This window comes from Myotis myotis, unplaced genomic scaffold, assembly GCF_014108235.1.
Source record: "Myotis myotis isolate mMyoMyo1 unplaced genomic scaffold, mMyoMyo1.p scaffold_m19_p_11, whole genome shotgun sequence".
NCBI lineage: Eukaryota > Metazoa > Chordata > Mammalia > Chiroptera > Vespertilionidae > Myotis > Myotis myotis.
Genome location: NW_023416315.1, coordinates 72,438,338 through 72,550,466, shown reverse-complemented (window position 1 = coordinate 72,550,466; position 112,129 = coordinate 72,438,338). Strand labels below are relative to the sequence as shown.

General features: G+C 39.4%; 1 protein-coding gene and 1 pseudogene across 1 annotated transcript; both read right to left on the bottom strand.

Annotated features, from left to right (window-relative positions):
* Positions 1-14,275: 14,275 nt before the first annotated feature.
* On the bottom strand, positions 14,276-19,839 carry LOC118665806 (annotated as a pseudogene).
* Positions 19,840-33,486: 13,647 nt separating this feature from the next.
* Positions 33,487-110,793, bottom strand: ASZ1 (ankyrin repeat, SAM and basic leucine zipper domain containing 1). The gene is made up of 11 exons (XM_036327076.1): positions 110,783-110,793; positions 110,298-110,468; positions 65,556-65,667; positions 64,900-65,034; positions 63,485-63,609; positions 62,637-62,712; positions 60,980-61,036; positions 59,667-59,776; positions 46,957-47,062; positions 37,235-37,348; positions 33,487-33,639 (listed from the first exon to the last, which is right to left on the bottom strand). The coding sequence occupies exons 1-11, from the start codon at positions 110,791-110,793 to the stop codon at positions 33,487-33,489; spliced, it is 1,170 nt and encodes a 389-aa protein (XP_036182969.1).
* Between the last annotated feature and the right edge of the window lie 1,336 nt (positions 110,794-112,129).

The following is a 112,129-nucleotide window of genomic DNA, read 5'->3' as shown; positions in this document are numbered from 1 at the left end:
ACGTGGGGAGTCGAGGGAGGGGACGCGGAGATAACTGTGTGCAGAGCGCAGGAACCGGAGACGGTTTTCAGCTCCTTGCTTTCCCTCCACTTGGAAATGTGGGGTCTTTGCAGGGCAGGGGTGGGGAGGGAGGGGCCGGGCCTCGGGGAGATGGAGGCGTGTGGCCTTGATTGCTGGCGCTGGGCTTATATGCGGAGTTCGCAGGGAGGGGAGCCGCGAAGGTCCGTGACCCTCCTGACCTCACCGAAGCGTGGTCGGCCAACGTGTCCGGGGAAGATGCGGTTTTGACGCACACCCAGCTCTCCCAGGCGCCGCGGGAGCGCAAAGACCCCGGGGGAGGGACCCGGCAGCGAAGACCCCCCGGGTCGGGCCGCCCTCCGCCCTGGCACTCAGCCCTGGAGTTTGCAGCGGGGAGGGGACCTGCTCTGTCCTGGATGTGCGCCCCCGCCGAGCCCAGAGAGAGGCACGGCCTGCGGGTGGAGCATCTTGAGCAGCAATTGGCTCGCAGCCCCGCCGTTTATCACCGGAAAGGAAGACCAGGAACTCGGGCGTCGGTGAACTGTTCCAACGCTCTTTTCCTGGGGCGGGAACCCGCAGCCCGCGGGGCGTGTGCCTTGGGGAACCCGGAGTTTGGGGAGGGGGAAGCCTGGGGGGAGCGCCACATGGTTCGCCAGGCGTGGAGGGTGACCCTCCGGCTGGAAAGAGCCGGCTCTCCCCCCCGCCCAGCCCTCGGCCAGAGCGGCAGTCCCTCCGGGAGGGAAAGCGGTGAGCGGCTGGAAGGAGCGCAGCTCGGAAACGCCAAAAACCTGAAAGATGCTGTCATCGCCACCCCGTTCCCCCCCTGCCGGGCCCTGGCAGGTCCGGCCCCTCCCAGGCTGACCCAGATACATCCCGGTTTGGGTCCGGAAAGGGAGGGGAGGGAAACCAGCCCCGCGCCACCCACGACTGGGGAAGAGCAGGGCTCGGAGCCAGGCCTCGCTGCGGTATCGCAGGCCATGACCCTGGGAAGTTCGGGTCGATCTGCGCAGGTCGCGAGGAAGGGGCCCGTGCGCTTCTTCTCCCAGCGCGTGGGAGGGGACGGAGGGGACGTGGTGTGCTAGGCACCCAACAGCAACCAATATGGGCATTTACCTCCATGCCCATGTTCACAAGCATCTTTCCTGGGCGCAGCAGAAGAATAAGCTACAATTTCATTCCACCCACCTTTGCCCACAGTCTCTCACAGGGAAATCCAGGCACTTGGGACACACGTAGAAGAGGTGGGTGGCCCCAGAGGAACCATAAGACGCCAACATACCGCTTCTCAGTGAATAATGCAAGGGTGCGGGTGTGGATGTTGGAAAATGTAGGCAGTTGTGTTTCGCTCCTGGACAAGGAGACCTGAAGCCACCTACAAAGCTCCTCAACCCACCTCAGCATATGGTGTCCTCGCAGCCAAGGGGAGTTGGACACGTGGAGTGTGACCATCAGCTGGGAGGCCCTGTCTCTCCGCCCAGGGAAGTTGTCCATTGGCCAGGAGATCTGCCCTTCAGTTGCTAGTGAGGCCAATGGAATGACCTAAACCTGAACCAGACAGACCTCCTGGAAGAAGAATGGCCCATTCCCCCAAACCCATGAAATCCAGCCCAAAGGCCTTCATCCTGGGGCAGGAGGAGAAGTAACACAGGACTTGAAGAGAGGAGTAAGGCTTGGTGAAAGGCAAAAGGCTGAACATTTCAGTTAATGAGAAGCTAAATTCAGATGTGAGAAAAGGCCCACACAAACACCCCTTCCTGACCTGTCCAGAGGCAGTCCCGGCCAGACCTGTGATTCCATTTCCCTCCCATTATCCGCCCCTTTTCACTTACGACCCATTATTAGCTCCATACAACTTCCTTGCCTGCCCAACAGGCCCGACTTTCCCCTCTCATCTGTACCTATTCTCTTGATGGACCGTTCAGTTGGAAGATAGGGTGTTTACTATTAGAAGTTTGGAAATGCTCACGAAAATTAGGAGGAAAGAGGGTGATTGCAAACTTCAGTTCTCTTGCAATAAGAACTGCCATCCTAAAGAAGAGCTAATAAATAATGAAGTAAATTGCACAAGACTTCAGCCTTGCTATAGCAGATGATGAGGTAAGGAAAGACAGGGTTAAGAGTGCCTTTAGATCTATGAATTTAATGTCTGATTTTTTTTTTTTGTTTCTTCAATGAGAAATATCAGAATTGACTGTGAAACTCAATTACAGTATACAGAACCCAATTCTTTTCTGACGATTAATGTTAGTTTGCTTGTAACTTCAGTATAGCATTGTAGCCAAATGAGTCAGTCTATTTTCTTAGTTAGATCCATTGTTTGTCTAATCTCCCAGGGTGGAGAGAGAGAACTAATTTACTACCAAACCATCTCCACCCTTTAAAAATGGAGAGTCACTTCTAAAACCAAATAGCCTTTCAGTCTGAACTTAAGGCAGTGTCTCCTAATTTAGCTACTCCCCAACCAATGATTCAAAGTTCAAGTGTCTCCAACTTAGCTTCAGTGAACTTTGTGTATTAGCAAGACAGATCAAAGATGGGAAAGAAAGAAATATGTACCTTTTGTACTTTCATCTAAGAAATAACAATATAGGTTAAGTTTGAAATTTGAAGTTTGTCTGCAATGCTCTTAAAGCATTATTCCCACTGGTTTGGCTCAGTGAATAGAGCATCAGTCTGTGGACTGAAGGGTCCTGGGTATGGTTCTAATCAAGGGCAAGTACCTCATACCTCGGTGGCAGGCTCAATCCCAGGCTCTGGTCAGGCATGTGCAGGAGGCAACCAATCAATGTGTGTGTCTCACATCGATGTTTCTCTCTCTGTCTCTCCCCCTCCCTCCCACCCTGTCTCTCAAAATCAGTGGGAAAATATCCATGGGTGAGGATTAACAACAAAACAAAAACATTGCTCCCTTTCCCCTTCAGTCACTCCTGAAATTTAATTAAGCACTCTTACCTATTCTTTGTCAGAAATTACTTTTAGGAAAAGTTCTATTATCAGTGATTTAAATCTCAATGTGCATTTAAATTAATGTGCACCAAAAAGTTACTTCCAGCACGATTTATTCCCCTAGTAAAATAACCTCTAAGACTGGACAAAACTAGAGGAGGCAGATTTTTTCAGGGATCGATAGGAAACACAGCTGTGATCCTCGAGAGAAGGGAACCACATGAAGTGTGTTCCACAACTTTCTCATAATTGTCCTGGTTTTTCTGCGGAACGGTACTTTTCCTGGGCTGCAAGAAGTGGAATCTAAGCAGAGCAACAGACTCAGTTAAGGAGGACGAGATTAGAGTTTTGCACTGTTGAAGTGGCTGAAGTTAGCAGGGTAGCATATCTGAAAATAGGTAGCTGTGAAAAGGGAAGTTCCACAAGGCTACATGGAGATTTGCCACGGACAAAAGCTGGACTGAATCCTATATAATAAAGAGCTAATATGCTAATTAGACCGAACAGCAGAACGATCATCCAGACGACCTTCCAGATGACCTTCCGGATGAAGCTGGGGCTGCGAGGGGCTGTGAGGGCCAGCCGGGGCTGCGAGGGAGCTTATACAACACCTCCCTTGTTGTATAAGACCATTGCAAAGGCTATAAAACTGAGGTCCCATGCATCTGGCCTCTAGTATAGATATAACAAGACTCTACAAGGTCTAGCACAGATTGCCTGCTGCATGGCATGCGGTGTTGAGAGATGTTGGAGTTCCAGCTTAGCAGGGTCGAGAGGCCCCATTGTGCACTTCAGACATTCAACTGAGATGCTAGAAAGGCCATCCCTCTAAAGTAAGGGTCATGACTTTGTGTAAAAACAGACAGGCCAAGAATAAAACCAACGTCCATTAAGTTAAGATGACCTTGTATCATTTATAATCTCAAGCATACAATAAAAAATTAATAGGCAGATGAAAAACCTGAAAATGTGACCCATACTCAAGAGCAAGCAGTCAAAAGAAACTGACTCTGAGATGACCCAGATGTAGGAACTGTCAGGAAAGCAATTTTAAAGTAGCTCTTATATAGTGAACATATAACTATGTTCAGGTACTTTAAGGAAAATATAGTCACAGTGAACAAATACATGGAGAGTCTCAATAGGAAAATAGAAGCCATAAGAAACAAAGACGAGTAGAAAATATTAAAGCTGCACAAAAAGACACAAGCAGAAACTACTGAAATCAGATGACAGTAGAATAACATCTTTCAAAGGGGATGCTGCTGAACTGAAATTCTATAATCATTGTAAAGCTCCTTCAAAAATGAAGAAAAAATAAAGATGCCTTCAAACAAAAGCTAAGAAAATAAATATTAAGTCAGTTCTTTAGGCTGAAAGAAAGTTATACCAAATGGTCTTATGGAATCACTGGAAGGAGTGAGCATCGGGGAGGGTAAATTTGAAGGAAAATGTAAGGAAGACCAAGAAATTAAGTACTACTAAATGATGATGAGTTTCTTATTTGTGTATGTCCTCTGATATTCTGATACCTAGGCCCAAGGCAGCCAAATCCTCGAAGTGGGAACCTTAATATAACGGCAGACCAGCAGGAGAAGTCTCCAGACAAGCCAACGAGGAGTTTTTATTCAAGGAGCACAAAAGGCACCCCTCACATCCTCAGGGTGGAAGAAATCCCCTTGCTTCTGCCCCCTCCATTTATCTCAGACCTCAGTCCCCTGGGAGTTCCTGTGTAGATGTTGGCAGTAGTAACCGTGGCAGCAGTGAGAGCCCACCTGTGCCTAAAACTTCAAAAGATGGGAAAATTCCTCTCTAAACAGAGGAACTGAGGTCCCAAGAAGGTGGAACAAAATTACTTACTTTCTCTCTTTTTCTCTGCTTCTATGTGCTCCAGATATGGGTGCAGTCACAGAAAGCTTATGGCAGAGTGAGATAAATAAAGGCACAGGGTCCGGCCAGAGGACCAAAAAGGGGAGTCCTTGAGAACCAGAAAGTCGTTGGAAAGTAGTGAAAAATCCAGAGCTGGGGAAAGTAATTTTATAAAGTTACATGTGAACTGCTGTTCATACCCCTGTGTACATGTCGATCATACTATGGACTTTGAGGACAGAACTATAGGATAAACCACCTCCCAGGTCCCAGACACGTGTGAGGCAGGCATGAAGACCATTGCAAAGGCTATGAAAATGGAAAAAAGCATCAGAACAAGGACCCACAGAAAGCTGGTCAGAATTTTTGGCCTGACAGGGTTGATTATATGCTAAAATAAGAATAGCATCATTCTCCCTAGGATTGAAACAAAACCCAGAGTCTCTTAACACTCTATTCAAAATGTCCAGGATGGAACAAAATTACCTGGCATGCAGAGAAGCAAGAAATTCCAACTCAAAGAGAAATACAATATACAGACACTAATTCTTAGATGACACAGATGTTGAAATGATCAAAGACTTTTAAAGCAGCTGTTGTTCAAATGCTCCAAGAAATAAGGGTAAATATTTTGAAATAAATGGACAGTAGAAAATATCAGCAAGTAAACATAAAGTAGATAAGGAACCACATAGAAGTCTTAGAACTGAAAATAGTACTCACCTTTCACTGTGAGATGGTGAATATCTATCTCACTGGATGAGACCAACATTAAAGTGGAGATTACAGAGGAAAGTATGAGTGAACTTGAAGATAGATCAATAGAAATTATTCTGTCCTAACAAGAGAAGGGGGAAAAAAGATTAAAAGGAAATGAGCAAAGCTTTAGAAATTTCTGGAACAATTATATAAGGCATAACATTGTCTTGTGAAATCCTAGAAAGATAAACAGTCCATTGCAACAAAAAATACTTGCAGAAATAATGGCTAAAATATGGTGATAGCTTTCTACATTCCACTTGAAGTTATAAAATGTTGATTCTAATCTTTGTAATCTTTAGGTTAATGACTAAAGAAATAATATAACAAATAAGTTTTCCAATGATCTATTGCTGTATAATAAACCACCCCAAAAATAACAGATTCTATAAATTGAGAAATAACCAACATGTGACACCGTGTTTGTTTTAGGTGTACAAATACAGGTGTACCTTAGAGATATTGCGAGTTTTGTTCCAGACGACTGCACTGCAATAAAGCAAATATGACAATAAAGCAAATCCAGTGAGTTTTTTTAGTGTCCCAGTGCATATAAAAGTTATGTTACATTCTACTGCAGTCAATTAAGTGTGCCATAGCATTATATCTAAAACAAATGGGCATACCTTAATTAAAAACACTTTATTGCTAAAAATGCGAACCATCATCTGAGCCTTCAGTGATATAATCTTTTTGCTGGTGGAGGGTTTCTCCTCTGTGTTGATGGCTGCTGACTGGTCAGAGTGGTGATTGCTGGAAGTTAGGATGACTGTGGCAATTTCTTAAAATGAGACAACAGTGAAGTTTGCCTCGTTGACTGATTCTTCCTTTTATGAACGATTTCCCTGTATCACAGAATGCTGTTTGATAGCAGTTTACCCACAGAACTTCTTTCAAGATTGAAGTCAATGCTCTCAAACTCTGCCACTGCTTTATTGATTAAGTTAGTGTAATATTCTATTTTGTTATTTCTACAATCTTCACAGCATCTGTAACAGTAGATTCTATCTCAACACACCACTTTCTTTGCTCATCTGTGAGAGCAACTAACCTGTTCAAGTTTTATTCTGAAACTGTGGCTATTGAGTCACATCTGCAGGTTCCCCTTATAATTCTTATTCTCCTGATATTTTCACCAAACCTGCAGTTCCTTCCTCCACAGAAATCTTAAATTTCTTGAAGTTATCCATTAAGGCTGGGATTAACTTCTTCGGAACTCCTGCTAATGTTGATATTTGACCTCTTCCCACGAATCACAAATGTTCTTAATGGCATCTAGAATCGTGACTCCTTTCCAGAAGGTTTTCAGTTTTCTCAGTGCAAGATTACCAAAAAGGTTAACTTTGTAAAAATGCAATACCTGTGGTCCAGCCAGCACGGCTCAGTGGTTGAGTGTCAACCTATGGACCAGAAGGTCAATGGTTCGATTCCTGGTCAGGGCACATGCAATGCGGGCTCATCCCCAGTACAAGGCATATGAGAGGCAGCCAGTCCCTGATTCTCTTTCATCATTGATGCTTCTCTCTCTCCCTCTCTCTTCCTCTCTTAAATCAATTAAAAAAAATATTTAGCCGTCACCGGTTTGGCTCAGTGGATAGAGCATCGGCCTGCGGACTGAAGGGTCCCAGGTTCGATTCTGGTCAAGGGCATGTACCTTGGTTGTGGGCACATCCCCAGTAGGAGGTGTGCAGGAGGCAGCTGATCGATGTTTCTTTCTCATCGATGTTTCTAACTCTGTCTCTCTCCCTTCCTCTCTGTTAAAAAAATAATAAAAAAAATCAAAATATATTTTTTTAAAAAATAAATAAAAATATAAAAAAAAACACAAAAAGAATATCTGTGAAGTGCAATAAAATTAATCATAATAAAGCAAAGTATGCTGTAATGATCTGATATATGTATATATTGCGAAATTGATTACCACAATATAATTAACATCCATCACCACACAGTTACAATTTTTAAAAAACTTTTAAGATTTACTGTATTAGCAACTTTAAAATATACAATGTTGTATGCTTAACTATAGTCATCAAGTTATACATTCTATCCCCAGGACTTATTTGTTTTATAACTGGAAGTTTGTTCCTTTTGACCACCTTCCATCCATTTCCTCCACTCCACAGCCCCACCACTGGCAACCACCAATCTGTTCTATCTATGAATTGTTGTTGCTTTTTTTAAGATTCCACATATAATGATCATACAGTATTTGTCTTTCTCTGCATGACTTAGTTTACTTAGCACAATACCCTCAAGTTCCATCCGTGTTGTCGCAAAGACAGGATTTCCTTTTTTCTGGCTGAATAATATTCCTGTCTATGATATTTTCTTTCTCCATTCATCCTATTCCTGATCTTAGAGGAAAAGCTTTCAGCTTTTCAATGCTAAGTATGATGTTAGCTGTGAGCTTGTCATGCATGGCCTTTATTATGTTGAGGTACATTCCCTCTATACCCATTTTGCTGAGAGTTGTTATCAGGAGTAGATATTGAATTTTATTAAATGCTTTTTCTATATCTGTCTAAATGATTGTTTAATTTTTATCCTTCATTTTATTATGTGGTGTATCACATTGTGTGATTTGAGCATGTTGAATCATCCTTTCATCCTTGGAATAAATCCCACTAGATCATGGTGTAAGGTTCTTTTAATGTACTGTTGAATTCTATTAATCTTTTGTTGAGGGTGTTTGCATCTGTGTTCATCAGAGATATTGCCCTATAATTTATTTTCTTGTATTGTCCTTGTCTAGTGTTGGTATCAGAGTAATGCTGGCCTTATAAAATGAGTTTAGAAATGTTTCCTACTCTTCTGTTTTTTTGGAAGAGTTTTTGAAACTCTCCTTTAAATTCACCAGTGGAGCCAGCTGGTCCTGACTTTTGTTTTGATTACTGATTTAATCTCCTTCCTACTAGTAGGTTGGTTAAGACTTTCTATTTCTTTATGATTCGGTCTTAAGTAGGCAGTATGCTTCTACAAAGTATCCCATCCTTATAGATTGCCCAATTTGTTGGCATATAATTGTTATTGTCGTCTCTTATAATCCTTTGTATTTCTGTGATATCGGTTATAACTTCTCTTTCATTTCTGATTTTGAGTCCTCTTGTTTTTCTTGGTGAGTCCAAGTAAAGGTTTGTCAATTTTGTTTATCATTTCAAAGAACCAGTTCTTAGTTTCATTGATCTTCTCTAGTGCTTCATTTATCACTTATTTCCACTTTGATCTTTGCTATTTTTCTAATTCCTTGAGGTGTAAGGTCAGATTGGGGACATACTTTGTATTTCATTTCTCTTAATCTATTGAGGTTTATTTAATTGCCCGGCATATTATCTGTCTTAGTGAATGTTTCATGTTCACTTGAAAAAAAATGGGCCATAAACAGGTGCTTAATTTCACTAGTTATCAGAGGAGTACAAAATAAAATAAAACAATTCTATTGAGCCCATCAGATAAGAGAATGTATGTCAGTTCCTATTAAGCATTGGTATGGCTGCGGGGTAATGAACATTCGTGCATTGCTGGTAGGTCTGTAAATCCATTGAAGAGCAGGATAGCAGTGAGGCAGTCAGGCTGTCACCCAGAAAAAGATGGCAGGATAATTCGAGGTTTGCTTTACAAGGAGACTGTTTTTGCAGGTGTGGGGAAAAGAGCTATTACCCAACCCCCAACCAACTGGAAGGGACATGGGGAGAGAGTAAAGGCTGGGACCAACGTTAACAAACCTTGTAGGGGTTGTCTTAAGAGGATATGTGTCCTTCAGTTGAGGCACAGATACTAATCTTTCAGAGAGTGGAGCCAGGTGAACACCTGGACCTCACTCTCCCTTGGATACCCTGCTGGGGTTCCCTATTGGATATATCCTAACAAGAGCTGAAGGATCCATTGATGTAGATCGTAGTTTCACCTTCCCAGGGAGTGGTTGGGTGGAGAGAGGATCTTGGGGGAGACAAACAGAAATATCTCACAACATCAACAGTTAATGAAATAGAAAATGCTTGTGCTCTATAACTAGCTATTCCACTGCTAAATATACTCAAGAGACTTTGTCACATGTACGTCAGGACAAATTTACAAGTATGTATAGTGCAATATTGGAAGAAAAAGTCAAAAATAACTCAAAATTTTATCAGTGTGAGAACAGGTAGGTAAAATTGTGGGATGGACCTATGGTGAACTATTACAGATTAGTTAAATGAATTACATCTTTACTTTTTAACATGAATGCATCTGAAAATAGTGTTGATGAAAGAGCAAATTGCAAAATGAAGCAATATAAGTATAACTCTGTATTAGCTGGGAATGCCTTTGTCATCATAAACAGAAAACCCACCCATAGTGGTTTAAGTGAAATGGGGTTTATTTTTCTCACATGGTCAAGTTAGCTGCCCCACATGTGTACATTCAGGGCCCTTTCACTTCTTCGTGCGTGGCTGCTCCATCTTATGGCTTCCAGGTTTTGATAGCAGCCCCCTTTCTGTGCTTACAATTGAACTACTTCAGGGTATTTAGCAATTCCGTTAACCCTGAATTTCCATCCACGTCTGTAGTATTGTTCTAGCATACATGAAGTAGATAAATTTTTTGTGTGTGTTTTAAAAGTCTTTATTGTTGAAAGTATTACATATGTCTCCTTCCTCATCCCCCCATTGACCCCTTTTAAACTGCCCCCTCCCCCTCCCTTCACTATCCTATTGTCTGTGTCCATGGATTATGCATACAAGTCATTTGGTTAATCTCTTCCCACTTACCTACCCACCCACCCACCCCTGCCTTCCCTCTGAGATTCCACAGTCTGTTCCATGCTTCTATGTCTCTGCATCTATTTTGCTCATCAGTTTATTTTGTTCATTAGATTCCACATATGAGTAAGATAGTGTGATACTTGTCTTTCTCTGACTGGGTTATTTCACTTAGCATAATACTCTCTAGGTCCCTCCATGATGTCTCAAAGGGTGAGAGATCCTACTTTCTTACAGGTTTGTAGTATTCCATTGTGTAAATGCACCACAGCTTTTTCATTCTCTCGTCTATTGGTGGGCACTTGAGATGTTTCCAGATCTTAGCTATTGTAAATTGTACTGCTATAAACATAGGGGTGCATACATTCTTTCTGATTGGTGTTTCAGGTTTCTTAGGATATATTCCTAGAAGTGGGATCATTGGGTAAAATTAGAGTTCCATATTTAATTATTTGAGGAAACTCCATACTGTTTTCTGTAGTGGCTGCACCAGTCTGCATTACCACCAGCAGTGTACTAGGGTACCCTTTTCTCCACATCCTCGCCAGCTCTTGTCAGTTGTTGATTTGTTGATGGTAGCCATTCTGACAGGTGTGAGGTGATACCTCATTGTCATTTTAATTTGCATCTCTCTGATGATTAATGACTTCAAGCATATTTTCATATGTCTCTTGGCCATCTTTATGTCCACTTTGAAGAAGTGTCCATTTAGGTCCTTTACTCATTTTTTAATTGGATTGTTTGTCTTCATTTTGTTAATAGTTCCTTATACTAGTATATTTTGGACTAGAGGCCTGGTGCATGAATTTGTGCACATGGGTGGGGGGTCCCTCTGGGTGGCCTACAGAGATTGGGCCCCCAGCTCACTCCCCCAGCCTCGCAGCCCCGGCTCGCACCCCAGGCCTCACAGACCTGCAGCCCCATCTGGCACCCGCCTTGGCCTGGGGCCTCATCCTCACCTGCTCCACCATCCCACCTACAGGGCGATCAATCAGGGCCAGGCCCCCTGCCTGACTCCCTCAGCACCTGGGAGCCGGGTGGGAGCTCCCACCCCCCACTGCTGCTGCTGGTCGCTGTCTGCAGGGCAATCGATTGGGGCGATTGGGCCCCTGCTTGCACCCACTTTGGCCTGGCGCCACCCGCTCACTTACTCCACCATTCCGCCACAGTCCTGCTCTAGTCAGGGCCCATTGGGGCCCACAGTGCCTCCACTGCCACCCACTGCCAGCACCGCATCCCCGACACCCGCCATGGTCCTTTACGCCCCCTGGTGGTCAGCGCACATCATAGTGAGCAGTTGAACTCCCAGTCAAATGACTGCCCAAGGGGACAATTTGCATATTATGCTTTTATTATATAAGATAGTAACCCTTTATCAGATGTATCATTGCCAAATATGTTCCCCCATACAGTGGGCTTCCTTCCATTTTGTTAATGATTTCATTTGCTGTTCAGAAGTTTTTTATTTTGCTGTATTCCCATTTGTTTATTTTCTCCTTAGTTTTCTTTGCCCTAGGAGATGATTCCACAAATATTTTGCTATGAGAGATGTCTTAGATTTTGCTGCCTATGGTTTCTTCTGGGATTTTTATGGTATCATGACTTACATTTAAGTCTTTTATCCATTTTGAGTTTATTCATGTGTATGGTGTAAGTTAGTGGTCTAGTGTCTGTCCAATTTTCCCAATTTTATGCTTTTGCCTTCTTTGTCAAATATTAATTTGCTTCTTTCTGCAGGCTGATTGTTATTCTCAGTCTCTTAATGGACCTCAGAAACTCCACAGGGTGGGGCAATTGCTATCCTTCTTTCCCCCTCCCCCACCTTTCCGCCCCCCCCCCCCCCAAAAAAAAAAAAATCCCACCTCCCGGGCAAAAGCTGCCTGGATGGTAAAGGTCTGCCAGAGAAAGATGTCCTCTGCAATGTAAGGGAATGACTCAGTGCAGGAAACCAGGGTGGGGTTTCTGCCTTCTGAGCTCTAACCCAGAGCCCCAACCCTGGCTTCTGCTCACACAGCTCCAATCCACTCTGCCCTCCCTCTGTCAGAGCCCAAGGTGAGTGGTTGCACACGAAATTTTGTACATCGGCCCTTTAAGAAGGTGCCTGCATTTCCAGCTTTCTCTCCTTGGTAGACAGCAGCCCTGCTGCTTTTCACAACCAGATGTCATGTGGGCACCTTTCTCAGTTCTGTTGCTCTGGGCTGGGAGCCCAGCTTGGGGTTTAGACCTCAGCATTCTCAGTGGGAACCCACAGCTGAGATATCCCTCTGGAACTTCAGTTGCTGTCTGGAGCCTGGCCAGCCCTTTCACACCTCTGCCCTTCCTGCCAGTCTCTATGCAATCTCTTCTTTCCATCCGTGGTTATCGGGGTCTCTCTAGCTAGTCCTAGTTGATTATTCAGGGTGGATTTTCTGTATTTCAGTTGTAATTCCATTTTGGACCTGGGAACGTGTCAGTATTGCTGATACTCACTCTGCCACCATTTTGGAATCTAGATAAATATTTTTAAAAGCAGGTTAATTTAATGAATAAAAAGCTTAGAAAATGTGTACCTACCAGATAGATAAATTCTGGGACCCCACATGTTGTGTAAAATGTTTCAGTGAGATGAGGTCCTCTTTGTGACATGAGGAGGTGAGAGTGTATTAGGGTACGTATCGTCAGCCATTCTGAACAAGATTGAGTCACACACCTCCTCACACCACCACCAATCCTCTCCTATGGGACAATAAGAATGCAAAATCTGGCTTTCTCCACTATCATATGCAGGATAAGTCTGACTTTAGAGAAGTGGTTTCTGCTTCTAACTTATAGCTGATTGCACATCTCTGCATTGAGTGTGCTACATACAATCTGTTAAAAAGGGAGAGAGAAAATAGAGGGAGTCTTATCAAATATTTGTCTGCTTGACCTAGTAACTCTTCTGACCTTGTGAATTGTGAATACATCTGTTTTGGTTTAGAGAATTTAAGTGTTTTTGTGTCATTACATGATAGAAAACATTTCCCTTCAAATATGGTCCTGGCAATTAGAAACATCTGACTTTTTTTTTCTCTTGTAGAGTATCATTTTTGGTGCAAGGCATTGCAATGCATGCTTTATGATGAATAACAAGGATAGAAATTTTATACTGGCCACCATTTGCTCAGTGTATGCCACATACAAGACATTGTAGAAAACTGTATATTCCCTAGTTCACTTAACCATTATAACAACCTTATAGGTTTAGACATAGGTTTTGTTGAACTAGCTAAAAGACTGGCATATAGTAAATGCCCAATTAAAGATAATTATTTGTAGTGTGATTGTTATTCTCATATTATAGATGAAGCGGTAGACAGTGCTTAAGTATAAAAGCTGCACAGCTAGTAAGTGGCAGAGCTAAAATTGGAACTCAGATCTGTCTGGCCACAAGTCTGCATTAATTATACAACTCTATAAACCATTTCTATGTCATTTCTTTTAACATTCTAACCATAACCCAATCTCAGGATGATTTTTATCTTTCAGATTAGAATACTAAGTTCAGAGAAAGTAATTATAAATTATAATCATATATTTCATGACTCTTCTTTTGTGTATGTGTTGTTTTTTTTTTACTTTAAACAAATTTTTATTATACAAAGGTTATGTAATTGGACATTTCTCTGTTTTTTACACAATTATTCTTACTCTCTACAGAAAGGCTGCTTTTAACTTCTCATCAGGTGATGGCAAGCACTAAAATCCTCAGTGATTTAAGTTGAAAACAGTACATGGGTGCATAGCTCTTGCACTTATCAGGGATGTAAAAGTGAATTTTTATTCAAAACTACAAAATAAAATATCTGTAGGCATGGACAATAACAGCAGTAAACCACTGTATGTTGTCAATTGAAACCAGTAACTGATGGTTATAGCAATTTTCTTAAACGTTGGCCAGCCTTTTTCTTAAGTCATTTCCTTTAATTGACTTCTCTGAAGTCATGGGTGAGGAGCACTGCCTTGAGGTTCCTCTCACAGTTCTCAGTAATGATGGTGAGGCACTTGATGTGTGATTTTTGTACTGGAACACACGGTGTTCTCCGGATTCTTTGTCTGTTGGAGTTAAAGAATGAATCCATGGACTGAAGATGGTATAGCAAAGGTGGAGATTTATTGAAGAACAAGTACAGACTCTCATGTGGGGAGAGAGAAAGAGTCCCACTGACTTCCTGTTTCCAGGGTTTATAAAGCCTGCAAGTCTCTGTGTCCTGAAATCCCTTCTGATTGGTCAATATTCCCTTTTGAATTGGTTACTATAGTAACTCCTGAGGCTCTCCTCCCTCATTGTTCTCCTATTCCTTCTGGGCTTTCTTCCTCCTCCTTTATTTTATAAATATAGACCTTTTGGCTACTCCCAGTTCCCTTGTCTTATGTAGATGTAATTGTTGCTGCTCCCTTGTCTTATGGAAATGTAACTTCTCCCAGTCTCTAGCCCTGTGTTTTTTCCATGAACCCCCAATTCTAAAAATTCACCAAACCTGCCTATATTCCCCTAAAATTCCTATTTCACATTATTCTAGGATTAGAACATGCCACCTCCCATACCACCTCCATTCCACCCATCCTGCCCATCCTCAGAGATTTCTCTTCTCTAGAAATTTCTGTGACTACAGCTTCTGCTGTTGCCCACTCCAGCAACATCCAATAAAGCAGTTCTCACAACCTTAGTCAGATCAATGATTCCTTTACCCACCATATTCACAAAATCTCCAAACATTGCATCATAACGAACTTCTGAGGAAGTTTGCATAATTTTCTCAATTATCACCGATCCTTTAATGCCTGTATTCTTAGCAATGGTCATTGCAGGAATTTTGTGTGCTTTTAAAATAATTTTTATACCAATATTTTTTATCTTCATTAACTGGAATTAATGAGCCCAAGGCTGGAATGCACCACTGAAGCAGGGCACAACCCCCTCCCAGAACAATGCCTTCCTTAACAGCAGCTCATGTAGCACTGAGGGCATCTGTTACTCTTTCTTTTCATTCACTTCATCACTTTTCTCACCAACCTTCAGCATAGCTACTCCATCTGAGAGCTTTGCAGACATTCATTCAGTTTTTCCTTTTCATATTCACTAGTTGTGACATCTAACTGCTCAATGATTTCTTGAATACATTTTTCAATTAGACCCTTGTCACCGTCCCCTTTCAAGAGCATAGCATCATCTTTGGTCACAATGACCTCTCCAACCTTTCCTAAGTCATGAGGTTGAACATCTTCAAGAGTTAGTTAGAGTCAATCCAATCACTGTACCACCAGTAGTAATAACCATGTCTTAAGCTGGCTCTTTCTATTGTCACCAAAACCTGGAGCTTTGACTGCTGCAACCTGAGAACCAACTTTTAGCCTATTCAAAACAAGTGCACTCAAAGCTTCTTCAGCGATTATGACCAAGGGCTTACAGTGGGCACTGGCAACTTCAAAAGCAGATTCAATGGACTGAACACTAGAAATTTTCTTCCCACTCAATAGAACATAGGCACCTTAGAACTCACATTTCTGACCTTTTGCTGTATTAATAAAGTATAGTAAATATAACCTCAATCAAACTTCATGCCTTCAATAATTTCTAATTCATTATTCAGTGTTTTCCACCCTTTTCTGTGATGACGCCTTTTCTTCCAATCTTTTTCATTGCATTGTAAATCATGCTGCCAATTCCTTTGTCTGAATTTGCAGAAACTATAGCAACCTGAGCTGTGCATTCAGGGGGTGTCACCGTTTTAGGCAGTCTCCTATATTCAGAAATTATAGCGCCAACAGCTAACACCACACCTCTCCGATTTCCACAGGATGAGCACCTTTACTAACCTTCTCAATAGAGCATGCCAGTACAGTGGCCGTGGTGGTGACATCCCAGTCTCTTCATTTGTATTGTTGGCACTGTCTTGAACAAGTTTAGCACCAATATTTTTATATTTATCTTTTCAGTCGATGGACTTCGCAACGGTCACACCATCTTTTGTTACGTTGGGACTTCCCCAGCTCTGTTCAATAATCACTGTTCTTCCCATTGGCCCCATAGTAACAGCTAAAAGGTCATAGAAACATTAAGGCTTAGGCATCTGCACCAAATTTTACATCTTTGGCATAAGCCTGAGTGCGATGAGGAGTCAGCGCCCTGGACACTGGCCTAAGCTGGTGAAGGACTCTGTGTAATCGAAGCGTTTTTGTGGGGCAGCTCAGGGCCTGCAAGCACTGAGGCAGGCCATCTGCGGTCAGAGAGGCCTATTTCATGACTCCTGCAAAGTACTGCTGGTAAGTGACAGAAGCAAATACAGAGTCTAAGATTAGCCTGCTGGACATTTACTAGGGAGTGCTCTGTAGAGCAACACCTGTGCAAGGGCAGGGAAGGACGCAGGATGGGCAGAGGGAGAAGATGGGCGGTGATACACTCGATGAAGGCCTCAGCCCACCCACCAGGAGTCCTGAAGCAGGATCCCTTCAGGGTTATCTGGAGTTGCGAGGAGGACCCCTGAAATCGGAACCTTTAAGTTCCTATATTAATTAGCCGTTACAGGGAGTAGGACATCCTTTTTGGAAGGCAGTTTTCCTTAGTAGGGAAATGCACAAAGAGCACTGTCCGCTAGTCTCATTTCCAGCAGCTGGGGGAATAAGTCCTTTATTCCATCACAGCATCCACTTCCAGATGCAAAACCTCACTAAGAAGAAAATTCACAATTTTTCTTTCAATCTGTGGTGCAATTCCTATTTTATATTTTATCTAGAAACTGATTTAAGGACTTTGCATAATAACTAATCATTCATTTCCACATTTTAAACCCAATCTTGGTAAGCCACAGCTAACCATGAGTGCTATTGTGATATTACCATTAACCTGAGGGTTAATTGTAATATTACCACTAAGTGGATAGTTATAGTAATACTACTAGAGATTCTAGGTGTCTTATTTTAATACCTTACATTGGGGGCAGGAGAAATTGTACATATGCAAGTCCAAAAATTGGTTTAACACTAATAAACCTTGAATCCATGATGAGTAGTTTACTTTAAATCTGGTCTAAATCTCTTCTAAAAGATTTTATACATTAGGAACTTTGTTGATTTTCCCTTTTGTAGCTGTCTTTTTGTAGGAGGCACTGGTTGAAGTTGAGCCCTATGCCCACAAGGAAAGATAAGTGAATATATCTCCACACTCTCAACTGTAGAAAAAAGTCTAAAATGTTGAACCACACCTTAGACTATGCAAGTCTTACAAAGTGTTGTCTTCTTTATTTAAAGCTTACATTCTTAAAACAACAGGAATCCCAATTTCTCTCTTAATAGTAGCCAAAATATTTAGGTTTTCTAATCTCAGATAAAATATATAATGTCTGGGGATAGCCTCTTAAATACAAGGTTAGGCAAAAGTAAGTTTACAGTTGTAAGCAACTGTGTCTTACAGTTGCAAGATGCAGAGTTTATTCTTGTATTATTTATTAAGTATTGCATTACTTATTTATATTACAAATGTAAACTTACTTTTGTCCACCCCTGTGTACTAAGCAAGCACTTAGTAATTAATGACTTGAAATGTCATTACTAGTAAGTTTCCCAAAATATCATAAAATATTGGCAATAACTGAACATTAGGAGCAATTCTCTTATCAGATCTCTGAATGTGAGATCCAAAGCAAAACCATTCTGGCCTGTGTGGCTCAGTGGTTGAGCACTGACCTATGAACCAGGAGGTCACAGTTCAATTCCTGATCAGGGCACATACCTGGATTGTGGGCTTCATCCCCAGTGTGGAGTGTGTAGGGTGCAGCCAATCAATGATTCTCTCTTAGCATTGATGTTTCTATCTCCCTCTTCCTCTCCCTTCCTCTCTAAAATCAATAATATATATATATTTTAAAGCAAAACTACCTAATGAGGGGTTAAACTTGTCTAGTAAGCATTGATGCTTTCACATAAAGACTCAAGGTTTTGCTCTAATTTCAGAGTTCTGAATCGGATCCATTTCTAAAGATGGTATTATTCTGATCCATTTAGTCTTAGAGATCATCTGTTTTGCAGATGAGGAGACCAAGACCCAGAGAATGTACAAGTTATTGACAACAAGGCTGGAACCTAGTACATTCTGCTCTGTCTGCCAGCAGAGAGGTGAAGGGCAGGTTAGGGTTGGGAGGGAAGAGGCAGCATGTAACAGTAGACACAAACTTCAAAATGAAAATAATGAAGATAATTAAAGTGTTAAGCAGATTCCAGGAAGGAAGAGAGTTCATGGAAACAATTATGAAAGATCATTTGAGAAGAAATGGTGAATAATACTGTCATATTGAGATAAGTCCAGAGATGGTGTCACTCCCGAAAATGGCCTTATTTTATTTACTCTATCCAAAAATGCTATGCAGTATTAAAAACTTGTTCATTTTGTTTAGAATTTTCATATGATAATATAACTTAACAAGTAGAGAAATATAATAGAGCATTGTTCAATTATTTAGAATTAGTGTTTCTAATAACTAACAAATGTGCCATATAAGTCCAGTATAACATTTTTATTGGCACTTGAAATAAATGTATTACTCATTAGTGGATGTGCCAAAAGGAAAATCCCCACCCTATTTCCACCCCCATAGAGCTACAAATGATTATTTATTAAGTAGTGACAGAGCAACTTGTAGTGCAAAACAGAAGTCATCATGGTTATCTGTGTTCTCAAATAATTAACTTTTGCAGTGTTAAGATTTAAAAAGAAAGGTTGGCACTCTAAAATCATACCATAAAAAAGCCTCAATTTTGATCTGGTGCTTAAAATTCTAGCTGGATTCATTTTTAAATGATATATTTTTATACTTTTAAATATCCCATTTCCAATATTTAATAAATATAATCAATTAGAATTAGGTGTCAGCTGAATCACCTTTCATAGGAAAGCTTTCAAAATTGAGAGTATAGCCTTGCTTTACCCATCATTTATTTAGTCCTAGTATATCCTGGCCAAATCTAGGTGGTCTTTGCTTTTGTTTCAAATATGTTTTAGGTAATTTTAGAATTTCAGCACCCTATGATATTAAGCTAGAGCTAGGTAATGCTTACATGAAAATTATTCACCTAATGTCCTGGCTTAAAAATATATATTGCACACTGTTCTGGATGAAGCACTATATTAAGCACATAGCAGATACCCTAGACATATTAGTTAAGGAGTTTCATTGCCAGGATGAAAGTGTGAGGCACTCTATGGATGTACTACCTAGAGAAACAAGCAAAGCTAGAGACAGCTATACAAATACAACCTTTATTTAAAGTCCCTGGAAAGAGTCCTAATGGCTCAGGAAAAAAAAAAATGAAGCAGCAGTTATTCAAGAAAACTTACTAATACTGAGCCATGATCCATTTCCTCCCTTACCATCAACCCTCCACCCCCAATCCCAAATCGGTTCAGCTTGGCAGAAACTCCATTCTGGGCATAATATGGCCAAGAATATGGAGCTCCCTCTCCCCCCAGGTCCCGTACAAGGGTTATCATAACTTATCTGAAGGGCAAGCGGAGAGCATTTCATATCCCCTCCAGCTCAAAGCTTACATGGCTGAATTTTGTTGACTGTGTCTGAGAGGTAGAGAGCTCCTTCCACTGAATAGGATGAGGACTACCCAGGAATGGCAGGCCAGAATACTGGACCCCGACCTCCCTCATCCCAGTTACTCATAGGGCACAGCAGTGAGAAGCAAATCTAGAAAGTCAGAGGCTATTGCCCCTCCCATAACCCAGAGTAGTAGTTCACAGATTTTGCCCATAGGGAGAAAGAGTTCATAAGAAAGGAGACCATAAGAGTTCTCTCCAAAGGAACTGACTTCATTTGAGAAAAAAAAAAAATGGGGAAAATTAAGCCTAAGGGCACACTTGGAGACAAACCTCTTAATTGGGAGCAACAGCTAAACGGTAGGTCAGCTATTTTACCAGATAAAATCAGGAAAAAAGACAGCTAAGAAGGGCCCTCCCCTGGTCAGAATAAACCCCAAAACGTAGCCTCACCTGACCAGTGTGGCTCAGTGGTTGAGCATTGACCCTTACACCAAGAGGCCACCAATTCAATTCCAAGTCAGGGCACATAACCCTTGTGCAGGCTCAATCCCCAGCAAGGGGTGTGCAAAGGGTAGCCAAAAGATGTTTCTCTATCATTGATGTTTCTCTCTCTCTCTCCCTCTCCCTTCCTCTTTCTCTAAAACTAATAAAAACATTTTTTTTTAAAAAAAAGGTAGCCTCAAAAGCAACCCTTACCCAAATTTAATTCTATCAGCTTGCTGAGCAATTCATGCCAAAACAATATCAAAAACAATAAATCAATTAATCAGTAATTAGTGGAACCAGGAGAAACCAAGATGGCGGCATAGGTTAACGCCGGAGATTGCTGCCTCGAACAACCACTTGAAAAAACAACTAAAAGACGGAACGGACATCATCCAGAACCACAGGAAGTGTGGCTGAGTGGAAATTCTACAACTAGGAGGAAAGAGAATATCATACCCAGACTCAGAGGAGGCGCAGTGCTGAAGTGAAATGCTAAGGTGCGGAGTGCATGGGGAGCGGGCTGGAGGCGGAGGGCACGGTTGTTGTTTTCGATCGGGAGGGAGTTTCGGACTCTGAGCTCCAGATCCGGACGAGTCTCTGGGGACCCAGACTCAAACGGGAGAAGCGGGACTGTCTGGCTTCGGTTGGAACTCGAAGGCAGCTTTCTCTCCGAGGTTTGCAGCGGTTGCTGGGACTCTGTGAGGCAGAGCCCCTAGGGACGGAACTGAGAGCAGCCATAACTGCTTGCTCCTGCCCGCCCTGTAGATCCCCGGGGACCCGCCCCACCCAAGCCCTGCGCAGAGCCATTTGCCGGATAGCCTCAGGCAAAGGCTAGATTAGCACCGCCCTAGAGATCCAGCACAGAAGCTCTCCCACTGCAGACACAGCGGACTCTCATAGCCAGTTAGCCTGGAGGTCAAATCACCCCCGGTATTGGCGACAACAATCAAGGCTTAACTACAACAAGACTGCACACAAAGACCACTAAGGGGTGCACCAAGAAAGCATAAAAAATGCGGAGACAAAGAAACAGGACAAAACTGTCAATGGAGGATATTGAGTTCAGAACCACACTTTTAAGGTCTCTTAAGAACTGTCTAGAAGCCGTCGATAAATGTAGTGAGATCCTCAAGAAATCTAATGAGACCCTCGATGTTATGATAAAGAACCAACTAGAAATTAAGCATACACGGACTGAAATAACGAATACTATACAGACTCCCAACAGCAGACCAGAGGAGCACAAGAATCAAGGCAAAGATTTGAAATGCGAAGAAGCAAAAAACACCCAACCAGAAAAGCAAAATGAAAAAAGAATCCGAAAATACGAAGATAGTGTAAGGAGCCTCTGGGACAGCTTCAAGCGTACCAACATCAGAATTATAGGGGTACCAGAAGATGAGAGAGAGCAAGATATTGAAAACGTATTTGAAGAAATAATGACAGAAAACTTCCCCCACCTGGTGAAAGAAATAGACTTACAGGTCCAGGAAGCGCAGAGAACCCCAAACAAAAGGAACCCAAAGAGGACCACACCAAGACACATCATAATTAAAATGCCAAGAGAAAAAGACAAAGAGAGAATCTTAAAAGCAGCAAGAGAAAGAAACTCAGTTACCTACAAGGGAATACCCATACGACTGTCAGCTGATTTCTCAACAGAAACTTTTCAGGCCAGAAGGGAATGGCAAGAAATATTCAAAGTGATGAATACCAAGAACCTACAACCAAGATTACTTTATCCAGCAAAGCTATCATTCAGAACTGATGGTCAGATAAAGAGCTTCACAGATAAGGAAAAGCTAAAGGAGTTCATCACCACCAAACCAGTATTATATGAAATGCTGAAAGGTATCCTTCAAGAAGAGGACGAAGAAGAAAAAGGTAAAGATAAAAATTATGAACAACAAACATGCATCTATCAACAAGTGAATCTAAGAATCAAGTGAATAAATAATCTGGTGATCATAATAGAATCAGGGACATAGAAAGGGAATGGACTGACTATTCTTGGGGGGGGAAGGGGTGTGGGAGATGCGGGAAGAGACTGGACAAATATCGTGCACCTATGGATGAGGACAGTGGGTGGGGAGTGAGGGCGGAGGGTGGGGCGGGAACTGGGAGGCGGGGAGTTATGGGGGGGAAAAGAGGAACAAATGTAATAATCTGAACAATAAAGATTTAATTTAAAAAAAATTAGTGGAACCAGAAGTTGGGATGTAATACCAAATGAGGCAAATATCCTTCCAGAATGATCAGGGAAAGAGATAGTTAGAAATAGCCCTATTAAAATCATTATCATCCCAGGATGACTGTGTACTACTTGCCCAAGAGCACACCCTCTGAGGAGTGACATCAGGGGCTCCATACTTTAGGGGGACCACACTTTACTAAAATAGTCCAGCCAAGTCACTTAACAAATAAATGTACAAATAACAACAAACATTCCTTAAAGGAGGGATAGAGAAATAATTTTCCAGAATTGCTATAATATCTAAAATATTAGTTTTTAACAAAAAGTTATGAGAAATGCAAAGAAATAGGAAAGTGTGATCCATACACAAGAAAATGAGCCGGCAACAGAAACTAACTGTGAGAGGCATCCCATGTCATATTAAGCCATTATAAATATGTTTAAAGACCTAAAGTAATTCATTTATAAAAGTATGAAGAAAATGTTTCAACATAGAGAATATCTATATATAGAAATCATAAAAAAAGGAACAAATGGAAATTCTGGAGTTGAAAAGTTCAATAGCTAAAATGAAAAAAATCTGTTACAGTGGCTCAATAGTTGATCTGAAATGGCAGAAGAAAGAATCACTGAACTTGAAGATTAATAAAAGAGGAATAGAAAACAACATTCAAAGAAATAATAGCTGAAAACTTCCCACATTTGATGAAAAACCTTAATCTACATATCCAAGAAGTTCAATGAAACTCAAGTAGGATAAATAAAGAGATCCACATCCAGATAGAAGATAGTAAGAATGCTGAAAGACAAAGGACAAAGAAGAGATCTTGAAAGCAGCAAAATGACTTGTCATGTAGAAGGGAACCCTAATGAGGTCAACAGCCAAATTTTCATAAAAGTACATGGAGACTAGAAAGCAGTAGGATGGCATAGTCAAAGTACTATACGAAAAAATATCTGTTAACTTATAATTTTATATTTAGCAAAACTTTCAAATATGAAGGCAAAAGAAATTTTCAGATAAACATAGAGAATTGCTATCAGACTTACCTTATAAGAAATACAAATAAAGTTCTTTAGACAGAAAAGAAGTATACTTAGATGGACATTTAAATACACACACACACACACACACACACTCACACACACATACACACACACACACAGCAGTGGTAAACGTAATTATGAAAGACAATATAAATGTATCATCTCCTTTCTTCTCTTATCCTATACTAGAGGCCCAGTACATGGTGGGGTCCCTTGGCCTGGCCTGTGGGGATCAGGCTGAAACTGGCTCTCTGCATCCCCCAAGGGGTCCCAGATTGCAAGAGGGTGCAGGCCAGGCTGAGGGACCCCACTGGTGCACGATCAGGGCCGGGGAGAGACTGTGAGAGGGCTCCAGGGCGTGTCCGGCCCGTCTCACCCAGTCCCGATTGGCCGGACACCAGCAGCAAGCTAACCTACCAATCAGAGTGTCTTCCCCCTGGTGGTCAGTGCACAGTATAGTGACTGGTCGAATGGTCGAATGAACAGACAGACACTTAGCATATTAGGCTTTTATTATATAGGATAATTTTATTGTTGGGCTTATGTCTGATAGAAATGTATTGTATTTTAAAGTAACAGTGGGGGATTCTAAGATGGCAGAAGATTAGGTGGAAGCTACACTGACCTACTCCCAAGACCAAACTGGAATTACAACTAAAATATAGAAAAATCCTCCTGAATAACCAATTGAAGACTAGCTGGAGAGAAGCCTTATAGCCAAGGATATAAAGACAAGGCCACATTGAGACTGGTAGGAATTGTGGAGGTGTGAGAGGGCTGGCCAGGCTTCCACAGGTAGAAGATGAAGTTCTGAGGGATATCTCAGCTGTGGGGTGTTCCCCCTTAGAAGTCTAGGGTCTAAATCCCAAACTGGGCTCCTCATCTCAGAGCTGGAAATGGTGCCTACATAACATCTGGCTGTGAAAATCAGCAGGGTTTCTGTCCTACAGGTAGAGATGGCTATAAACACCCTCTTAAAGGGCCAATGCACACAATTTCATTTGCAGCCATTCAATGTGGGCTCCAGAGAAGGAGGGCAGAGTGAACTAGAGCTGCATGAGGGGAGTCTAAGGTTGGTGGCTCTAGGGAGAGAGGTGAAAGGACAGCTTCCAGGACCCCTGTGCTGAGCCATTTCCCCGTACTGCAGAAGCCATCTTTCTCAAGGATAGTTTTCCCATCCATGCAGCATTAGCTTGAGGGTAAGCAATAGCCCCACCCATTGGAATCCCTCTCACCCATTCTGTGGACCTTATGCCCTGCTGAGGACTACAGCTGGAGGCTCATTAAGTGACTGAGATTAACAGCTTTCAAGCAGAGGTGGATCTCTGGGTCCTTTCCTGACCTGCTTCTGGACCCAAGGCTAGTAAAATCAGACCTCGGTGCATAGCTTGGTCCTTTCCATGTGCACCCAGACCCAGGGGAAAGAGCCACTAACTATGGATTGCTGATAGCTCCAAACAGGTTGCTCAGGCCAGTCACAGTGTCTGACAATGGCCTGCACCAGAGCCTCTACGAAAAGGTATAGAACCAATACACCCAGTGTCCAGCTTCAAACAACAATAGAGCAGGATCCAGTAAGCTTCACAAGCAGCATATCCACTGGTGTATTGGCAGGCACCAGACCCTGCTGAGGTGAATTCTGCTTCATGTGATCAGCACCAACAAGTGGCCTGCATACTGTGTTGGGAGTTAAGCCTAACTCTCATCCAGCCTGAGGGTCAAGACTCTTGTGAATGGGCCAATAGCAATCAAGACTCAATTACAACAGGAGGGCCCACACAATGCTCACACGGACATTGTGAGAGCACCCAGTTCTGGTGATAAAGGAGACTGTGCCACTGGGTGCCATAGGTCACCTATTTCATAAGGCCACACTACCAAAAATGGGAGTCAGATCTACCTAATACACAGAACCAGACAGAATAGACAGCCAAAATGGGGAGAGAAAGAACATTTTTCATGCTCAACATGATCATGCCTTAGCCAGGTTTGCTCAGTGGATAGAGCATCAGCCTGTGGACTGAAGGGTCCCAGGTTTGATTCCAATTAAGGGCACATGCCTGGGTTGTGGGCCTGATCCCCTGTGTGGGATGTGCAGGAGGCAGCCGATTAAAGATTCTCTCTCATTATTGATGTTTCTCTGTGTGTTTCTCTCTGTCTTTCTCTCTCTCTCTCTCCCTTCCTCTTTGAAATCAATAAGAATATATTTAAAAACACACATCTATTGATCATATCAATAGATGCAGAAAAAGCATCTAATAAAATCCATCATCCATTTATGATAAAAACTCTTAGCAAAGTGGGAATAGAGGAAATATACCTCAATATAATAAATAAACATATGACAAACCTACAGCCAATATCATCTCAACGGGGGAAAACTACAAGCATTCACCTTAAGTTGGGGAAAAAGACAGGGATGCCCACATTCACCACTCTTATTCAACGTAGTACTGGAAGGCCTAGCACAGCAATTAGACAATAAGAAATAAAAGGCCCTGACTGGTTTGGCTCGGTGGATAGAGCGTCGGCCTGCGGACTGAAGGGTCCCGGGTTCGAATCTGGTCAAGGGCATGTACCTTGGTTGCGGGCAAATCCCCAGTAGGGGGTGTGCAGGAGGCAGCTGATTGATGTTTCTGACTTTTTATCCCTCTCCCTTCCTCTCTGCAAAAAAATCAATAAAATTTTTAAAAAAAAAGAAATAAAAGGCATCCAAATTGGAAAGAAGTAAAACTGTCATTATTTGCAGATAACATGATATTGTGTATAAAGAACCTTAACAATTCCACCAAAAAATACTAGAACCAGGTTTCCCAATTTGTTGCTATATAGTTTTGTAATATTTTCTTACAATCATTTGTATTTCTGTGATGTCAGTTGTTACCTCTCCTCTTTCATTTCTGATTTTATTTATTTGGGTTCTCTATCTTTGTTTCTTGATGAGCCTGGTTTAAGCTTCATCAATATTATTTATCCTTTCAAAGAACCAAGTCTTGGTTTCATTGATCTTTTTCATTTCTATGCCATTTTTTTTCCCTCTGATTTTTATTATTTCCTTCTTTCTATATACTCTGGGCTTTTCCTGCTGTTCTTTTTCCAGTTCTCTTAGGTGTAGGTTAGCTTATATGCTAGAGATTTTTCTTGTTGCTTCAGATAGGCCTGTCGTGCTATGAACTTCCCTCTAAGTACTACTTTTGCTGTGTTCCATAGATTTGGGGTTGGTTGTTCATTTTTGTTTGTTTCCACACAATTTTTTTTTCTTCCTGATCTCATTGGTAACCCATTCATTGTTTAAAAACATGCTATTTAGCCTCCATGTGTTTGAATATTTTTGAGCTTTTTTTTTTTTTTAAATCATGGCTGATTTCTAGTTCCATGCTATTATGATCAGAGAAGATCTTTGGTATGATTTCAAACTTCTTGAATTTGTTAATACTTATTTTGTGTCCTAACATGTCTATGTATGAAAATGTTCTATGTGCACTTGAGAAGAATGTGTATTATGCTTTGGGATGAAATGTTCTGTAAATATCAATTAAATCCATCTGATCAAGGATATTGTTTTAGGTCACTGTTTCCTTATTGGTTTTTTGTCTGGAAGACCTACCTATGTAGTGATTATCAGTGGGATGTTAAGGCCCCCTATTATGAGTGTATTGCTGTCTATCGCTCCCTTAAAGTCCACCAAGAGGTTTTTTTTATATATTTAGGCACTCCTATATTGGGAGCCAATATATGTATAAGGGTTATATCCTCTTGTTGGAATGATCCATTTCTTATTATGCAGTAATCTTCTTTGTCTTTTATGGCCTTTGTTTGGAAGTCTATTTTGTCAAATATAAACATTGCTGCCCCAGCTCTTTTTTTGATTCCATTTGCATGGAATTTTTTTTTCCATTCCTTCACTTTCATTCTTTGTGAGTCTTTTTGTTCTGAGCTATGCCTCTTGTAGACAGGATATATATGGGTCATGTTTTATTACCCATTCAACCACCCTATGTCTTTTGATTCAGCATTTAATCCACTTACAATTAAGGTTATTACTTACTACCACTTAGGTACTTATTACCATTTTTATTCTTTATACCTAAGTTCCTCTCTGTTTCTTCTTCTTCTTCTTAAGGCAATCCCTTTAGCATTTCTTTCAATGCTGCATTGGTGGTAATGAACTCCTTTAGTCTTCTTTTTTTCTGGGAAACTCTTTATTTCACCTTTAATTTTTAATGATAACCTTGCTGGATAGAGCAATCTTGGTTGCAGGTTCTTGCTTTTCATTACTTTGTGTACTCATGCCATTCCCTTCTGGCCTGATGTTTCTGTTGAGATATCAGCTTACAGCCTCATGGGAAGTCCTTTGTAGATAACTGACTGTTTCTCTCTTATTGCCTTTAAGATTCTTTATCTTTAATCTTGGCCATTTGAATTATGACATGTCCTGGTGTGGGTCCCTTTAGGTTCATCTTGATTGGGACTCTCTGTACTTTCTGAACTTGTATGGCATTTTCCTTCACCAGACTAGGGAAATTTTCTGTCATACTTTCTTCAAACAGGTTCTGTATCCCTTGCTTGCTTGTTTTCTTCTCCTTCTGGTACCTCTATGATGTGAATGTTGTTATATTTCATGTCTCAAAATTCCCTTATACTATTCTCCTGATGCTTATTTTTTATTTTTGCTGTTCTAATTGTTTTTTTCTGTTTTGTCTTCTAATTCACTGACTCAATCATCTACTTTGTCCAGTCTGCTAGCTATTCCTTCCAGTGTATTCTGTATTTCAGATATGGCATTCTTCATTTCCAACTGATTATTCTTTTTGATTTCCATGTCCTTTTTCATGCTGTTGTTATTCTAAGTTCCTTAAGCATCCCTATGACTATTACTTTGAACTAACTAATAAATTGCTTGCCTTCATTTTATTTAGCTCTTTTTCTGAAGATTCCTCCTATTCTTTCATTTGGGGCCTGTGTCTTTGGCTCTCCATTTTGGCTGTCTTTTGTGTTTGTTCCTATGTGTTAGACATAACTAAGATTCCCAGTCTTGGTGGAGTGGCCTTCTGGTAGTAGGTGGGACCAAGTGGCACAGTGTCTTTGATCTCCTGAGCTGGGTGCTCTAGGAATGCCTCTTGTGTGGGTAAAGCCCCCCTGTTGTAATTGGGTCTTGATTGATGTTGACCCTTTTCTGGGTGGGATTGATCCTCAGTCTGGCTATGAGTTTGAACCCTTAACCTGGCATGCAAATTGCTCTGCAGGTGCAGTCTTAAGGTGCCTTGATGGGCTCAGAGGCACAATTGTTAACCCTTCAGGCTGGGTATCTATAGGAGCATCTTTATCACCATGTTTGAGATGCTGCCCTCTGAGGCAGGGTTGTTCTAAGCAAGGCCTGGAGCCTGCCAGGGTCCACCTCGTGTCTAGTTGGGTCAAGCTTTGGTGTGATCTGAAGCTCACCACTAGTTGTGTTGGTTGTGTACTTTTGGATGTGTTTCAGATGTAGATTGCAGTAAGACATTGTGTGTAGACTATGGCCTTTGGCTACCTGCATGTAGTTACCACTCAGTTCACTGTTTATGTCCTCATCTGCAAGACCTGTATGTGTGTGGGAGGGATCAATCTGTGTACATGGGTCAGCTTTATTCAACTTAAGAGCAGGGGGCAGATCTGTGGTCAGCCCAGGGCTCCCTGAGGTCCACCTCCACCTTTTAGCTACTCCACTCCCTCCATGAGTTGCCTGATCTTCCTCCAGAGTCTTCCAAGAAGAATCGGTAGAACGTACCTAGGCTAGCCTAGCTCAGGCTAGTGGACCACCTGCTTGGACATTACACAGTCAGGCACTTAGTGAGAAGAAATTAGTCTCTGCTTTAAAGCCAAACTCCTCAGTCTCTACCAGAGACTCCAACTCAGTTTCCCCTAAGGGGCTTGCTACAGGATCAGGTTGGCATCTTCTCCTCAGGGGCAGTTTCAGCTACCCTGGGCTCAGGAGGATTGATCTAAAGCAAGCATTTCTTCTTGGTCCCAGACTACAGCTACTGTGGGTCTCACATGTAGAATGTCCTGCTCTGAGCTACAGAACTGCGCCCAGCGGGCATATTTATTATTTCACAGGGCTGAACCAGTTTCCTGTTGTGGATGGTTTTCATGCCTTCAGGAGAGGGGGAGGCGCTCTAGCTCTCCTTCCCAGGACTGCCTGGTAGAACTCCCAGGGAGCTTGCATCAGCCTCCCCACAATGCAGTCACAGAACCCAGCACTCAACTGTATGTCTCCCTGACAGAAGCCTCCCTGGGGGGGATACAGTCCAAAAATCACAGCCCTGCATGGTACTGGCACCGTTGTGCCACCAGACAAAGCATGAGGGGGTAAAAAAAAAAATCAGTCCTGTGCAGGACTCTCATCCCTCCTCACACTGGTTTCTGCAAAGTGGGCACCAAATTTCCAGCTCCAATTGGGTTCCCAACTCTGCAGTGTGGGCCAAGCATCCCAGACCTGCACTACTCCTGGTGCTGCCAACCCAGTAGGATGGGGCACTCTAGGAGGCTGCGCAGGTGGGGGGAATGGTTCTGACTGTTCAATCAAGGTGCGAGAGACCTTCCTCATTTCCCCAAGCCAAATAGTTTAGTCACTGACGGGGGCTCTGCATGATGTCTTTCAAGAAAATAGAAGGTCCCTCAAAGTTACTGTTGGATGCAGCCCACAACCCCTTACTGGACCCAAACACAGCATCATAGACTCTCCAGCAGTCTGAGCCAGGAGCAAGCATCTCAGACTAGGCTAACAATAGGAGCAGCACTCCTTCACTGGAAGGTGCATCCAAGTCTCCCAGGCTGACAGTCCCTCTTGTTCCCTCTGCCTGATGCTAAGTGGGCTGTTCTTCCTGTCTCTGCTGCTCTAGTTTTGGAATCCCTGCCTGGGATCAAGACCCCATACTCCAATGGGGAGGAAGCTTTGCAGCTGATATCCCTCAGGCCTCTCAGCCACCACACTTTCTTGAGGAGGGCTCCCCTGTCCACGACACTCCTCTTGCCAGTATCTATGTAATTTCTTCAGTGCTCCTTAGATATAATTCCAACCACCTATATTTTACTTGGTTATTCAAGTTGACTGTGCAATATTTTAACTATAAATCCCACTGGCTGGGAGCAAGGGCATCCAGCTACTCTGCAGCCATCTTGAAACTCTTCTCTGGATTTTGACATGCAAATATATTATGAAATCTTGAGGAAGTGAATAGAAACCCAGCCATTGTAATAGACTATAAGACTTTCCCCTTCAATTGTCCCCTTTAAATTCAAGAGCATTTAAATACCTGCTATCCTACAATTTCTGGAATTCCCACAAATGGTTGGTTCCTACCTAAACAATTAGGAAGTTCCTCATATGTGAGAACCTATCAAAGTTTGATGCCGCCCTCTCTTAATTCGTAGTGGCTGTAAGAATTTTTTCTCTGGTTCTCTCTTCATTGGGTGTTCACAAATTCAGTCCACTCTCCCGACTATACATCGTAATTACTTTGGGACTGTCTTTTAGCCTTGTGATTATAATTCCTGTTAGCAATTATTCTATCATCTAAACTCAGAAATTCTCCTGGTATCTCCTAAGGAGAATACTGTCAAGTCATAAATAAAATTCTTACAAAATTTTCGATACAATAAAAAAAGTGTCCAGTAAGCATTTCTCCTTCAAAGATACTTGCATCCCAACAGGGGCTTATAATGGATTGAGTTCCCAAATTGATTCCAAAGCTATAAGAACACGTTTGACCCCAACTAGTTAAAAACTAAGTACCAGTTAAAAAAACGTTTTACTAATTTCAAGGGAATAGAATTAAAACTTGGTTTACAATACTTTTGTCTGTTGTTTTAGGGAGGTCTCTATGGAATTTAAGACAAGAATAAAAATAATTTGTATTGAGCTATCTTGTAAAGAATGAATATTCCAGGAGTGATACCACTCCTCATAATACAGCATTGTAATTAAGTCAAATAATCAGAGTAGGAAGAGAGAAAAAAAAACAACAACCAATATCAAACCATTTGGATAATTTTATTTATTCTATTGATACTTTACCCATGAAGAAACAATTTATCACAATAAATGCTGCCCTACTTATTCTCAATCTGTAGTCTGAAAATCAGACTGTGTGTCAAGGAATAAAAATATACTCAGAATATGCAGATACAATGGACTTTACAGTATTTCTTTCCCCTGAGTAGCTAATTATAGTTGAATTTCATTAGGGCAGATCATTATTTTAAGGAATTATATCACAAATTCTTTCAGAAAATAAATATTTTGTTAATTTGCATTTTAAAAGTTTTATCTTAGTATCTGAGAGATGCATAGATTTGGTTTGGTTGGCTAGAGAAAAAAAAATAGTGACCCATCAGCCAACAGAAGAAAAATGATTACCTTCAAGATGAACTGAGGTAAGATTATTATAAGTATACAATCAGTAGCATGTCTTTCATTTTCCTACAGTTTTTTAAAAATCAATCATATCATTCCTACAGTTCTTTTAAGGAAACTAAAATTAACATTAAACACCTTTAATTTAATCTAAGTGCTGTGCTAGTAGTGAAATACATGTGTTAAAAGAAGTAACTATTCTATTCATATTCCAGTTTAGTTCTAAGTCTTGACCCCATTTGAATGAGGTACATCAGAATAAAAAAATGCTATGGCACTTAGGTTAAAATTTCAGACATCAGTTCTTCACAATGATATATGGTTGAGTATATTCTCAGAAAAAGAATGATGATTCAAGTCTTGTTGCTTTGGTATAACTAAGAGCAGAAATTGCTGCTAATTATTGGTCCTTATACTGTTCTTCCTTTCTATAATTTTCCCCTTTGCTTGATGTTTACCTTTCAATAGTTATAGATCAAGTGCATCTTTTCTAAGTCAAACAAGATTTAACTACTATATTCCCTGCTAATTTGGGTCTGCCCTTTGATTAACATCACTATTAAATCTGAGTATGCGCTGGCTGGTGTGGCTTAATTGGCCGAGCATCCCATGCATCAAGAGGTCACCGGCTATATTCCTGGTCAGGGCATATGCCTGGGTTGTGGGCTAGATCCCCAGTAGGGGGCATGCAGGAGGCAGTGATAGATGTTTCTCTCTCCTTTCCTCTCTCTCTAAAAATCAATAAAAACATATATTTCAAAAAAATATGAACATTTTGTTTTGGGGGGAGAAAAAGAGAAATTATGTATTATTTACACTAATGATAAATTTTATGCCAAATGTATAACAACCTTAAGAATGTCACACACAGTACATGTCACATGTTCCCATTAAATACATTACATAAGTTTTCTTCTTTTTTTACTTTACATTTAAAACATTTTCCCTAGAATTTTAAACTATAATTCAAAAATGTTACATTTTATCGTTATCCTTTAAATTCTCTGGAATACTTTCTAAGTAATTTCCTAATAATGTTACATAACTACAAAATTAAATGAGAAAGTCCTTATTACATAATAATGAGAGGGAACATAAAAACTAAAAGAAAGCTATTGATTAATGAACACTACGGATTTTATAGGATTCACTGTGACAAATAAACACTTTTTAAATGTCAAAGAATATCAGATGAAACTTTTATTTTGAATGTGATTTAGAGTCATAGGATCAAATTTAAGAATAACTTACTACTTGATCAAAATTATCATAAAATATAACAAATTATATTTTAACTCAAAGTCACAAACCACTTTCTAAAGAAAAATTCCCTACTCTATGCTATCATAATTTTTCCTGTGGAATACTGGCAAAGAATGTAGTTTTATTGAGCCACAAATGGTTAAAAGTAACATTTTAAGGTTATTTAAATAAAATCTACATACAATAGTCAAAATAAATATTAAGATTATTTTCTTTGGAAAGTTAGCTTGCAAATGAAAAGAAGAAATCCAAATCCGCATACTGTAATAGCCGTCCTCTTCAAAATTCTATTATTCCATGTAGATACTTCTTCTATTAATGGTATATGAGTTGGATCATTTTCTCTTTCGTTTTGCAACTAATATTTTGCATGGGGAAAAAAGGAGTTAATGTACATGTAGTACACTGAAAATAGAAATATATTTGATCTAAAAAATATAATAATATATCCATGTTAATGCATGATTTAGATGTAGCCAGTGCAACATTCTTATTTAAGATTTAAAGTGACCACATATGTCTTTAGTCTTTCTTTCACCAGGATTCATTATAGTAAACCATGAGTTTCACATTAAAAATAAATGTTCTTATAGTTATTATATTTTAATATCATGTTTTTGTCATAAGATAAAGTTTCTTTAATATTAACATTTCTATTTCTACCTAAGAAATCATAATTGCATTTTTCCTTCTGTATTAAATATCACTTGGTTTTTTATAAAAAAGTTAATTGTTCTTATAACGTACCTACAATATGTAAATCTTAACAAAAGCTGTAAGATATGATGCTAATGCTAGAAGTTTAACCCTTTATTTAAGTATAATTGAGGAACAAACATCAATAAAAACCTAAGTGGTTTTCCTAGCACTTTTCCGCAATGAAAGTACATGACCCAGTTTCTCAGCTTCTATACACAGACCTTACTTGCTAAAATGTCCCCCAAATCGTGTGTGTGGGGGGGGGGAAGGAGGGAAGAAGGGGACACGGAGAGGGAGGGAGAGGGAGAGGGAGAGGGAGAGAGAGAGAGGAGACAGTTGTTGCTGGAGGAGTAGAAGAGAGAAAATGAACAGAAACCAAAAGATTCTTGAAAGATAAAAATAATCAGGCACATTTATAGAGCAATATTTACTAAAAGCATCCTGTGCTGGAGTGGTGACAAATACTTTCATCATTAGCAAGAATAACTACTTCTAAAATCTACAGTATAAATATTTAATTTTAAAAGCCTGCAAAATTAATTTTCAATTTATAGTAGAAACAGACATCAGTGCCAATCTCATTAATACTGTATTCTTGGTCTAACTTCCAAATGGCTTCATTCAGCAACAGATTCCTTTTTGACACTGATGTTCCATTTACTGAATCCTGAGACAGTAATTCCTTTTATTAACCAATTACTTAGAATGACCCTTCCTGACAGGAGCTTGTCAGTGTGTTGGTTTGAAAGAGAGTGATGTGGTGCTAAAGTCCAGTCTTGACCTCTCCTACCCTCTCTCTGTTATCTCCATATACTTATGGTAACTCATATGGTTCTTTTAAAAATTCCCTTCAGTTATTATTGGTAAACTTTCAAATATCATAAGCTAAATAGGCATGATAGCATATTTCCAAATTTGGAAGCTCTTAAGTTCTTTAAATAAAATTTCACTATGGTGATTAAGACTAATTCAGGAAAAAAAAAAAAAACAATGCACTAGCTTGATCCAAAATTAACTTCCCTGCCCAAAGAACTGTATAAGCTATTATTATAAACCAAGGCTAGTCCTCACATAGAAATGTACAGATTCAAGATAAAGAGGGTCACAGAGAAAAGGTCTATTTAGCTAAAGAAAGCTGAAATTTCTGTCTATAGTCACATTAAAATAAATATAATACTTGATTTGATTATTTTTGTTTTAGAGTCAAAGTCACCCCTAGAGCAGTATTTCTTAATTTCATTCCTTTAAGAAAAATCTGGTGTCTCTCTAATTTCATCTCAATCTTCCACCCCCACGCCCAAAATGTTTTCATTTCATCTTGAAGAAATCAAATAATTGAGGCAAAGATGTCTTAGGGAATTTCCCACACTAAACATTAAAGGTTGATGCTTTGCAGGAGATTTTTTACATAACTCCTTCCCAATTTCCCTTGGATTCCCATGAAAAACACCATACTAAGTAAAATCAGTATCATTTTCCAGACGATGCAAGAAGTGAAGATGAACAATGTTATAATTTTCATGTTTTTAGCAAGTCAGGCTCTCTATAGCCTGTGTAGCACAATTTGCCTGACATACAGAAGGCATTCTTATGTTTGTTGAATAAATAAATGTAAGAGATAATATAACTTTTATGATGCCTCATTCTCTGGAATGGAGGTATCCTCTATAATAATTTAGAAATAGATTGCTTATTTGCTCCATTTAAAATATCTTTATTTTCCTATTTTTTGTAGAATTTGCTTCTCAATTTTCTGCTCATTTTTTAAAAAGACTTCTTTTGACTGAGCATATCTTTGTTAATAGCTAGAACGACAATTATTTGGAACATATATCAAATTTATTGAGAGGAAAACTTTTTAAAATATATATTTTATTGATTTTATAGAGGAAGGGAGAGGAAGAGAGAGACAGAAACATCAACAATGAGAGAGAACCACTGATTGGCTGCCTCCTGCACGACCCCCACTGGGGATGGAGCCCGCAACCCAGGCATGTGCCCCTGGCCGGAATCGAACCCGGGACCCTTCAGTCTGCAGGCCGACGCTCTATCCACTGAGCCAAACCAGCTAGGGCGAGGAAAGCTTTTTTTATGAAAATATGAAATAATTTATGAGTTGATGCTATAAAATTTAATCCATAATCTAATGTTCACATCATATATTAAAAAACTTTATTTAACAAATACATTTCATACCTATAAACTTGAAGAACTCAGAATTGAGTTCTTTAGTCAGGTAAAAGTGTTTTCCTTTGTTAACTATCTTCAAAAGAGTTCCCAATTTCAGCAGCTTAGATTTTGTTACAGCCTATTTTCTGAAAGGGGGAAAATCACCTGTCTTTGAATCCAGATATATACTTCTATGTGAGTATAGAAACAATAACAATAAAAAAAGCCACATACTTTTTTTTTAAAGTTAAATTATAAAAGATATTATAGAAAGTCTAAAAAGTAGAACGAATAGCCCAGCCGGTGTGGGTCAGTGGTTGAGTGTTGACCTATGAGCCAGGAGGTCATGGTTCGATTTTCCGTCAGGGCACATGCCCAGGTGGGTTCCATCCCCAGAGCGGGACATGTAGGAGGCAGCCGATCTCTCATCATTGATGTTTCTCTCTCCCTCTCCCTTCTCTGAAATAAAAATATATTTTAAAAACCAGAACAAGTATTTTTATCCACAATCCTATCTCACTAACACAGCTAATGAACTTTCATTTTGTTAATTTTTTATCTGCATATTTACATATAAGTAAAACTTACAAATATAACTTCATATCTTTAACAAGCTGATATTTCATTTTCATTATTTTCTCAACTGGCTGCATATCATTATATTAAGTGTACAATAATTTATTCATTTTGCTAATATAGGACACTCATGGTACATATAATTTTGGATTAATTAAACTATTATTGAAAGATACAAATATTTTTATGGTTCTTAGCACATCTTGTCAAACTGTTTCTAAAAGCGATTGTGATGCCTGTTTCATATGAAACTGTAAGTTTTGTGAACTCTAACCAGAAATGGGTAAATATACTTATCCCTGCTAATGTAAAAGATGAAAATGATCTATCATTGTTTTTTAGTATGCATTTCTTTGATGGAAATTTGTTTCCTACGTATACTTCTTCCTTTGGAAACTGTCTCTTTCCAACTGTTTAGTGGTAGCTTACGTTGCTCTTGTCAGAATTACTTCATTGTCTAACATACTATCCTACAAATTATTTCCCCCATTTTTATGCTAAATATATACCTTCTGAATTAAGTCTTTTAGTTTGCAGACCTCTTCACTCAAATCTTCAACATTGCTAACCAGTTCTTCACAAACTGAAGTAAAATTCCGAGGCGAAGCCCATTCAAGTACTATCTGTCAATATTTTCAAAAGTTGCATGTTAAATAATAGAAAACAACTTCCACAACGTCATATCCACAAAAATTATACAACATTAAATTATTTAACGGAAAAGCATTTTTTTTTTCAGGATAAATCCTAACACCGAAGTCAGTAACATTATACAAATAGTCAAACCCAGTTTCTTGAATGAATTTACTAAATATATGTAGTATATATAATTTTATGGAGACTAACATTAGTAATAATGATATTTATGATGAAAAATAAATTCATGAAAGTTTGAAGAATGACATGATTCCCATATTAATGTTATAAAAAATACAGGAAAACAAGTACATTAAAATGTTTACCCTATAAAGTAAAAAGCTATAAAACTAAAGCCAAGTCACATAAAAAAAAAAAAAACCTCTACAAAACAGGTTTGCCTTTATGGGTCACTTACATTTTCTCTATTTAAAATTTCCAGTCTCCTCCCACAACCATATCAAAATTACTACTAAACTACAGAACCACCAACATTAGAAACTGCCTGAAGTCTGACTGAATGGAGATTCTTCAACTAGGAATTTAAGAAGCCACATGAAGACTAGTAAAAGGGGCAGAGACTCGGAATGGGATGGTCTTACCAGTGGTTCTCAACCTTCCTAATGCCGTGACCCTTTAATACAGTTCCTCATGTTGTGGTGACCCCCAACCATAAAATTATTTTCATTGCTACTTCATAACTGTAATTTTGCTACTGTTACGAATCATAATGTAAATATCTGATATGCAGGATGTATTTAGGCGACCCCTGTGAAAGGGTCGTTCGATCCCCAAAGGGGTCACGACCCACAGGTTGAGAACCGCTGTCTTGCACCCATGTGTAGCAGACAAAAATTGGCAGGGATATATTGGCTGCAGAGGTCCCTGCTGAGGAGCAAGGTATTCCAGCCCCACACCAGGCCCCCAATCCAGGAAGAGAAGACCCTGCAAAAATCAGCAGGGGCCCTAGTGGGGTAGCTCAGTTGTTTAGAACATTGTCCTGACATTCCAAGGTGTGGGTTCAATCGCTGGTTAGAGCACATAGAAAAATCAACCAATGATTGCATAAAATAAGTGGAACAACAAATGGATGTTTCTCTCTCCCTTCCTCTCTAAAACCAATAAAAAATAAATCAAAAATTAAAAGCTGGGATGGAGGATGAGAGGGACAGATTTGCTGAAGTCCCAGGCAGTTCCTTTTAAAGGGTCTGCATACAGACTTACTGAGACTCACTCTTTCTGAATTCCAGCACTGGGGCAGCAGCTCAAAAGGCACCAGAGACATAGAAGGATGAACTGAATTGTCCACCATCAGGGCAAGAGCTAGAGGGGCAGCTCTATCCCAGAGAGAAGTACTGGCAGAGGTTATCATTCCTTTGATGAGCCCACCCCCCACAGAGCCAGTAGGCAGGCACCATATCTAAGACTCCAACAAAACTGCCTCACCTGTTTGCTCCACCCTGGTAATTCACTGAGACTCTGCCTGATGCAACTTTGGGGCCCACCCAAGCTGTTTCCAGGGGCTTTTCCAAACGAATGACCTATTTTGGCTCATGCCTCAGATTTTTCTAAAATCTCACAAATAAGCAGCACCTGGCCTCAGGGAGCCCTGTACCTCTTGCAAAGTGGCCCTAAGCCCAGAACTAGCCACAGCTGGCCTTAGTTCACAGCTTGGCCTCTCCTGGGCACCTCTAACCATAGCACAGGCACCAGCCATCTGCAGATTGCTTTATAGCTCATGCTGGGTGGACCTAGGCCGGTGACGGTGAACCTTTTGAGCTCGGCGTGTCAGCATTTTGAAAAAACCTAACTTAACTCTGGTGCCATGTCACATATAGAAATTTTTTGATATTTGCATCCACAAAATACCACGTGCGAGCGTGCATGTGCAGTGCGATTAAAACTTTGTGGCCCATGCACAGAAGTCGGTATTTTGTGGAAGAGCCACACTCAAGGGGCCAAAGAGCCACATGTGGCTCCTGAGCCGCAGTTTGCTGACCACTGACCTAGGGGTAAATCCCTCCCATTAATGTGTGAATAGCAATAAAGGATCAACTACAAGAGGACGGTGTATGTATACAGCCCACATGGGGGGGGTACATCTCGAGTGCCCAGTTTGGGTGATCAAAGAGGCTGTGCCACTGGATCCTACAGAATACCTACTACATTAGGCCACTCTATGAAGCCTGAGAAATATAACAGCTCTACCTAATAAATAAACACAGGGAGGCTTGCAAAATAGAAACATGTCCCAAATGAAAGAACAAAACAAAACTATGGAAAAAGAACTAAAAAAAAAAAGAAAAAAAAAGTGAAGACAAGTGACCTATCAGATGCAGAATTCAAAACACTTGTTATAAGGATGTTCGATGAACTTAGTGAGAGTTTCAACAGCATTAAAAAAGGACAGTCAGAAATGAAGGATGTAATAACTGAATGAAGAATAATTTTCAGGAAATCAACAATAGAGTAATAGATGAAGTTGAGAACGAATCAAGTCAGTGATTTGGAATACAAGGAAACAAAAAACACCCAATCAGAACAGAAAAGGAAAAAAGACTCCAAAAACATGAAGAGAGTATAAGGAGCCTATGAGACCACTTTAAGCATACAGTAAAACCTCAATATAATGGATTAATTTGAGCAAGGAGGTGTCCATTATAAGTGAAAGTTCATTATGTAATAAAATAGGTTTTCCAAATGCATGTTAAAAAATTGACAAATTAGCCTACTGGTTTTTACTTATGTAGACATGTTTATGTAATTAAAATTAAGTATGTATGAAAAGTTTAATTTCACAGACAAGTTTCCTATATGCATTACAAAAATTTTTAATGTAGACTGAATAGGTCAACTAACTCCATGCATTCACCAGTCACAGCAAGTAAACAAATACACACAGCCGGAGCGTGGCTTAGTGCACATTAAAACTGCTGCAGAAAGTAATGCCATGGGACAACAGAACCAATCACCACAGACAAAGTGGTGTGATCATGTGCCAATCATTCTGCAAACATTGTTTACAAGTGGTGCCTTGTTATTAAATATATAGATTATAGCCTGACAGGCATGGCTCAGTGGTTGAGTATCCACCTAGGAACCAGGAGGTCACAGTTCAATTCCTAGTCAGGGCACTTGCCCAGGTTGTGGACTCAATTCCCTGTAGGGGTCGTGCGGGAGGCAGCCAATTAATGATTCTCTCTCATCATTGATGTTTCTCTCTCTCTACCCCTTCCTCTCTAAAATAAATAAAAATATATTTTTAAAAATATGTAAATATATAGACGATAATTGTAGATATATAATATTTATTTATGTCAGTGAAATTACTACAATGTTTTTCCAAAATATGGTCTATTTGTAAAATTTGTTTAAAATAACAGTGAATTAATAACAAAAGTTTACCTATTATTTTAATTATGAGCAAATCTTGGTAAAAAGCATTTTAAAATTAACAGGGTATTAATTTTCACTTATAACATATGGACTAGAAATTTTATTCATTAAATTAAAAGTCCATTAAATTGAGGTCCACAAAATCAAGGGTTTACTGTATTAACATTTGCATCATGAGGCTGCCAAAAGGAGGAGAGACCAAGAAATTGAAAACTTATTTGAAAAAATAATGACAGAAAACTTACCATACTGGGTAAAGGATATAAACATACAAGTCCAGAAAGCACAGAGAGACCTACACAGATGAACCCAAAGAGATAACATACCAAGGACACATCATAATCAAAATGCAAAAGACTAAAGACAATGAGAGAATCTTAAAAGTAGCAAAAGAGAAGCTGTAAGTAATCAACAAAGGAGATTTCATAAGGCTGGCAGTTGATTTCTCATCAGAAACCTTTCAGTCCAGAAAGGATTGGCAAGAAATATTCAAAGTGAAAAAAAAAAGCAAAGAACCTACAACCAAGATTATTCTAACCAGTAAAGTTATCATTTAGATTTGAAGGACTGATAAAGAGCTTCCCATACAAAGAAAGCTAAAGGAATTAGTCATCACCAAATCAATATTATATGAAATATTAATATTTTTTAAGAAGAAAAAAGATGAAAAATATGAACAATAATAGGTACTGAGAAAGGATTAGAAGATGTCAGCAGAATAGGTAGACCTTTCTCCTCCCTCCTCCCAGAATCAACTGTAATTAAAACTAAATTGGGGAATATTCACCATGAAATACCAGTTGAAGACTGCCTGAAGAGAAGCCATTTAAACAGGAAGGGCAGAAGCCACTTGAGACTGGTAGGAAGGGCGGGAAAGTGAGAGGTGATGGCCCAGCTCTCAGGAGCGCTGGGCCAAGAGTGAGGAACCCTTGCCCCAGCAGGAGAGGGGATGGACATCAGGCAGGGCTCACCAGCCCAGACAGCCAGAGCTGGGAACAGTTGCCCATGCAGCAGCCTGAGCTGCTCAGAGACAAAGCACTTTCTTTAAAGGGCTGGTGCACAGAACTTTCATTCTTAGACACTCCCCCTAGGTTTCAGCAGAGGGAAGACAGTGCAGACTAGAGTTACCTGAGGAGAGACAGGGGTAGAAGCATTTGGGGAGAGTCACAGGGAAGGTGGCTGCGGGGATACCTGTGCTGAGTTCCCCGCCATGCCCCAACCCCCATATCACAGCAACCATTTTTCCTTAGAGGCATAAGCCCCTCTCAACAGCAGAAGCCTGGGGAAAGGCAAACACCCAACCTCCTGGTATATAGCTCACCCCACCCTAAGGAATCCCACTCACTGCACCCTCTGGAATCCAGCAACCCTGCAGCAGTCTCAGGGGGCAGTAGTCTCAGGAAGCATCAGTAGCCGGCTTTGGGGTAGGGACACTCCTCCTACTTTCCAGGGAACCTGGCTGGTGCTTCCGTGTTACAGGAGAGCTAACAGAAACTCCTGGATTCCAGCAGACACCCACAGCTTAAGAGGGACTTCACCCAACCGAGGGCAAGGAAATAATAATGGTACACAACCACCTTCTTCCCTTAAGTCTAAACATTTGCTGACACACCATAGGTCCCCGTGCTACTAAGAAACAAGCACTGGAGCTCAATTTGGCACCTCCCATGGGCAGCCAAGCTCAGGGGAGGCAGCCATAAGCTGTAGATTGCTTCAAAGCTTTGAAAAGGGGATGGAGGGCCAACTTGGACAGCTTCTGACTGTTAGCACAAAAGTACCTCCAGGGAGGCTTAAAATAAGCATACAAAAAAAAGTTAGCCTCAGACAACATGAGAGCAGGATCCAAAGGGAAATCCTAGTAGGCACTAAAATCTGCTGAAACAAACTTCATATACTGATTTTTTTTTTGGTGTTTGTTTTTCCATTATTATCTTTAATTTTTCTTTTTTATTGCTTTGGTATTATTATTATTATTTTTCTCTTTTCCCTTTTTTCGCCTCTCTTTCATATCTCTTAGCTGCCTCTTTTCTTACTCTATGTTTTTTCTTTTGCTTAATATTCCTCTTCTTTTTACCTTTCTATACTTTTTTCTTTTTTCTTTCTTTTTTACTGTTTTCCTTTCCCCCACTCTATTCTTATTTTTTCTCTCCCTTCGTTCCTTTCAGAATCTTTCCTCTTCCTCTCTTCTCTACTATTCTTTTCATTTTTATTACTACTTTATTTCATTCTTTTTCATTTATTCTCATTCTCTTTTCTCTTTAATAATTCTCTTTTGTAGTTGTTTTTCTTTTTAAATATGTTGTTACTGATTTTAGAGAGAGGAAGGGAGAGGGAGAGAAACTTCGATAAAAGATAGAAACACAGATCAGCTGCCTCCTTGCAGGCCCTCTATGGGGGATGGAGCCCACAACCGGGTTTGTGCCCTGAATAAGAATTGAACCAGTGACTTTGCTGTGCATGGGACAGCCAATTGAGCCATACTGGGAAGGGTTCTTTGTAGTTGTTTTTGCTGCTGTTGTTGGGTACTTCTGTATGTTTTTGGTTGTTTCCAGTTTTGTTTTATTTTTGTCTTATCAACATGTGTACAACAGCTCTAAAAATGTCTGAAATGAGCGTCACAGCCAGCCTGAGAGGAGATCCCACCAATGTAAAGAACAATGACAATTAAGACCCAATTACAACAGAAGAGCTCAAATAACCCACAAAAGAGTCATTCCTAGAGCACCCACTTCAGGAGTTCAAGGACAAAGCACCTCTGTGTCCTACAGGACATATACTACACAAGGCCACTCCACAAAGACTGAGAGTCATTGTAGGTATGTCTAATACATAAAAACAAACACAAACAGACAACTAAAATAGGGAGACAAAGAAATAACACCAAATGAATGAAAAGGAGGACTCTCCAGGAAAAACACACACAAAATGAGATGGAAGACAGACAGAGTTCAGAGTAATGGTTATAAGGATGCTGAAGAAACTTAGTGAGAACTATAAGCAACTTAGTGGGAACTACAGCAGCAAAAACAGTAACATAGAAACCATGAATAAGAACCAATCAAAAATGAATAATACTATATCTGATATCAAGAATACATGAAAGAAATTAAAAGCAGGCTTGATGAAACAAAAGATTTAATCATCAATTTGGGAGACAAGGTAAAAAAAAATCAATTATAAAAGCAAAAACCCCCCCAAAATACACACTTAAAAAGCAAAATGAGAGTTTAAGGGCAGTTTGGGACACCATGAAACAGAACAACATCTGCATTGTAGGGGTACCAGAAGCAGAAGAATCTGAGCAAGGAATAGAAAACCTGTTTGAAGAAATGACAGAAAACTTCCCTAACTTTGTGAAGGGAAAAATTATACAAGTTCAGGAAGCACAGAGTCCCAATAAAGATGAACACAAAGAGACCCATACCAAGACACACCATAATTAAAATGTCAAATTCTAAAGATAGAGAAAATCTTAAGGGCAGCAAGAGAGAGACAGTCAATAACCTACAAGTGAGCTACAATAAGGCTGTCAACTGATTTCTCAACAGAAACATCATAGAGCAAAGGGAATGGCATGGAGTATTCAAAGTGATAAAAAGTAAGGATCTGAAACTAAGACTACTCTATCCAGCAAGGCTAAAATTCAAAATTGAAGGTGGACTGAAGAGCTTCCCAGACAAGAGAAAGTTTGAAAGAGTTTATTACCACAAAATCAGAATTGCAAGAAATGCTAAAAAGATGAAAGTGAAGGAATGGAAAAGAGTATTCCATACAAATGGAACTGAAAAATAAGCTGGGGTAGGATTGCTTATATCTGACTAAATAGACTTCAAAATAGTCCATAAAAAGAGACAAAGATGGAAGGTCACTACATAATACTAAAAGGGATCACTCCAAAAATATGATGTAACACTAGTAAACATATATGCACCCAATATAGAAGCAGCTAAATATATATCCTATATAATAAAGAGCTAATATGCTAATTAGACTGGACAGCACAGAAACAATACAGACAACCTTCTGGACAATCTTCCAGATAAAGCCGGGGCTGCGAGGGCCAAGGCAGCCAGATCTGCAAGGGCCAAGACTCTTGCATGAATTTCGTGCATCTGGCCTCTAGTAGATATATAAAATAACTCATGAAGGATTTTAAGGGAGAGATAGACAGCAATACAATCATAGCAGAGGACCTGAACTCCCCACTGATATCACTGCACAGGTGCTCTAGATAAAAAAACCAACAAAGAAAAAGTGACCTAAACAACACAGTTGATCAGATTGATTCAACTGGTATTTGCTGAACATTTAATCCCAAAGCAGCAGAATAAATATTATTCTTAAGTGCACTGGGGCATTCTCAAAGATAGACCACATGTTAGGATACAAAATATGTCTTTACAAGTTCAAGAAGACTGAAGTTATATCAAGGAACTTCTTGGATCAGACCACATGAAACTAGAAATCAACTACAATAAAAAAAACTCAAAAACATTCAAACACATGGAGGCCAAATAGTATGCTATTAAACAATAGTATGATATTAAACAATGATTGGGTTACAAATGAGATTAAAAAAATTAAAAAAAACATCCTGGAAACAAATGGACATGAACACACAACAACCCAAATATTTATGGGACACAGCAAAAGCAGTCCTGAAAGAGAAGTTCATAACATTACAGGCCTACCTGAAGAAACAAGAAAAATCTCAAATAAAGGAACTAACCCTACAACTAAAAGAAATAAAAAGAGAACAAAAAGAAAACCCCAGAAGAAATAGAAGGAAGGAAATAATAAAGATCAGAGGAGAAGTAACTGACATAGAAACCAATAAAACAATACAAAAAATCTATAAAATCAAGAGCTGGTTCTTTGAAAAATAAAATAAGACGGATGAATTGCTAGCCAGACTCATCAAGAAACAAAGACAGAGGACCCAAATAAATAAAATCAGTAACAAAAGAGATGAAGTAACGACTGAAACCACAGAAATACAAAGGATTGTAAGAAAATACTATGAACAACTCAACTATATGCTAATAAGCTGGGCAACATGGATGAAATGGACAAGTTCCTGGAAATACACAAGCATCCAAAACTCAATCAGGAGGAATCAGAAAACTAAATAGGCCAATAACAACTGATGTAACTGAAGCAGTAAAAATAACCCGCAAACAAACAAACAAACAAACAAAACTCCCAGCAAATAAAATCTCTCGCCTGGACAGCATCACAAGGGAGTTTTACCAAATATTCAAAGAACTAATACCTATCTTCCTCAAACTATTCCAAAAATCCAGAAGGAGGAACACTTCCAAGCTCTTTTTATGAGGCCAGAACTATCTTAATTACAAAACCTGATAATGACCTTACAAAGTAAGAGAACTACAGGCCAATATTTCTGATAACATAGATGCTAAAATCATCAACAAAATATTAGCAAATTAGATCCAGCAATATATTAAAAAGATCATACACCATGATCTAGTGAAATTTATTCCAGGGCAAGGCTAGTACAATATTCACAAATCAATAAATGTGAAACATCACATAAACAAACTGAAAGACAAAAATCTCATGATCGTTATCAACAGATGCAGAAAAAACATTTGATAAAATCCAAAACACACTATTTTTAAATTTTTTTATTGAATTCAGAGAGGAAGGGAGAGGGAGAGATAGAAACATCAATGATGAGAATCATTGATCAGCTGCCTCCTGCACGCCCCCTATTGGGGATTGAGCCCACAACCTGGGCATATGCCTTGAAAGGGAATTGAACTGTGACCTCCTGGGTCATAGGCCAATGCTCAACCACTAAGCCAAGCTGGTCGGGCTAAAACACCTTATATATTGATATGGTTTTTAATAACACTTAACAATGTTTTGTTTCAACTTCCACTTAGGTCTCCTGTCACTTTATATTTTAAATTAAATTCCCTTTAGAACAAATAGTAAGTACAATAAACAGATCAGTTTAATTTTTAGTCTGACTCATTTTTCTTGAGGGCTAGCAGACAAAAGTTTTTCAATTAATAAGTTGTAAAGGAGTAATAGTAAACATATTTCATTATTGATATATTTTTTAGAATAAAAATACAATTTTAACATATCACTGCTATTACTAATTATCATAGACTTATCTGAAATGTTCTTCAGCATTCATACTTTTCTTCACTTAACTTTTGTAGAATACCTTATGAGAATTTACAGGCAACTCAGTAATGATATTCTGTACAGCTGTTATTAAATGGCCACATTGTTTGTTTAATTTCAGAAGGAAGTTGAGGAACTCATCACCACTAAAAAGAGAAAACAGACAGGAATCACACATGTAAGCCATTTGCTTCATTCTACTGGGCTACTCAGTGTCTAGTCATAATATTTATTATATTCTCTAAAATGTATTCATAGACTACCTAATATGTATCAGAAACTGAAATAGACATTGAATATACAAAGTAAACCAAATCTATAATCTTAAAAATCTCCAAAATCTCCAAGTTCAGAATGAGAGGCAAGTATTCAATTATAACATCACTATTCACAGAGTTATATGAAGAAGGAGTATTAAAGGACCGATTTTGAGTACTATCTAAAGGCACTGCACTAGTTATTTTACATTTATTATTCCTTTAATTCCTCATAACAACTCCTTTAAGGTAGTTGTTGTTAACCTAAGTTTATAGTGGAGGCATCTAAAACACAGAAATCATGAACTTAGTATAATGGGAATAGGGAATTAATAGTGCTTCATAGGGAAGGTTATTTGAATTGAGTCTGGAGCTGTAGAATAGGTTTGTAAGGAAGGAAGAGAAAGTAACAAAGGTAAGGAAGAGAAGGAATTATGGATGGAGAGAATAGCAGGTGCAAAAGTATGAGAGTAGGAGGTCTCCAAGATATAACTAAAGCACAATTATGGGAAAGTAGTAAGGAAAGAGAATAGACATAACCATTTATTTAAGGAACTAGAGGCCCATTGCACTAAGAGATTCATGCAATAGGCCTTCCCTTCCCCTGGCTGCTGGCACCGGTTTTCCTCTGGCACCCGGGACCCACGCCTTCGGTCTTCATGCCTATGTATGCAAATTAAGCTCCATCTTTGTTGGGTTAATTTGCATACTCTCCTGAATGGCTGGTGAGCATAGCGGAGGGCCTGTCAATTTACATGTTTGTCTATTATTAGGTAAGATGTTTGTGACATGCTAAGGAACTGAATTTTATCTTTTTCATTGAAGGAATTTAAATAGAAAAGAAGCAAATCAGATTTTTGTATAAGAAAGCTTATTTGAGAAGTAGTGTAGTTTAAAGGAACATAAAAGTGAAAGTAGAGAGAATTAGTAGGAGACTAATGGAAACATTCATATAAGACAGCGATTTTTAATTGGTGTGCCACAAGAAAACTTAAGACATGTAATACCTGACTGTTTAGTCAGGGGCACTGACCTCTTTTCCCCTACAATGTTAAGTAAAAAAAAATGACAACAGCCAGCACAATAGCCATCGAGAATGGGTCAAAATTATACCTTTTTTTTTGTCAGATCAGAATTTTAATAATTAGTTTATATGTCCTGTGAGATGAAAGAGTTGAAAATTGCTGATCTAAGATAAGATGAAGAAAAGCTTAATCTGACCTAACTGGTTTGGCTCAGTGGATAGAGTGTCGGCCTGCGGACTGAAGCGTCCTGGGGTCGATTCCGGTCAAGGGCATGTACCTTGGTTGTGGGCACATCCCCAGGAGGGGGTGTGCAGGAGCCAGCTGATCGTTGTTTCTCTCTCATTGATGTTTGTAACTATCCCTCTCCTTTCCTCGCTGTAAAAAATCAATAAAATAAGCTTAATCTAAGGATCTAGCAGTGGCAGTCTGATTGAGGGGAGGGGTAGATAATGGTTTAAAGAAACATTTTGGAGAATAAACTGAACAACTTGGTGATAGGTTGCATGTAAAAGAAAAGGGAAAGTCTAGGATGATTCTGTTATTTGGTTTCAATGGAAGGTGGTGGCACCAGCAGGGAACTGAATCTAGGGGTGGGTGGTAGGGAAGTGGGATAAAGATATAATATTATGGCATAAAAATTAAGGACATTGGCTCTAGAGTCAGAAAGACATGAATCTGAATTCAGCTTCCACATTTATGATCTTGGGAAAGCCTAATCTTCAGCCGAATGTTTCCATATTTCTAGAATTGAGATAATAAAACTCTAAAGAAGACTCAAGGAGGTAATGTATGAAAAGCACCTAGCATTTTGTCTAGCATATACATGGCATTCAAATAAATCTACACTAAAAGACAAAGATGCTAATTGACCATACCTTTGCTATGCCCTAAGCCACGCCCACCAGTCAATCATAGTGACTATATGCAAATTAACCCAACCAAGATGGTGGCCAGCAGCCACAGAGCTGGAGCAAGCAGGAGGCTTGGTTGCCCAGGCGATGGAGGAAGCCAAGCTTCCTGCCAGCCCTGAGTCAGCTGTGGCCTCCACTAAAGGCAACAATGTTTCAATTATAGAAGCTAAACAAATCCCAGATACCTGCTTCCAGCCAGCCTCTACTGGGAGCTTGGGTGGCTGGGGGTTGTGGCCAGCTGCAAACAGCCATCAGCCCCTCACCCAGGCTGGCCACACCCTCATGGAGTGAGGGTCCCCGCTGGGGGGCTTAGCCAGCCTGAAAACGGCCCTCAGCCCCTCACCCAGACTGGCCAGGCACCCCAGGGGGGACCTCTACCCTGAAGGGGCTGTGGCCAGCCTGCAAACAGCCATCAGCCACTCACCCAGGCTGGCCACACCCTCATGGGGTGAGGGTCCCCGCTGAGGGCTTGACCATCCTGCAAACTGCCATCAGCCACTCACCCAGGCTGGCCAGGCACTCCTATATAATAAAAAGGTAATATGCAAATTGACCCTAACAGCAGAACAACTGGGAATGACTAGTCACTATCACATACACTGACCACCAGGGGGCAGATGCTCAATGCAGGAGCTGCCCCCTGGTGGTCAGTGCACTCCCACAGGGGGAGCTCTGCTCAGCCACAAGCCAGGCTGATGGCTGTCAGTACAGCGGTGGTTGTGGGAGCCTCTCCCGCCTCAGCAGCACTAAGGATGCCCGACTGCAGCTTAGGTCTGCTCCCTGTAGCAAGTGGACACCCCCCGTGGGCTCTCGGGCTGCCAGAGTGATGTCTGACTGACAGCTTAGGCCCGATCCCCCAGGGAGCAGGTGGTCATCCCCGGAGGGGTCCCAGGCTGCGAGAGGGTACAGGCCGGGCTGAGGGACCTCCCCGAGTGCACAAATTTTTGTGCAACGGGCCTCTAGTTTAATTATAATAATGATGTCAATGATATGAGATATGTAGGTGGAAATGACCAGTAAGCAACAGAAAGTGGCAGTCTTGTTAGGTGTGTACCTATTCTGAGGTCCACACAATCATGAGGCCAAATAGAATTCAGGGAGCTGGTGAACTTAGATGGGAAAAAATTACATCTTTATTTTCACTAATCTCTAACAGAAATTCAGTCTTCAATTGTGAATGGAGACATAAACTACAGTAGTATTAGAGGCATCTGTAATTTGGTCACTAAACAGAAATCATAACTGTCATCATGAAGAAGACATAAAAATACATATTGTGAAGAGGGGTGAGTTGAGACAGGTTAAAAAAAAAAAAAAAAACTTATAAAAGGAAAAGTAGCCTGAGAAGAAGAAAATCAGGAGTTAAGGTCTTTTATGAAAGACAATGAAGGGAATGGATTCAAGAATGAGGAAAAGGTCAAGCAATGAAGAGACAGTGGTGACTAGATTAGTTTCAGTAACAGAAGCCAATTTACAGTAAAAGCTACACAACCCAATACAAAAGTGGACCAATAGGTAATTAAAAGAAAAAGAAAAAATAAAATTTTAATAAATAAAGGATTACAAGAAAATAAAATATTACATTCTAGTGGAATGACAAAAAATAGGACATTAATATCAAGAGTTGACAAGAGTGTGAAATAACCTTTCTGCATCATTTAGCATTATGCACTATAATAAAAATGCAGACAAAACTACTACTATGGGACCAAAAGGTACTTCTGAATGCAAACAAAATTCTTATAAGGCAGAAGTTTTAACTATACACTATACAAAGTTTCTTTCATGTTGTTTCTAGGAGAAAAGGTTATAAATAGCAAGCAAGTTCTGCCTCCAATGAAACTTAACAGCAAAATTTTCTCTAAGACACATTGCTAGAACTTATATAGTATTTTAATTTAAAATGAGTCCTTTTGTCTTATAAGTTGAAAAAAAGGCAGTTTATAGAAAATACTTTAAACTTTAGCATTTCACCCCAAAGCTGCAGAATATACATTATTTCCAAGGGCACATTGAGCATTTTCTAGGATAGACAACATGTTAGCACACAAAACAAAGTCTCAATAAATTTAAGAAGATTGAAATCATATCAATCTTATCTGATCATAATCATATGAAACTAGAAATCAATTATAAAAAAATTAAAAACATTAAAGCTAAATAACATGTTACTAAACAAAAATATTGGTTAACAGTGAGTTAAAGGAAGAAGTAAAAAATTACCTCCAGACAAAGAAAAATAAAAACACAACAATCCAAAATGTATAGAACACAGCCAAAGTAGTCCTAAAAGAGAAATTCATACTATCAAAGGCCTACCTTAAGAAACAAACGAAAGAAGATGGCGGCATAGGTAAACACCGGGAAATTGTCGCCTCACACAACAATTGAAAATTACCACAAAGGACTGAGCAAACATCATCCAGAACAACAGAAAGGCTGGCTGAGTGTAAATTCTACAACTAGAAGGAAAGAAAAGCATGCTGAGAGCCAGAGGCGCTGCGGAGGTGAAGTGCAGAGGTACGGCGGCTCGCGCGGGCGAGGAAAGGGGGTGGCACCTGAGGACACGGCTGTCTTTTTGAATCACAAGCTCCCGACTGCTCTGAACTCCGGTTCCGGGAAGTCTCTGGGGACCCAGGACTCATACGGGGAGAAGCTGGTCTGTCCGGCAGCGGGCGAACTTGAAGGCGGCTTTCCCTCAGAGGTGCTTGCAGCAATTAGCGGGTCACTGAGACCCGCGACTCCGGGCGGAGAATCAGCCATAGCTCCTTGATCCGCCCTTTGATTCCCTGAGACCCCGCCCCACCCAGGCTGCGGCAGAGGCTTTTGCATGTGAATGTACCTAACTGCAGCCGAGCCAGGCAGACCACTCCTTGATCCGCCCTTGGATTCCCTGAGACCCCGCCCCACCCAGGCTGCGGCAGAGGCTTTTGCATGTGAATGTACCTAACTGCAGCAGAGCCAGGCAGACCCGGAACTTCCAAGAGAAGGCCCAAGGCCCCGCAGCGGCTTGCATTGCTTCACAGCTGAGCCTCTTCGTGGCTCCTGCTGTGTAGCCTCAGGAAGAGGCTGAATTAGCACCTCCTTAGATCCAGGAGCCACTGTACCCAGTGGTCAGAGGGGGACCATCCAGACTGCAACTCCTCAGATCCATAAGGGACACACTCAGGGAGCAGACTGAGTGAGCACCAAAGCCCCACTGAAGCAAGTCTTGCCCCAGAAGGGTGTCTTCAGCACAGAAGTTCTCCCACTTTAGACACAGCTGATTCTCACAGCCAACTGGCCTGGAGGTCAATTCCTCCCAGTGATTCTACAACAACCAAGGCACCAAGAGTGCACCAAGAGTGTCCACCCCAGGTAACTGGGGAGGCTGAGCTACTGGGCCCTACAGGACACCTGGCGCGCAGGGCCACTCTATCAACACAGGGAAGCTGCCAAAATGCGGAGACAAAGAAACAGGTCACAAATGGCAGAAATGGAGGAAAGCAAATGATTGGATATAGAGTTCAAGGCCACGTTTATAAGGTTTTTCAAGAATTTTATGGAAACCGCCGATAAATTTAATGAATCCCTCAATAAGTATAGTGAGACCATGGAGGACATGAAAAAGGACCAACTAGAAATTAAGCATACACTGACTGAAATAAAGAATAATTTGCAGAGATCCAGCAGCAGACAAGAGGATCCCAAGAATCAAGTCAAAGATTTGAAATACAAAGAAACAAAAAATACCCAACCGAAAAAGAAAAAAGAAAAGAGATTCCAAAAATATGAAGATAGTGTAAGGAACCTCTGGGACAACTTCAAGCGTACCAACATCAGAATTATAGGGGTACCAGAAGGAGAGAGAGGGCAAGATACTGAAAACCTTTTTGAAGAAATAATGACAGAAAACTTCCCCTACCTGGTGAAAGAAATGGACTTACAAGTCCAGGAAGCGCAGAGAACCCCAAACAAAAGGAATCCAAAGAGGACCACACCAAGACACATCATAATCAAAATGCCAAGAGCAAAAGATAAAGAGAGAATCTTAAAAGCAGCAAGAGAAAGACAGTCAGTTACCTACAAGGGAGTACCCATACGACTGTCAGCTGATTTCTCAACAGAAACCATGCAGGCCAGAAGAGAGTGGCAAGAAATATTCAAAGTGATGAATAGCAAGAACCTGCAACCAAGATTACTTTATCCAGCAAAGCTATCATTCAGAATAGAAGGTCAGATAAAGAGCTTCACGGATAAGAAAAAGCTAAAGGAGTTCATCACCACCAAACCAGCATTATATGAAATGCTGAAAGGTATTCTTTAAGAAGAGGAAGAAGAAAAAAGAACTCTTACCATTTGCCACAGCATGGATGGAACTGGAGAGCGGATAAATACCACATGATCTCACTCATTTGTGGAATATAATGAACAACATAAGCTGATGAACAAGGACTGATCCAGAGACGGAGAGGCATTGATTGGACTGTCGGGACTTGGAGGGAAGGTAGGGGAGGGTGGGGGTAAGGGGGAAAGATCAACCAAAGGACTTATATGCAAGCATATAGGCCTAATCAATGGACATGGACAACGGGGGGGTGAGGGCATGAGCGGGGGGGGGGGGGTAGAGGGTAACGTGGGGACAAGGACACATATGTAATATCTTAATCAATAAAAAATATATTAAAAAAAAAAGAAACAAATGAAAAATATCAAACAATCTAACCTTACACTTAAAGGAACTAGAAAAAATCAACAATGCTCAAAGTGAGTAGAAGAAAGGAAATAATAAAAATCAAAGCAGAAATATACAAAATAGAGTATTCAAAAACAATATGAAAGATCAATGAAACCAAAAACTGTTTTTTGGAAGATAAACAATATTGATAAACCTTTAAGAAAACCTATCAAGAAATAAAAATAGAGGACCTAAGTAAATAAAATTAGAAGTGAAAAAGGAGACACCACAAAAATACAAAGGCTTGTAAGAAAATATTACCAACAAGGATATGCCAACAAATTAAACAATCTGAAAGATATATAAAAATTCCTAGTAACATAAGATCTCCCAAAACTGAATCAGGAAGAAACAGCATATCTGAGCAGGCTGATTACAACTAAAGAAACTGGAGCAATAACCAAGAAACTTCCAACAAACAAAAGTCCCTGACCAAATGGTTTCACAGATGACTTTTACCAAACATTTTAAGAAGAATTAACCTATCCTTCTCAAACTATTACCAAAAAATTCAAGAAGAGAGAAGACTCCCAAGATAATTTTATGAGGCCAGCATTATCCTAACTCCAAAACCAGATAAAAATACTACAAAGGGAAAAAAATTACAGGCCAATATCCCTGTTCAACAAAGATGAAAAATCCTCAACAAAATATTAGCAACCAAGATCCAGCAACACATTAAAAAAATCACACACTATGATCAAGTGGGATTTATTCTAGAATGCAAGGTTGGTACAAAATCTGCAAATTTCTGTGATATACCACATAAACACAATTAAGTGTAAAAACCATATGATCATATTAATAGATGCAGAAAAAGCATTTGACAAAATTAGCACCCATTTCTGATAAAAACTCTCAGTAAAGTTGGAATACAGGCAACATACCTCAACACATTAAAGGCTATAGATCACACACACACACACAGCCAACATCATACTCAATGGGGAAACACTAAAAGCATTTCCTTTAAGATCAGGAACATGACAGGGATGTCCACTTTCACTACTCTTATTCAACATAGTACTGAAAGTCCTAGAAATAAAAGACATCCAAGTTGGAAAGAAGAAAGTAAACTGTCATTATTTGCAGATGACATGATACTGTATATAGAGAACCCTAAAGATTCCACACACAAAAACTACTATAACTGGTAAATTCAGTAAAATAGCAGGACACAAAACAAATATCTAGAAATCAGTTGCTGTAATACATTAATAATGAACTATCAGAAAGGAAAACTAAGAAAACAATCCAATTGACAAGTGCATCAAATAAATGCAGTGGAACCTTGGTTCTTGAACTTAATTCGTTCTAGAAGGCTATTAGAGAAGTGACTTGTTCGAAAGCCACTGGGGTGAGGGTGGGCTAGAAGGGGTTAGAGGGGAAGGAAGGGGATGTATGTAATACTTTCAACAATAAAGATTTAAAAATGAAAAATAACTTAGATAAGCTCTTGTTCTGTTTAGGAAAAGTGGTATTTTTTTTTTTGGTGGCAGTGGTGGGATAGGAAAAGTGGTATTTATAAAGGCATTTTAAAAACAAATATAACTCTTCATTCCCTTTTCTTTCTGATCTTACTTAAAATAACAGGAGTCATTACTTAGATCAGTTTTGTTTCCACGTAATATTTATGTACGGCACAGTTAGTACTCTTTAAATACTCAAATTTTATTTATTATCAATGAAAAGAATGAGTAATTACTGCAAGGGTATTTCATTAATGACCTGTGTCTTTTTTATTTAATGAGTTCAAGGAAATTAAGATGCTTTGAGAACTCTCATTCAAAATATCAACTGAGAGCAGGTATAAAATTCTACATAGGCACTTCACACACACACACACACACACACACACACACACACACACACACACATATAATATAAACTCTTATTCAGATGAAAGGATGATAAGAACTCAGTCCAAATAAGTAAAATAATGAACAAAATTAGAGTTTTAATGAATAAAAGGAAAATACATACCATCTATACTAATAGAGGAATATGCAAATTGTCCAGGATGCTGTCACAGTAACGACCGAACAGCAGGCTGCGTGGGTGACCAGGTCAGCAGGGGGGTTAGTGAGGGACAACCTTATTGACAACAGAGCTACTTATTGACAACAACAGGCTGTGTGTGGCAACCAGGCCGGCAAGGGGGCTGTTGGGGGCAACCAGACCAGCAGGGAGGGCAGTGAGGGGCAACCAGGCCATCAGGTGGGGGCAGTTGGGGGTGACCAGGCTGGCAGGGGGTCAGTAAGGGGCAACCAGACCGGCAGGGGGGGGCATAAGGGGCAACCAGGCTGGTGGTGGTGGGGCAGTTAGGGGCGACCAGATTGGCAGAGGGGGGGCAGTTGGGGGCAACCAGGCCGGCAAGGGGGGCAGTGAGAGGCAACCAGGTCATCAGGTGGGGGTGACCAGGCTGGCAGGGGGGCAGTTAGGGGAGACCAGGTCGGCAGAGGAGGGCAGTTGGGGCAACTGGGCCAGCACAGGGGGCAGTAAGGGGCGACCAGGCTGGTGGGGGTAGGGCATTTGGGGGCAACCTAGCGGGCAGGCAGAGGTGGTTAATGGTGATCAGGCTGGCAGGCAGGTAAGCAGTTAGGAGCCAGCGGTCCCGATTGTGAGAAGGATGTCCCAGATTGGAGAGGTTACAGGCTGGGCTGAGGGGACACTCCCCCTCCCATGCACAAATTTTGTGCACCGGACCTCTAGTTCTTGTATAATGTTCAGAGCTACTGAGTATGGATAGGTAAGCTGTAAAAAATACAACTATGTGAATGGCTACCCACCCCCAACCCAGAGCAGTACAGGATTCCCCCTATATATCTTTACATGGAAACCCTGATAATTCTGTACATATTTAAAGAATTAAAAGTAAGCAGATATGGCATAGGTATAGTATATTGTATTACTTGATGAAGTTATGTATTTTCTACTGTGCTAAATATTACCAGGCCTCTCTCTGTCATAGAATTATACTCCGTGCCCCAGTGACATAAGGCTGGCAGTGTGACTTGCTTTGGCAAATAAAATATGACTGAAAGTGACTGTTTTGAACAGAAGCTTTAAGAGTGACTGATTGGTTCTTTCAGCTCTCTTTTCCCTTTGCCACAAGAGCAGCATGTCCTGGTTGGGGCTGTTGCTCCAGCCTGTTCTCAGAATAATAACAAGGAGGAGAGCTACTTGCATTATATAAGTGATAAAGATATAAACTTTGATATCATAGATTTGATACTGCAGCATAACATAGTGTTCACCAGAGTAAAACAACAGACCATATTTTTAAAATGTAAAGTCAAGTATTAAAATAAAATTTATACTTTAAATAAAGGTACTCCAAATAAATGTACTCTGTGCTCATTGCAGAATATCTAAAAAAGTTAAAATTACCAGTACTCTTATCATCCAAAGAAAATGACTGATAACTATTTTCTTTCAGAATATTTTCTTATAGTACACATTTTCTTCCAGTATTTTTTTTATGCATGTATATAATTAGCACTATACTTCACACTCCATTTTATATTATGCTTTTTATACTTATTGTATTTTCCCATGACATTAAGTCTCATAATATTAATGACACAATACAATAATTATATTGATGCAATGTAATTCAACAATTCCCCTGTTAAATATGTAGGTTTCTGATTTTAGAAAGCTTATAAATAACAGATGTGAACAATATATTTTTACATAAAATTTTGTATCTATACAGATTTTTCCTTTTGGCGGAGAAACAGTTTTCTTAATGGAAATATTTTTGAGATGCCTTTGATAAATTTAAGTAGATGTCAGATAGGCTTAGAGAAAAGGTCTAGCAGAAATTGTTGAAAGTGTCAAGACATGAATGAAAACAACTATTGCTGTTCAAAATATCTCAAAGTAGTAATATAATAGTTATTAATATTTGTAAAATACATTCTAAAAATCTGCAAACATACTAAGGCTAAGTGTAGAAAAAATAAGTGTACTGTGCATGTGTTACTGTAGGAGAGAGTATTTTAGAAAATTTACAACACAGAAGAAAGTATCTTAAAATAAATCAGTAGCTAAATTGTTAAAATCACATTATCAGAAGATTATAATCAATCAGTTCAACTTTTCTTGCTGTTAGTTTTCTTATGACTTAATGACTAATTTCTTCTTTAAAGAATGACTTTGAATAAATGGGAAGTAAAACCTTTTCCTTAACAGCATATAAACAAAGTCTGTGATTTAATAACAAGGTCAAATTCCTAAAATATATGTCTTCCAGTTTTATTTTGTTAAAAAAATTCAGCAGTTTTAATAAGTAAACCATTCAGTATTCTGCACATTCTTTAAGTGTATAAAATCCACAAAATAAATTTGTATAGGCAATTCTGCCATCATACACATAAGTTATATTAAAACATTTAATTTGCAAGTCAGCATGTAAAACTTAGAATATTCCTTCATAATATAAGTTAAGTAAAGAAAATGAACCAAGTAATTCAAAGTTTGCTGATTTTAATTCCTCACAACTGAAATCCTTCACAATGTGCTTAAGTGTTATTTTGAAGCAATTATGAGGAATTATTTTGAAAACATATCTTGTTATAAAGAGGTGTATTAAGAGAAAGGAAAATAATTTAACATTGTAATAAAGTTTTTTAAAAAAACCTGGATCATCTATCTATATTTTTCCTGAAAAACCTCTAAATTTTAAAATAATGTGGAAATCTATTATTCATGTGTTTTATGTTTATCATAGCTGCAACATTAGTTTTAGGCAGACTAACTAGTGATTATACTACTGAATTTGTAAGTATTATATTTTATAGGCTATAACTTGAGTGAACCTCAAGGAAATTAGGCTGACTGAAAAAAGCCAATCAAAAAAGGATACATCCTGTACGGTTCCATTTATATAATATTCATGAAATAACATTATTATAAAAATAGGTAACAAATTATTGGTTGCTAGGGGTTAGGGAAGAAGGGAGGGAGAGGTGTGGTTATAAAGGGGTACTATGAGGGAGCCTTGTGGTAATGGTATGTTAGGTGTATTGACTATGAAAGTAGGTACACGAAGCTATATTTTATCTTCTATAATGATAAAAGTGTTAATATGCTAATTAGACCAGACATCCTTCCGGATGACCTTCCGGACGAAGCCTGGGCTGCGAGGGAAGCCGGTGCCTGCAGCTGGGGGAAGGAAGGCCTACTCTTGCACAAATTTCCTGCATCGGGCCTCTAGTTAAATGGTAAGATTGCATAGAGCTATATACATATATACAAATGAGTACATGTGTAACTGGTGAAATATGAATGAGCTATGTGGACTGTACCAATATCAGTTTTCTGGTTCTGATATTTTGATATTGTGATATCTTATTAAGCAAGATATTAACATTGTGTGAGACTGGATGAGGGTACATGGGGGCTCCTATAATTGTTTCAAATAAAAGTTAAAACTTTTAATACTCAGTAATACATTAATAAACTCAAATATTCTTTTCAAAATAGATTTTAGATTACTAATGTTATTAACTATCAGTGTGTGACAAATTTATAATATTGAAAATGAACTTTATAGCTGAAAATAGAGCTGAGCTATAGGAGAAACACTTTCTTGTTGCCCTAAATGAAAATATCACTACACTATATTTTCAATTTGACATTTAAATCTTGGTAAAATAACTTCAAAGTCGACTTTATAAAGTATCTCCCATTTTATAACAAAGTGTTGCAAAATGAGCTATCTGGGGAAATGATGCCATGAAGTAAAATGACTGAAACATTGTCAAAATTAAACTGAAAAAAAAAGAACAGTTGTTTCTAAACAGTATTAATGTAAACCAGTAAGTTAATTTTACCTGATTTCCAACTTTGCTATTTCAGGTAATTCTCCAAATTTTATCTCTTCTACCTCTAGTTCTTTAAGAGCAGCCAGAATTTTCTGTTGATCTCTACTGGTAATTCCATTCTAAATAGATATAATTTCAAGGTGCGATAAGATAGTCATACATGAATAATATTCAAAATTACTATAGAAGTTTTCTACTTGATTCACATCTTGAAAAAAGATACATATAGAAAAAATAACACTGAAAAAATATGATTTGCTTGTAGCTGTGACTAAGAAGCTTACATTATTAAAATACTTAGATATGTAGTAACTTCAGTAAATTTTTTACAATACATAACAGTTGTGATGGATTCTAAAAATAAATGACTAGATTTTAATATATAGTCTAAAAACCCACAGTAATACAATTTTTCCTTCAAAATATTATTTGAAATATCTGTGATTACATGAGAACTGTCTTCTTTATGTTTGTATTCTACCCTTAGTATTAACTAAATTTTCTTTCCTGGATTTAGCTAATTAGTATGCTTATTTCGATTTTCAGTGATACTAAAGATTTCAAGTTTCAGTGTGTTTATGCCAATGTGTTCCAATATGTTCAGAAAGATCATTACTTTTTAAGTGTCCTATTTATTAAAGTAACTCTCATATTCCCCACAGTGTTTTCAAATTGTTGCTTAATAATATCAGATGATGAAATAACAGGTCTTGACCATTATGAGAATCCAGCAAAAGGCAATATTTGGATGACACGTTCATACTCATACAAAAAGCACCTCTTATTTCTAAGTAACCTGTTTTAAAATTTTAATTTATATTTAGAAATAAAGGAGGAGTTTTAATTGAAATGTCATGACTAATCAAAAGAAAAATCAATTCTTAAGATTTTGAATGTTCTTAAAATAACAACACCATAACAGAAGATTTTGGTTATCTATAATCATATATAATAAAAAACCTAGCAAAATATCACTCATGGTCTATAGCAGTGATGGTGAACCTATGACATGCGTGTCAGAGGTGACACACGAACTCATTTTTTTGGTTGATTTTTCTTTGTTAAATGGCATTTAAATATATAAAATAAATATCAAAAATATAAATCTTTTTTATACTATGTTTGCAAATATCAAAAAATTTCTGTATGTGACACGGCACCAGAGTTAAGTTAGGGTTTTTCAAAATGCTGACATGCCAAGCTCAAAAGGTTCACCATCACTGCTCTAGAACCTAGGATCTTTAAAATAGAAAATAAAAGGTTCCATCTAAAATTTTAGAAATATGAAAGATTATGTCTGCAGTTTTTGAAACTGATACTACCTTTGTAAACTCATCTTTCCTCATGGTCAAAAGATGTCTTAAAGTTATATCCCTTTCCTGTAGAAAGGAAAAAGAATGCCACCTTTTAATATAAATAAAACAGTAGATGAGGAAGTAGCCACATGCATATAAGTTAGTTACAAGCTACCTTCCTAAACAACTTTCAACTTTCTAGAGGGGATAGGATTATGCAGGTACAGAATTACACCACTAGGTAAATAGTAATAAATGTCAAAATATGTATAATTACCTTAAAAAGTATAAATATAGCTAGTTTTCCAGATTCAAAGACAATGATTACAATTTATATTTACTCTATATGATTGGATAGAAATTATGCTTTATGAATTTTTAAAATTTCTATTTATATTACATTAAACCACCAATAACATTTAGTTTTACTCAATATATCTCAAATAAGAAGTTTCAAGATTGTACAAGGAAGTCTAATTTTGAACTACCCAAACAGAATGTGCGTATTTCGAACGACAGTCTATCATAAATAGTGCTTTAATCCTTCAGTATCAATATATATATATATATATATATATATATATACACACACATATATATATATATATGCCTAAGTGACCTGTTGACTGGCCAACTGCCCGGTAGCTATAACGTGCATTGACTACCAGGGGGCAGATGCTCAATGCAGGAGCAAAAACCACAGACATGGATACATGGAACAGACTGATGAATCTCAGAGGGGGAGGGCGGAAAGAGATTAACCAAAGATCTTATATGCAGCCTAGAGGCCTGGTGGGGTCCCTTGGCCTGGCCAGCACCCTCTCGCAATCTGGGACCCCTCGGGGGATGTTGGAAAGCCAGTTTCAGCCTGATCCCCTCAGGCCAGGCTGAGGGACCCCACCAATGCACGAATCTGTGCACTGGGCCTCTAGTTTGAAAATAAAAGAGGAATTAAATATACACGCAGAAAAGCATAGAAAAACATCAAGATAGGGTGCACTGGTGGGGTCCCTTAGCCTGGCCTGCGAGGATTGGGCCGAAACTGGCTCTCTGACATCCCCGAGGGGTCCCAGATTGCGAGAGGGTGCAGGCCAGGTTGAGGGACCCCACCAGTGCACGAATCCGTGCACCAGGCCTCTAATTATCTTATAATTGTCATCTATTCAAACCCCATAATTCATACCTAAATTACCTGTAACAGTGGATGGCATATGAATTTAATCTTTATGATAACCCTACATTAGGTATTATTATCATCAGCATGAAAAAAGGAGATATTTAAGTAACATATTTCAGTTAATAATTATTAAAGCAAGAATCTGATCCCAGGTTTATTTGGTTTAAAATCATGCTTCTTCTAATATTCTATACAGGAAGATAAGCAATTGCAAAAACAAAGGGCTTAGATGTACAAGCAGGATTTCGTGAAGCTTTAGGCAGTAAGTAAAAGCTGTTTATCCCAGCCATAAAATTTACATAAATTTATAGAATAATAAATGTTTAAAATGCTTATAAGTACAAATTTTTGAAACTCTTTTAAGAACAGATTTTCAAAATGCTTTAAGTACAAATTACAGAAAATAGTGCATTTGGGACTCCTCATAGGCATGCATGTTTATGGGTATTTAATGTCATGTTAACCAACAAATATAAGTAATTTACTGTAGCTTATACAATGTCTTACCTTTAATAAATCTGTCATATGTTCAAGTCCAAGACCATGTAAAAATACTTCCAGGTCTCCAAATGCTGTATATGAACTATATATATTTATAGCAATGTCAATTTCAGAAAAAGACTACAAATGCCCAAACAATAAATAAGTATTTATAATGCAGAGAAAGAATGAGAATGAGTAAAAATGACTATATGTAAAATATATTTGCATATTTACACAACAGCTCTATGTTATATCAGGAATAAGAAAGGTTTCTTGAGTAAAGATATAAGTAAACATGTGACAGTAAATGGTGATAGTAAAATATAGATAATCTTTCCTAAGAATGAAAATAACTGCTGATATGTGTGTGTGTGTGTGTGTGTATATATATATATATATTCCTTGTGAGATTTTGTATAAGAAAAACTAATTGCAGAAAATAAGAATTTAATAATAATTTTAAATATGGGTAAATAGATAATAATTTTGTGGCCTATACTGAACAATGGTGTTCAGAAAAAAATGTGTATTTTTAATTTTAGCTTATAAAAATCAGAAATCTGCTAAAAACTTAGTGTTCAAAAAAACTGAGCACTAACAAAAACATAATCTTAGAACCTTTTAGAAATAAATTTTATCGTGGATATTTTGTATAAAGTCAAAAATTATCCTCATTACTGTCAATACACACATATAAAATTTTTCTAAAATTCTGGAGAATAAAGCACTTAGAAAACAAACATTTCTAAGTGATATTAAAAAATTCTTATAAGTTTAAGATATCATATATCACATTTACTAGAAGTAATAAAGTCATGCACAATTTTTACTGAATTATAGGTATTCTGTTGAACAATAAAAAGGTTTTTTACCTAAATATGCTATCTTTTTCTTTATCAGAATCCGTTGTCAATAGTTTACAAATAGTCTCTTCTTTAGTTAGCTGTTGAAGCTTTCCTTTCAATGGATTTAAAGTCAAAGAAAGAAAGCTGAAGATCTGAAAAAAGTTGAACCATTCAAATACAGCTAATAATATTATATACTATTACTTAAAAGAAACTAAATGTGATTATTTTATATCTAGAATAGTGGTTCTCAATACAGTTCCTCATGTTGTGGTGACCCCCAACTATAAAATTATTTTTGTTGCTACTTCATAACTGTAATTTTGCTATTGTTATGAATTGCAATGTAAATATCTGATATGCAGGATGTATTTTCATTGTTACAAATTGAACATAATTAAAGCATAGTGATTAATCACAAAAACAATATGTAATTATATATGTGTTTTCCGATGGTCTTAGGCGACCCCTGTGAAAGGTTCGTTTGACCCCCAAAGGGGTCGCGACCCACAGGTTGAGAACCGCTGATCTAAAAAGAATTTTTTTCCAAGGTGAGAGGGACTGAACTTTCACAATTTACTATCCTGAGGATAACTTTTTATAAATTAAGCAAATATTTCCTTGATTAAAATAATAACCAGAGCCCTGGCCAGTTTGGCTCAATAGATAGAACATCGGCCTGTGGACGAAAGGGTCCCAGGTTTGATTCCGATCAAGGGCACCTGCCTGGGTTGCGGGCTCAGCCCAATGTGCAGGAGGCAGCCAGTCAATGGTTCCCTCTCATCATTGATGTTTCCATCTCTCTCTTCCTCTCCCTTCTTTGAGATCAATAAAAATATATTTTAAAAAAATAAAATAGAATAATAACCAGAAAAGAAAATAAGTACATCTAATTAAAAATAGAAAAAACAAAAGAATGTACTAATTAATATTTTCCATACAATATAAAACAAAACGAAAAATTCCATTTTGGTAAATAACTCAGATTGAGTACTAAGGTAGTACTTTACATACATGGTTAAGTAGGTAGAAAGTAGTAAGCATGGCTAAATGTATACAAATCCCAACTCGATACCTCAAAAAGATATGGGGAAATTCCTTAGTTTTAAAATATAACTTTTTAGTAATTCAAGGTTATGCTACATAATTAGCCAAAATACAAAATTAAATCTCACTTTAAGAAACAATTTAAAACTCAAAATAATCATTCATATTAGTATTGTTCTTTGATGTTCTTTAATGTTCTATTTCAGTGTCACATACCCTAGATTTAATAATGCAATAAACTAATTAAAAGTCCTCAAATCTTCGAAGCTTAGAAGAAAAAAACTACAAATTTCTTCTTCAAGTTTCACAGAGCTTTAGTTATCAGCATTTACTCTAGAATACAAGTGACAACATAACATGCCATAGAAAATTTAGTTTAATATATAAAAGAATACCTCTAGATGTTTATTTCTTTTTGCAATCTCGCTTGGTGTATTTCCATGTTTGGTTTGTAGCATTTTATTAGCTCCAAGTTCAAGCAACTTCAAAACTACATTTTTATGACCCTGACGTGCTGCCCATGTTAAAGCCTGGACAAGCGGGAGGCGGGGAGGAAAACATTGTTTAAAAAGAGGAACTGTATATGAGAGGAAGAGAACAATTAATAAAATAAAAAAGTAAACATGGTTAATTAATGAAATGATGCAATCTCTTCCTTTCACAATTTAATGTAAACATATTTCCAAAGTTGTAATTGCAAAGCAAACTTCTAGTACTCAGTATAAAAGACATGTTTTACACATTCAAGTGATGTTATATAATAAAATGGCCTATCTGCCAACTACTGAATTGTGTTCTATAAAAAAAGAATTCTAAGTGTATTCTGGAGCCCAGGTTTTGTTGTGTGTTACAGCTTCTTTGTCAATGGTGAGGACCAAGAGAGACAGATTAATTCCTTTTTTTATATTTCAGCTGTTGCTTTTCTTCATCAAAACCACAATTATATCCTAGCCCTTCTGTAACTTTTATTTCAAACATTTTTGTGGCCTAATACTAATAATTATATCAATGTATTAGAAATAAAAAGGAACATTGTGTAATGGATTCTCACAGTATAACCATTTTCATCCTGGGTATTAACTTCTGCTCCATGAGCAACAAGGAGAGCAACCACCTGAGGGTGACCATCTCGTGCAGCATACATGATTGGAGTCATAAGTCTTCTAAAGAGGAGGAAGAAAAGAAACATTTGTGTTAATGCTTCCATTAATAGTTACTCAAGTTCATGAATACACAATACCATCAGTATTGCTTTGAAAGCAAAAAGAGAAATGAAAGCTTTTAATAAATCAGATTATTTAAAATCCAATCTCTGGCAAATAAAAAAAACGAACACTTAAAAGTATAGCATGCGCACACAGCACCCTCTAGTGATGAAACACGTTTAAGAAAAAAATCACAAAATAAACCACACTTTCTAATTTGAAGTTTCATTAATTTACATATTCATATAGAAACATATCAGAGTAGCCACACTGTGCTTATGCTGAGAATATAGTAATGAGTAACACAAAAAAGGTCCCTGTCCTCAGAGAAATGTTCAAACTTATTGTACATTGTATTTTATATAGCAGTTTGCTGAAATAAAAATGTAAATTTAAGACTTCCTCTATTTCGTAAAGTATTCTATTACAATTCTACTTCAGTTTACCACTGAAAGAATTCTACTTCCGTTTACGACTGAAATAATTTTACCCTGACTTGGAGGATTACTCTAATCAAGAAAGAGATCAATATAATAGTTCAGCCAAATTCTCTGAGACTATTTTCGGGGAGAGCATAGTGGTTTCCCTCTAGTGTATCATTTTCCAAAATTACAGGTTGAATCCCTCTACCTCTAGAAATTAGTCATCCTCTGGACCTATTACAAAGGACACCAAATAGGTCCTATCAGTTCTATTTGGGATGAACTTATATTGTGGTCTGTTTTAAAGGAGGTCTGGGATTCTAGGCCTAATCTTCCGGAGTCAACTCAAATATCTAATTTATATACAAAGAACTTCACAAAGGAACAACGAATTTCAGAATTCGCTATTTTGATCTCATTAAAGAAATTCATGGTTACTCACATTATATACACTACCTTAAACAGAATATTTCGTTATTAGGTTTATTAACATAAGGTACAACCTAACTCTAATCACTGCACTCCAATGTCTTTAGCACAAAAAGATTTACACATTTATCTGTTTCTTCTATTTCCCAGTATATTACAACTTTAATGTTTTACTGGAAACTATATGTAGTTGCCAAACATTGCCTCTTTTACCTTGAATATCTCCTATACAGTGCTTTCATTAGACAATTTTTACATGATGAAGAGTGAATTTCCTGGATAACTTAAGCAAACAGAAAATATATACAATAGAAAAAATTTATTTGAGTCAACTAATCATTCAAAATGTTCACTAAGTATAAATCAGATCTCTTGAGGCCTTTCCTCCATCCCACTTTCCCCACAATAGCTCAAATCTGCTCCTTCCAATCTTTCCTATTTCACAAAGCTACCATTAACCACAGGCCTAAGACTAAGCATTATTTGTGACTATTCTCCATCACTCCATATATAAGACATCAGCAGGTCCTATTGGATTTACCTCATAATATATTATGAAGCTAACCACTTCTCACATCTTGTTAGCCATTATAAGCAGTCCAAGCTATCATTATCTTTCTCTGATCTATATTATTGTGTAAGTCTCAGAATTGTTCTCCATGATTCCTCCTTTGGCCACTTCCAGTTTATTCTTTATGAAAATACCAAATTATCCCCCTTTCAGGGACTGTGAAAGTGCTGTTCCCTCTACCTTTCTCTAAATCTTCATATTGTACATTTCTTTCTCTTTAGATTCTTAAGAAAAGATCAATAAAATTGATAAAATATAGCCAAACTGATCATGATAAAAAAAGGTGACACAAATCACCAATGTCAGGAATAAGAGAAGTGATATCAGTACAGAGTCTCCAGAGTTTGAAGTATAAGGGAATATTTATGCCAGTAAATTTAAAATTTAATTAATTGATTAATTTATTTTTAATGGAATTGTTCGTATATTTGTATTCTATTGTTACATAATAAATGATCACAAACTTGGTGATTTAAAACACCCATTTCCTAATCAGAATTCTGTAGGTCAAATTTTCAAGTATGGCACATGACTGGGTTTGTGCTCAGGGCATCTCAAAACAGTTATCATATTGGCCAACCCCTAGGAAAGAGTTTCATTTACATGCTCATTTAGGATGTTAGCAAAATTTAGTTCCTTGTGGTTGTGGGACCGAGGTCACCATATCCTTTTATTTTTTTAAATCTTCATTGTTGAAAATATTACATATGTCCCCTTTTTGTATATTTGATCATGAAACACAGGATAAATTTCATAAACTCATTCCACAATATAGCAAAATTGGTAACCTAACTAAAGTAAGCTGGCTAAAGTATAATCTCAAAGAGGTGATACTCTGGCAGAGTATCCAAATAAGGTGACATAAAAGTGTAAGTGTCCCATTTGATTGAACCTTATTACTGAAAATTATAATCAAAATTTTCTGAATTTGAACTAAAATTTGTTCTGAAATTGTACTGAAAACTGAGGTTCTTCCAAATTTCTCTTAATCTCAGAAAGCAGCAGGGATATAGTTTTGTTTGTAAATTTTCATGGGTATAAATGGCTTCTTATAGATGCCTATTTCCTCTTAGATAAGAAAACTACTAGACATATAGTTTGCTTACTAAAAAGCTTCAGAACACTACTAAAATGTTACAACGCTTGTATTAGTTTCTAACTTCTAAGAAAAGTTGAACTTACTGAATGGAATAGCAAACTATCAGTAATAGGATCTAGATTACATAAAAGATATATTACTCAACTTCTAAACTGTTTTTTTTCCTTTTTTACTGAATTCATTGGGGTGACACTGGTTAACAAAATTATATAGGTTTCAGGTGCACAATTCTACGACACATCATCTATACACTGTATTATTATTCACCACCCCAAGTCAAGTCTCTGTTGTCCATTGCCACTTATCACCCCAATATCCTCCTCAACCCCCCACCCCTGCCCTCCTACCCTGCATTCACCACACTGTGGTCTATGTCTATGTGATGGTTTCCTTTGCTTTGCAAAGTTTTCAGTTTGATATAGTCCCGTTTGTTTATTTTTCTTTTGTTTCCTTGCCAAGGGAGATATATCAGAAAATATATTACTATTAGTAATGTCCAAGATTTTACAGTCTATGTTTTCTTTTAAGATTTTCATAGTTTTGAGTCTAATGTTTAAGTCTTTAAATCCATTTTTAGTTTATTATGTATGGTGTAAGAAGGTGGTCTAATTCAATTTTTTTACATATCTGCTCAATTTTCCCAGCACCATTTATTGAATGGACTATTTTTACCCCATTGTATGTTTTTGCCTTCGTTGTCAACTATTATTTGACTATAAAAGCTTGGGTTTATTTCTAGGCTCTCTCTTCTATTCCATTGATCTATATGTCTGTTTTTATGCCAGTGCCATGCTATTCTGATTAATATGGCTTTGTAGTATACTTTGATATCATACAGCATGACTCCTCCAAATTTAATATTCTTTTCTCAATATTGTTGTTACTACTCAAGGTCTCTTGTGGTTCCATATAAATTTTGGGGATATTTGTTTTAGTTCTGTGAAATATGCCATTGGTGTATTTTTTTAAATCCTCACCCGAACCAGCAACTTTTTGGTGCATGACTTGATGCCCAACTACTGAGCCACACTGGCCAGGGCATAGCCTCATTTTCTAAAAATTCTTTTTAGTTTGTGCTGCTCTGATTGTTTTGTTTGTTTTTTTCTAACTTGTTTTCCAAATTGGATCCTCTGCTTTATGCAACCTATTGTTGCCTCCATTTCTTTTAGCTCTTTTTTCTGGAGATTTATCCTGTTCTTTCATTTGAGGCCTTTTTCTTTGTCCATTTTGGCTGCCTCTTTATGTTTGTTTCTATGTATCAGATCGTCTATGACTACTTGTCTTCATTGGGTGGCCTTATGTAGTAGGTGTTCTGTGGGATCCAGCAGTGCAGTTTCCTTGATCACCAGGAATGGCCCTTGTGTGGGTTATGTGGGCCCTCCTCTTGTAATTGAGTTTTGATTGCTATTGGCCCATTTGTGTGTGGGATGGGGTCTCAGGCTGGCTGACCGTTGAGGCTCAACCGTGACCATGTATGCAAGCTGCTGTGCAGGTGTTACCCACAAGAAGTGAAATTCACCTCAGCAGGGTATGGCCCTTGCTGAGATTTCCTTTTGGATACCCTTCTTGTGAAGCATATTAGATCCTTCTTTGACGCTGTTTGAAGCTGACCATTGGGTGTGTTGGCTCTGAGTCTCTTGGGAGGGTGCGTACCAATGTTAAGATGTTATCTGTGACTGGCCCTTGGCAACCTGTTTTGGAGCAACAAGTGATCCACAATCTGTGGCTGCCTTTGCTGGGCTTGGGTACACATGGGAAGGACCAAGCTGTGCACCAAGGCCAGCTTTTACTAGCACCAAGCCCAGAGGCCTTTCATCAAAAGTCCCAAGGCAGCCAGAGTTCCACCTCTGCCTGTCAGCTTCCTGTTAAGCTCAGTCTCCTGGTTGTACTCCTCAGCAGGGTGTAAGCTTAACAGGGTGGGGTGAGAGGGAGTCCAGATGGTAAGACTATTGCTTTCTCCCGGCTCATGCAATACAAGGGGAGAGTTCCGCTCAAGAAATATGGTTCCTGCAGTATGGGAGAATGACTCAGTACAGAGATACTGGCAGCTGTCTCCTTCAGCTCCCTCCCCAGAGGAATAATGCCCAATCTTACCTCACATGACTCTAGTCAACTCTGCCCTCCCTCTACTGGAGCTCTGGGTGACTGGCTGTGAATGAAATTTTGTGTGTTAGCCCTGTGTCTCTAGTGGACTACCATCTCTCTCTGGTGGACAGAAACTCTGCTGCTGTCCACAGCCAGATGTTATGTGGGTGCCTTTTCTAGGCTCTGATGCTCTGGGCTGAGGAACCTGGCTCGGGGTTTAGACCCCACACTTCTCAGAGTGAATCTCAGCTGACCCAGGAGGTGTAAGGCCAGCCCTTTTCATGACTCCACCCTTCCTATCAGTCTTGATGTTGCTTCTCTAAATCCTTGGTTATAAGACTTCTCTTCAGCTAGTCTTAAGTTACTCAGGATTTTTTTTCTATAATTTAGTTGGTCCTAGGAAGAGGTGAGTGTAGCATCCACCTACTCTGCCACTATGTTGCATGACAGTTTTGAAAGAGGAGAGAATAATTCTCCCAGTGCTTTTGCATCTATAGAGACTTGTAACCTCTGTAATAGTCTGCTTGCTATAGATTAATGAAATCTAAGTAAGCTCTTCATTTTTAAAAATGCTTCTTTATTTATGACAATGTTATAAACTCTTCAGGTAAGTTATAAAACTTTATAACTAATCTACTCAAGTGACATGGTAATTTGTGCTACTGATAATTTTACTTCCAATATTAGTTTTCATCTTATTTATTTCCTGATATTTAATGTAAAAAATTCTCTTCTTCCATGCACTTTTTTTTTGCCTGCTACTTCTAATACATGATTGCTTTGACAAAGGTTATGCGGACTCCTTTTATTTTTCTAGAACTTAAAACTATGTATTTCAGAGGCTTCTGTCCTACCATTACCTTTGTTCACTACATAAACAACACGCCTGAAGGCTCTCACCTACTCTCATGACTTTATTCTCAACATACAGTTGACTGCTGAATCCATTATCTCTAGCCCAGGCTTTGCTCCTGAGCTACAGATCTTATCTGTCACTACCACCTGGGTACCCCAAGAAAACTCAAAATCAAATCTGAAGTCACCATCTTTGTTCCCTGACTACCCCAGAGGTACTTATTTTTTGGGGGTTTTGGTACCTACCTGGTATAAATATTTGCTAAATGAATAACATAATTTTGTTTGATTTTCAGCCATTATGTCTATTTTTAATTATGAATTCACTGAATTTGGTTTTAGCTAATATATTACTACTAGAGGCCCGGTGCACAAAAATTTGTGCGGGGGGGGGGGGGGGGGAGGGGGAAGGGGCAGGTCCCTCAGCCCGGCCTGTGCCCTCTCGCAGTCTGGGACCCCATGGGAGATAACGCCCTGCTGGCTTAGGCCTGCTCCCGGATGGCAGAGGGCAGGCCCAATCCCTAGGTGCAGCCCCTGGTCCGGCTCAGAGCAGGGCCGATTGGGGAGTTGGGGCGCCAGCCCCTGTCATGCACAGAGCAGGGCGGATCGGGAGGTTGTGATGCCACGCTCAGGGTAGGGCCGATTGGGGGGTTGGGGCACTGCCCCGTCACACTCAAGGCAGGGTCGATGGGGAGGTTGCGGCGCCACCCTGTCACCCACGAAGCAGGGTCGATCAGGGAGTTGGGGAGCTCCCCCCTGTCACGCACAGAGCAGGGCCCATCAGGGGGTTGAGGAGCTCCCCCCTGTCACTCACAGAGCAGGGCCGATACGGGAGTTGGGGCACCGCCCCCTGTCACACACAGAGCAGGGCGGATCAGGGGGTTGGGGCGCCGCCCTCTATCACCCACAGAGCAGGGCCAATCAGGGGGTTGGGGTGCCGCCACTGTCACACTCAGGGCAGGGCTGATGGGGAGGTTATGGCTCTACCCCGTCACACACAGAGCAGGGCCCGTGGGTGGGGGGGTTGGGGCGCCGCACCCTGTCACACACAGAGCCGCAAGGTGATCAGGGGGTTGGGGAGCTCCCCCCTTCAGGCACAGAGCAGGGCTGATCAGGGGGTTGGGGTGCCTTCCCCTGTCACGAACAGAGCAGGGCGGATAGGGAGGTTGTGGCCCCGCCCCCTGTCACACACAGAGCCGCAGGGCGATCAGGGGGTTTGGGCACTGCCCCCTGTCACGCTGATCCTGGTGCTGGGAGGCATATTACTTTTTTACTATATAGAATAGAGGCCTGGTGCACAGGTGGGGGCCGGCTGGTTTGCCCTGAAGGGTGTCCTGGATGAGGGTGGGGGTACCCACTGGGGTGCCTGGCGAGCCTGGACGAGGGGATGATGGCTGTTTGCAGCTGGTCACACACCCTTCAGGGTGGGGGTCCCCACTGGGGTGCCTGGCTAGTCTGGGTGAGGGGCTGAGGGCTGTTTTCAGGCTGGCAGATAACTGAAGCTCCCAACTGCTCCTTTTTTTCTTTTTTTTTTTTATTCTGGGCCAGCTTTAGCTCTGAGGCTCCAGCTCTTAGGCCTCCGCTGCTGAAAGCAGGTATCTGGTTTGTTTCGGTTCTATAATCGAAACTCTGTATCAACTCCAGCTCTGAGATTCCGGCTGGCTGAAAGCAGGTTTCTGGGGTTTTGTTTAGCTTCTATATTTGTAACTATGTTTCAAACTGCAGGCTCAGAGGCCGGCAGTGGCAGGCGGGGCACGTTGGTTTCCTCCGTCACTGAAGCAAGCAAGCCTCATGTTCAGTTTAAGCTGCCTGGCTGCCAGCTGCCATCTTGGCTGGCAGTTAATTTGCCTATCACCCTGATTAGCCAATGGGAAGGGTAGCGGTCGTATGCCAATTACCATGTTTCTCTTTTATTAGATAGGATGTTTTAATCAGTGAGCTTTACCAATTATATTACTTTCCTTTTTTATTAACATGGTTAAACTTATTTCTGACATTATTCTTGTGCTTTTTATTTACCATGCTCCCATGGTAATTACATGCTTCCATGTCTCATTTTTAGCCTTGTCAGAGTGATCAGGTACTATTTGTTCTATCAAATTCCTACCCTTACTTCTGATCTCTTGATCTGAAAGTTTATAACAACCTTATTTTCTTGTATTTACTCTTGAATCCTCACCTCTTCCCAATATCTCCTGACCTATTTTTATAAAATTCATTTCCCTAATATTGAACCATTTCTTTCTTAATCCTCACCCAAGGATATGTTTATTTATTTAGTTGCCTCCCTATGTGTCCAAACCAGGGATGGAACCTGCAACCTTTCGGGTATACAAGAACATGCTCCAACCAACTGAACCACCAGGCGGGGGGTGGTGGGGGTGAACCATTTTTTAAAGTTAACATGCATCCCATTTGAATCACTAGATAGTATTCATTTAATTTGCTGATAACATTCATTTTGCTGATTTATTCATTATGCTCTGATCATTCATTATGCTCTGCAACTACCTAAGTTATATTAGTGTAATCTATTCCTTTGAAGTTTAAAGAAGTAAACTGTTAAACTCTCTGAGTCCAGAACTTTTGGGGAAGTTAGTTCCTGACAATTTTTCTCAAAAGATAGATGGAAATTTAACATAAAAACTAAAAAGCAACAACAATATCAACATGAACACAAACAAACTAGAAATAACAGGTCAACACATAAAACATAAGCTAAAAGGTCCATGTATACAAAAAGTCTTATAAATCACTAAGAAATATGTGGAACCACCAAATAGAAAAATGGCAAAGTTCACAAGCACTTAATATACAAAGAAATATAAACCACTCACAAAAACATGGAAGACATCAATTAAGTATTACTGAAAAGATGCAAATTAAATGAAGTATCATTATTAATAAATCATATTGGAAAATTTTAAATATCAAAAATATCCAGTGATATCACTGTGTGGGTCCTTTCAAATACTGTTGGAAGTAGTATAAAGTGATTCAACTTTTTCAAAGACAATTTGGCAACACATATCACAATTCTAAATAAACATATCTGTGAGTCAGCAACCCTACTTTAGGAATGTGTTCTATAGAAAACCTACACAAGTTGCCAGAGATGCTCAATATAACACTGTTTTGTAATACTAAAAATCTGAAAACTACCCCAATGTTCTTCAGTAAAATATGAAGTTAAGCAATTATTTCATATCAATACAATGGAATATTATGCAGCCAATATAAAAAGAGAACTATATCTATACATATAGACAAGTATAGTGCCCATGAAACACTGACCAGTTGAAAAAGCCAATTGCAATACAGTATACAGGGTGGGGCAAAAGTAGGTTTGCAGTTGTTCATATGGAAAATAATAATCTATATTAATGAAAGCATAATATGCTAATTAGACCAGACTTCCTTCCGGACCTCCCTCCAGACGACCTTCCAGACGAAGCCGGGCTACAAGGGAAGCCAGGGTCCCGGGTGCCTGCTGGTGGCCAGAGGGAAGCCCGGGTCCAGGTGCCAGAGGGGAGCCGGCGCCAGCAGCTGGGGGTAGGAAGGCCTACTCTTGCACGAATTTTGTGCATCAGGCCTCTAGTAAATAACAATACAAGAATAAACTCTGTTTCTCAAACTCACAACTGTAAACCTACTTTTGCCCCACCCTATGTACTGTATAATACCATTTAAAAACAAAACAAAAATGCTAACACATGGAAGAAGTTCTGGAAAAACAAATAACAACCATCTATAAAAACTGAAGAGTAGGAGAAAAAGACTTCACTTTCTAAGTTACATACTTTAAAAATTTTTTTAACAAAAACCTTGCATTGTCAAAATTTTAAATAAAAATTTTGAAAACTATCTTGATAAAACAGAACTAATATTCTTCAAATTCAGGCAAATTTACTTGCTATTTTCAATTTTGAATATGTAGTCCATGGCCTTTTAATTGAACCTCTTGGCTCCAATTCATCCTCAACTCGGTGTCAAAATAACCTTTATAAAATAGTATGTTCATTCTTATTATAATTGTTCAATAGTTTTCAGGATTAAATTCATTTTTTAAGCATAGATTACACAGGTTATTACCTAGCCAATGATGAATATGAGTTTTGCTCATTTTCTACACCAATTTAATATGATCTGGTTTCATAAGTTACAAATTACCTGAATCAAATGGGCTCTTTCTCTGCCTAAACATGCACCCACATTGAATTTTCTCTTTTCCTTTTTTAATATGTTTTTATTTTATTTTAGAGAAACATCAATTGGCTGCCTCCTGCATGTCCCCTACTGGCATTGAGCCAGCAACCCGGGCATGTGCCCTGACCAGGAGGAATTGAACCAACAACCTCTTGATGCAAGGGACGACACTTAAGCAACTGAACCACCCCAGCCAGGGCATGAATATCTTTTTCTACCATAGTTACTGGTAGTTGGCTAACTTCTATTCATTCTGTAAACTTCAGTTCAAATGATATACTTCTAGGAAGCTTCTTCCATTTATCATCTTCATCTCAGTTAAATTCTCCTAATTTTGATTCCTAGAGACACCTTATTCTACCTCTAATATTACTATGTTATAAATGCCTTTAAGTTTTGTTATCTATACTGTCAAATTTTTCAGGAATGGACTGGATCTTTAATCTTTATCTTCTAGTGCTTAGCATATATTGCCTAACAAAACCCAGCTGAATTTACTAGTGATACTAAGTTGTATTTTTATCCATCTACCAAATTTCCTCAAAATTGTTAATGGCTAAGAATGGGTTAAAAAGAATAAGATTTATATATGTTACCATAATTGAAAAAATTATTTTTGGATGATAAAGAGCCTTTCATTCATCTTACTTTCTTGTTATTTCATTTCTACAAAACCTCCACTAGATGGCATACATGGAAAAAGGAGAAACAAAATTCTCAGTCTGGCAAGGGAAAAAAATGTACCTTCATAATGATATATGTTTCATTTCTCTGTACCACGTGTAAAATGGTTTGTATTCATGTCAGATTTTTACTGTGTAGTTCAGTATTATCTGCTGTTTTTATTCTATTTAATCAACTTTAGCAGGGAAATTTATGGAAAACTATAAATTTGACAATGATAAAAAGCTACAAATAGGACATCTATTTCCAACTATCAGAGTAGTTTTATTAAATCAACCCTTCTACTAACAAAGGTTATAAAAGCTGTAAAATACAAACTATGTTTGAGGCATTGTAGAAAAACTAAGGCAGCAAGAACATGAGAAGCCAAGATCCTGGTAGAAAACTAGCATTTGTTGAGTCCTATAATAAACTCTAATAAGAATACATGTTATAATCTCCAGAATAGCCACTCAAAGAATAATAGAAGAATAGAGAAATTAGCAAGATAGAAACTGAATAAAAAAATGAATCCAAAAACAACCTTGGACAAAAGAATACTAACTAAACAGAATAGATATATCAGCATGCACCCTAAATACAAATGGACTAAATATTTCCATTAAAATAAACTATCCTATCTAATATAAGAGAAACATGGTAATTAGCCATCCCTCCGCAACCCTTCCCATTGGCTAATCAGGGCGATATGCAAATTAACTGCCAACCAAGATGGCAGCCGGCAGCCAGGCAGCTTGAAGCGAACATGAGGCTTGCTTGCTTCAGTGACGGAGGAAACCAACGTGCCCCGCCTGCCGCTGCCGGCCTCTGAGCTTGCAGTCTGAAACATTGTTACAAATATAGAAGCTAAACAAAACCCCAGAAACCTGCTTTCAGCCAGTCGGGATCTCAGAGCTGGAGTTGATACAGAGTTTCGATTATAGAACCGAAACAAACCAGATACCTGCTTTCAGCAGTGGAGGCCTAAGAGCTGGAGCAAAGCCTCAGAGCTAAAGCTGGCCCAGAATTAAAAAAAAAAAGAAAAAAAGGAGCAGTTGGGAGCTTCAGTTATCCGCCAGTCTGAAAACAGCCCTCAGCCCCTCACCCAGACTGGCCAGGCACCCCAGTGGGGACCCCCACCCTGAAGGGTGTGTGACCAGCTGCAAACAGCCATCATCCCCTCATCCAGGCTGGCCCGCCACCCCAGTGGAGACCCCCACTCTGATCCAGGACACCCTTCAGGGCAAACCAGCTGGCCCCCACCCATGCACCAGGCCTCTATCCTATATAGTAAAAGGGTAATATGCCTGCCATCACTGGGATCAGCGGAGCCGTGAGGCCTCCCGGCACCGGGATCAGTGTGACAGGGGGCAGCGCCCAAACCCCCTGATCGCCCTGCGGCTGTGTGTGTGACAGGGGGTGGGGCCACAACCTCCCTATCCACCCTGCTCTGTTCGTGACGGGGAAGGCACCCCAACCCCTGATCAGCCCTGCTCTGTGCCTGATAGGGGGGAGCTCCCCAACCCCCTGATCGCCCTGCGGTTCTGTGTGTGACAGGGTGCGGCGCCCCAACCCCCTGATCGGCCCTGCTGTGTGCGTGACAGGGTGCGGCGCCCCAACACCGCCCCCCCCATGGGCCCTGCTCTGTGTGTGATGGGGTAGAACCATAACCTCCCCATCGGCCCTGCCCTGAGTGTGACAGGGTGGGGCACCCCAACACCGTGATCCGCCCTGCTCTGCGTGTGACAGGGGGCGGTGCCCCAACTCCCCTATCGGCCCTACTCTTGAGTGACAGGGGGGAGCTCCTCAACCCCCTGATCGGCCCTGCTCTGTGCGTGACAGGGGGTAGCTCCCCAACCCTCTGATGGGCCCTGCTCTGTGCGTGACAGGGGGTAGCTCCCCAACCCCCTGATCGACCCTGCTCTGTGCGTGACAGGGGGGAGCTCCCCAACCCCTTGATTGTCCCTGCTCTGTGCGTGACAGGGTACAGAGCCCCAACCCCCCTGATGGGCCCTGCTCTGTGAGTGACAGGGGGCAGCGCCCCATCCCCCTGATTGGCCCTGCTCTGTGCGTGACAGGGGGTGGCGCCGCAACCTCCCCATCGGCCCTGCCCTGTGACAGGGGGCGGTGCCCCAGCCCCCAATCGGCCCTACCCTGAGCGTGACTAATGGTGGCATTGCAACCTCCCGATCCGCTCTGATCTGTGCATGACAGGGGGCGGCGCACCAACTCCCCAATCGGCCCTGCTCTGAGCCCGACCAGGGGCTGCACCTAGGGATTGGGCCTGCCCTCTGCCACCCGGGAGCAGGCCTAAGCCCGCAGGTCGTTATCTCCCGAGGGGTCCCAGACTATGAGAGGGCACAGGCCGGGATGAGATACCCCTCTCCCCCGCCAAGTGCACAAATTTTTGTGCACCAGGCCTCTAGTTATTAATAAATCTCGATTTTAAAAAGTGATCTATACATTGTTTACTTTAAATAAAAGCATATGGAAAGGTTGAAAAAAGATATACCATCAAAACAAAAACACTAAGCTAAAAGACAGCTGATATAGCTATTCTAATAGGAGAGAAAGCATATTGCAATAAAGAAGTATTACTACATTTACTGAAAATCACACTGCATTAGAATAAAAAGTCATTGTATCAGGAATATGGTGGCCTTAAACAAATAAGCAAAAGTGGACCAAAATACATATTACAGTAGCTAACAGAAAAAGCCAAAAAAATTAGTAGTCAGCTAGAAGATCTGAACAACATAACTAATAAATGTGGCTTAATTAATACACATAGACCATTACACACAACTACTACCAAATTACATTATTTTTTATGTATGTGGAATACTTGCAAAAACTGACCATAGGCTGGGCCGTCAAGAAAGTCTTGATAAATTTCAAAGATGTGAAATATATAGAACATGTTCTCATGCCACAGTGGAATTAAGCTAGAAATCAATAACAAAAAGAAAACTAGAAGAAAAAAGAACTGTGATATATTCAAACACTGAAAGATATCTCAGCAATAAAAACTATTGAACTGCTATAAAAACATGAATGTAAATAAAAATACTAGGCTGAGTGAAATAACTCACACACTAAGAGTATCTAACATATAATGTACTAAATAAAAGAGGGTAAAAAAATAAAAAACAAGAGTTGTTGCCTCTAGGGGATTGTCTTGAAAGGGACCTAAGGAAACTTGCTAGGGAAATGGAAAAATGAATGTGAGCTACATGGGTGTATTTATTTGTCATACTTTAAACTGTACATTTAAAAACTATACATTTCACTTTGTAAATCAGATCTCAATAAAAATGTAGAATAGAAAATATGCCAAATGATTTACAGATGGATGGATGACTATATCTATGAATATGCAGATGGAAGTATATATATGGCTAATGGTACCATTAAAATTGTAATAAATGTCTAAAGAAAAATAAAATATATACTTATTAACTAAGTTTCATAAATCAATCAGAAATGTGCATTTTAGAAATTGTGACTCTCATAACAGAAAATACATTATTAATTTAAGTAAATGTAAAATTTGGTGAATAGCTACCATGAAATGACACCATGCTCAGTACCATCACATTCATTATCTTGTTTTAATTCTCATAGCCACCCTGTTTATTAGCTAGGTATCGCATCTATTAATCACTTAAAAAACTAAGCTTCAAAGACTACAAAAAGTCTTGATAGTGTATTAGCTTGGATAAGTTGTTGCGACAGTATTTGGACCGAGATCTTCAGGCTTTAAGTCACGCCTCATAAATTCCGTGGTATAAATGGATTAATGAATTACTTCTAAAATTATATGTTTCAGTTCAGTTATGCAAATAAAATAGGCAAATGATAATTCTACTTCAAATCTATTAAATTCAATGAAAATGATAAATTTCCCATGAAAGAACTGTGAAGGAATAAAAAATATGTATGGTACCATGGTAGTCAAGTGGCTCACAGTGAAATCAAGACTTTTTCATACATAAAAACAATGAGAAAACAACACATGAGATGTATAAGCATGTGCTAAACAAGCTAATCACCCATCCCAAATACTTACAAACAAATAGGACTCTTATGGAAAGCTTAATGGACTATTAATGTGGCCCTGGAAGGAATAATTTAAATGCAAAGTTAGGGGAAAACAAAAACATAGACAGAAATGACCATATATCTGAGTAATGATGTTGAGATTGTATAAATGAAATAAAAGTTAGAGATTAGGGAGTAATAAGTTAAAGGAGGTGACAGAGGAATGGTGGCATGAGAGATTCCTTGGTCTTCTCCCTTCAAGTTTCAACAATTTAAACAGCTATAACTCAACAAAGGATTCCCTGCTCAACACACAAATACCCCTGAGAGAGCCATACATTGAAACATCTAAAGATGGGCAAGTAGAGCAAAGAGGGAGGTGAAAAGAAGTGGGTATGATAGGAGCCAGGGATGTGGCCTGGCAGCTGGGAGCTCTGATGGAGAGGGGAGGAATCCAGTTGTGGCTTACACTCCTCTCAGCTGGGAGAAACAGAGAGAAAATCAGTGGGCATTCCTGCAGGAGTAAACAGCACGAGGTATGGCTGAGCTAGGAAACCTGGGCAAGAACATAGCACAGAAGAGCAGTCAGCAATTCAGACAGAAACAAAGCCACAAAACCTGGCCTCCTCCCCACGCCCCCTTAACCTTCCTGAGATTGCCCTTTTGCCCTTGGTGTCGGAACGTGGACCACATTAACTGGGACCTAATACTACAGAATCACTAATACTAACAGAAACTAATACTACAGAATTACATTTCTCCCTAAGCAACAGGTGCACTCTGTGACACAGAATCGGGACACGGGGGGATGCCAGCAGAGGACCCACGTTGCCATTATTGAGAAGGCAAAACAACAATGCTAGGGGATTCCCACAGCCCACCTCTTCCTCACACATCAGGGTTACACTGACATCAGAGGCTGTAGGGGACAGCAGTGGGATTTCAGAGTTAAAAAGAAACTTATGATTTAGCACCTCCTACTGAAAAAGAATGGAAAGACCTTTTCGTGTTAATCTGTTGGAGAAGTCCCACTCAACCTGTGATGCCTAAAAAGAGAAGGAATCCATCAAATACCATGAATAACCAAGGTAGAGAGCTCAGAAAGAAAATAAAACTCCAGAAAACAAACTTAAAATCATGGAAATATATGACATAAATGACAGAGAATTCAAGATTGCAGTTCTGAAAACACTCAGAGGCAAGATAATATGACAGGCAATTTAGCGAGTTTAGAAAACAACAAACAAAACTAGTATTTCACCAAGAGATTGAAACTTTAAAAGAGAACAAAACAGAAATCCTAGAGATGAAGAATTCAATAAAAGAGATAAAGAATGATCTAGCAAGCACAGGAGATAGAGCAAACCAAAGGGAGGAAAGGACCAGTGATATTGAAGACAGAAATCTAGAAATGATGCAGAGGGAAGAAGAGAGAGACTTGAGCTTAAAAAGATAAAAAATAAAAACTCTATACGAACAATGTGAATTCCATCAGAATGAGTAATATAAGAATTATAGGCATACCAAAGGAGAGAAAGAAAAGGGAACAGAGAGCCAATTCAAACAAATAGTGGAGGAGAACTTCCCAAGCCTATGGAAAGAACTAACTAGATCTTCAAATCCAAGAAGCAAATAGAACATCTAGTTACCTCAATCCAAAGAGGCCTTCTCCAAGGCATACTGTATTAAAACTGTCAAAAATTAATGACAAAGAAAGGATTGTCAAAGCAGCCAGAAGAAACAGAAAATAACCTATAAAGGAAAGCCCATTAGGTTATCATTGGATTTCTCAGCAGAAACTCTACAAGCCAGAAGATAGTGGAACTAAATTTTCAAACTACTAAAAGAGAGAAATTACCAGGCAAGAAAAATATATCCAGTAAAGTCATCCTTTAACTATGAAAGAGAAAGACGTTTCCAGAGATACAGAAGTTGACAGATTTTATCATCAGAAGAACTCCATGACAGGAAATACTCAAGGAGGTTATTCTACCTGAAACATAGAACAAAAGGTCACAAAGCTATGAGTAAGATCACTAACAAACCTACAGCATAAACAGGGATAATTTGTGACAACAAAAATATAAAAGGGGAGGGAGTAAAGGCCTGAATTTGGTAAAGAGGATGGAGACCAGATGCATTCAAAAGAAAAAGGACTACTGTATATATGAAACTTTCTTTTTCATAAATATAATGACCACACACACACAAAAGCCAAAACTGAGAAACAGTGTAGGAAAAGAGGACACAGAGGAAATAAGTATGGAATACCATCAAACAAAACAATAGACACAAATACAAAGGAAAAGAATCAATGGATGCACAGAGCTACCAGAAAAGATCAAATTCCTATAGAAAATCCTCACACATCAATAATTACCCTAAACGTAAATGGAATGAATTCACCAGTAAAGAGGCACAGAGTAGCAGAGTGGATAAAAACTAAAATCCAACCATAGCCTTCTTTCAGGAGATACACCTAAGCTGCAAAGACAAAGTTAGACTCAAAGTAAAAGAGTAGAAAATGATTCTTCATACAAATAACATCCACAGAAAAGCAGGTGTAGCCATACTTGTACCTGACAAAGGTATCAAGATAACAAAGTTAACAAGAGACAAAGATGAACATTTTATAATGACAAAGGGAACACTACATCAAGAAGACATAACTCTTCTGAATATATATGTACCCAATCAAGGAGTACTGAAATATATAAAGCAACTACTAACAGAACTAAAGAGAGAAACAGACCAAAACATAATGATAGTTGCAGATCTTAATACTTCATTGACAGATCAAACAGAAAATCAACAAAGCCTTAAATGATACATTAGACCAAGTGAAAATAACTGACATCTACAGAGCCTTCCATCCCAGAACATCAAATTATATCTCTTCTCCAGTGCACATGGAATATTCACAAGGACAGACCATATGTAGGGTCACAAAACTAGCCTCAACAAACTCAAGAAGACTGAAATTATACAAAGCATATTCTCTGACCACAATGCTTTGAAATTAGAAATCAATTGCAAAAAAGAAGTAAAGAAACACACAACTATGTGGAGATTAAACAGCATACTACTAAAAAATGACTGTGTCAAAGAAGAAAAAAGATGACATCAGAAGATATATAGAGACAAGATCCATCATGGCTGCAGAGTAGGTGGAACCTCCTACCACTTGCTCCCAACACCAAATAGATTTGTGGCTGAACTGCAGGGCAACCAGCATAAAAAACCAGATGAAATGAAGCTGATATGAAATATTGTGAACAGGAAACACAGAGAAAAGACATGAGGAGATGTGGAGAAAGTGAGTCAACTTGCACAGGTGTGCAGCTGGGAAGCTGGAAAGATATTATGGCAGTGGAGCCCCTTCCCACCCTGCAAGCAAAGGGTCTAAAGCCCCATACAGGGATTCCCCAACTCAGAAAAACAGAGAAGGGAAGGGGAGCCCATGTAGTACTGGGTGGTAGGAAGCAGTGGAGATTCGATTCACCTTGGAAGAACAAACCCCAACAGGCCAGGCAAAGAGCAATCTCTTTGTTTCAGCACTAGGGACAATTGTTCTGATCTGGGACTGTAGGAGACAGGTAGCAAAACTCCACACCACAGAGCTAAGCTGCAGAGGGAGCAGACTGGTACACCCAGCAGTGATTCTGAGAGATCCTACAGTCCCTGGGAGAACACTGAGCAGAACTGGAAAGGGGCTGGTTTATGTGACTGAGGGGTGGGGGTGGGGAGAGATGACACTTCCCTACTTCACTTCCACCTCAAGCACACTGAAGGCGCTCTGCCCCTAACCTAGGACTCTGCTAGGTCTACACATTCTGCTGTGATCTGAGCCAAAGGAAAACAGCATAGGGGTAGAAATCTGTGCCCATAAGGCTCGATCCTGTCATGGTGTGAGGATCACCAACAGTTGGCCAGTTGGAGCCTGGGCAGAAGCCCTGGCCAAGAGTGGCAGGCTACACAGAAAGACTGAAGTGCCAAGAGGAGCTGATTTTTGTATTTGCTTTTTTATATTTGTTTTTTCATCCGAGTGGCATCAAGGGACTGCCAGGGAGACAGACAGAGCTGAGGTGTTGCAACAGTGTCTCCCAGGTGGTTTTCTGTCTGGGTGGATTTCTGTTTGGGAAACAAAGCGCTGTGTACGGGGCCCTTCGGCGGCATTACAGGAAAGCAAATCCAAGCTCCCCAGTGAGTACAGGCAGCCAGCACACTAAAGGGAAAAAGAGGAAGTGCCAACCCCAACTCCTACAGATTACAAGCACTACCCCCAATAAGAGTCTGCTTAAACCACCCCAGCCAGTTCCTGGATATCTCCACAGAGAGAAGATCCATAAGGGAAGAGGGAACAACTCAGAGTGGGTACAGTCAAGGGGCAAGTCCTGAGGCAGACGCAATCTCCATGATGCAGAGGGCCCGCCAACTCCAGTGGTTGGGATTCATACCTGCCAAGTGTAAGACTAGTGGCCAAAAGCCAGGCAGGATAGCGACTGACACTGATTGCACCAGAGAACCTATGGGTATGCCTGATGACTGGCACACCAAGGGATCAGTCTTGGACAACATCTGAGCAACATCCAGTGAGTGCCACAAATAGCAGATCCAAAGGGTGAATGTGCAATAGACAATGAAATCTGCAGAGCTGAACTCCACTTGTTTTTCTTTCTCTTTTTCTCTTAAATATTGTCTATACTAATAAAACCCTAGGTGGCCCTCGCACGACACCCTCACATCATCAAAAGATGGTGGCCCCACGTCGTCACAAGATGGCTGTCACAAGATGGCCGGCAGGGGAGGGCAGTTGGGGGCAATCAGGCTGGCAGGCTGGCAAGCGGTTAGGAGCCAGCAGTCCCAGATTGTGAGAGGGATGTCTGACTAAACCGGCAGTCGGAGATCCCCCAAGAAGTCCCAGATTGGAAAGGGTGCAGGCCGGGCTGAGGGACACACACCCCATGCACAAATTTCGTGCACCAGGCCTCTAGTTTTATAAATAATATTCTGCTTATTTTTTCAGACTTCATTTCTGCTTCCCCTTTTATCTCTCATATCCCTTCTCTTCTTGTCTCTATGCATTTTTAAAATTTTAAATTTCTCCATTGTTTCTTTTCCTATTCCATATTATTTTATTCATCATCACCTTTTAATATTATGATAATTTCATATATACATAAATGTCTCATCTTCTGTTCTTATTTTTCTTTATTTTCTCCACCTGCTTTTCCTTCACATTATTCTTTCTTTTTCTTCCTCTGCTCTAATTCTTTTTTTTTTTTAATATATTTTATTGATTTTTTACAGAGAGGAAGGGAGAGAGCTAGAGAGTCAGAAACATCGATGAGAGAGAAACATCGATCAGCCGCCTCCTGCACATCTCCTACTGGGGATGTGCCTGCAACCCAGGTACATGCCCTTGACCGGAATCGAACCTGGGACCCTTCAGTCCGCAGGCCAACGCTCTATCCACTGAGCCAAACCGGTTTCGGCCTCGGCTCTAATTCTTTTGGTATCTTGTATTATACTGTTCCTTTTTATTTCCCTTTCTTCCTGTTTTCATTTATCATGCTTTATTATTGGGGGTGGGGTTGTTTTGGTTATTATTAGCTATTATTTTGTGTGTATGTGTTGTTTTCAGTTTAGTCCTGTCTTGTCTTGTTCTGTCAGCTTCTGTAAAAGGGATGCCACGATGTGGTTGGGGTTGAGCCTCATAGGCAGCAAGCCTGAGGACCGAGTTCACCCAAGAAAACGATAAAGCAGTCAGGAGCCATCTACATTAAGAGAGTCCATATAATCCACACTAGGGATATTTCTAGAACACAAAGATCAAAAGATAAAGGAGACTACACCACTGGGTCCCACAAGACACCCATTACAGCAGGCCAGTGCACCAGGATTGAGAATTCAGTTGACAGCCTTGTGGGAGCGCCTTTGTAGGTAACAAATTGCTTTTCTCTTGCTGCCTTTAAGATTCTCTCTTTGTCCTTTTGGTAATTTAATTATGATGTGGCTTGGCGTGGGCCTCTTTAGATTCTTCTTATTTGGGACTCTTTGTGTTTCCTGAACTTGTATGACTTTTTCCTTCACCAGATTATGGAAAGTTTCTGCCAATAATTTTTGAAATAGATGATACCTTGCTCACTTTCTTCTACTCTAGTACTCCTATGACAAAGATCTTGTACGTTTCATGTTGTCCCAAAGGTCCCTTAATCTGTTCGCTGTTTTTAAATCATTTTTTTTGTTCTTTGAGTGATAGATATGTTTTAATTGCCTTTTTATTGTTCATATTTTTGTTCTTTTTCTTCTTCCTCTTCTTAAATAATACCCTTCAACATTTCATATAATACTAGTTTGGTGATGATGAACTCCTTTAGCTTTTTTTCTTGTCTGTAAAGCTCTTTATCTGACCTTCAATTCTAAATGATAGCTCTTCTGGGTAGAGTAATCTTGGTTGTAGGTTCTTTCTATTTATCACTTTGAATATTTCTTGCCACTCCCTTCTGGCTTGAATAGTTTCTGCTGAGAAATCAGCTGACAGTTGTATGGGTACTCCCTTGTAGGTTACTAACTGCTTTTCTCTTGCTGCTTTTAAGATTCTTTCTTTGTCTTTAGCCCTTGGCATTTTAATTATGATGTGTCTTAGTGTAGTCCTCTTTGGATTCCTCTTATTTGAGATTCTCTGTGCTGCCTGGACTTGGAAGTCTATTTCTTTCACCAGGTAGGGAAAGTTTTCTGTCATTATTTCTTCAGATAGGTTTTCAATATCTGTCTCTCTCTCATCTTCTTCTGGCACCCCCATAATGTGAATGTTGGTGTGCCTGAGGTTATCCCAGAGGCTCCTTACACTATTTTCATATTTTTGGAATCTTTTTGCTGTTATGATTGGGTATGTTTTGCTTCTTCATATTTCAAATCGATTTGATTCTCAGAATCCTCTACTATGTATTGTTCTTTATTTCAGTCAGTGTATGCTTAATTTCAGATTGGTCCTTTACCATGTCTTTGGCATTCTCACTAAGATCCTTGAAAGTGTCACTAAGTCCCTTGAAGGTCTCATGAAGATTCCGGAGTAACCTTATAACCATGGTTTTGCACTCTGTATCTAGTAGTTTGCTTTCTTCCATTTCTTTCATTTGTGACATGTTTCTCTGTCTCCACATTTTGGCTGCTTCTCTGTGTTTGTTTCTATGTATTTGGTAGAGCTGCTATGTCTCCTGGAGTTGGTAGACTGTCCTTGTGTATTAGGTGTCCTAGAGGACTCAGTGGCTTATCCTTCCCAGTCACCTAAGCTGGGCACTCTAGGTGCACCGCTTTGTGGGCTGTGTGCAAAACCTTGCTGTAGTTGAGACTTGATTGCTGTTGGTGTCACTGGGAGGAACTGACCTCCAGGCCAATGGGCTTTGAGGACCAGCTGTGACTACAGTGGGAGAGCTGCTGTGCAGGAAGCACTATGAAGCAGGACTTGCTTCAAGAAGGGTATGGTGCTCACTGAGTCTTCCCCTTGAGTGTGTCACTAGTGGATGTGTAGAGTTGTAATCTGGTATGGTCTGAAGCTGTTCACTGAGTATACTGGCTCCTGGGTCTCCAGGAAGGAGCAGTCAGCCACTGCCTGAGGCAACTCAGGAAGAGCTACAGAGAGATCTCAGCTCCCTCTTCTTTGTATCATGTTTGGGAGTGCTCAAGCAAGCCTCAGCTGTGAAGTAAGGCAGCTGGTGCTGGTGCCAGGTCTTAGGGCTTTTATTGATATGTTTGGGGCATCCTGACACCAGCTGCAGCTTGTTTGAGAGATTTTAGCAAAGTTTGAATTCTGAGCCAGGACAGGCCATTCATATGAAAAAGCTGCTGCAAACAGCATGGATTTGGATGCAAATTGAATGGGCTGGGGTCTTGGAATCATCAGGGTGAAACAATCAGTGTGCTCCAGGTTGATGGGGACTCAGATATGATTGCCAGTCAACTCTGCAACAGGGGAGGTCTCATCATGGGAACAACAACTCCTGCGAGCACCTCTGTCTGGCAGAAAGCTGCCCCTGAGTTCCTGTGCCCATGCCAGACACTCCAGTGACTATCCGTATATATCTGGGTCCCCCAACGCCTCATGGTGCTGGAGCTCAGAGGAAGTAAGTCCAAATAATTTCACACCTGGCTCTTTAAGAGGGACAGCTGGTTCTCTGGCAGCTTCCATGTCTCTCAGCCACAAGCCCTGCTGGTTTTTACAGCTCAAAATTACAGGGACGTCTTTTCCCAGCTCTGGGACCCTGGGTGGGGGATCTGGTAAGAGCTGGGACCATTTGCGCCCCACAGTGGTTTCTGCAGGGATAATCTCCCTCTGATTTTAAAAAATGGCCCACGTGGGTGCCAGACCAGTCCATTCTGTGCCTTCATCATTCCTCCCAGTCTTTCTTCTTTACTACTCTAGTTGTAGGAATTCCATTCAGCTAATTTTCAGATGGTTCTGAATGATGGTTGTTCAGTATTTTAGTTTTAATTCTGGTGTGGTTGTGGGAGGCAGTGAGTACCGGTGTTTACCTAAGCTGCCATCTTTGTTCCTCTCCTCCTTTGTCAAATATTAATTGAGCATAAAAGCTTGGGTAGATTTCTGGGTTCTCTGTTCTCTTCCATTTGATCTATATGCCCGTTTTAGCCTAATTGGGAAACCAGATAAAGAAACTATAAAGAATGAGAATTACAGGCCAATATACCGGATGAACATAGATGCTAAAATTCTCAACAAAATATTAGCAAATCAGACCCAGCAATACATTAAAAAGATCATACACCATGACCAAGTGGGATTTATTCTAGGGATGCAAGGCTGGTACCATATTCACAAATCAATAACGGTGATACATCACATAAACAAATTGAGAGACAAAAATCACATGATCATATCAATTGACCTATAAAAAGCATTTGACAAAATCCTGCACCTTTTTTGATAAAAACTCTCAGCAAAGTGGGAGTAGAGGATTATACATATTTCAACATGATAAAGGCCATATATGACAAACCTAGAGCCAGCATCATTCTCAATGAGGAAAAACTAAAAGCATTTCCCCTAAGCACAGAACAAGACCACTCTTATTCAACATAGTACTGCAAGTCCTAGCCATAGCAATCAGACAAGGAAAAATAAAAGTTATCCAAATGGGAAAGGAGGAAGTAAAACTGTCATTATTCGCAGATGACACGATATTGTACACAGAGAACCCTAAAGACTCCACCAAAAAACTACCAGAATAAATGAATTCAGCAATGTAGCAGGATACAAAATTAATACCCAGAAATCGATGGCATTTTTATATACCAATAATGAATTCTCAGAAAGAGAAACTAAAAAAATCAATCTCACTTACCATTGCAAAAAAAAAAAATAACTCAGATACTTAGGAAAAAACTTAACCAAGGAGATAAAAGACCTGTACTTGGAACACTATATGATGTTGAAAAAAAAAAGGTAGTGGAAGATATAAACAAGTGAAAAAAATATACCATGTTCATGAACGGGAAGAATTAAAGTCATTAAAATGCCCATACTACCCAAAGCAATCTATAGATTCAATACAATCCCAATTAAAATACCTAAGGCATATTTTATGGATCTAGAATAAACACATGTACATTGTACATATATACAATGGAAACAAAAAAGATCCTATATAGCGCAGCAATCTTGAGAAAGAAGAACAAACTTGGAGGGACAATACCAGACATCAAGTTATACTACAAAGACACTATAATCCAAACAGTCTAGTATTGGCACAAGAAAAACTGACATGTTTTCCTCTAAAATCAGAAACAAGACAAGTATATCCACTCTAACCGTAACAAAATAGGTCTGGAACTCCTAGCCAGAGCAGTCAAGCAAGAGAAGGGAATAAAAGGCATCCAAATTAGAAAGAAAAAAGTTGAAGTATCACTGTTTGCAAAGGACATGATTCTGTATATAGAAACCCTAAAGACACCACCAAAACACTCTTAGAAACAATAAACAAATACAGTAAAGTTGCAGGATACAAAATCAATGTACAAAAATCCATTGCTGCTCTAGCCAGTTTGGCTCAGTGGACCCTTCAGACTGAAGGGTCCCGGGTTTGATTCCAGTTAAGGACACATGCCCAGGTTGAAAACTCGAACTCCAGTAGGGGCATGCAATAAGCTGCCAGTCAATGATTCTTTCTCATCATTGATGTTTCTATCTCTCTCTTCCTCTCTGAAATCAATAAAAATATATTAGAACCAAGACGGTGACATAGATAAACACCTGTACTTGCTGCTTCTCACAACCACATCAAAATTACAACTAAAAGACAGAACAACTATGATCCAGAACCACAGGACAGCTGGCTGAGTGGAAGTAATACAACCAGAGAGGTGAAGAAAGCGCATTGAGACTAGTAGGAGGTGTGGAGGCACGAAAAAGGCTGATCGGGAGGGAGATACAAGCTCCCGATTGCACTGAATTCCAGTTCTGGGCGACATTCTGACCTATAAAAAGCATTTGACAAAATCCTGCACCTTTTTTGATAAAAACTCTCAGCAAAGTGGGAGTAGAGGATTATACATATTTCAGGATACAAAATTATACATATTTCAGGATGACCCAGACACATACAGGGAGAAACTGGACTATCCAGCATTGGGGCAAGAATGTAAGGGCAGCTTTCTTTCAGACGGAGGTGCTTGCAGCAGGCATTGTTCCTGCACTGGGACCTCTCCTGTGTAGGGCTGAATGGCAGGCATTGTTGTTTGCTCTGCCCTGGTGATTCCCTGAGACCCCATCCCATTCAATTTATAACCCCACCCAAGCTATGCCCAGAGGCTTTTGCATATGAATGGCGTGTCCTTTCTCAACCTAAAACCTGTCAAACAGGCAACAGCCAGGTCAGGGAGCCCCAAAGCTATTAAAAGAAGGCCCAAAGCTGACAGCAGCAGCAGCAGCCTGCCTTGCTTCACAGCTGAGCCTTGACTGGGCATTTCCAAATCCAAAACAAAGAGGAGGAATTTGCAGATCTCTCTGTAGCTCCTGCTGGGTGGTCATACACAGTGGCTGACTTTGCACCGCATTGGAGATCCAAGAGCCAGTGTACCCAGTGGTCAGAGTGAGACCATAGCAGATTACAACTCTCCACATCCATAAGTGACAAAATCAAGGGGCAGACTCGGTGAGCACCAAAGCCCCACTGAAGCAAGACCTGCCCCATAAAGGTGTCTCCTGCACAGCAGACATAGCTGGTCCTCACAGCCAATTGGCCCAGAGGTCAAGTCCTCCCAGTGATACCAACAGCAATCAAGGCTGAACTACAACAAGACTGTGCACACAGCCCACAAAGGGGTGCACCAAGAGTGTCCACCTCCTAGGTAATTGGGGAGGCTGAACCACTGGGCCCTATAGGACACCTAGTACACAAGGCCACTCTATCAAAATGCAGAGACAAAGAAACATGTCACAAATGAAATAAATGGAGGAAAGCAAACTACTGGATATAGAGTTCAAAACCACGGTTATAAGGTTATTCAAGAATCTTCTGGACACCTCCAAGAAATTTAGTGAGACCCTCAAGGATATGAAAAAGGACCAACAGAAATTAAGCATACACTGACCGAAATAAAGAATAATATACAGAGATCCAACAGTAGACTAGAGGATCCCAAGAATCAAGTTAAAGATTTGAAATACAAGGAAGCAAAAAACACCCAACTAGAAGAGAAAAAAAAATCCAAAAATATGAAGATCCTGTAAGGAGCCTCTGGGATAACTTCAAGTGTACCAACAGCCGAATTGTGGGGGTGCCAGAAGAAGAGAGAGAGCAAGATATTGAAAACTTTTTGAAGAAATAATGACAGAAAACTTCCCCTACCTGGTGAAAGAAATAGACTTGTAAGTCCAGGCAGCACAGAGAACCTCAAACAAGAGGAATCCAAAGAGGGCCACACCAAGACACATCATAATTAAAATGCCAAAGGCAAAAGACAAAGAAAGAATCTTAAAAGCAGCAAGAGTAAAACAGTTAGTTACCTACAAGGGAGTACCCATACGACAGCTGATTTCTCAACAGAAACTATGCAGGCCAGATGGGAGTGGCAAGAAATATTCAAAGTGATAAATAGCAAGAACCTACAACCAAGATTACTCTACCCAGAAGAGCTATCATTTAGAATTGAAGGTCAGATAAAGAGCTTCACAGACAAGAAAAAGCTAAAGGAATTCATCACCATCAAACTAGTATTATATGAAATGCTGAAGGATATTCTTTAAGAAGAGGAAGAAGAAGAAATAGGTAAAGATAAAAAATTATGAACAACAAAGAGACAACAAATACATAACAAGTGAATCTAAAAATCAAATGATTAAAAAATCTGAGGAACAGAATAAACTGATGAATGGAATAGAATCAGGGGCATGGAAAGGGAGTGGACTGTCAATTCTCAGGGGGAAGGGGTGTGGTGGATACAGGAACAGACTGGACAAGGACCTTACACCTATGGAAGAGGACAGTGGGGGGATCGAGGGCCAGGGGTGGGGTGGGAAACAGGTGGAGGGGAGCTATGAGGGGGGGGTAAAGAGGAACATCTGTCATAATCTGAACAATGAAGATTAAAAACATATATATATATATAAAAGCCTAGGTGGTCCTCGCGCCCTCGCATGTTACGTTGTCACAAAAAGACGACTATAAGATAGCTGCATACACAGTGGAGGCGGGGCCCGTCAGCCGCTCTGTGCAGGATGTCCTTGGGTTCCTGTGGCTCTGTGTGACGCCGAGGAGGCTGGTTCTGGAGTCTCCGTTGCCTCGTACGGAGGAGGCAGGTTGTGGCAGGGGAGGGAGGTTGGGAGAAATCAGGCAGGCAGGCAGGTGAGCGGTTAGGAGCCAGCAGTCCCCGATTGTAAGAGGGTGCAGGCCAGGCTGAGGGACACCCTCCCCCATGCATAAATTTTGTGCACTGGACCTCTACTAACTATATATAAAAATATATATATATATCTCCTATCTAATAAAAGAGACACATGCAAATTGGTGTCACTCCGCTATGCCTACCAGCCAATCAGAACGACTGTGCAATTAACCAAACAAAGATGACAGTTAATTTGCATATGCAAACGCAGAGCGAAGATTGAAGACTGCAACAGGCTTCTAGTGTGTGTGTGTGTGTGTGTGTGTGTGTGTGTGTATATTTATACATATATATTTAATATATATTAACACTTTGTACGCCATAAGTGTCTATAGATGCAAATTCAAAATATCGTAGCATGTGGGGGTGGTTTGGATGCATGGCAGTTAACTGGTTAAAAAAATTCCATTCTTTTACTATATAATATCAATGAAATGAGAAAAAGATATGAAAAAGATCCTTTTGCAACTTAAAGCAAAAAAAATTAAATACTTAGGAATAAACAAAGGATGTAGAGGACCTATATACTGAAAACTAAAAAGCAGTATTATAAGAGATTGAAAAAGATACAATAAAATGGAAAATATTCTGTTCATGGATTGGAAGAATCAACACTGTTAAAATGGCCATATACAAATTTAACACAATTCCCATCAAAATCTCAGTCATTTTTAAAAGAAATAGACAAAAAATAATGCCAGATTTGTATGGATTCAGAAATGACCCCAAAATGCCAAAGCAATCCTGAGAAAAAATGAGGTTGGAGATATCACACTTCCTGACTTCAAATGATATTATAAAGCTATCAGAATCAAAACACCATGGTATTGGTAGAACAGGCACAAAGAACAATGAAACAGAATTGAGAGCCTAGATATATAACCACAGGTATTATATATATAGACAAGTAATTTTTTACAAAGGAGCAAAAAAACACACTGTAAAGAAAAGAAAGCCTTTTCAATAAATGGTGCTAGGAGAATTGGAAAGCCACATGCAAAAGAATGAAACTAGATTACAATTTGTCTCCATGTACAAAAATTAATTCAAAATGGATCAAAGACCTAAATATAAGATCTGAAACAATAAAGAACATAGAAGAAAACATGGGTACTAAATTAATGCAATTTGGTCATAAAGAACATTTTATGAATTTGACCTGAAATGCAAGGGAAGTAAAAGCAAAAATAAATGAATGGGACTGTATCAAACTAAAAAGCTTATGCACAGCAAAATAAACCAACAACAAAACATAGAGTCAACCAACCAAATGGAAGATATTATTTGTAAACAACAGCTCTGAGAAGGGGTTAATACCCAAAGTATACAAGAACTCAAACAACTCAACACCACATAACCAATCCAATCAAAAAATGGCAGAGGGAAACCAAGATGGCAGCATAGGTAAAAACCGGAAATTGCTGCCTCCCACAACAACTTCAAAAATACAATGAAAAGACAAAATGGACATCATCGAGAACTACAGGAAGGCTGGCTGAGTGGAAATTCTACAACTAGAAGGAAAAAGAAAAGCACACGTAGACTCAGAGGAGGTGCGGAGGTAAAATGCAGAGGTACGGAGGCTCGAGCACGTGCGGAAAGGAGTGGACACCTGAGGACATGGCTGTCTTTTTGAATTGGGAGGGAGCCACAAGCTCCCAACTGCTCTGAACTCCGGTTCCGGGAAGTCTCTGGGGATCCAGGACTCATATGGAGAGAAACTGGACTGTCTGGCAGCAGGCAGAACTCGAAACTTGAGGGCGGCTTTCCCTCAGAGGTGCTTGCAGCAATTACTGGGACACTGAGACGCGTGGCCCCTTAGGGCAGGGCTGAGAATCCGTCATAGCTGCTTGCTCCGCCCTTTGATTCCCTGAGACCCCGCGTCACCCAGGCTGAGGCACAGGGTTTTGCATATGAATGCCCTGGCCCTTTGCAACCTGAAAATTACCTAACAAATTGCAGGTGGGCCAGACAGACCCAGAACTTCCAAGAGAAGGCCCAAGGCCCCACATCAGCTTGCATTGCTTCACAGTTGGGCCTCATCTAGGCACCTCCAAACTTCAAAAAAGGAAGTTCTCTTCTTAGCTCCTGCTGGGTAACCTCAGGCAGAGGCTAAATTAGCACCTCCTTAGACCCAAGAGCCAGTGTACCCAGTGGTCAGAGTGGGACCATCCAGATTACAACTCCTCAGATCCATAAGGGACACACTCAGGGGGCAGATTCAGTGAGCACCAAAGCCCCACTGAAGCAAGTCTTGCCCCAGAAGGGTGTCTTCAGCACAGAAGTTCTCCCACTGCAGACACAGCTGATTCTTACTGCCACTTGGCCTGGAGGTCAATTCCTCCCAGTGATACCAACAGCAATAAAGGCATAACTACAACAAGACTGTGCACAAAGCCCACAAGGGGGTGCACCAAGAGTGTCCACCTCAGGCAACTGGGGAGGCTGAGCCACTGGGCCCTACAGGACACCTAGCACACAAAGCCACTCTATCAACACAGGGAAGCATAAAAAATGCGGAGACAAAGAAACAGGTCACAAATGACAGAAATGGAGGAAAGAAAATGACTGGTTATAGAGTTCAAGGCCACGTTTATAAGGTTTTTCAAGAATTTTATGGAAACCGCCGATAAATTTAGTGAGACCCTGGAGGATATGAAAAAAGACCAACTAGAAATTAAGCATACACTGACTGAAATAAAGAATAATATACATAGATCCAACAGCAGACAAGAGGATCCCAAGAATCAAGTCAAAGATTTGAAATACGAAGAAACAAAAAAGACCCAACTGAAAAAGAAAAAAGAAAAAAGAATCCAAAAATATGAAGAGAGTGTAAGGAACCTCTGGGACAACTTCAAGCGTACCAACATCAGAATTATAGGGGTACCAGAAGAAGAGAGAGGGCAAGATACTGAAAACCTATTTGAAGAAATCATGACAGAAAACTTCCCCTACCTGGTGAAAGAAATAGACTTACAAGTCCAGGAAGCACAGAGAACCCCAAACAAAAGGAATCCAAAGAGGACCACACCAAGGCACATCATAATTAAAATGCCAAGAGCAAAAGACAAAGAGAGAATCTTAAAAGCAGCAAGAGGAAGACAGTCAGTTACCTACAAGGGAGTACCCATACGACTGTCAGCTGATTTCTCAACAGAAACCATGCAGGCCAGAAGAGAGTGGCAAGAAATATTCAAAGTGATGAACAGCAAGAACCTACAACCAAGATTACTTTATCCAGCAAAACTATCATTCAGAATTGAAGGTCAAATAAAGAGCTTCACAGATAAGAAAAAGCTAAAGGAGTTCATCACCACCAAACCAGCATTATATGAAATGCTGAAAGGTATTCTTTAAGCAGAGGAAGAAGAAAAAGGAACTCTTACCATTTAACACAGCATGGATGGAACTGGAGAGCATTGTGCTAAGTGAAATAAGCCAGTCAGAGGAGGATAAACACCACATGATCTCACTCATTTGTGGAATATAATGAATAACATAAACTGATGAACAAGGACTGATCCAGAGACGGAGAGGCATTGATTGGACTGTCAGGCCTTGGAGGGACGGTAGGGGAGGGTGGGGGTAAGGGGGAAAGATCAACCAAAGGACGTATATGCAAGCATATAGGCCTAACCAATGGACACGGACAACAGGGGGGTGAGGGCATGAGCGGGGGGGAGGGGGGCTAGGGGGTAACGTGGGGATAAGGATACATATGTAATATCTTAATCATTAAAAAATATATTTTTTTAAAAAAATGGCAGAGGCCCTAACCGGTTTGGCTCAGTGGATAGAGCGTTGGCCTGTGGACTGAAGGGTCCCAGGGTCAATTCTGGTCAAGGGCATGTACCTTGGTTGCCGGCACATCCCCAGTAGGAGGTGTGAGGAGGCAACTGATCGATGTTTCTCTCTCATCGATGTTTCTAACTCTCTGTCCCTCTCCCTTCCTCTCTGTAAAAAAACAATAAAATACATTTTTTAAAAATGACAGAGGATCTGAACAGATACCTATCCCAAGAAGACATACAAATGGCCATCACATACATGAAAAGATGCTCAACTTCACTTGCAATTAGGGAAATGCAAATCAAAACTACAAAGAGATACCACCTCACAGCTGCTGGAATAGCTATTATCAACAAGTATTAACAAGTGTTGGAGAGGCCAAGGAGAAAAGGAAACTCTCCTTCACTGCTGGTAGGAATGTAAACTGGTACAACCACTATGGAAAACAGTATGGCAGTTCTTCAAAAAGCTAAAATTAGGTTTACCATATGATCCAGCAATCCCTCGTCAGGGGATCTACCTGAAAAACTCTAAAACATCTATTCACTAATATATATGCAACCCTATGTACATTGAAGCATTATTCATGGTGACCATGATATGGAAACAACCAAATTTCCTTTGATAGAGAACTGGATAAAGAAGATATACATAGTACATGTATACTATGGCATACTACTTTGCCATAAGAAAAGATGAAATACTGCCATTTGTGACAACATGGATGGAACTTGAGAATATTGTGCCAAGCAAAGTAAGTAAAAATCCATAAAGCTAAAAAAATATGATTTCAATCATATGTTTGATATAAAACTGAAAATCCGAGATAAAGACAAACAACAGTAGGGCAGTTACCAGTGGGAAGAGGGTGAGGTGTGGTAGAGGGTAAAGGGAGCCAGATATAAGGTGACAAAAGATGATTTAACTTTGGGTGGTGGCTTTGCAATGCAATAAACAGCAATATGCATGATAATGTACACTTGAAACCTATATGACCCTATTAACCAGTGTGATGCCAATAAATTTAATTAAAAAATATGTCAAAGGAAAAAAGGAAATTAGGGAGTATAGAACAAGTAAATAAAATGGAATCATATTATGGAGAATTTTAGATTTCACCTAATAAACAAAAAGAAGTGTGTTCAACAGGTAGCAGCATACAGAACTGACTAAAATATAGTAGTGCAGTAAAAAATATCAATTGGGAGGCTATAAAAGTAGCCCCTAAAGCAGGGTGTAGAACCTTTTTTCTGCCAAGGGCCATTTATATTATCATTCATAGGCCATACAAAATTATCAACTTAAAAATTAGCTTGCTCTATTTGGTAAAACATTGTTAACTCACCCCTAATGCATTGGCAGGGTCTGACTAAATGATTTCCAGGGCCTTCTTACAGCCCACAGGCTGGATGTACCACACCCCTGCCCTAAAGGATTACAATATCAAAACTGCAATGAATCTAACAGACATTACAAAGAAAGAACCAATTTGGGACAAATCCTATCTAATAATAGACAAACATGGTAATTAACCGTGGCTCTGACATGCTTCCCATTGGCTAATCAGGGCAATATGCAATTTAACTGCCAACTAAGATGGCGGTTAATCGCCAACGAAGATGGCGGTTAATTTGCATACTTCCAATGATGGTAGGCAAAAGGGGAACGATGGAAGACAGTGATCAGAAACCAAGGTGCAGGCAAGAGCCAGGGAGCAGGGCAAAGGTCGGCCCTGGAGGCCACCCTTGCCCTGCCACCAGCGGGTGATTGGAGAAGCCTGGGGGGTGGGGCAGGGAAGTGGACACAGACAGCGACCGTGACTGCAGAAGCCGGGTGCAGGGGGTCAGGGAAGCAGCCGCTGCGTCCCAGGCCGCAGCTTCCCTGCCCTTCACCCGGCTTCTGCGATTGGTGACTGCAGAAGCCGGGTGCGGGTCAGGGAAGCAGCCGCCGTCAGCCTCCCCTGGCTGCGACTTCCCTGCCCCGCACCCGGCTTCTGCAATTGGTGACCACAGAAGCCAGGTGCGTGGGCAGGGAAGCAGTGGGCAGGGAAGCAGCCTCCGCCAGCTTCCCCAGCCGTGGCTCTCCTGCCCCGCACACGGTTTCTGCGATCCGTGATGCCTATTTTTGCATGACACATAACTGACTGCCCTCCCTGGAAGCACAGAAGAAGAAGAAGCCCCCAGAAGAAGAAGCCGCTCACCTCTGGTCCAGGCGCCAGTGCCTTGGGCTGGCTGCAGCCCAGGAAATGGACAAGTTACCGGCCAGAGGTCCCAGGCTGCAGCCACCCGGAGAAGCTGCCAGCCCTGTGGTCCAGGGCGCCAGCGCCTGTGGCCAGGGAAACAAGTTCCCTCTTCTCCTACTGTAGTCATTACTTCAATATTCCCCTTCTGAATTTCTCTCCTGTGCTGCATCCCAACTCCACTTTTCATTGGAAGGATACAGAACAGAGAGAGCAATATTAAAAGCTTACATTTTTAAGTCGGTAAGGTTGGTACTTAAACATATAAATGGAAAACTAGAGTCCTTAAGGTAACAAAGGCTACAAAGGACAGGGACTGTGCATGACCTATTATATCCAGCAATCCATATGGGGACTGAAAACGTTGCAATGATTACAATTACTTAAGATATGAATCAACAAAAATAGTTGACAGGGACAATTCTTCCATCTTTGAAAATATCTACATCAAATCTGTTTAAATAGATTTTCATCTGCATAATATAACACATTCTGACAAGACCACCACCACCACCAATGTGGTCAGTGTTGTGCTGTAAAATGTTTAATAACTGAGGGACCCCCATCCCGAGTGTACAAATTTTGTGCACCGGGCTACTAGTTATATATAAGACCAAATGAAATAATTTGAGATAAATAATTTTTCTTGGTGCAAATTTATTTTCAAATTAGTTATTGCTTTAAGCACATAGTAAAAAGGAAATAAAACTATTGTGGTCATGAAGAAAATATATTTAGGTGGTAAATAGTCAGGACTGTCCACCATTATTACTGATTTCACTTCTGTGAAAACAGGAAGATTATACTTTCTCACTCCCTTGAAGTTTTATATGCCCATGTGACCACAATGAAAGAGAATAAATGCCAGCACACAACTTACCACTGGTTCTAGACACCAGTAAGTCAAAAAGTCAAGTCAGAATCTGGAAGGTAGTTTTCTTTCTTTTTTTAAATGTTAAGACTTCACTTCTGTGCCTTTGTGAAGGAATTCCTTCATCTCCATTCTGTGCTTTCAAAAGGACCAAGTAGATTTCCAGGTACATAAACAGCAATATTAATGCTATGCCCTCTTCATGTAAAGTTACACTAAGATATTCCTAATTGTCTACAAACATGTAAAACTGCTAACAAAGTTATGATCAGCTCCTAAAGGTACATAAGGAAAACAGGTAAATAAAACAATGAGCATAGGATATGGACAGGCAATTTATTTGAAAAAAAATACAGGAAAAAATCAGAAAAATAACCATTTCTACTAATGTTTTCTAAATAAGCTATTAACAAACTCTTTCTGAAAATATTTTTGTGACTTCAACAAAGATGTATCACTTAATTCCTCATAACTAAAAAACAAGTTAACATTATAATACAAAATTAGACCTCAATCTACCAAACTGCTTCAGTGACATTTACAACTAAATTTATATTCTGAGAAAGAAAGCAACATTTTCCCCAGGGTATTTTCTATTTGTTAAAATGGGCATTAACATTTGACAAGTTAATGATCACACAGTGATTATGTAAAAACCTTGGACATTAGTTAATGTGTGCTGTCTTATCAACACTAATAAAACACCTATTGAAATTAAAGTGTCACATCATTTTACAAAACCTTTACCTCATGACTGAGCAATCTCAATAGAACACCCTCTTCTGCCAGGAAAATTGCCTTCTAAGTGTAATGAATTTTTTTATTTATTTAAAAAAATGTGTCAGCAAACTGAGAACAAAACCCACGTAATTCCTAAATGCAGAAATGTTTATTATATATACTTTTTAAAGTCTCCAACAATACAAATGTCAATTCTAAATTTAAGGCAAGATTGAAGAAGGTTTCAAATTTTATCATGTATTTAATAATCTAATAGAAACCTTTTAGACTTTCATAATTTATACTATCTTTTATTACCACATTACCAATGCAAATAAAAAAGGAATGTTAAGTCCATACTTTGGCACAATTGCCAAGTTCCACTTAAGTTGATCACAGGCTACCTTGTTTTCAGGGCTAAATATTATGTCAAATTAAAGTAACAATATTTTTCTCTTCATCTAGTACTTCCCATTGCAATCTGTAGACTTTTTAAACCAAAATATTCAATTACCTACAATAATTTAGGGTAAGGGAGGGAAAAACCCAAAGACATAAGGCAATTTAACACAAACATGTGCTTTGCAACAATTAGGAAATATGTAATATAATCCCAAATACAGACAAAAAGGAAAATATAATTTCATTCCAATGGGAGATCCTGTTCAGATTAAACCTCTGCTACACTCAAAGACTTAAATGCTCTCGTGACAATTTTCTTTTATGTACAAATAACATAGCATCTATCTCTACTTATAAGGACTATATTAAATAACACATTTAAGAGCAATTAACACAATAACCAGTACACAGAAAACATTCAATACATGTTTCCTTTAAAAACTAAAAAACATCACCCCAGAAACAAATTCCAAGACCCCAATAAATAAGACAGTATTAAATTCCCATATTTGCTAGACAAAAAATAATGCGCTAAGTATTGCCAATAGCAAGATCCAAGAGAAACATAAGATGTGATTTGTGTTAATTTAAAAATGGTTTTCAAGCTGCCATTTTTTAAAAAAAATATGCTTTAATTAATTTCATAGAGGAAGGGAGAGAGTGATTCAAACATCAATGACAAGAGAGAATCATTTATCCAGTGCCTCTTGCATTCCCCCCTTTCCCCCGCACCCCCCACCCCCCAAACTGAGGATCAAGACCACAACCTGGGCATGAGCCCTGACCGGGAATCGAACTGTGACCTCCTGGTTCATAGGTCAATGCCCAACCACTGAGCAACTCCGGCCAGGCTCCAGTTATCATGTTTTGACTATTAGTCCCACTGGAGGGAAAATAAAAAAGAATTTTTAAACATAAGAAAAAAAAGAACAAAATAGATATTTATGTACTTATATAGAAAGCTAATCATTAAGTATTAAGTCAATGCCATTTTCCACAAGATTAAAAAAGTCTACATGGAACAGAAAAAATTAAAGAGCTAACAGACGAAATATAAGTAAAAAACAATTTAAAAATGTAGACAATGCTAAGGGTATATGTAAGAAGCCACAGACAGATAGGTAGGAGGGGGCTAGTCCCACATCCATGTGTGGTGGTGAAAAATCCGGAGAGCTATTTCACATGCAGAGGTCCCCCTTTCGGAGCAACCCCACACCAGGCCACCCAGCCCAGGGTTCTAGTATTAGGAAAAGAAGTCACCGTAGCTTCTGGCTGTGAAAACCAGCAAAGATTGTGATTTAGTGAGACAATAGGCTGCTGTAGTCCCACATGTTCCTCTTAAAGGGCCCACACACATATTCACTGAGAGACTCACTCACTCTGAACTCAAGCACTGGGGCAGCAGTTCAAGGTACCAGGGAGAGAGGTGCAGGAAGTGAATAGTCTGGCTTCAGGACAAGAGCTGTAGGGGTAGCTTTCTTGTAGACAGAGTACTGGGAAAAGCCATTGTTCCTTTGTTGAGCCCTTGCCCAACTTAGCCTGCACACACTGGTGGGTGCCATATCTGTTTGAGTCTCCATCAACCTGGCTGACAACATTTGCCTCATCCTGATGAGTCCCTGAGACCCCAACCTTCCCAAATTTGGGGCCCACTCAAGTAAATTCCAATGGCTTTTCTATACAAATGGCCTATCTTGGCTCGTGCTCCAGTCTTTCCTAAAATCTCTCAAAGGTATACAACCCCCCTCTTATCCTATCTAATGAAGAGGGAATATGCTAATTGACCCTCACGCTGGCACAAAGATGGCGGCGCCCACAGCCAATAAGGAGAAAATATGCCAATTGAATGCCCCACCCTCAAAGATGGCAGCGCCCACAGCCACAAGATGACTGGCAGGGGAGGGCAGTTGTGGGTGATCAGGCCAGAAGGGGAGGGCAGCTGGGGGGGGACCAGACTGCAGGGGATGGCAGTTGGGGGTGATCGGGCCGGCAGGGGAGCAGGTATGGGTTGATCGGGCAAGCAGGGGAGTGGTTAGGTGGAGATCAGGCTGGCAGGCAGGCAAGCGGTTGGGAGCAAGCAGTCCCAGATTGTGAGAGGGATGTCCGACTGCAGGTAGTCACACATCCCATGAGGGGTCCCAGATTGGAGAGGGTGCAGGCTGGGCTGAGGGACACCTCCCTCCACAGTGCATGAATTTCATGCACTGGGCCTCTAGACCTCTTAATAAACAGCTCCAAGCCCAGCATTAGAGGCAGCCATCCTCAGTTCACAGCTTAGCATCCTCCAGGGACCTCCATGCCAATCATAAGTGGGAAACATCCTCAGATCACTCTTTAGCTCAAACCAAGTGGCCCTGGGCAGGTGCAGGCAGCAGCTGACCTTGGCCTGCCCCAGAACCCTTTCCAAAAGGTCCAGAACCAACACACCTGGTGGCCAGCTTCAGACCACACCAGGGCACTGCACAAACAATTCTACCAACCACACACTCAAAGGGTAGTCTCAGCCAGCACCAGAGCCCCGTTAAGATGAATCTTAGTAAGGTCAGCCCCTGCACAACAGCTCCTTAACTGCCAATAATCACAACCAATCAGCCTGAGGTTCAATCCCTCCCATTAACATGCCAACCTCAATCAAGGCAGGCACACATAACTCATATGGAAGAAACACCTGGAGGATCCTAATCAGGTGACCATGAAGACTGTGCTGCTGGGCCTCATTGGACACCTAACACATAAGGCCACTTTACCAAGACTGGGAGATGTAGCTGCTCTGCCTAATACATAGAAACGATCACAGGAAGGCAATCAGAACAAGGAGACAAAGAAACATGTCCCAAATGAAAGAACCTAAGAAAACTCTAGAAAAAGAACTAAATAAAACTGAAGCAAGCAATCTTCCAGATGTAGAGATCAAAACACTGGTTATAAGGATGTTCAGCGAATTTAGGGAAAGAAGAGATGAACTTAGAACTTCAACAAAGAGATGAAACACATAAAAAAGAAGATAGAAAACTTAAAAATGAACCCTCATAAATGAAGATTACAAAATGGAAATGAATACATTAGATGGAATCAATAGTAGATTAGATGAAGCGGAGGATCAAATTAGTAATTTGGAATACAAGGTAGAGAAAAACAGCCACTTAAAATAGCAAAACGAAAAAAAAGAAAAGAAACACACACAAGAAGAATAAAAAAATTAGGACGGTCTGAGGAAACTTGGACAATGTCAAGCATAACAACACTCTTATCACAGAGGTATCAGAGAAGAGAGAGAGAAAGAGACTGAAAAATATTCAAAGAAATGATGACAGAAAACTTCCCTAAACTGGTGAAGAAAATAGACATACAAGGCCAAGAAGTACAAAGAGTCCTTAACAAGATGAGCCCAAACAGGCCAACACCAAGACACATAATTTAAATGCCAAATATTAAAGACAAAGAGAATCTTAAAACCAGCAAGACAAAGGCAGGTAGTTACTTACAAGGGAGATCCCATAAGACTTTCAGCTAAGTTCTCAACAGAAATTTTGCAGGCCAGAAAGGACTGGTAAGAAATATTGAAAGTGGCCAAAACCGGTTTGGCTCAGTGGATAGAGCGTCGGCCTGCGGACTGAAGGGTCCCGGGTTTGATTCCAGTCAAGGGCATGTACCTGGGTTGCGGGCACATCCCCAGTAGGAGATGTACAAGAGGCAGCTGATCGATGTTTCTCTCTCATCGATGTTTCTAGCTCTCTCTCTTCCTTCCTCTCTGTAAAAAATCAATAAAATATATATTTAAAAAAAAAAAGAAAGAAATATTGAAAGTGATGAAAAGAAAGGACCTACAAGATTACTCTAACCATAAGGCTATCATTTAGAATCAAAGACAAAGAACTTCCCAGACAAGAAGAATTCGAAGGACTTCAACAATAAGCCAGTATTATAAGAAATGTTAAATGGACTTCATTAAGAAGGAAAGAAATAAATATTTATAATAAATGGCAATAACTATATATATCTATCAACAATTACTTTAAATGTAAATGGATTAAATGCTCCAATCAAAAGGCATGGGGTGGCTGACTGGCTGACAAAACAAGACCATTGCATATGTTGCCTACAAGAAAATCACTTCAGATCAAAAGACACACACAGATTGAAACATAAAAGAAGGGTCCAGCCGATGTGGCTCAGTAGTTGAGCATGGACCCATGAACCAAATACTCATGGTTTGATTCTTGGTAAGGGCACATGACTGGGTTGAAGGCTCGATCCCCACCCAGTAGGGTGCATGCAGGAGGCAGTCAATAGGAGATTCTCTCTCATCATTAATGTTTCTATCTCTCTCTCCCTTTTCCTTCCTCTCTCTGAACTCAATTTAAAAAATATGTTAAAAAAAGGAAAGAAAAGTAAAGGGATGGAAAAAGATATTTCATGAAATGAAAACAAGCAAAGCTGAAGTAGCAATACTTATACCAGACAAAACAAAGTTTAAAACAAAGAATGTAACAAGAGACAAGAAAGGACCCAACAATTCCACTTCTGGGTATTTTATCTGAATAAATCCCAAAATGAATTTGAAAACGCATATGCACGCATATTTTCACTGCTACATTATTTACAATAGGCAAGATAAGGAAGGTACATGAATGCCCATCAACAGATGCATGAATAAAGAAGAATTACATAACCCGCCTAACCGGTTTGGCTCAATGGATAGAGTGTCAGCCTGCGGACTCAATGGGCCCAGGTTCAATTCCAGTCAAGGGCATGTACCTTGGTTGTGGGCACATACCCAACAGGGACTGTGCAGGAGGCAGCTAATCGATGTTTCTCTCTCATTGGCGTTTGTAACTCTCTATCCCTTCCCCTTCCGCCCTGTTAAAAAAAAACAAACAATAAAATATATTTAAAAAAAGAAAAGGAAGAAATATTTTTTAAAAAAGAAGAACTACATAGAATATTACTTAGCCATAAAAAATAACAAAATCTTCCCTTCAGCAACAACAGGAATGATGTATCTTGGGGCATTATGCTAAGTGAAATAAGTCAGAGAAAGATAATACTACAGGATTTCACCCATATGTAAATTCTGAAAAAAAAATTGAATATCCCTGATGAGTATAGCTGTAAAAGTCCTCAATAAATTATTAGCAAATTGAATTCAGCAGTATATTAAAAAGATCATACACCATGATCAAGTGGGATTTATTCCTGGGATGTGAAGTTGGTACAATATCTGCAAATCAATTACCGAGATATATGACAGAAACAAAGTGAAGGATAAAAATCTAATGATTATATCAACAGACGTAGAAAAACCATTTAACAAAATCCAGCACCCATTTATGATAAAAACTCTCAGCAAAGTGGCTATAGAGGGATAATACTTCAAAATAATAAAGGTCATATATGACAAACTCATAGCCAACATCCTACTCAATGAGGAAAGCTAAAAACATTTCCCTTAAGATTAGTAACAAGACAGGGATGTTCACTTTCACTACTGTTATTAAACACATACTGGAAGTCCTAGCCACAGCATTCAGACAAGAAAAATAAATAAAAGACATCCAAATTGGAAAGAAAGAAGTAAGACTGTCATTATTTGCATATGATATAATACTGTATATAGAGAACCCTAAAGATTCCACCAAAAAACTACTAGAATTGATAAATGAACTTAGTAAAGTAGTAGGATACAAACTAAATATTCAGAAATCAGTTGCATTTTTATACACCAATAATGAATAATCAGAAAGGGAAACTAAAAAACAATCCTACTTACAACTGCATCAAAAAAAAATATACCTATAAATAAAAGTAACCAAGAAGGTAAAAGTTCTGTACTCAAAAAGTTGTAAGACTCTGAAGACAGAAACTGAAGAAGATACAAATAAATGAAAGAATATATTGTGATCATGTACTGAAATAATTAACATCATTAAAATGTCCATACTACTCAAAGCAACCTATAGGTTCAAGGAAATTCCTATCAAAATACCAACAGCATTTGTCACAGAACTAGAACAAATAATCCTAAAATTTATATGGAGCCCCAAATGACCCAGAATAGCCATACCATTCTTGAAAAAGAAAAGTTGGAGGTATCACACTACCTGATATCAAACTATATTACAAGGTTATTCAAAAGAGTATGAAACTGGCATAAAAACAGTCACAGAGATCAATTGAACAGAACTCAAAAATAAACCCATAATTACATGGTCAATTAATATTTGACAAAGGAAGCAAGAACATAAAATGGAGTAAAGACAGTCTCTTCAAAAAAATGGTATTGTGAAAATTGGACAGATACATGCCAAAAAAATGAAACTACACCAACTGCTTACACTATATACAAGAATAAACTCAAAATGGATTTAAGACTTAGATGTTAGATTCAAAACCATAAAATTATACAAGAAAACATAGGCTATAAAATCTGTAACATTTTTTTCAGCAATATTTTTTCTGATGTATCTCCCTGGATGAGGGAAACAAAAGAAAAAGTAAACAAATAGGACTTCATTAAATTTGAAAGTTTTTGCACAGCAAAGGAAACTAATGACAAAACGAAAAGACAACCTACTTAATGGAAGAAGATATCTATCAATCATATATCTGATAGGGGGTTAACATCCAAAATTTATGAAGCACTCATACAACTCAACACCAAAAAAAGCAAACAATTACCCTAGCCAGTATGGCTCAGTTGGTTAGAGTGTTGTGTGTGCATCAAAGGGTATCAGATTAGTCAGGGCATCTAAGGGAGGCAATGGATCAATGTTTCTCTCTCATGTTGATATTCTCTCTCTCTCTCTCTCTCTCTCTCTCTCTCTCTCTCTCTCTCTCTCTCTCTCTCTCTCATTCTCTGTCTCTAGAATGAATGAAAAATATACCCTCAAGTGAGGATTAAAAGAAAAATGCAAAACAAAGAAACAAAAAGTCCAATTAAAAAATGGGCAAAGGACCTGATCATATACTTCGCCAAAGAGGACATACAGATGACCAATAGATATATAAAAAGATGCTCAACGTCCTTAATCATCAGAGAAATAAATTAAAACCACAAGATCAGAGTATCTATCATCAATAATTAAACCAAGAAGTGTTGGCAAGTATGTGGAGAAAAGGGAACTCTCATGCACTGTTGGTGCGAATGCAGATTGGTATAGACACTATGGAAAGTGGTCTGGAGTTACTTTAACAAGTTAAGGAAGGAACTCTTATGACCAGTGAATCCACTTCTGGGTATATATCCAAAATAACCCAAAACACTAATTCAAAAGAATATATGTTTCCCTATGCTCATTGCAGCATTATTTACAAGAGCTAAAATATTAAAGCAACCCAAGTGCCCATCAACAGACAGATGGATAAAGAAGAGTGGTACATATTTATTTTGGTTGAGTACATACTAATCTAAATCTGATGCTCTTTAATATTTGACAGCTTTTCTGGGTTTTCAGTTTTGAAACTGTGTGGTTGCCTAATAGTTTTAGCTTGAGATATTAACCTTGTAGTATTTTAATTCAAATGGAATGTTTTTCCAGCTATACCACATGCATCTAAAAGATGCTTTCTAGTTCTTAATTAAACATAATAATCTAGAATATGTGACACTGGCTTCCTTGACTTCTCCTCCAGTGTATTCACAAGATAGTAAGTGATTGGGAGAATAAGGACTTGTTATCTATACAACTTTGTAGAAGTAATAAGAAAAATTTTTTAAGAACAACAGCAAAAAAACAATTTTCCATTGAATCCAGAGAGGCAAATTTTATCATAAGCCACTTCTAACGGTACAAATGAAAATTAGAGCACCCATCAAAGTTTACTCCAGCTAGTCCCGGAGCTTCCAATTCTAAGACACACTCAAATATTAACTAGGGATTATACCATATGTGGCAGAAAAAAGTTCTGTGAATTGGTTTGCTAAAAATTTACAAGAAGTTCCTTTGCTATAATAAATCTTTGTTAAATATTGATTATCCACTCTGTACTTGACTTTTCTCACGCTCAATTTCTCAACTTTGGCACTACCAACATTTTGGGATGAGTAACTCTTTGTTTTCAGGGGCTGTTCTATGTACTGTAGGATATCTGGCAACATCCCCAGCCTCTATCCATTAGATGGCATTAGCTTTTCCCAGATGTGAGAATCAAAAGTATTTGCAGACATTGCCAAATGGCCACTGGGAGACAAAAAAAGGCCTTGCTTCAGACCACTTTACCAAATCAAAATCTTTGCATCTCAAAAAGGATCTAGGGATTATCTAAAGTTGTACAATACCTTCCAAAGCTGCTGTCCAGGTGTTGTAGAACCTGAGCTAAATTAGGAAAAAACTCCTAAAGTCAACATAGTTATTTCTATATATTAGGCATAGATCATTATTATTTGAATTAATGAATGAAGAATAGTTATTTTATTCTAGCTAGACATACTTCTATTGAGCAGATTCCTTCCTACTATCTTCATTTTGAAGATTAAATAAATCAGAAATAGATTTAACAGGGAAATGGAGTCAGAGAAGAAAGAAGTCAATGACAGAAATTTTAAGCAAACTGGTACATTTTTAAAAAGTACTGACATTTCAAAAGATGCAAGAACATCTTACTATTTGTTTTGTACACATTTAGGCAATCACATATACAACATAATTCATTGAAAACTCTTAGGGAAATGAAAACATTTGGATATATTATTTTGGATATATATCTTAGCATTTGTATAAAATTGTTTAGTGGATTTAAATGTTAGAGAGAACACTAAGTTAAGAGGCTTACTACTATGGAGCAATCATATTCTTTTGGCTATATGATTCACAGGAAATAATAGTTTACTGTCCTCCTTTCCTTTTCATTTCAAATTCTTAGGACACTGTTCTAAAAATTAAAAGCTAAAAGATTTCTTTCATGATATGTCCCCTTCCTTTGATCATCTTATATAAATCATCTTATATTTTCATTCATCAACTATATGGCCAAGTAAATACACACTGTTTATAATTTTTAAAAAAATAATGCTACCAGACAGAGCTAGTAGGTTGGAGCATCATCCCATACACCAAAATGGTGCGGGTTCAATTGCAGGTCAGAGTGCATACCTCGGTTGTGAGTTTGATCTCCAGTGGAGGAGTGAACGGGAGGCAACCAATCAATATTTCTCTCTCACATTGATCTTTTTCTCTCTCACCCTCTCTTGAAAATCAATAAACATATCCTTGGGTAAGGATTGAAAAAATCATGTTTAAGTCTGATAATCAAAGTATCCATCACTTTTCAACAGATTGTAAGGCTCTTACCTACAAGCAACATTTGGATCAGCATTTCTTGAAAGTAGCAGTTCTACACACTTCAAGATCTGTTCCTCTGAGCCACGAGCAGAACATGCGGTTATCAAAATAGTTTGCTTATCTATAGTGAACAGAAAAACGAGAACCACATTAGCAGGTATATCTAATTGACTTCTTTTACTAGTCAAAAGATAATAAAAAGTATTGCACTCTTACAATTCTACATCCTATTTCCAAATCCCTTTCTCTCAGTAGACAACTTTATTTCTTCTTTCATCAAGAAATGAGATTAGGGATGGATTACCTCTAAATTATATCTATAATTCATTTATTAATTTCTTTCCCCTATTATTATTTCTTCAAGAGAATAGGAAAGTAGGGAAGTAGATGTAGAGATACTGCCCAGAGTTGAGCACTTTTTGTTGGTTAAAATTGCCTTGCTGTAATGATTGTTGAGAAAGAATGATTGCTATTCTCTGATTTCACTTCTTTACTTCTCAGTCATCTGACAACTCACTGACCTGGTTGATACCTAAACCATCCTACTGAAAATGATCTTCTCAGTCCTTTTTTACTTGGTCTCTCTGCACTTACCCTATATTCTAAAACTCTTTTTCCCCTGGGTTCTATGGCATCAGCAGAGATCAGGGTAGATTGAAAAAACAAAAATAGTTCTTCAGTAAAATTGAAAAATTCAAAATAGGTCATAGCAGTCACAGTTTACATTAGTGGTTCCATACTAATTGAGTATAAAGATATATATTGTAATCCCAGTTCCACCACTAATAATAAACTGTGACTAGAGTGATATCTTACTATCTCAGTAGACCTACTTTGTAAATAAGAAGCTCCTATCTGCCCTCTTTACCTGATGTTGTTGTTGTTGACTACTGACTACATAAAAGATTTATGTGTATACTAGTGGCCTGGTGCATGAATTCATGCATGGGTGGAGTCCGGCTGGCCCACCCCAATCAGGGTAGGGGGAGCCGAACAGAGGCGGGGCTGGCCAGGAGGGGCCACAGTCGGTTGGCCGTCTGGCTCCACACCCTGGTCCAAATCCCATTTGAACTCCCGGTCTAACTCCAGGTGGAGGGGACAATTTGCATATTAGCCTTTTATTACATAGGATTTGATGAAAAAATATAAAATGCTTTCTAACTGTAAGGTATTCCTCTGATTACAAGAAGCAGAGAAAGAAGACTATTATTTTTTTGAGCAGAATATTTTATACACTTCAAAAATCTCATTCCTAAATTTACTTTTCATTGGGTGATATTTTAAAATGACACAATAAACAGAAAAACTCATCAGAGCAGCTGGCTAAACATAAAACTGTTAAGAAGGGAATTTATATAAAATATATAAATGAGAAAACGAAATATAAATGGTTTTACAAATACCTAATGTAGGTACAAACCTAATGTGAAAGTTAATTCTAAAATAAAACCTATACCTGAATTATGAAGTGAATTTAGTTGCCCATGTGAAGCATATTAAAAACAAGTAATCAGTAATTCAATATAGTAATTAAACTGGACTTGCACATATATACTCTTATTTTTCAAGAGCACTCAAAGAAGTGCTGAGTAGAAATTATTTAATAAAGAAGAGAGAAAAATACAACTTTAATGAATTATCTTTGAAACAACTTTAATATAATTCAGAGTTAAGATTTAAATTCCAAGGACTGATTTTCAAGTAATTTCTCACAAAATTATGAACTCTTTGATGTTTTCTTTCAATGAATTTTTCCTTTATAAAAATAACCCAAATCATTTTGCATAACAGCTGATGATACATAATAACACAACCATTATGTATACATATAACACAACCAG

Bases quoted from the DNA above. Each gene is read 5' to 3' on its own strand.
- ASZ1 (XM_036327076.1), bottom strand. The intron at 63,610-64,899 runs GTATTCTTTTAT...AACTTTTTTCAG, and splicing joins AAAGAAATAAACATCTAGAG to ATCTTCAGCTTTCTTTCTTT. The intron at 59,777-60,979 runs GTAGTATCAGTT...ATATCTATTTAG, and splicing joins GGAAAGATGAGTTTACAAAG to AATGGAATTACCAGTAGAGA.